The sequence below is a fragment of the Bombina bombina genome, chromosome 9 (assembly GCF_027579735.1).
Source record: "Bombina bombina isolate aBomBom1 chromosome 9, aBomBom1.pri, whole genome shotgun sequence".
NCBI lineage: Eukaryota > Metazoa > Chordata > Amphibia > Anura > Bombinatoridae > Bombina > Bombina bombina.
The window spans coordinates 217,848,623-217,992,801 of NC_069507.1; the positions used below are offsets into that span (position 1 = coordinate 217,848,623).

General features: G+C 37.9%; 1 protein-coding gene across 3 annotated transcripts; it reads right to left on the reverse strand.

Annotated features, from left to right (window-relative positions):
* Positions 1-46,516: 46,516 nt before the first annotated feature.
* On the reverse strand, positions 46,517-115,621 carry HTRA1 (HtrA serine peptidase 1). 3 transcript variants are annotated; one of them, XM_053692620.1, is made up of 10 exons: positions 115,404-115,618; positions 113,338-113,781; positions 98,126-98,225; positions 93,794-93,998; positions 86,915-87,109; positions 62,707-62,739; positions 60,648-60,762; positions 60,393-60,450; positions 56,708-56,803; positions 46,517-46,823 (listed from the first exon to the last, which is right to left on the reverse strand). In XM_053692620.1, the coding sequence occupies exons 2-10, from the start codon at positions 113,753-113,755 to the stop codon at positions 46,655-46,657; spliced, it is 1,389 nt and encodes a 462-aa protein (XP_053548595.1). In that variant the 5' UTR covers positions 113,756-113,781; positions 115,404-115,618; the 3' UTR covers positions 46,517-46,654. The 3 variants fall into 3 exon arrangements, with proteins under 3 accessions (XP_053548595.1, XP_053548596.1, XP_053548597.1); XM_053692621.1 differs by having other exon boundaries at positions 115,328-115,618; XM_053692622.1 differs by lacking the exon at positions 46,517-46,823 and having other exon boundaries at positions 56,704-56,803; positions 115,404-115,621.
* Between the last annotated feature and the right edge of the window lie 28,558 nt (positions 115,622-144,179).

Here is a 144,179-nt window from a genome sequence, read left to right on the forward strand (position 1 = left end):
GGAAGTGAACATAATGTTAGACTTCAGTTGGTGCTACAATTACCCAGAACATTAGATTAGAATTAAACAAAAAATGATATTTAATCACTTAAATGCCCTTTAAGCAAGATTTACAGAGATTCCTGAGCATCGTCGCATACATGAGCACATTCATAGCCATTCTACCAGATACAACAATATACATATCACTTGGGAGAAGAATACAAAATTGTTATTTTTTTATTTAAAACAAAACAATTCTCAGCACTACCAAATTTACAGTATTTTAAAGTATTGCAGGTGCCTCCAAATATGGACAAGGAACATTCCTTCTTCAACATGATGGCATGATTATAGGATTATATGATTACTGGACTTTTACTAATACAGAAATCATGTAACTCAGAGTGGACAAAGTTTGTACTGTGGCTAGTAGCAGCAATATGGTGCCTGCATTTAACAATGCACAAGTGTCTACTTGTGCAACACCGCCCCCTGCTCACACGCAGTCAATTGAGTGTGATCAGGGGCTGTCAATCACACTGGTCACACTAGTCCGGAGGGACTGCAAACCACCAGCTTAGAGACTGCATCAAGGGCACTCCATCTGCAACTTGTTAAATGGAGTCCCTATGAATAAACTTAAATAGAATTGGAATATAGTGGAAGATTTTACTATTAATACTCATGAAAAGGGACATGTGGGGCATGATGTAGAAATTAGTTATTTTGTCATTCATCATAGTAGGGCAGAAAACAGCATCATTTGCTCTTCTTCTGCATTTCTTTATTCATAAATGCCCTTCATGTCTTTTTAAAAACATATGTAGGCATGGAAACCTTTTTTTGCTTATTGAATGAATAGCTCAGATTACATTTTGTAGTGTTTAATCTTCAGTGGTTACCTTTTGTAATCTCTTTACTGCAGCTGGCAAAATGGCACTGGGTAATTTGATAGTATTAATATGCACCACTACGTCTGAGTCAGTCCCATCATCTGTGGTACTCTGAGCAAGTTTCAGATCATGGGGCTGATTATTCAAGGGCTGAATGGCCCCTGGTGCCCCTGTTTCCGCACGAGCCTTCAGGCTAGCCGGAAACAGTAGTTAAGAAGAAGCGGTCTTAACTCATCCACCACCTCTGAGGCTGCGGACAGCAATCAACCTGATCGGATAGGATCAGGTTGATTGACACCCCCTGCTAGTGGCAGTGTTACCCTGTGTTTGACAGGGCATCAGTGCTAAATATCCATTTCTTTAAATAACAGATCATTTATGTTTTTTTTAACTGGAGAAATATGAAACACAAACAAACAAATCAGTACTTAGAAGTAAGATATTTTACAAGCCAAAGTAAACTTAATATGAACATAGAGTGTTCATCACACACACATTTCACAATGGCACTTTTCTGCTTGAATGAAAGTGTAAATTGCAAATGTAATCAAATTATGAAATAGTTCTGTTTGCTGAGAACAAGTTGAAAAAAAAGAAGCTGGGTTTTATGAAATTGATAACTAGTAGCATTCTGTTAGGGTTTAAAAGTGCAATTTTAACTCTCATTTTATATACACATGCAAATGTGTCATTTTTATCTTTGTACCTTTCTTTTAATATGTGGGACATCAATGCTGTGAACTATTTTAGGATGTCAATAAAAGTGTGAACCTTTTGTTTGATGTGAATTTATACATCTGTTAAAAATATAAGATATCTTGTATATACATATGGTAATATTGTAACTGAAACTTTAGTTTTTGTGCAAAGGTACTTTCAGATATTTTCAGATTTGTTGCATTGACCAGCTAATGTTATTTGGTGACACGCATATATAGCACTGTCACAAAGTAACTGAGGTTAGACTTTAATCACTTTGCTAAAATGGAGCCGTTATAGAAAAAAAAAGACTGCTTTTGCAATATTTTTTTATGAGTCCTATTTTAACTATTTGTATAATATCTTTAAATTAATGACTGTGAGAAAAAGTATAGAGGTGACAGAACAGATAAACTATAATATACCTTCCCACATTTAATATAATAAGGAATGGTACGAGGCAGAGATGCCCTCTCTCTCCTTTTTGTGTTAGTTATAGAAAGACTAGCTGTAAGATTAAGTAACAATATTAATATGAAGGAAGAGGATTTAGCAAAGAACAGATAAAGCTTCTGTCAGGCATATAGATAATCTCTGTTCAAGTTGAGACTACTTGCCTGAGAAGAGGTAGCAAAGACAATATCCTGACACATTATTTGGGACTAAAGATGTTACCAAGTCAATATTTGTTAAATGGAGATGAAGCCCACATTTTTTTCTTTAATGATTCAAACAGAGTGTACAATTTTAATTAAGTTCCCGAATCACTTCTGTTTTTCAAATTTGCTTTTTTCTTTTCGTATCCTTTGTTAAAAAAAATTAAAAGTGGTTAGGAAGGCTCTGATTTTAACAATTTTAAACACTACTGTCATTGAGTGCTTCAAAAGCATTGCTCATGTAAACGTTTAGATTAGTGGATCTCAAGGGCAGGGATAGATACAAAGGAAACGAAAAGTCTGTTTGAAGGCTTTAATAAAACAAGAAAAACTGAAACTAAGAATTGGCCAAAGGTCAGGTACTGATCAGTTCAGCAACAAGGACAGGCCTTTTATCGGATACTGTGAGATCAGTCAAGCAACAAGGTATCAAGGGGTAAAGTAAGAGCAGAGTCCAAAGGCAGGCCAAAGTTGGGTATGGGGAGATCAGTCCAACAACAAGGTATAGGAGATTAAGCAGGCTCAGAAAACCCAGCAGGTACAATTGGTAAGGCTGGCACAGGATACCTGCTAGGTGCAGCTGATACAGCAGGATTCAGGTAAGTTGTCACTGGTACAGCATGTAAAGGAGGCTCTGAAGGCACAGGAAACCCAGCGGGTAAAGTTGGTGAAGTTGGTACGGGATACCTTGTTGGTGCAGGTGGTACAGCAGCATTCAGGTAAGTTGCCTCTGGTACAGCAAGTACAGGAGGCTTAGCAGGCACAGGAAACCCAGCGGGTACAGTTTTTGAGGTTGGTACGGGATACCTGGTAGGTGCAGCTGGTACAGCAGGATTCGGGTAAGTTGCTATCAAGAAACAAGGTAGGTACAAGGTTGTTGCAACACAGGATATAGGTAGAGCTGAAAGCAGGTAACAGGTATGAACAAGGTTGTTTGCTCAATGACTCAGTCAAGAATGATGGGCTGTGGATTTATATAGGAACTCCCTCACCTGTGGCTTTTTAGGTGGGAGTTCCTAAAATGAAGCATGGCCCCTTAAATTTACAGCAGCATACAGTGGTGTACAGCTAAGGAAGGCAGTATCCACTGCAGAGGACAGGCTTTGGCATTCCACGTGGGGAATGCTGAAGCAGGAGCTTGACTCTGGAGTGCAGTCAGGTAAGTACCTTACCGCTTGTTACCTGGCTGGGTATTCTCTTCAATAAAAAATTCTATGAGATCAAAGTACATTTTGTAGTGGTAAAGTTCATTGTAAACTGTATTAAAATGTTCTATCTGAATCATAAAATAAACAGATTGAGTTTCATGTCCTTTTAAGGATAAAATTTAGTCAAGTTCAGGCAGAAATCGGCAACACACAGGAAATCACAAGCAAAGCAGCAGGCAGGACAATTGACTAAACACAAATATAGTCAAAGCACAGCCAGTCGCGAAAGAATGATGCCACGTGTGATGAAGAAATATGCAATGTTACCATGGAGAAGAAAACAGCGTAAAAAATCATACATCGCTTAGCAACCTGTCTATGGCATGATATCTTTATATGCAGAAGATTGTGCTGTTTAGCGCTCCCATGTTAACTTCGCTAGATGGAGACTTTTTGAGTTCATTTGGTTGCGCTCATATTGCAAGTTGAAAGTAAAAAGTTTGCAAGCGAGCGTAAATCCAATGTGCAAAAAAACAAACATATTGTGACCGTATTAACTTCTTCTCGCATAGACTTCAACACCTATACTTGCGCGCCAACCCGACCGCGTATATTTATGAGTTCTAAACCCGACATGAAATAATGAATTAATATTTCACATTCCAATGTTCTTCACATAGAAGAATATGTTCTCTGAATTCTTAAATACATATACTGTATGTATATATATATATATATATATATATATATATATATATATGTATACAGGTAGCCCTCAATTTACACAGGGGTTATGTTCCATAAAAGAATGGTTGTAAATAGAAACCATTGTAAATTGTTTACAATATAAGTCAATGGGAAGTGAGGGAGTTAGGTTCCAGGGCCCTCTCAAAATTGACATAAGTAACCTATAATACATTATTTTTAAAGCGTTGAAATGAAGACTATAATTGCTAAACAGCATTATAAACAGTATCAAATAATCACACAAAACAGAATGCATCATCAAACTAAGTTTAATGAACAAAAACAATTTTTACTTTCATTTTTCTGCAAAAAGGTCTCTGCATTGAAACAGTGGCATACACTTTTAGCGAATATCGGGTCTGCAGTTATTCTATGTATTCCATATTAGAAAGAATAAAGTATGAAGCAATGTAAGCACTTCCCTTCAGGTGCTCGCTGCCAGCCCCGGTTCTCCCAAACCGTGTATAAGCAGAAAGTGTTGGAAATGGTGGCGCTGTGTCACCTCCAGGGAACCAAGCTGCCCATGTCCTCTGAGTCAACCTTGTTGCTTTCACCACCAAAATAAAAGAGCTCACAATAGTGTAGCAGATTTCAGACAATGTGGTAGGCGCACAAACTGATTATACTTACAAGATTGCAGTTAAAATAAGCCTTTTATTAAAATCATCACAAAGGTGTCTTCAGGTGCAGCTTCAGGTTTTATTTAAAATACAGCTCAACGCGTTTCGGCTAAAAGAAGCCTTTATCAAGAGCATAAAGTTAAACCAATTTCTGGAACAAATGGTTAATGCATTCCAGTCTGCACTGATTTATAGGCACCCTCACCTCAAGCAGCTGGGATAGAAGAAGAAAGGGAAGTTTCCCTCACGGCTGCTAGATCTTGTTGCTTTGAAAGCTGCTCGATAGGTCTGTTCACAATGATTAATTTCAGCCTGCTTGGCTTGCATATGTTTGCTGCAACACAATCGGACAGCTCCACCTACTTGCTTGCCCTTATTTTAGTCAATGTGCTGCTTCTCAGTGCATTTCAATAGCAGTCACATGACTGAAAATAAAGGGCGTTATTCTGAAACGGTGCAAATTGAACTGGCGCAAAACAAGGGCCACCTGTGTGTGTATATATATATATATTTATATACTGTATATATATATATATAAAGAAAGGTAAAAGGGATTTAGATAAACCCTAGTCCAGCACAACCCATAAAATTACAATTAGAAAAAACAACAGGCAGGTTATCAATGGATAAAAAGCACAACACATAATGTAACATCAGTCAATAATTTAAAAATCCACTAGAATCCCTGTGGAAAATGTTTTATCTATAGAGATCAACCAAAGTTTAATTAACTTTGAACACCCATGCACCAGAGAATTCATAAATATTTTTGGAATTCTCTGATCCCAATACTCATTAATTACCTTTAAATTAGTTGGTATCATATTTCTTCCTATATAAATACATTATTGTCTATGTGAAAATATGTGTTTTACGCATTGTGTTTCGCGATTTAGATTTATGCGGACGGGTTAGCGCACATGAAAACATAGTACTCTTAAGGCACGTTATTGAAATATTACGTATAATTTTTTTTAATTAAACAAACTGTAAAATATTCTAAATAATCCACAGAAAATATCAATATATTTTACAAAACATACATATATATATTCACAGAAATATATATTCACAGAGGCTGGTGCACTCGCACAAACAGGTGTCCAGTTGCCAGGGTGCTGAATGCAGGTAGAGATAAAGGTAATAGAAGACAGCACTCGCTGGGCTTAAGGATAAGCAATAGAAGCTTTTATTTACGTGACGTTTTCGGGGACAGCTCCCCTTCATCAGACCGGTCTGATGAAGGGGAGCTGTCCCCGAAACGTCACCTAAATAAAAGCTTCTATTGCTTATCCTTAAGCCCAGCGAATGCTGTCTTCTATTACATATATATATATATATATATATATATATATATATATATATATATATATATATATATATATATATATATATATATATATATATATATATATATAAAAAGAACACTTTGTAAGTAAGTAGCGCACACATAGACTTTAGCAATATAATTTCAAAAGGTACCTGTATACCACTCACTGTCCGGTAACACGCTGGGGAGCAATTGGCTCAGGGTGTATGGAGATCTGCAGCTGTGGAGACTGAGCCGGTCTGTAGTCAGCGTCTGAGTAAATAGAATATATTCCAATGGATTGTCCCCACTTGTAGCGCAAAAAATCTCTCTCCAAAGAAAAGTAAAACTTCCTTTATTGTAGTAACAAAAGTAAAAACATGACAGCCTACACACGACTGTAATAAAGCACTTAATGTAAAAACACAGTGTCAGTGATCTGAACCACATGCAGACATGTTTCGTGCAGTTGCGCACTTGATCACTGCTTGAAAGCAATCCTGATCACACCTGCTTTATAGCACTTTTCTTAAAGAGACATTTGTAAATGTTAGACACTGTGTGCTTGAACTCTCTCTTTACTGCCTATCCTTTGTTGAAGAACATGTTTCAAAAAGTTATTTAATACATTTGCAGAAATTTTTTTCTCTTCTACATGTATATTAATAATAATATGATGTTAACTTTTATATATTAAGAATTTTTTCTCTTCTACATGTATATTAATAATATGATGTTAACTTTTATACATTAAAAATTACCTTATGTCTTTGCCTCATTTCTCATAAGTATATCTTATACCACTAGATAAAATTGCAGTCTTTCAACTGTAGTACTTTGATGTAATTTATATATGACACTATGTGTCATACAAAAAATGTTAAATTTATTTCTAGAGTAAGGTTTAGAGTTTACAATATATGTAAAAATAATTTATTGTTTAAGACTTATATGATGGCCATATATTATTTCTCCCCTTTTCCTTATCTAAAAGAAAAGCTGTTGTGTATATATTAATTCACAAAAAGATCCAGGTCTCTACGCATATTGAGACCTAATGGATTACATGTTTTTAATGTGAAAATCCAGAAGACTTCACGTTTGTTAAGTTTATCTTCTCTGTCTCCTCCTCGTTTCCATAGAGGAACATGATCTATACCTTGAATTTTTAATAAAGACACATCTGAATTATGTTGACTTTTAAAATGTCTCGACACTGGTGTGTCGGTGTCATCATCCTCTATTGATCTGAGGTGCTGAAGAAACCTATCTTTAATGCTACGCTTGGTTTTACCTACATAGTTAATTTTACAGAGATCACACGTAAGTAAATATACTACATGTGTAGTTGAACAATTTATGTAATACTTAATTTTATAGTCTTGCTGGGTAGCAGATGAAGAAAAAGTATCGCCCTCAATGACATGGTTACAAGTTTTACATATATTTCTCCTGCATCTAAAGAATCCCTTTCTCTCTTTTAGCCAGCATTTATTGTGTTTTATTGGAAGATTAGATGGAGAGAGGTAGTTTGAAAGTGTTTTTCCTCTTTTGGGTATAATATCTACACCCTCTTCCATTATAATTTTTAGTACTGGATCTGAATATAACACAGGTACAGTATCTTTAATGATTTTGCTGATGTTTTTAAAATCAGTACTATAGGTAGTTATAAACCTGGGTTTCTCAGTGTCCCTTTTTTTTGCATCTTTCCTTTTATATTTTAGTAAATCCTCCCTAGTTTTTTGCTGAACACTTTCTTTTGCTTTAATTAAAGTGCCTTCATTATATCCTCTCTGTTTTAGTCTTTCTTCAATAATTTTACACTGTTTATTATAATCTTCCTCATTAGAGCAATTTCTTTTGGCCCTAATGAATTCACCCTTTGGTATTCCTTGTAGCACATGTCTCGGGTGACATGATTTGTATAAAAGTGTAGTATTGCCTGATGTTGGCTTTCTGTAAAGTATAGAGACTATTTTTTCATGTTCTACATCTGCTTTTAATGTAAGATCTAGAAAGTCTATTGACTCCGTACTTTCTTCTCCTGTGAATTTCAACCCACATTTGTTATTATTTAAATAAGCACAGAAATCTTTTACTTGATCTGTGTCTCCTTCAAAAATGAAAAGTAAATCGTCTATATATCTGAAAAAATGTATGATTCTCTCTCTATGGGGATTTCTCTCTCCAAAGACGTGGAACAGCTCCCACCAACCCATAAATAGGTTGGCGTATGATGGGGCAAACTTGGCCCCCATCGCCGTTCCACGCCTTTGGAGAAAGAAATCTGATCCAAACATAAAGAAATTATGCGTTAAAAGATATTCAATTGCATTAAGTATAAACATTTTTGTTGCTGATTCATAGTCAGTACACTGGTTCAAGAAAAATTCTATAGCTGTCATGCCTAAGTTGTGATCTATACAAGTATACAAGGATGATACATCCACTACTAGAAATCTGTAATTTTCTTTCCATTTGATATTCTGTAACTTATTAAGCAATGATGTGCTATCCTGTATGTAACTTAGTAAATCTTTAACAAGTGGTTGTAAGAAAGTGTCCACCAGATCTGAGAACGGCTCATTTAATGAGTTAATACCTGCAATTATAGGTCGTCCTGGTGGACAGACTAAATCTTTATGTAACTTGGGAAAATAATGAAATATTGGAATTACTGAATTAGTTGGAGTTAGGACTTCTTCTAATGTAGGAGTTATGATATTGTTTAGTTTAGCTATCTTAGTGATTTTAATTAGCTCTTTTCTAAACTCTCTCGTGGGATTACCATCTAGTTTGATATACACTTCTTGATCAGACAGTTGCCTTTTGGCTTCTTTAATGTAGTCTACAGTATTTAAAATGACTACATTTCCTCCTTTATCAGAAGGGCGGATCATTATATCTTTATTTTCTTGAAGAGTTAATAAAGCTGCTTTTTCTTTATTTGTTCTCAGATCTGGTGGACACTTTCTTACAACCACTTGTTAAAGATTTACTAAGTTACATACAGGATAGCACATCATTGCTTAATAAGTTACAGAATATCAAATGGAAAGAAAATTACAGATTTCTAGTAGTGGATGTATCATCCTTGTATACTTGTATAGATCACAACTTAGGCATGACAGCTATAGAATTTTTCTTGAACCAGTGTACTGACTATGAATCAGCAACAAAAATGTTTATACTTAATGCAATTGAATATCTTTTAACGCATAATTTCTTTATGTTTGGATCAGATTTCTTTCTCCAAAGGCGTGGAACGGCGATGGGGGCCAAGTTTGCCCCATCATACGCCAACCTATTTATGGGTTGGTGGGAGCTGTTCCACGTCTTTGGAGAGAGAAATCCCCATAGAGAGAGAATCATACATTTTTTCAGATATATAGACGATTTACTTTTCATTTTTGAAGGAGACACAGATCAAGTAAAAGATTTCTGTGCTTATTTAAATAATAACAAATGTGGGTTGAAATTCACAGGAGAAGAAAGTACGGAGTCAATAGACTTTCTAGATCTTACATTAAAAGCAGATGTAGAACATGAAAAAATAGTCTCTATACTTTACAGAAAGCCAACATCAGGCAATACTACACTTTTATACAAATCATGTCACCCGAGACATGTGCTACAAGGAATACCAAAGGGTGAATTCATTAGGGCCAAAAGAAATTGCTCTAATGAGGAAGATTATAATAAACAGTGTAAAATTATTGAAGAAAGACTAAAACAGAGAGGATATAATGAAGGCACTTTAATTAAAGCAAAAGAAAGTGTTCAGCAAAAAACTAGGGAGGATTTACTAAAATATAAAAGGAAAGATGCAAAAAAAAGGGACACTGAGAAACCCAGGTTTATAACTACCTATAGTACTGATTTTAAAAACATCAGCAAAATCATTAAAGATACTGTACCTGTGTTATATTCAGATCCAGTACTAAAAATTATAATGGAAGAGGGTGTAGATATTATACCCAAAAGAGGAAAAACACTTTCAAACTACCTCTCTCCATCTAATCTTCCAATAAAACACAATAAATGCTGGCTAAAAGAGAGAAAGGGATTCTTTAGATGCAGGAGAAATATATGTAAAACTTGTAACCATGTCATTGAGGGCGATACTTTTTCTTCATCTGCTACCCAGCAAGACTATAAAATTAAGTATTACATAAATTGTTCAACTACACATGTAGTATATTTACTTACGTGTGATCTCTGTAAAATTAACTATGTAGGTAAAACCAAGCGTAGCATTAAAGATAGGTTTCTTCAGCACCTCAGATCAATAGAGGATGATGACACCGACACACCAGTGTCGAGACATTTTAAAAGTCAACATAATTCAGATGTGTCTTTATTAAAAATTCAAGGTATAGATCATGTTCCTCTATGGAAACGAGGAGGAGACAGAGAAGATAAACTTAACAAACGTGAAGTCTTCTGGATTTTCACATTAAAAACATGTAATCCATTAGGTCTCAATATGCGTAGAGACCTGGATCTTTTTGTGAATTAATATATACACAACAGCTTTTCTTTTAGATAAGGAAAAGGGGAGAAATAATATATGGCCATCATATAAGTCTTAAACAATAAATTATTTTTACATATATTGTAAACTCTAAACCTTACTCTAGAAATAAATTTAACATTTTTTGTATGACACATAGTGTCATATATAAATTACATCAAAGTACTACAGTTGAAAGACTGCAATTTTATCTAGTGGTATAAGATATACTTATGAGAAATGAGGCAAAGACATAAGGTAATTTTTAATGTATAAAAGTTAACATCATATTATTAATATACATGTAGAAGAGAAAAAATTCTTAATATATAAAAGTTAACATCATATTATTATTAATATACATGTAGAAGAGAAAAAAATTTCTGCAAATGTATTAAATAACTTTTTGAAACATGTTCTTCAACAAAGGATAGGCAGTAAAGAGAGAGTTCAAGCACACAGTGTCTAACATTTACAAATGTCTCTTTAAGAAAAGTGCTATAAAGCAGGTGTGATCAGGATTGCTTTCAAGCAGTGATCAAGTGCGCAACTGCACGAAACATGTCTGCATGTGGTTCAGATCACTGACACTGTGTTTTTACATTAAGTGCTTTATTACAGTCGTGTGTAGGCTGTCATGTTTTTACTTTTGTTACTACAATAAAGGAAGTTTTACTTTTCTTTGGAGAGAGATTTTTTGCGCTACAAGTGGGGACAATCCATTGGAATATATATATATATATATATATATATATATAATTCAAATTCTTGATACTTAATAATACATTCATATGGTTATTTTTCACTTAAATTTAACAGCTAAAAAGACTCAATAAACCCCCCTACTTACTACAAAGCACCGCAGAAAGTGTTTGAATGTAACGTGCTCAATCTATTAATGTTAAAAAGCTAATAATAAGCACTTTTACACTAATATGAATTAGCGAAATAAATAACCTAATAAACACACATGCCCACCATACTGATAAGAATCCTGTTCAAATCCCTTAAAGAGACATACAAGCATATCGCTATGGTTTTGGAGCACAGCAGTTTAATTGGACACATCACCTATTACATCATTAAACACTATTGACCGCTTAATGACCAGTGTACATCATTCACATACCCCCTTAGATGACTCATAAATAGCGCAAGTCTTGCCGATATTGTGATGTGATCACTAAATCATTAAATCTGAATAACAGCCATTTTGTTGTTTGTGTTTAATCATGACCATTTTGTTTATGGATTATGAAATAAAGAGATTAACAATACAGATATCAATATTGTGTTTTTTGGGAGATGAAGCGTCTGGGTTTCATGGCTATTATTTTAGGATTGAATCACTGGAAAAACACACTAACAATAGCAGTCAGAAATTGTTATCTTCTTAAAACAAGCACATTATTGTAAGCTACCCTATAGTTAGCTAGGGTCATTAATGTAAAAACGATATGGTCAAATATATAAGAGTGTGTAATTTTGACATCAGAATGTCCCTTTAAATTTGCCAAATCAAATATACCATTTGTTCAAGATCTTTTTTTTCATTATCTGAGAGGGGTAAATTTATAGCGTCTGAACTTCCTGGCAATGTTTTCTTATTTCTAGAACCAGCAAACTGGATTAGCATATCAAAAAACAATGGAAACAAAACTAACCTAATAAACACACATGCCCACCATACTGATAAGAATCCTGTTCAAATCCCTTAAAGAGACATACAAGCATATCGCTATGGTTTTGGAGCACAGCAGTTTAATTGGACACATCACCTATTACATCATTAAACACTATTGACCGCTTAATGACCAGTGTACATCATTCACATACCCCCTTAGATGACTCATAAATAGCGCAAGTCTTGCCGATATTGTGATGTGATCACTAAATCATTAAATCTGAATAACAGCCATTTTGTTGTTTGTGTTTAATCATGACCATTTTGTTTATGGATTATGAAATAAAGAGATTAACAATACAGATATCAATATTGTGTTTTTTGGGAGATGAAGCGTCTGGGTTTCATGGCTATTATTTTAGGATTGAATCACTGGAAAAACACACTAACAATAGCAGTCAGAAATTGTTATCTTCTTAAAACAAGCACATTATTGTAAGCTACCCTATAGTTAGCTAGGGTCATTAATGTAAAAACGATATGGTCAAATATATAAGAGTGTGTAATTTTGACATCAGAATGTCCCTTTAAATTTGCCAAATCAAATATACCATTTGTTCAAGATCTTTTTTTTCATTATCTGAGAGGGGTAAATTTATAGCGTCTGAACTTCCTGGCAATGTTTTCTTATTTCTAGAACCAGCAAACTGGATTAGCATATCAAAAAACAATGGAAACAAAACATAAACTAGATATACCCGTACATTTTTTTTTACAGAATGTCACTTTGTTAATAGCGTTGGGCTTTCAGAGAATAATACGTTTGTACCTGCTGACGTCAGTAATCCTACAAGGCTTTCAAAGAAAATAAGCACAAGCTTAACAAAAAAAGCTGCAATGGTTCCTTACCCATAGCAACCACATGACTGCACGTATTGTACAAATTCACACATTTTAAGGAGGTATAAGTCAGTCTAATTGTCTAAATAAATTACTTAAAGGCAAAATTACGATTAATCAAAAGATGATTTGAATATAATTAATGAAGACGCCTACCCTGTTAATGGACCTTAAAGGGACATGAAACCCAACAATTTTCTTTTTCTTATTTTTCATGATTCAAATAGAGCATGTGATTATAAACAACTTTCTAATTTACTTCTTTTATCCAATTTGCTCCATTCTCTTGGTATCCTTTTTTGAAGGAGCAGTCATGCATTACTGGGAGATATCTGAAGACATCTGGCGAACCAGTGAAAACAGGCATTTTTGTGCAGCCACCAATCAGCAGCTAGCTCCCAATAATGCATTACCCTACTTATTACAAAGCACCCCAGAGGGTGTTTGAATATAACATGCTCAATCTATTAATGTTAAAAAAAGCTAATAATAATCACTTTTACACTAATATGAATTAGCAAAATAAATAACCAAATAAACACACATGCCCAGGTATTAATATTTTAATGTAAAATAACTATTTATTACTTATCATATGTTTGTTTACTTTACCAGGGAAGGAGGAGGGAACAAATTTTATGTCCACTGTCACTAATAATCGAACATATGATATTAGATTCAAATTGCGTTGTAACTCCAATCATTTCATCTATCTCCTAACCTGTAGGGGTGACAGATTCAATATGTGGGCAAAACGAAACGCCTCCTCAAGGACAGGGCTTTAGAACATGTAAGAGACATAGAAAATCCTGACATATTCACCCCTGTGGCCAAACACTTCAAGTCCATGCATGCAGGTGATGCATCACTATTGTCTATTCAAGCCATTGACCATGTTCCCCAACACAGGAGAGGAGGGGACAGGGAGTATAAACTAAATTACAAGGAGGCACAGTGGATCTTTTATTTAAATACTAGACACCCCCTGGGAATAAATAACGAAAGTGATGTAAATTTATTTATCTAGGTGTTGGATCTAATGTGGTCCACTACATTTAATATCAACCAAATTTCCTAAAGGTTAAAAAGCTTAAAATGTTTGAAAAGTAAACAAACATATTATAAGTGCAATAAATAGTTATTTTACATTCAAATATTAATACCTTTAAATTAAGGCTGTGAACAGAAGTAACCATATAATTATATAGGTTAGTAAAGTTGTGCTCATAAGTTTACATACCCTGGCAGAATTTATGATTTCTTGGCCATTTTTCAGAGAATATGAATGATAACACAAAAACTTTTCTTTCACTCATGGTTACTGTTTGGCTGAAGCCATTTATTATAAATCAACTGTGTTTACTCTTTTTAAATCATATTGACAACAGAAACTACCCAAATGACCCTGATCAAAAGTTTACATACCCTGGATCACATGTGAGGATGATTACCTTTAATAGCCATTCAAACCCCTTTGTGTCAACTTGTGTACATGTTATCAGGCCAAAATCACCAGGGTATGTAAACTTTTGATCAGGGTCAATTGGGTAGTTTCTGTTGTCATTATGATTTAAAAAGAGTAAACACAGTTGATTGATAATAAATGGCTTCAGCCAAACACTAACCATGAGTGAAAGAAAAGTTTTTGTGTTATCATTCATATTCTCTGAACAATGGCCAAGAAATCATAAATTCTGCCAGGGTATGTAAACTTATGAGCACAACTGTATCAGACTATCCTCCAAAGGGGACTGTGTGAGAAATAAATGCTAAGATAGGCAGGAAGGGGTTAACTGATTGTTTTTAATTAACTTGTGTATTTCTCTTTAAATAGAGGTCCCAGTAGTGGCAGTAATCAGCAGTGATCAAGAGTGGTAGACCCAGAGGAAACATGTCTGCATCTGCCGTGCTGGGACCCTGCCGTTTTGAGCTGAGGCTCTTTTGTTTTTAGTGCTGACCCTCCAATAAAGTAATATTTTTTATGCATCTACTTGACCCTGTTTTCCTCTGCATCAGGTGATTCCCAGATGTACTTTGTTAGTTTTCTACAAATAAAGGGGACTTTCAGCTATAAAGTATAAAAAATGTCATGCTGAAAGTTACCTTATTTGCCTGCAGTGTATGCCACGCTGAACGCTATTTGTCAATGAGGTGATGTTAGCAACTGTTAATTGAAGTTTAAATCATTTGACATTGCATTGATATTGCACAGGGGTGTACTCACTTCTGTTGTATACTGTGTCTATCTATCTACATCTAAGTATATATATATATATATATATATATATATATACATATTATCCAAAAACGGAAATGGACTGCACTCTCAAACTGTACTGGGTACTCACCAGTACTCACAACTATCTGCACAGGCAATGAACCCCAGACAAGCCTGGTTTGAAAGCCCATAACACAAAGCACAGGGAGTCTGGCACTATCTTGAAAGCATACAGCAAGATTCTAAGCAACAATGGAAAAGTTAGTTACAGCACCTGGCTAAATGGTTTAAGCCCAAGACCACATTAAGGTCTCTTCCCTCCTGGATCCCTATCTACAGTCACACGATGCAAGCTTTCATTAAAACTGAGATACACACAAGTGTGCACAGTCCTTATGTGATTTCCCTAGACACATACAAAACACAGAAATTGACTACACTCTCAAACTGGACTGGGAACACATCCCTTGACCCTGAGAGTATAATATTTACCAGTGAGAACCACTGCCCAATGGTTGTGTACAGACCTACCCACTTCCCTGGTTACCTGTATAAAGGTAATTCTTAAAGGGACACTGAACCCAATTTTTCTTTCATGATTCAGAAAGAGCATGCAATTTTAAGCAACTTTCTTATTAATTTCTATTTTCTTCATTCTCTTGCTATCTTTATTTGAAAAGCAAGAATGTAAATTTAGAAGCCGGCCCGTTTTTGGTTCACAACCTGGTTTGTCCTTGCTGATTGGACAGCGCCAATAAACAAGTGCTAAACCAAAAATTGTCTGGCTCCTTAGCTTAGATGCCTTCTTTTTCAAATAAAGATAGCAAGAGAATGAAGAAAAATAGAAATAAATAAGAAAGTTGCTTAAAATTGCATGCTCTATCGGAATCATGAAATAAAAATTTTGGATTTAGTGTCCCTTTAAGCATCACTCACTTTTGTAGTTCTGTCAATCCATAATGTGGATAGGACTAGGGTCCCTCTCCGCATAGATTTTTTTACCTCTCCACTGGGCAACCTGAATATTTCTTTTCTTATATGGGTAATTATTACATGATCCTGGGTCACTGAAGAGGAGTGAGATGGTGGATCCTCCATCCAGAGTTTCCTTAAGGAAATCGGCAAACTATGTAATTGGACTGAGAAGTTGTGGAGGCCTCATCTGAGGGATATCTTTGGTACACACTTACCTGTTACTTTAGCCTTGGTGTGAACCTTGCTTGTAGTATTTTAGCTTAGGATTGCCTGTGTAACCCATGAAGACTTTGCGGATCTATTGTAAGTCTATCCAGTTGCCATTGCCTGTTGTTTCACTGATATGGAGTCTGCTATTCCACAAATTGCAGCTGCCCAGGGGACATCTGAGATGGATTTAGGTATGTGGTGCACTGCATATTTTGGTTGGGTTCTGACGTTTATTATACTTTAATGTGTTAATTTACATTTTTTAGCTAAATCAGCCTAAACCAACCTGTTCCCTCTGTGTTAAAGGGAGAATGTAGACATGATTTGTATTTGCATAAATGTGTTTTTTTTTTAGATGATCGATTTATACAGCCCATCTGGGAATGTTTTTGTAACAATGTACAGTTTTGCTTAATTTCAATAACTATGTGCTGATTTTCCGACTCCTAACCAAGCTCCATAGTATCAGATGTATACGTGTGTTTACAGACTACTGCTGGCTCCTGTTTCTTTTATCTGTCTTTTTATAGGCAGGACAGGGTGGAGGGGAGTGTCTGCTCCTGCTTTCTCAGCCCCTTTCACTGGGTGTCCCAGTCTAAACTCATCAATAATGTTAAGGAACACAAACGGAGGAAACAGGTTTGCTAGACTGAAATCCCAAGGAACCACCAGAGCATCTATCAGAGCGGCCTAAGGATCTCTTGACCTTGAACCATACCTTGGAAGCTTGGAGTTCTGCTGAGACGCCATCAGATCCAACTCCAGCACCCCTTATTTAAAGGTTAACCTGGAGAACACCTCCGGATGGAAAGCCCACTCCCCGGGATGAAATGTCTGTCTGCTCAGGAAATCCACTTCCCAGTTGTCCACTCCAGGAATGTGGATGACAGATAGACAACAATTGTGAGCTTCCGCCCACTGAATAATCCGTGCCACCTCCTTCATGGCTAAGGAACTCCAAGTTCCTCCCTGGTGGTTTATGTAAGCCACTGAGGTGATGTTGTCTGACTGAAACCTGATAAACTGGGCTAAGAACAATTGAGGCCAAGCCATCAGAGCATTGTAAATCACTCTCAATTCCAAGATGTTTATGGGGAGAGCAGACTCCTCCCAAGTCCATAGTCCCTGCACCTTTAACGAGTCCCAACTGCTCCCCAGCCTAGCAGGCTGGCATCCGTGGTCACAATCACCCAGAAAGGTCACCGGAAGCATGTGCCCTGAGACAGATGGTCCTGAGAAAGCCACCATAGGAGAGAGTCTCTTGTCGATCTATCCTCTGAGACAGATCCGAATGGTATCCATTCCATTGTTTGAGCATGCATAATTGCAGAGCTCTCAAATGAAATTAAGCAAAGGGAATGATATCCATGGAAGCGACCATCAGACCAATTACCTCAATACATTGAGCCACTGATGGCCGAACAGTAGACTGTAGAGAGAGGCAAGTGGAGAGAATTCTGGATAGGGAATCCATTATGGTCCCTAAGAAAACCACCCTTGTAGCTGGAACAAGGAAACTCTTTTCCAGATTCACTTTCCAACCGTGGGAACGTAGAAAAGACAACAAGATCCCTGTATGAGAGTTTGCTTGTTGAAAAGATGGCGCCTGAACCAATATGTCATCCAGGTAGGGCGCCACTGCAATTCTCTGAGACCTGATCACTGCCAAGAGAGCTCCTAGAACCTTTGAGAAAATTCTGGGAGCTGTGGCAAGGCCAAACGGAAGAGCCACAAACTGAAAGTGTTTGTCTAGAAAGGCAAATCTCAGGAATTTGTGATGATCCTGTGGATGGGAACATGAAGAGGTCTATGGTCATCATGAACTGACCCTCTTGGACCAAAGGAAGAATGGAATGAATGGTTTCCATTTTGAAGGACGGTATCCTGAGAAACTTGTTGAGGCACTTTAGGTCTAAAATGGCTCGAAAAGTTCCCTCTTTTTTGAGCTCCACAAACAGATTTGAATAGAATCATATACCCTGTTCCATTACTGTAACTGGGATAATCACTCCCAGTGAGGAAAGGTCCTGAACGCAGTAAAAGAATACCTCTCTTTTTACCTGGTCTGCAGATAATCTTGAGAGGTGGAATCTGCCCCAGGGAGGGAAAGTTTTGAATTCTATTTTGTAACCTGAGATACTATGTCCAAAGCCCAAGGATCTGGGACATCTCGCCTTCATACTTGACAAAACAGGGAAAGTCTGCCCCCACTTGATCCGATCCCGGACCGGGGGACGACCCTTCATGCTGACTTAGACTCAGCTGAGGGTTTCTTTTATTGCTTCCCCTTATTCCAAGACTGATTGGGCTTCCAAGAAGACTTGGGCTGATCCTGCTTGGAAGAGGGAGAGGAAGACTTTTGACCTTTGAAGTTACGAAAGGAACGAAAATTACTTTGACGTCCTTTGAGTCTGTTCTTCTTGTCTTGCGGTAGAAAAGACCCTTTTCCACCTGTATTATCAGAAATTATTTCTGCCAGACCAGGTCCGAACAAGGTCTTACCCTTGCAAGGAAACCCCAGAAGCTTGATGAGGTAACATCAGCTGACCAAGATTTTAGCCACAATGCCCTGCGGGCTCAGACAGTGAAGTAAGACATCTTGGCTCAAAGTCTAAAAACTTGCATGTTAGCATCAGAAATAAAGAAATGGCTAGTTTGAGAGCCTTAATCCTATCTTGTATCTCCTCCAACGAAGCCTCTACTAAAATTGATTCAGACAAGGCGTCGCACCAATAAAATGCTGCACTTGCTACTGTGGCAATACAAACTGCAGGCTGCCATTGAAGACCTTGATCAACATACATCTTCTTCAAATAAGCTTCCAGCTTTTTGTCCATGGGATCCTTAAAGGAACAGCTATCCTCTATAGGGATCATAGTTCTCTTAACCAGAGTAGAAATAGCCCCTTCTACTTTAGGCACTGTGCGCCAAGAATCTTTAATGGAGTCAGCAACAGTAAACATATTTTTAAATACGGGAGACGGGAAGAAAGGAATCACAGGCTTCTCCCATTCCTGTGAAATAAACTTCCACAGAGGAAGGAACATCATAGTATTTATTAAGTTTAGATAGTAGTAGTAGATGGCGCTGGTCTATTGAGTGATTTTCTCTAGTAAGTGAAGAGAAAAAAGGTTTGATGCATATATTGAAGCCAATTAATATGGGTGCAGTATACTCACTCCATAAGATGAATCTTTACAGCTGAAAGGGAACGTAGCGTCAGATGGCAAGAGTCCACAGGTTCCTGGAGTCAAATACTGAATTTTCAGGTTTATCCAAAAGTGGACTATAAATGAATAGAGACCCAAATGACAAAAGTATCCAGTGTATAATTGAAAAAATGTAGTAACTTACTCCATACTGTCATTTTTCAATTATACACTGGATACTTTTGTCATTTGGGTCTCTATTCATTTATAGTCCACTTTTGGATAAACCTGAAAATTCAGTATTTGACTCCAGGAACCTTTGGACTCTTGCCATCTGACGCTACGTTCCCTTTCAGCTGTAAAGATTCATCTTATGGAGTGAGTATACTGCACCCATATTAATTGGCTTCAATATATGCATCAACCCTTTTTTCTCTTCACTTACTAGAGAAAATCACTCAATAGACCAGCGCCATCTACTACTACTATCTATCTATACACAGTCACAAAGGAGAGACTGCAAGAAGGCTGCCGTCTGACCTTAAGTAGAGTATCAGTTCTTAGTTCATTTGTACAGAATATTGTGTGTCTTTTTCCATCTTGCACCTCTGTATATTGTTTTCCTTTTTGTATTTATTAAGTTTACTAGACTTCTTAGGGTTGAAAACGACAGAAGTATCGGAGTCGTCCAAAGTAGCCAATACCTCCTTTAACAGTACACAAAGATGTTCAAGCTTAAATCTGAAGTTTACTTCTTCAGTATCAGATGAAAGAATAATACTGTCCAAATCTGAGATTCTACCCTCAGAGGCTACTGACGTATCCTCCTCTTCAGACTTATGAGGGAGGGCAACCTGCGTAGCAGTAGGTGGAACAGAAACCTTACTATCTGAATGTCTAATTTTCCTCTTGCGTTTTCCCAACATAGGAAAAGCAGATCATTCTGCAGATACCGCAGAAGATACCCGTGCAGCAAAATCTGCAGGCAAATAAACTCCTTCAGGAGGCTGAGAGGAACTGTATGTGATGCCATAGATGCTTGGGATGTTTGAGTAGAAAGCTATGGCATTGCCTGAACAGCATCATCCTGAGAGACATTGGGCTCATCTGGCAACAATTTATTTTTAAATTGAAGTGTTCTAGCTAAACATACAGCACAGAATTGCATAGGCAAAACATTCTGTGCCTCTAGGCATAACAAGAATTTGTCAAAAGATACAGAGCTTTCCATATCCATAATACTAAATAAAAAAATCCCCATATTGTAGAAATTTTTTAAATACACTGTCACTTTAAGAATTTTTAATACCACAGTCGCCTAATGTTATGCAAAAATTCTTTAAAATAATAAACCAATCAGGCCACCTACACCTCAGACAGGCTGAGGTGCCTTACCTTAACACTTATACACAATTTGGCTGCCAGAAGTCTCTAAAATGATCGTATAGTAGATCGACACTGAAGAGACTGAAATTCAGTGATGCCGTTCTGTGAATATCAGACAGCAGAGAAAAGTCACATGACCGACAAAGTGAGGAAACTACGCAGCAAGTAAAAGGTGCGCATTTCCCTCTGCCTATAACATAAGATGTAAGTAGCTGCAGCTGGTTTCAAACTCAAACAGTCTGTCAGTTAGCCTGTTCTAGCTAAGCAAGCAAAGAAAACTAACTGCCAAATTTTAAGTTTATACATAAATCCCTGTATAAAACATAAGCCACACACACATACTAATAAAGAATTTCAACAAAATTAGCCCAAAGAGGAAAAACGTCCCAATAAAGGGAAGATTAAAGATTAACCCCTAGGGGTTTATTTATCAATGTGCGAGCGGACATGATACGAAGTAGCGTATCATGTCCGCTGCACATCGATGCATGTTGCTGCACATCGATAAATGCAGACAGCATAAGCTGTCGGCATTTATCATTGCACCAGCAGTTATTGTGCAATGCCGCCCCCTGCAGATTCGCAGCCAATCAGCTGCTAGCAGGGGGTGTCAATCAACCCGATCGTATTCGAATACGATCGGGTTGATTTCTGTCCGCCGTCTCAGAGCAGGCAGACAAGTTATGGAGCAGCGGTCTTTAGACCGCTGCTTCATAACTTCTGTTTCCGGCAAGCCTGAAGGCTCCATAAACTTCAAAAAACTCCAGCCACCAGCTTCATTAAAAGACCTTTATTCTTTAATTCTGGGTCCCAATAACACATACAACGTTTCAAGCCTGCACTAGGCTCTTAGTCATGTACATGAAAGAATAAAGGTCTTTTAATGAAGCTGGTGGCTGGAGTTTTTTGAAGTTTATGGATACTGAAGAGACTTGGCAAGTCTGTTGCTCCGTGCCCTACTAAAAGAAGGTACAGGTGTGCTGTTTCCACTACTTGAAGCCTGAAGGCCTGCCAGGAACAAGGGGCCTCAAGCTCCATACGGAGCTTGATAAATATGCCTCCTAGTCTCAACATACATAATGTGCCTGCCCACTGCCAAAGGAAACCCTGTATAAAGGATTTTAAGAATGTCCCCATCTACTGCTTATGACATATTCTTCTGAAGTGCAAGTCTTCAAGACCTAGAAAACAAAACCACTTACCTGCAGTCTAGCTATCCGGCAGGAAGACAACTTACAAGGCGTGAAAAGACACATTTTACTCACAGAGACCTGTAGAAAAAGAAAGAACAGAGTAACACACTCTGGCTTTCTGTACCATGGTCAGCAATGTGTTAGGAAGCAAAGCAAGGACTACCTCACAACTTTCTAACTGCTTAAAAGCCACCACTACTCTTCTAAAGAGATTGATGTGGACTCAGCTAAACCCAAATCCTTGCTTGCAGGGAAAAGTACCCCAAAAAGTAATTCATTTCTTCAGACACCAAACTTCACCTCCTCCATAAGAGGCAAAGAGAATGACTGGGGATTATGGGTAGGGGAGTGACACTTAACAGCTTTGCTGTGGTGCTCTTTGACTCCTCCTGCTGGCCAGGAGTGATATTCCCACTAGTAATTGAATGTGTCCTCAGTCAGTGATCAGAAAACCTCTACTGCCCTGAGCACAATAGACATCACCTACACCCTCAGAGGAGGACACTTGTCCTCTCCTGCTAGCCAGGAAATATTGTGGCTTATAACAGCTGCTGGGGATGGACACCTTTGTGACATCACTCAGTAATAATAAAATGGCATAGCTTTGGCCAGAGAAAATTTCTGTGCTACACCTAGAAGGGATTCTTGTCCTTCTTTTGCATGGTAACGACAGGGAATGGAGTATTCTGAAATAAGACAATAATCAACACCTTGGTGACAATTGTCAGGAGTCATAAAGGACCCAGTAAGATGCCATGCTGTTCATAAAGGAAACTCCTTTTGCTTTGCTGCCACCCAGAAGCAATGCTTAATATTCAGAAAGCCAGTTTGAAACCAAGCTGAGTGAACTGGGAGAAGGTGACATCTGCCATTTGTCGCCAAATGGTCGTTTCTTAGCCACTGTGAACTGTTGTTCCTTTCTTAAAGGGCCCCAGCAGATCTTTCCTAGTGGTTTAGTAGTTAGGATTTTGTGCTTTCACCACCATGGCCTGAGTTTTAACTCCTGTCAGGAAAAAGAGAGTAAAAGAGAATTCCAGATATCTTGGCACAGACAAAGCATACTCACATCAGTGCATTAGGACCATAGGCCTTTTATACCACTGGAATTATTTTCTGTCCACTGCTACAAGGTCTATACCCTTATGAACTAATGCAGGTGAATGAAAGCACAGTGCCTCCTTTTATCAAAATAGGGAAAACACTAATAAGGGACCAGCACCCACAGCTTAGCGTTATCTATATTTTTTTGCATTACCAGGCTATAGAGGAAATGAGATGGGGAAGCAGGTTTAGAAGATTCAAGTTTCCAACGTGAAGATGTTGTTGCCCTATCTGTCGCTATGCATGGACCTCTGTCTACATAAGTCGACAGGTGGACTCTCAGTGTGTGCCAAAAAGATTGTTTGTTTTTTTGTAAGCTAAGCAAAAGTAACAGGGGACCTATCTAGGCTTGTCTCATAAGGGATAGGCTGTACAACAGGCCTATAAGTGCCAGATGTACTGCAGGCCTCTCTGGCAGACCAAAGTTTAATTATTTATTCTTCTACCACTGGACCCTTACATATTGTACACTGCCATTCAATACAGTAGGACAAAAAAAAATAACAAGTGCATAATAAAAAAGACAATACAATAACACTGAATTTCAATTAAACAGTAGATATTTTCTGACAAATGTATATTTCCCCCTATTTGCCAGCACTTTGTATCATGTGACAACCATCTGCTAATTACAGACTTATATACGTATACCCAGTGAACTTGTGCACATGCTCAGTAGGAACTGTTACCTCAGAAAGTGTGCTTAGTGTGCTAATAAAAAGTAGATAATTAATCAGATAATGAAAGTAAATTGGAAATTCTCTTAAAACTGCTGATATATCTGTATCATGAAAGTTCATTTTTTACTTCAGTGTCCCTTTAAAGGGCAGCTTGCCTTTTCTGTCACCTCTCATTATTAATGGAATGCCAGGGAAGACTCTCTGTAATGCAAGTTGGTGAGTATGAGCTTGGTATAAATAAAAAAAAAAAGGTCACTACCATGAACACAACAGTCAGCAGAAGGAAACTTGTCCTCTGCTGTTAGTCAGGGAATGATGTGGCTTATAATAGCTGCTGGGGATGGGGACCTTTTGTGACATCACTCAGTAATGATAAAAAGGTACAGCTGTGGACAGAGGAAACTGCTGTGCTACACCTAGAAGGGAGACTCTTATGCATGGCAATGCCAGGAGATTGGACTTCTTGTCAGCAGACAGTGATCCCCACCTTGGTGACAATTGTCAGGGGTCATAAAGGCCCCAGTTATAGGCTTAGTAAGTTGCTATGCTGCTCAGAGGCCAGTTTGAAACATAAATGAGTAAATGGGAAGATGGTGGCACCTGCCAGTTGCCGCCAAATGGTCAGTTTTTAGCCACTTCAAAACTGTTGTTTCTTTTTCAAAGGGCCCCAGCATATCCTCCCTGGTAGTTTAGTAGTTAGGATTTGGTGCTTTCACTGCCACGGCTTGAGTTTTGACACCTGTCAGGGAGAAGAGAGTAAAAGAGAAATTCAGATATCTTGGTGCAGACAGAGCATACTCATGCCTGTGCATTAATAAAGGGAAGACAGCTTGCCTTTTCTGCCACCACTCATAGTATGACCTTTGTGACAGGACCTCCACTATCTTCTGCTAGTGAGGGAATGATGTGGCTTATAACAACTGCTTGGGATGGGGACCTTTGTGACAGGACCTCCACTATCGTCTGCTAGTCAGGGAATGATGTGGCTTATAACAACTGCTTGGGATGGGGACCTTTGTGACATCACTCAGTGATGATAAAAAAACATAGCTCTGGCCAGAGAAAACTGCTGAGCTACATCTAGAAGGATCACTTCTTATGCATGGCAACATCAAGAGATGGGGCTTTTTGACAGCAAACAGTAATCTGCACCCAGGTGACAATTGTCAGGAGTCATAAAGGCTGCCATGATGTTTGTAAAGGGCACTCCACCCAGCAGCAGTACTTTATATTTACAAATCTAATTTGAAACAGAGCTGAGTGAATGGGAAAATGGTGACATCTGCCATTTGCTGCCAAGTGGTCAGTTTTTAACCACTGTGAATTGTTGCTCCTTTGTCAAAGGGCTCCAGCTTATCCTCCCTGGGGGTTAGGATTTGGTGCTTTCACTGCCATGGCCTGGGTTTTACATATGTCAGGGAGAAGGAAGTAAAAGAGACAACCCTAGTGTTAGGCCAAATAGGCAACTGGCCTCACTCATCATGATGGGACCTCATTGAGGGGCATAGAAATAAGCATGCTTTGTTTGTTTTCTTTTTCTACCCCTGGGATATTAGTTTTTGGTAGTGTAGTGGCTCTACCCATCAATTATCTTCTAGCACAGCTGAATATTCTAACCCTCAAAGCCGCTTACACAACTGCAAGTTCTCTGGCTGTCAAGTGCAGACTCTTCCTTGCTTTTATCTTTGCTTTTAGCGCTGCCTCATATTTTAAAACAAGTGCAGACTCTTCCCCTCCCTCCACCTTCTGCCTATCCCTGTACGGTGCTGTCAGCTTCAGCATACCCAAGAAGCAGATGGGCAACAATAAACATGGGAAAGGGGGGCTACATTATAAGCAGCTTAACCCCTGCAACCAGAGGGGATAAGATAAGCTGCTATTAACATCTCTTATATTCTCTCTCTCCTCTGTCTCTTCTCTCACATCTCTCCTCTGATTCTCTTATTTCTTTACTTTTTACTCTCTTACTCCTCTCCTTTCTTTCTGTCTTCTCTACTTCATCTATTGCACCCTCCTGTGTCCATCTTATCTCTCTCACTCTTCTATTTTCTTTCTTCTCTCCTTCCTTTATTCGCTCCCTCCTTTGTCCCTCTCCCTCTTATCTCTCTCCCTAACTACACTTTCTTCCCTGTCCTTTCTCTTACTACTTCACCTCTCTTCGCTTTCTTCTCTTTTCAATCTCTCTCCCCTCCTCTTGATTCAATTTCCCTCTCACCTTCCCCCCACTCTCCCTCTTCTCTCCTCCTCCTTTCTCTTCTCTCATCTCTAGCTCAATTTTGAACTGAATTACACAAACTTATATTACCAAATATGCTTGAGAAGCATAAATAAATCATTCAATATGATTATCCTCATTTGTATCCCTATAGTCGCCCAGCAAGCCAACTCATGGATCTTTAATGTTGATTTACTAATTATAGGGATTTTATAGATTGAAGGTTACTATTGAAGCTTCTATTAAGGTATATTCAAATATACATATGTAAAGAAATACATCAAAAGGAAAGAAAATTAAAAGAAAACGATGATCATATCTGGACTTTAAACTAGTGTACTGAAGTATGAATAACATCATTTAAACAAAAATGTTCAACAGAAAAAAATGATCCTTAACAAGTGAAGAACATTTGTGATATCAATACATGTGAGCTCAAGTAGCATATTTCTCATATAAATGTAAAGATGTCTTATATTGTTTTTGCCTCTATAATATGAATGTGGCCATCTAGTGGCCCAAATGATTTTAGCAGCTATAGATACAGATTAAAGATAATTTAAAATTAGTTAAGACAATTAGTAAACAATAATTTATAGGGATAAACACTTTAAAAAGACTAAAGTGGTATTAATTTAACAACTATTGCATAACATTAACAGGGAGTTAATGATTATTAATTAAGATAATTCTGTCTTGGCAGAGATTCCATTTACTGGTGCTTCAGATATAATATGTAAAACTCAGCCTCATTCTATGACCTCGGCCACTGGCCACAAAAAGCCAACCAAGCATTAAGCACTATGTGAAGACAGTTATTAAATCTTAGGGCGCGATCAAATATACGGCGCAGGTTTCGGTGCAAGCGTGGAAACCTGCTTCACCCCTAAAATTTCACCTCGCACATCGGTGTATTACATATAGGGTGCCGGCATTTCCTAAGTGGCGTAAGTCGGATAAACTAGCGATGTCCAGAAATAAGCGTAAATACAAATTTCTGGAGTCGCCAGTGACTTACGGCACTTTAGAAACTGCCGGCGCCTAAGAAAACTAAAGAAAATGTTAAATCTCCCGTAACAGTCTAACACGCCTCCCAAAAATAAGCCCGACACGTATACCCCTATATCCGTAATCCCCCCTCTCACTACTACTAATACATGTATTAACCTCTAGACCGACAACCCCCCACAACGCAAATATGCCTATTTCAACTATTAACCCCTATATCCGCCATCAAACCCACACCGCAAGTAATAACTAAATTATTAAGCCCTAAACCGCCATAGCCCACAACGCCATTAACCTATTCTAGTATTAACCCCTAAACTGCCATAGCCCACAACGCAATAAACCTATTCTAGTATTAACCCCTAAACCGCTATAGCCCACATAGCCTATTAAATGTATTAACCCCTATCCTGCCCCCCCTACACCGCTGCCACTATAATAAAGTTCTTAACCCCTAAACCTAAGTCTAACCCTAACCCTAACACCCCCATAACTTCAATATTATTTAAATAAATCTAAATACATTTACTATTATTAACTCAATTATTCCTATTTAAAAATAAATACCTATAAAATAAACCCTAAGATAGCTACAATATAATTAATAATTACATTGTAGCTATTTTAGGATTTATTTTTATTTTACAGGCAACTTTGTATTTATTTTAACTAGGTACAATAGTTATTAAATAGTTATTAACTATTTAATAGCTACCTAGTTAAAATAAATACAAAAGTACCTGTAAAATAAAACCTAACCTAAGTTACAATTACACCTAACACTACACTATCATTAAATAAATTAAATTAATTATCTACAATTAACTAAAATTAAATACGATTAAATAAAATAAACTAAAGTACAAAAAAACCCACTAAATTACAGAAAATAAAAAAGAATTACAAGAAGTTTAAACTAATTACACCTAATCTAAGCCCCCTAATAAATAAAAAAGCCCCCCAAAATAATAAAATTCCCTATCCTATACTAAATTACAAATAGCCCTTAAAAGGGCTTTTTGCGGGGCATTGCCCCAAAGTAATCAGCTCTTTTACCTGTAAAAAAAAGAAATACAACCCCCCCAAACATTACAACCAACCACCCCACACACCCAACCCTACTCTAAAACCCACCCAATCCCCCCCTTAAAAAAAACTAACACTAACCCCTTGAAGATCACCCTACCTTGAGCCGTCTTCACCCAGCCGGCCGAAGTCCTCCAAGAAGCCGGGCACAAGTGGTCCTCCATATGGCAGAAGTCTTCATCCGATCGGGGCAGAAGAGGTCCTCCATCTGGCAGAAGTCTTCATCCAAGCGGCATCTTCTATCTTCTTCCATCCGATGAGGAGCGGCTCCATCTTGAAGACATCCGACGCGGAGCATCCTCTTCTTCCGACGGCCGACGACTGAATGAAGGTTCCTTTAAGTGACATCATCCAAGATGGCATCCCTTGAATTCCGATTGGCTGATAGAATCCTATCAGCCAATCGGAATAAAGGTAGGAAAAATCCTATTGGCTGATGCAATCAGCCAATCGGATTTAAGTTCAATCCGATTGGCTGATCCAATCAGCCAATAGGATTGAACTTGCATTCTATTGGCTGATCCAATCAGCCAATAGAATGCGAGCTCAATTCTATTGACTGATTGGATCAGCTAATCGGATTGAACTTAAATCCGATTGGCTGATTGCATCAGATTTTTCCTACCTTAATTCCGATTGGCTGATAGGATTCTATCAGCCAATTGGAATTCAAGGGACACCATCTTGGATGATGTCATTTAAAGGACCAGTCATTCAGTTGTCGGCCGTCGGATGAAGAGGATGCTCCGCGTCGGATGTCTTGAAGATGGACCCGCTCTGCTCCGGAAGGATGAAGATAGAAGATGCCGCATGGATGAAGCCTTCTGCCGGTCTGGATGTCCTCTTCTGGCCGGATAGGATGAAGACTTCGGACCCGCAGGAGGATCACTTGTGCACGGCTGGGTGAAGACGGCTCAAGGTAGGGTAATCTTCAAGGGGGTAGTGTTAGGTTTTTTTTAAGGGGGGATTGGGTGAGTTTTAGAGTAGGGTTGGGTGTGTGGGTGGTGGGTTTTAATGTTGGGGAGGGTATTGTATTTTTTATACAGGTGAAAGAGCTGATTACTTTGGGGCAAAAGGCCCTTTTAAGGGTTATTTGTAATTTAGTATAGGGTAGGGAATTTTATTATTTTGGGGGGCTTTTTAATTTTATTAGGGGGATTAGATTAGGTGTAATTAGTTTAAAATTCTTGTAATTCTTTTTTTTCTGTAATTTAGTGGGGGGGGGTTTCGTAAATTAGTTTATTTAATTTAATTGTAATTAGTTGTAGGTAGTTTATGTAATTAGTTTAATTTTAGTGTAGTGTTAGGTGTAATTGTAACTTTAGGATTTATTTTGCAGGTACTTTTGTACTTATTTCAGCTAGGTAGTTATTAAATAGTTAATAACTATTTAATAACTATTGTACCTAGTTAAAATAAATACAAAGTTGCCTGTAAAATAAATATAAATCCTAAGATAGCTACAATGTAACTATTAGTTATATTGTAGCTAGCTTAGGGTTTATTTTATCGGTAAGTATTTAGTTTTAAATAGGATTAATTTATTTAATTATGTTAAATTTATTTCATTTAATTTAAATTATATTTAAGTTAGGGGGGTTAGACTTAGGGTTAGACTTAGGTTTAGGGGTTAATAAATTTAATATAGTAGCGGCGACGTTGGGGTCGGCAGATTAGGGGTTAATAAATGTAGGTAGGTGTCGGCGATGTTAGGGAAGACAGATTAGGGGTTAATAAAATTTAAATTTGTTTGCGAGGCGGGAGTGCGGCGGTTTAGGGGTTAATACATTTATTAAAGTGGCGGAAATGTCCGGTCGGCAGATTAGGGGTTAAAAAAAATATTATAGTGTTTGCGATGTGGGGGGCCTCGGTTTAGAGGTTAATAGGTAGTTTATGGGTGTTAGTGTACTTTTTAGCACTTTAGTTAAGAGCTTTATGTTCCAGCGTTAGCCCATAAAACTCTTAACTACTGACTTTTAAATGCGGTAGGAGTCTTGGAGGTAGAGGGTGTACCGCTCACTTTTTCCAAGACTTGTAATACTGGCGTTAGGCAAATCCCATTAAAAAGATAGGATACGCAATTGACGTAAAGGGATTTGCGGGTATGGTAAAATCGCGGAAAAAAAAGTGAGCGGTACACCTGTACCTGCCTGACTCGTAATACCAGCGGGCGTTAAAAAGCAGCGTTAGGACCCCTTAACACTGCTTTTTAAGGCTAACGCCAAACTCGTAATCTAGCCGTTAGTTTGCAAAATAGGTGATAGATTATATAAAGATGCTAGAGAAAGAGGATTCATATATGTCACATTGTTAGGCAATAATAGGTATCAATACTTTGGCCCTTGAGCCTTAATCGTACTTAAGTCCTGTTTAATACCAGACACTAAACAACTCCATTTTACCTCAGTTACATGCCTTTCTAAACGCTATAGATAACTACTCTCTGTGGTTTATTGTTATTATTATTGTTTTTAATATTGTTGTGTGATTTAGAAATGTTAAATTTACTGATCAGATCCAATACATAAAGGAAAAGGGTTTTCATGTGCATTGTTTTATACGTGAGTAATAGAAAGCAATGTAACACCTATAATCATAGGTGTCATCATGGACTTGAATAAGAGATGTGCAAGGAATGTAAAGACTAGACATGTGGGATTCGTTTCGGATCGATTCGGAAATTCGGCCAAATTCGTAAAATTCGGGATTCGGATCGATTAGGATTTCCGAATTAAAATAGTGCAGAATTTACCGAATAAATCCGAATTAGTTCGGATTTATTCGGATTTATTCGGTAGATTCGGATGGCCATCGATTACACTAGTATTGTACAGTATATTAGGTTATATCACTCTGCTATGGGTTACACCTAATATACAGTACATAATACTGGTCTAATGCACAGCACATCCCACCGAATTCCGAATTTCCGAACCAAACCGAATCGAACCGAATCGAGCCAAACTTATTCGAATTCGATTGAAACTGAAACGAATCCGAACCGAATTGATTCAAATTTTTCCGAATTCGAAACGCTCCGAACCGAAATTCAAAAAAATCGGAATCGATCCGAACCGAACCAAATTTTTTCGCCATGCACATATCTAGTAAGGACTTTATGCATACATTTGGTTTCTGATCATTGTACATTTGGAAAATGCAAATAAAGAAATAATAAAGAAAGAAAAAAACTAATGAAACTATACTTTACAAGTATTTAAAAGGCAAAATCTTAATAATGTTAGTAGCTTGTACCCCAGATGTTCTACTCAAGCCACAAGGTAGGGAACCGGTATACACTAAAACTGAAGCTGTGTGTTTAGAGGCAACTGGGGTTTGAGCATTTCTGGAGCCCTGGGTTACTGCTTCTTCGTGCATTATTACTTACTTATAACATATTAGAGGGTTTTCTTTTTTAGCTTTTATGCATTTAATTCCTTTCTCCTCTGCTGTAATATTTTTACTGGCTCAGGTATAGTGGACAAATGGAAATTTCCAAGTGTCCTATTACCCAGAATAACCTGCTACTGTGGAAACACTGTTAGCTGAGATTTCATGTAAACAAAAAGGCCTCTAATTTCTTTAGATGTACAGATACGCTATACAGACATTTATTTTTGTATAAAACACCTAATGTGGTTCTGGTATATTGAACACATTAAAATATTAACAAAACCATTTAAGGGATAGAGCATACAATTTTAAACAACTTTCCAATATAGTTGTATTATCTAATTTGCTTTGTTTTGCTTGGTATCCTTTGTTGAAAAGAATACCTTACCTATGTAGGCTCAGGAGTCGGGAGCTAGCTGCTGATTGGTGGCTGCACATATATGCCTCTTGTCATTGGTTTACCAATGCATTCAGCTAGTTTCCAGTATTGCATTGATGCTTCCTCAACAAAGAATACCAAGACAATGAATCACAATTGATAATGGGCCAGATTACAAGTGGAGTGCTAATTAACGCTTTAACATGTTTTCATCTACTTAACTGCAAAGGGCTCCAATATATATAGATTTAAATAATGACACAGCTTATGAGGCCTATTTAAGAAATGTCTGTCGGACCTGATCCGACAGTGCGGATCAGGTACGACAGATATTGCTGAATGCGGAAAGCAATACGCTCTCCATATTCAGCATTGCACCAGCAGCAGGGGGGTGTCAATCAACTTGATTGTACTCGATCGGGTTGAATTCCGGCGATTCCTGTCCGCCTCATCAGAGCAGGCGGAAAGAATTATGGAGCAGCGGTCTTTAGACCGCTGCTGCATAACTGGTGTTTCTGGCGAGCCTGCAGGCTCGCCAGAAACACGGGCCTTCAAGCTCCGTACGGAGTTTGATAGATAGGCCCCTTTGTCTTTAACATTTTATTAGCATTATCCAACATTTCGGCCCTCACTTAGGCCTTTGTCAAGGTCACATAACAACAAACAATACAGACTTATATACCTATGTACTCACTAACCACTCCCACTTCCCCCACTTCTACGCCATCTTGTGGAGAAAAGAACATACTGCAGGCTTTGCATCTTGTATTTCTAATTTTCATCATTCCTGGCTTTAAAAAACAGAACAATATGGGGTTATAATCACTCATTTTGCCCTCCCTGTGTTTTCAAGAAGCATGATAGGGTGAACAGTGTCAAGCTCATGGGGCCTATCTATCAAGCTTCGAATGGAGCTTGATGCCCCGTGTTTAACAGCAGTTATGAAGCAGCGGTCACAAAGACTGATGCTCCATAACCTGTCCGCCTGCTCAGAGCAGGCGGACAGACATCGCCAGAAATCAACCCGATTAAGTACGATCGGGTTTATTGACACCCTACTGCTGGCGACTGATTGGCCGCGAGTCTGCAGGGGGTGGCGTATTGCTCGCCGTATTGAGCGAGGTCTGGCGGACCTGATCCGCACTGTCGGATCAGGTCCACCAGACTTTGATAAATTGGGGACCATGTATCCATTTGGCCTCCTTCTGTAATAACATTTTCTTTCTATCCCCTCCCCTTTTTAAGGGTGGTATCTGATCTATAGGACAGCATCTCAGACTTGAGACTGAGTGGCCCTTTTCTAGGAAGTGTTTCGCTACAGGCTGATCTGTTTTCCTTTTTTCAATGACTAGCCTTATGCTTGATCTATGTGAGGCCATTCTTTATTTTAGCATAGTTTCCATCTTGCCAATATACATATCCCCACACTGGCATTTGATCATGTAAACCATGAATTTAGACTCACAATTTCACTAGGAATTTTATTTTATACTTCTTGCCTGCATGGCTGTGTGAAAATTTGTCCCAAAAAAAAAAAATTATGTTATCACATGTCACACAGCCATGGTACATAGGTATATAAGTCTGTATTGTTTGTTGTTATGTGACCTTGGCAAAGGCCTAAGTGAGGGCCAAAACGTTGGATAATGCTAATAATGGCTGTTTCCTATTGATGACAGAACATTTTTGAGTAAAGCGTCCTTTTAAAAAAAAAAACTTCTTTTTTTTTGCACTCAATAGCAATGAAATGAGGGATAAAACAATGCATATATTGTAATAGATTTATACTTAAAGGGACAATCTAGTCCAAATTAAAATTCCATGATTCAGATAGGGCATGCAATTTTAAACACTTTTCCAATTGCCTTTTATCATTAAATTTGCTTTGTTCCCTTGGTGGTATTTTTGGAAAGCTAAACCTAGGTAGGTTCAAACTGATTTCTAAACCATTGCAAACTGCCTGTTAGCTCAGAGCATTTTGAAAGTTTTTTCACAGTTAGACAGTACTAGTTCATGTGTGTCATATAGATAACATTGTGCTCACTCCAGTGGAGTTATTTAAGAGTCTGCACTGCTTGGCTAAACTACATGTCTGTCAAAAGCACTGAGATAAGGGGGCAGTCTGCAGAGACTTCTATACAAGGTAATCACAGAGGTAAAACATATATTAATATAACCATGTTTGTTATGCAAAACTGAGGAATGGGGTAATAAAGGGATTATCTATCTTTTTAAACAATAAAAAAATCTGGTGTAGAATGTCCCTTTAATACAATGTATACTGTGATATTATGTGATATGTTCAAAATAGATCAGCACCATCCATATTCATGTGGAATCTTTATGCACAGCCATTCCTCATGATTAGCCCTTCCTCATGATTAGCCCTTCCTCATGATTAACCCTTCCTCATGCTTAGCCCTAATTAATGATTAGCCCTTCCTCATGCTTAGCCCTTCCTCATGATTAGCCCTTCCTCATACTTAGCCCTAATTAATGATTAGCCCTTCCTCATGCTTAGCCCTTCCTCATGGTTAGCCCTAACTCATGCTTAGCCCTAATTAATGATTAGCCCTTCCTCATACTTAGCCCTAACTCATGCTTAGCCCTAATTAATGATTTGCCCTTCCTCATGCTTAGCCCTAACTCATGCTTAGCCCTTCCTCATGCTTAGCCCTTCCTCATGATTAGCCCTTCCCTCATGCTTAGCCCTAACTCATGATTAGCCCTTCCTCATGCTTAGCCCTTCCTCATCTTAGCCCTTCCTCATGCTTAGCCCTAATTAAAGTTTTGCCCTTCCTCATGATTAGCCCTTCCTCATGCTTAGCCCTTCCTCATGATTAGTCCTTCCTCATGCTTAGCCCTAATTAATGATTAACCCTTCCTCATGCTTAGGCCCTTCCTCATGCTTAGCCCTAACTTATGCTTAGCCCTTCCTCATGCTTAGCCCTAACTCATGCTTAGCCCTCCCTCATGCTTAGCCCCTTCCTCATGCTTAGCCCTAACTCATGCTTAGCCCTACCTCATGCTTAACCCTTCCTCATGCTTAGCCCTTCCTTATGCTTAGCCCTAACTCATGCTGTAGCCCTACCTCATGCTTAGCCCTTCCTCATGCTTAGCCCTTCCTCATGCTTAGTCCGTAACTCATGCTTAACCCTAACTCATGCTTAGCCCTAACTCATGATTAGCCCTAACTTATGCTTAGCCCTGACTCATGCTTAGCCCTTCCTCATGCTCAGCCCTTCCTCATGCTTAGCCCTAACTCATGCTTAGCCCTTCCTCATGCTTAGCCCTTCCTCATGCTTAGCCCTAACTCATGCTTAGCCCTAATTAATGATTAGCCCTAACTCATGCTTAGCCCTTCCTCATGCTTAGCCCTTCCTCATGATTAGCCCTAACTCATGCTTAGCCCTTCCTCATGCTTAGCCCGTCCTCATGCTTAGTCCTAACTCATGATTTAGCCCTAACTCATGCTTAGCCCTTCCTCATGCTTAGCCCTAACTCATGCTTAGCCCTTTCCTCATGCTTATCCCTTTCCTCATGCTTAGCCCTAACTCATGCTTAGCCCTAACTCATGCTTAGCCCTAACTCATGCTTAGCCCTTCCTCATGCTTAGCCCTAACTCATGCTTAGCCCTTCCTCATGCTAAGCCCTTCCTCATGCTTAGCCCTTTCCTCATGCTTAGCCCTAACTCATGCTTAGCCCTAACTCATGCTTAGCCCTTCCTCATGCTAAGCCCTAACTCATGCTTAGCCCTTCCTCATGCTTAGCCCTAACTCATGCTTAGCCCTAACTCATGCTAAGCCCTTCCTCATGCTAGCCCTAACTCATGCTTAGCCCTAACTCATGCTTAGCCCTTCCTCATGATTAGCCCCCTCCTCATGCTTAGCCCTAACTCATGCTTAGCCCTTCCTCATGCTTAGCCCTAACTAATGCTTAGCCCTTCCTCATGCTAAGCCCTTCCTCATGCTTAGCCCTTCCTCATACTTATCCCTGAGTCATGCTTAGCCCTTCCTCATGCTTAGCCCTTCCTCATGCTTAGCCCTAACCTCATGCTTAGCCCTTCCTCATGATTAGCCCTAACTCATGATTAGCCCTAACTCATGCCTTAGCCCTAACTCATGCTTAGCCCTTCCTCATTGCTTAACCCTAACTCATGCTTAGCCCTAACTCATGATTAGCCCTAACTCATGCTTAGCCCTAAACACATGCTTAGCCCTTCCTCATGATTAGCCCTTCCTCATGCTTAGCCCTAACTCATGCTTAGTCCTTCCTCATGCTTAGCCCTTCCTCATGCTTAGCCTTTCCTCATGCTTAGCCCTTCCTCATGCTTCACCCTTCCTCATGCTTAGCCCTTCCTCATGCTTAGCCCTAACTCATGCTTAGCCCTAACACATGCTTAGCCCTTCCTCATGCTTAGCCCTAACTCATGCTTAGCCCTAACTCATGCTTAGCCCTTCCTCATGCTTATCCCTTCCTCATGCTTAGCCCTAACTCATGCTTAGCCCTTCCACATGCTTAGCCCTAACTTATGCTTAGCCTAACTCATGCTTAGCCCTTCCTCATGCCTTAGCCCTTCCTCATGCTTAGCCCTAACTCATGCTTAGCCCTTCCTCATGCTAAGCCCTTACTCATGCTTAGCCCTTCCTCATGCTTAGCCCTAACTCATGCTTAGCCCTTCCTCATGCTTAGCCCTTCCTCATGCTTAGCCCTAACTCATGATTAGCCCTAACTCATGCTTAGCCTAATTAATGATTAGTACTTCCTCATGCTTAGCCCTTCCTCATGCTTAGCCCTAACTCATGCTTAGCCCTAACTCATGATTAGCCCTAACTCATGCTTAGCCAAACTCATGATTAGCCTTAACTCATGCTTAGTCCTAACTCATGCTTTGCCTAACTCATGATTAGCCCTAACTCATGCTTAGCCCTAACTCATGCTTAGCCCTTCCTCATGATTAGCCCTAACACATGCTTAGCCCTAATTAATGCTTAGCCCTAACTCATGCTTAGCCCTTCCTCATGCTTAGCCCTAACTCATGCTTAGCCCTAACTCATGCTTAGCCCTAACTCATGCTTAGCCCTAACTCATGCTTAGCCCTAACTCATGATTAGCCCTAACTCATGATTAGCCCTAACTCATGATTAGCCTTTACTCATGCTTAGCTTAAACTCATGCTTAGCCCTAACTCATGATTAGCCCTAACTCATGATTAGCCCTAACTCATGCTTAGCTCTTCCTCATGCTTAGCCCTTCCTCATGCTTAGCCCTTCCTCATTATTAGCCCTAACTCATGCTTAGCCCTAACTCATGATTAGGCCCTAACTCATGCTTAGCCCTAACACATGCTTAGCCCTAATTAATGATTAGCCCTAACTCATGCTTAGCCCTAATTAATGCTTAGCCCTTACGCATGCTTAGCCCTTCCTCATGCTGTAGCCCTAATTAATGCTTAGCCCTAACTCATGCTTAGCCCTAACTCATGATTAGCCCTAAATAATGCTTAGACCTAACTCATGCTTAGCCCTAATTAATGCTTAGCCCTAACTCATGCTTAGCCCAAACACATGCTTAGCCCTAATTAATGATTAGCCCTAACTCATGCTTGCCCTAACTCATGATTAGCCCTAAATCATGCTTAGCCCTAACTCATGATTAGCCCTAACTCATGCTTAGCCCTAACACATGCTTAGCCCTAATTAATGATTAGCCCTAACTCATGCTTAGCCCTAACTCATGCTTAGCCCTAATTAATGCTTAGCCCTAACTCATGCTTAGCCCTTCCTCATGCTTAGCCCTAATTAATGCTTAGCCCTAACTCATGCTTAGCCCTTCCTCATGATTAGCCCTAACTCATGATTAGCCCTAACTCATGCCTTAGCCCTAACTCATGCTTAGCCCCTTCCTCATGCTTAACCCTAACTCATGCTTAGCCCTAACTCATGATTAGCCCTAACTCATGCTTAGCCCTAAACACATGCTTAGCCATTCCTCATGATTAGCCCTTCCTCATGCTTAGCCCTAACTCATGCTTAGCCCTAACTCATGCTTAGCCCTTCCTCATGCTTAGCCCTTCCTCATGCTTAGCCCTACCTCATGCTTAGCCCTTCCTCATGCTTAGCCCTTCCTCATGCTTAGCCCTAACTCATGCTTAGCCCTTCCTCATGCTTAGCCCTAACTCATGCTTAGCCCTAACTCATGCTTAGCCCTTCCTCATGCTTAGCCCTAACTCATGCTTAGCCCTAACTCATGCTTAGCCCTTCCTCATGCTAAGCCGTTCCTCATGCTTAGCTCTTCCTCATGCTTAGCCCTAACTCATGCTTAGCCCTTCCTCATGCTTAGCCCTTCCTCATGCTTAGCCCTAACTCATGATTAGCCCTAACTCATGCTTAGCCCTAACTCATGCTTAGCCCTAATAAATGATTAGTACTTCCTCATGCTTAGCCCTTCCTCATGCTTAGCCCTAACTCATGCTTAGCCCTAACTCATGCTTAGCCCTAACTCATGATTAGCCTTAACTCATGCTTAGCCCTAACTCATGATTAGCCCTAACTCATGCTTAGCCCAAACTCATGATTAGCCTTAACTCATGCTTAGTCCTAACTCATGCTTAGCCTAACTCATGATTAGCCCTAACTCATGCTTAGCCCTAACTCATGCTTAGCCCTTCCTCATGATTAGCCCTAACACATGCTTAGCCCTAATTAATGCTTAGCCCTAACTCATGCTTAGCCCTTCCTCATGCTTAGCCCTAACTCATGCTTAGCCCTAACTCATGATTAGCCCTAACTCATGATTAGCCCTAACTCATGCTTAGCCCTAACTCATGATTAGCCCTAACTCATGATTAGCCCTAACTCATGATTAACCTTAACTCATGCTTAGCCCTAACTCATGCTTAGCTTAAACTCATGCTTAGCCCTAACTCATGATTAGCCCTAACTCATGCTTAGCTCTTCCTCATGCTTAGCCCTTCCTCATTATTAGCCCTAACTCATGCTTAGCCCTAACTCATGATTAGCCCTAACTCATGCTTAGCCCTAACACATGCTTAGCCCTAATTAATGATTAGCCCTAACTCATGCTTAGCCCTAATTAATGCTTAGCCCTTACTCATGCTTAGCCCTTCCTCATGCTTAGCCCTAATTAATGCTTAGCCCTAACTCATGCTTAGCCCTAACTCATGCTTAGCCCTAATTAATGCTTAGCCCTAACTCATGCTTAGCCCTAACACATGCTTAGCCCTAATTAATGATTAGCCCTAACTCATGCTTAGCCCTAACTCATGATTAGCCCTAAATCATGCTTAGCCCTAACTCATGATTAGCCCTAACTCATGATTAGCCCTAACACATGCTTAGCCCTAATTAATGATTAGCCCTAACTCATGCTTAGCCCTAACTCATGCTTAGCCCTAACTCATGCTTAGCCCTTCCTCATGCTTAGCCCTAATTAATGCTTAGCCCTAACTCATGCTTAGCCCTAACTCATGCTTAGCCCTAATTAATGCTTAGACCTAACTCATGCTTAGCCCTAATTAATGCTTAGCCCTAACTCATGCTTAGCCCTAACACATGCTTAGCCCTAACTAATGATTAGCCCTAACTCATGATTAGCCCTAAATCATGCTTAGCCCTAACTCATGATTAGCCCTAACTCATGCTTAGCCCTAACACATGCTTAGCCCTAATTAATGATTAGCCCTAACTCATGCTTAGCCCTAACTCATGCTTAGCCCTAATTAATGCTTAGCCCTAACTCATGCTTAGCCCTTCCTCATGCTTAGCCCTAATTAATGCTTAGCCCTAACTCATGCTTAGCCCTAATTAATGCTTAGACCTAACTCATGCTTAGCCCTAATTAATGCTTAGCCCTAACTCATGCTTAGCCCTAACACATGCTTAGCCCTAATTAATGATTAGCCCTAACTCATGCTTAGCCCTAATTAATGCTTAGCCCTAACTCATGCTTAGCCCTTCCTCATGCTTAGCCCTAATTAATGCTTAGACCTAACTCATGCTTAGCCCTAATTAATGCTTAGCCCTAACTCATGCTTAGCCCTAATTAATGCTTAGCCCTAACTCATGCTTAGCCCTAATTAATGCTTAGCCCTAACTCATGCTTAGCCCTAATTAATGCTTAGACCTAGCTCATGCTTAGCCCTAATTTATGCTTAGACCTAACTCTTGCTTTGCATGAGAAAGGGCTGTGTCCTGAAAACTTGTGTTTTTTTACTCTCTGTGAATAAAGGAAGATTCCAAAAAAAATGGAACTTTTTGCTGTTTATTGTAGTGATTTGTGCAGTAATCAGAGAAGCTTGCACATCCTTAGGAGAGATTTTGAGTGCTGTATTTGTATGTTTGTGCATCGTTTGTGATATGCAAATGAATGCATTCATGGTTCTATATATAATGGAGATCCAGACATTAGCTAGTAATAAATATATATATATAAGACATTTGCATTCACATTCTTTGTTAGGATCCGAATGCTGAAATATGCGTAATACGGCTCTTTTCGGAGCCAGATTGATTCTTGTGCAAAGATCACTACGTTAAGTTCTGGATCTGAATGTACATGTCTACTCTAGACCACTGGTCTTCAAACCTGTACTCAGGCCTCTCCAACAGGCCAGATTTTCAGTATTACCTTGGGTGAGAACAGGTAAAATAACCATGGTTACTAATCAGCTAATTATTTTACCTGTGCTCTAGTTTAGATATCCTCATAATGTGACCTGTTAGGGAGTTCTGAGGACAGGTTTGAAAACCAGTGGTGTAGAACATACAATTTTCAACAACTTTACACCTATTATCAAATTTCCATCATTCTGTTAGCATCCTTTGTTGGAAGAGCAACAATGCACTATTGGGGCCTAGCTGAACATATCTGGTGACATAAATGTGCAGTCACCAATCAGCAGCTAGCTCCCAGTAGTATATTACTGCTCCTGAGCCTACTCAAGTATGCTTTTCAACAAATTATACCAAGAAAATGAAACAAATGATGTAACAGAAGTACATTGGACAGTTGTTTATAATTGCATGCTCTATCTACATCATTTTGACTTTATTGTTCCTTTAATCAGATACCAATTATTTTTTTATTGTCTTTTAAAGTTGAAATGACTGCTCTAAACATCTAAATATACTTAAAGGAACAGTCAACACTGTAGATTTGCATAATCAACAAATGCATGATAAGCAGACAATGGAATAGCACTTAGTCTGAACTTCAAATGAGTAGTAGATTTTTGTTAAATAAATTGCAAAGTTATGTCTATGTCCACTCCCCCTGTATCATGTGACAGCCATCAGCCAATCACAAATGCATATGCTGTGAATTCTTGCACATGCTCAGTAGGAGTTGATGACTCAAAAAGTGTAAATATAAAAAGACTGTGCACATTTTGTTAATGGAGGTAAATTGGAAAGTTGTTTAAAATGGCATGCTCTATCTGAATGATGAAGTTTAATTTTGACTTGAGTGTCCCTTTAAAGGGTCAATAAACACTTTGAGATTGTAAAATCAAACGTTTAATTATGTGTAGTAAAAAAATAATGATGCAACATACTTTCACTATTTATTTTGTCCTCTTTACCTGTAGTATGTCCTGAACATTTTGGGCTTTATAATTATGAGAATTGGAAGTGCAGACTCCAGATTTCACAACATTAATAACTTTTTATTCCACAGTCATTGTTTGTTTACAGTAATTTCTGGTTGTCCCTAACTGGCCTTAGCAGAGGAAATAAGATAAGGCAAACCTAGGCTACAACATGGACTAAAATTCTGTTTCAATATTTAAAAAAAACTAATATATATTTTAAAAAGAATTCAGCTTATTCTTCTCGGGTTCATATTTGCAATTATTTAATGTTTCTTGTTGTTTTAAAAAAAAAGGGGATCTGTTTAAAAAAAGAAAAATATATAACAGTTCATCTATGAAAGCATTCATGGGCATGATACACAGGCTGATTCCCAAAACTTTTGGCCATGGAACTAGGAAATTGGGGGCAAGTCTTCATGGTTAAAGCCCAGATTCTGGCTGATTTTGGACAACATGGAGCATTGTGTTGGTCATATAGACATTGTTGGGATGCTATGGGGCAGGGTTAGCACATTCTGTAGATGAGTCTTTCATATGAAAATGAAAGAAACAAAGGCAGGTATAGCAACCAATAATTATTTCAGATTATTTGCTTAAATCTCTCTGATGTTACAGAGTATCCAAAAACCACAGGTAAAACCTCTCCTTATAAGAGATGACTACCATTTTCGTGTTCCAGACCTAACCAGTCAAGCTTCTCATAGCATTTACTTCTTCTTAGTTGAATGTCTACCTTCATGAAGAGTAATCTAAATGTATTTTCACTATATTGTTATAAACACAAGTGTAACACATGAACATAGATTTTGACAGTGATAAAAACTAGAAATCCCATTGAATATGTTTTTATTTCCTTGTGAAGTGTAAACTTAGGATAGGATTATGCAGCATTTCCCAGGTGTGCTTGAGTTCCCTTGCTGTATTTGTCTGTTGAAAGTTTACTCCATGAAATAACCACTCTTTCTGTACTGTAGTGAACTGCATTTGCAAATTATTCCTGAACCTACTAGCCTACAGCTTGAAACTAGGGACCTTTGTTCTGGTGTTCTTTTTCAAAAAATGCTTCCATACTCACCTTTATTAAAGGGATACTAAACCCAATTTTTTTATTTCATGATTCAGATAGAGCATGAGATTTTAGGCAACTTTCTAATTTACTCCTATTACCAATTTTTCTTTGTTTTCTTTGAAAAAACAGTACTGTAAGCTTTAGAGCCAGCCTATTTTTTGTTCAGTACCTGGGTAGCACTTGCTGATTTGTGGCTAAATGTAGTAAACCAATTAGCAAGCACTATCCAGGTGCTGATCTAAAAATGGGCCGGCTCCTAACCATTCATTACTGCTTTTTCAAATCAAGATAACATGAGAACAAAGAAAAATTGATAATAGGAGTAAATTAGAAAGTTGCTTAAAATTGCATGCTCTATATGAATAATGAAAGAAAAAAAATTGGGGTTAGTATCCCTTTAAATCCCCTAATATATTTGAAGGTTAGAATTATCACATCATGTATGTTTCCTTGTAAGTATTATTTTGTAGATCTTGTACTAGCTTAGTAGCCCTTGTTTAAACAGTTTACATCCTTATTGTGATACGGTCTCCAGAACTGGACAATATATGCAAGATGAGGCCTAACAGGTGATCTATAAAACAACGCAGGAACATTGTTTTTACTGCTCATATTACCTCTTCCTATTTCCATTACTTCTTGTTCTATTGTTGTCTACCAGACTTACAAATGTATGAAGTAATCAGTTCTGTGTCCCCCTCCTCTTTAACAAGTCTAACCTCTTACTAGAAAAGGATGAAAAGAGTTCATAAACATTAGGCAAACGTAATTCTATCTGTGTCAGTTTTTACACCCCTTTTTTAATTAACTTTTAGGGGGGGAATTCCACTTCTAGTCCTTTCTTTAATCTTGTCAAAGACAGGCAGCCCTAAATTGCACAAGGCAAAAAAAGGCTTTTTTTATCAATCTAAACCAGGGCAGCCTGATCTTTATGACCTTGCACATCCAGTCACTCTAGTATTTTGTTTAGTAGTAGATTGCACCCCCTAAATCCTCCCTATAGCTTCCATACTCTCCCATAATCACAGTGACCAGGCTGTGTGCTTGGAGTCCTTTAGTTACTGCAGAGATAGTTCTTGGTACATCTCTCAATGAACTATTGGAAACTGTCTTATACACGTTTGTTGTAAAAATGTAGGCTGCAATCCATTACTGGTGGGTGTCACTCTGCTTCCTTCTTTTTGAGAATTGGACTATACTAGCTGTTGGGTGTTATAATATCATTTTTTAGCTGTCTCATCTCTAAAAACAGCCCATCATCTCACCTCTTGATCTGTGAACTTTCCAGTAATGACATATGATAAAGTTCTATATCTTTAATACAGATCTGGTTGATGTACTCCACAAGCATGCGCACAGTTTGTTCAGTTGTAGTATTGACTGTTTATTACTAATTGCCAGGATAGGCAGAATACACAGGTACTCCCCTGAGCCTATATTGTAGTATATTTTGTTGGACCATGTGATCATAACCACCATTAGCAGGCCCTACACTTGTTTGGCATCACACTTTTATTGGGAAAACATTTGTTGCGTCTTAGCCAATATCACGGGATGAGAGTCACGGGATGAGAGTCACACAACGCCATTACCTGCTTACACTTGCCCACTTGGTGATATAGAAAGATGGAAATGCTTAGAGCATTCTCTATTTGCTAAGAGAAAAGACGTCAACTGGACCAATCACATACCTTCTGACCAAAATGTATTGCAAGGAAATTGAAGTTGATTTTTTCTTCCCAAACAGACAGTGAGTGGGAAATGGCTTGTTACAACTCTTATGCCCAAGGCCAACTACCTATTTCTCCTCTGAAGAAGCAAACAGTCAGATGCTTCCTCTCCGCAGCCACCAAGCAGGGTCAGATAAGGTCTCATGGAAGATAGGTCAATATTACAATCTCCACAAATTAATGCTTTATAACCTTACATTTGCCAATAATCTGAAACAGTATGCTAAAAACTACAGACAAAGTCCATGTTTAGCAAAGACATTTTATCAAATGTATATATATTTTCATTTTAGCATTAATTGTACAGCATTTATGTCTCCCTTTACCATGACAGAAACTATTTTTTATGTAAACATATCTGCTGGGCCTCTATCAGTCCCCAGAATACAAGGCCAGCCTTTTATCAGTAACATTTTTATATTATCAGTAGATGCTATCAAGAAAAACACAAGTCTGGCCAATTTCCCATGAGAAAGCATAGTTGACACATTATATGTACTGGAATGTGTCTTGAGTGTTGCCAGTAAGACTCTTGATTTGTATATGATCTATGTTGCATGTATTTGATACATGAAAAGTGATAATGCTAAGTAATTATAGCATTGGTATGTAACTTAGGGTGAACATACTTCTTCTAAATATAGAGAGTTTTAAAAAAAAGATTCTGCAATAAAGTTCCAAATTTGTTCCAAATTTAGTCAATGAGAAGCTCAAGTTAAATAATTTGTTTCTGACTGTTTTAATTCTGGCAAATGGGTAAAAAACATAGTTAAAATCCTGCACCAGGCATGCTCCCGTGCCACACTGGTCACAGCCAGGGATTGGCAGATACATTTGTACCCTGCTCCTGATTGGTTTATAAATTGTGTCCTTATCATGAGCAGCAATGTATCCCACTTGGGAATGTAACTTTAACTATGTATTTTTTACCAACTTTGCAAGAATCAAATACACAGAAACTAAGGTGTTTAAAAATAAAGTGCTCTAATCAATTAGAACATTATCTTTTGAGACTACAAAGTCCCTTTAAAGTATGGTCACCCTTAAAATTGTAGCACTTTTTGAGAAGAGGATTTTTGCCTTCTACATAAAATTTCATATATATTTCTCCTGAATTTTCAGCTTGCATTCAAAAGCATAACAATAAACAGAAATTGTAGACATATTAATAACACCTAAAGCGTGGAACCATTTACAGTCACTTTTACTCTTAATTGAATCTATCAGGCAACTCACTTGTCAGCAGGTTACCAATGTGTTACTTTATCTATTAACTCCTTGGCAATTTAGGAGTTAAAGGGACATAAAACCCCTTTTTTTTCATGCTTCAGACAGAGCATACATTTGTAAACAACTTTCCAATTGACTTCCATTATCAATTGTGCTTCATTATCTTGGTATCCTTTATTAAAGGATCAGCAATGCATTACTGGGAGCTAGCAGAACACATCAGTAAGCCAATGCAAGAGGCTGATATATGCAGCCACCAATCAGCAGCTAGCTCCCAGTACCTGAGCCTACCTAGGTATGCTTCTCAACAAAGGATACCAAGAAAACATAAAATAAGTCAATTGGAAAGTTGTTTAAAATTGTATGCTCTGTCTGAATCATGGAAGAAAAATGTGGGGTTTCATGTCCCTTTAAGATACCATGCCCTCAAAATAGTAAAAAAAATATTAAGTATAGCGTTAAAGAAATAGTCAAAATAAAACTTTCATGATTCGGATAGAACATTCAATTTTAAGCAACTTTCTAATTTACTCCTATTATCAATTTTTCTTCGTTCTCTTGCTATCTTTATTTGAAAAAGCAGGAATGTAAGCATAGGAGCCAGCCCATTTTTGGTTCAGCACCTGGGTAGCACTTTCTGATTAGTGTCTAAATGTAGCCACCAATCAGCAAGCGCTACCCAGGTGCTGAACCAAAAATGGATCGGATTCTAAGCTTACATTCAAATAAAGATACCAATAGAAAAAAGACAAATTGCTAATAGGAGTAAATTAGAAATTTGCTTAAAATAGCTGCTCTATCTGAATCATGAAAGTTTAATTTTGACTATTTCTTTAACTTTCAGGAGCAAAAAGCAAAATGTCATCATTCAGTTTTTATACACTGCAGAAATGTTTGGAAGACGCATGAAACCAGCTCATATCTCCCATTAAAGGTCTATTTCTTTGGGTGTCACTGTGACAGGAATGTCCTCATTGCCGCGTCGTATCAAGAGCCGTAAAGTGCCCTCTTGTTTAACGGCATCGCTGATGTCGTTGCTAGAAGTTACGGTTTTCCCACCAACACTGATTATTATATCATTTTCCTTCAGTCCAGCCCTGCAGTACATATCAGAAAACAATGTTAGATAGCAGATAATTAGGAGAGTTTTACACCATGATATTAAAGGACCATTAAATATAGTACAATCACATAATTCATACATAATGACATAGCACTTACTCTGAATTTTAAATGAGAAGTAGATTTTTTTATGAAAAATTTTAAAATTGACCTCAATTTGCCAGCCCCATGTATCATGTGACAGCCATCAGCCAATCAATGTGAACTTTTGCATATGCTCAGTACAATTTGATAATGAAAGTAAATTGGAAAGTCTCTTAAAACTCCATGCTCTGTCGGTATTATTAAAGTTTCATTCTGACTTTAGAGTCCCTTTCAAGGGACATGAAAAATGGTTCTTTGTTTAAAAAAAAATGTTACAACAAAGTAAACATAAAAATAAACAGATTGTGTTAAAAAAGCAAACAACTTACTTGTTTTCTTGCAAAAAGTACACTTAGAAATTCTCAGTGTAGCCACTGCCTGTAGCTAAATAAGCAAGCAGACATTACAGAACTTCATAAGTCATAAGTGCAGAAGTCCTCTACTGAGCATGGGCAATAAACTGACTGCAGCTAAAACAGATGCCTCCTAGCAACTCTTCAAAGGAAAAACTATTTCTGTAGCTTCCTGAAAAAAGCCCCAGCCCTCTTGTGGGGTTGCATCAGGAAATAATGAACGCTGCTCAAATGAACTTAAAAAAGATAAATAAATAAAAGCTAAATGATGAATAATACATATTGCAATGATTTCTATTAATTATAACCCACTGCTTAGTGTTTTTTATTGCAACAATGAATCTGACTATTTATATCCCTTTAAGGACTAGTCATCTGAATACATTTTACATTTTTAGAGAATATCTACTCCCTCTAAACTTAATTTACCAAACAACAAAACATAGCTATGATCTAAGACAAAGGCTTGAATTTATCTTAAAGGGACATTAAGGTAACTTTTTGATACATGCCCATATAATGTGTCTCAACACTTGTTTGTGGCGTGTGCGCATTACATTTCTATATGTAACATAATAAAATACATACAAACCACTCCTTAAATGGACATGAAACCCAAAAAATGTCTTTCATGATTCAGATAGAGAATACAATTTCAAACAACTTTCTACTTTACGTCTATTATCTAATCTGTTTCTTTCTCTTTTAATCATTTGTTGAAGGAGCAACAATGCACTAATGGTTTCTAACTGAACACATGGGTGAGCCAATAGATATGCATGCACCAATCAACAGCTAGAACCTATGTTATCTGCTGCTCCTGAGCTTGCCTAGATAAACCTTTCAGCAAAGGATAACAAGAGAAGGAAGCAAATTAAATAATAGAAGTAAATTGGAAAGTTGTTTAAAATTGTATTCTCTATCTGAATCACGAAAGAAAATGTTTGGGTTTCATGTCCCTTTAAATCTGTTCATGTAAATTATGTTTCAAATTGTTACAAAATCTACAATCATAATTACATTAAAAATATTAGAAGAAGAATCCCACTTCTGGATCTAATCTAACATTTATTTATTTTGCCTAGGGACCACCAAGAAGTCAGTTCCTCCCATATACTGTATATGTCCTTTTCTACTCTCATTCATTATCCTCCCTCTAACCACAAATGAGCTATTTATATTATTTACCACCCCTCCCTCACAAGCAGTTCTGTATCTGCACATAGGGGCTAATTTATGAAAGTGCGAGCGGACATGCTACGATGTAGCACATCATGTCCGCCGCACATTGATAAATGCCGTTGCACAAGCAGTTCTTGTGAACTGCTTGTGCAATGCCGCCTCCTGCACATTCACGGCCAATCGGCCGCTAGCAGGGGGTGTCAATCAGTCTGATCATAAAGGATCAGGCGGATTGTTGTCCGCAGCCTCAGAGCAGGCGGACAAGTTATGGAGCAGCGGTCTTAAGCATCAAGCTCCATTCAGGTCTTGATAATTCGGCCCCTTAGTCTACAGCTTAAAAACTCAGATTTAAATCCTCACAAAAACAATTAAAGGGACATTTAAAGGGAAAGAAGTCAAAATTAAACTTTCATGATCTAGAGAGAACATGTCATTTATAACAACTTTCCACTACTTCTATTGTCAAATGTTCCTTGTTCTTTTGATATCCTTTGCTGAAGAGTAAAGCTAGGTAATCTAATAGGCCTTTAGGAGTATGCACATGCCTTTAGCAGTCTATGGCAGCAGTGTTTGTATCTATGTATAACATTGCTATAAACAATGTAGAAAACACTTATGGCAGATGGCTAGAGACACGTGCATGCTCCTGAGCTCACCTAGACTTACTCTGTAGCAAAGGATACCAAGAGAAATAAGTAAAACTAATCATAAAAGTAAATAAGCAGATTGTTTAAAAATGCCATGCTCTATTTAAACCATTGAAGTTTAATCTTGACTTTACTGTCCCTTTAATTTGACAGAGTAAACATTGAGTAAAGCAAATTATTAATTTTATTCTTTTTTCTAATAATCACAGAATATTGTGCTTTTTCCTTTTGTGTAGAGAGGTCTGACACAAAAACATTCATTTGTACCTGGCTTCAAACTGGTCAGAGCAAATAGATCAGGAAAACATATTCAAGACACCTTTCAAAGGGTATACCCCTGGACTGGTCTGAAATAAGCAAACCCTGCTAATTTTACTAACAACAATCAATTTGAAATGTTTATATAATGTGTATGCAGGTATCTTCCTATGTGTTTATAAATACTGTGTATGCAGGTATCTTCCTATGTGTTTATAAATACTGTGTATGCAGGTATCTTCCTATGTGTTTATAAATACTGTGGTATGCAGGTATCTTCCTATGTGTTTATATAATGTGGTATGCAGGTATCTTCCTATGTGTTTATATAATGTGTATGCAGGTATCTTCCTATGTGTTTATATAATGTGTATGCAGGTATCTTCCTATGTGTTTATATAATGTGTATGCAGGTATCTTCCTATGTGTTTATATAATGTGTATGCAGGTATCTTCCTATGTGTTTATATAATGTGTATGCAGGTATCTTCGTATGTGTTTATATAATGTGTATGCAGGTATCTTCCTATGTGTTTTATATAATGTGTATGCAGGTATCTTCCTATGTGTTTATATAATGTGTATGCAAGTATCTTCCTATGTGTTTATGTAATGTGTATGCAGGTATCTTCCTATGTGTTTATATAATGTGTATGCAAGTATCTTCCTATGTGTTTATATAATGTGTATGCAGGTATCTTCCTATGTGTTTATATAATGTGTATGCAGGTATCTTCCTATGTGTTTATATAATGTGTATGCAGGTATCTTCCTATGTGTTTATATAATGTGTATGCAAGTATCTTCCTATGTGTTTATGTAATATGTATGCAGGTATCTTCCTATGTGTTTATATAATGTGTATGCAAGTATCTTCCTATGTGTTTATGTAATGTGTATGCAGGTATCTTCCTATGTGTTTATTATAATGTGTATGCAGGTATCTTCCTATGTGTTTATAAATACTGTGTATGCAGGTATCTTCCTATGTGTTTATATAATGTGTATGCAGGTATCTTCCTATGTGTTTATATAATGTGTATGCAGGTATCTTCCTATGTGTTTATATAATGTGTATGCAGGTATCTTCCTATGTGTTTATATAATGTGTATGCAAGTATCTTCCTATGTGTTTATATAATGTGTATGCAGGTATCTTCCTATGTGTTTATATAATGTGTATGCAGGTATCTTCCTATGTGTTATATAATGTGTATGCAGGTATCTTCCTATGTGTTTATATAATGTGTATGCAGGTATCTTCCTATGTGTTTATATAATGTGTATGCAGGTATCTTCCTATGTGTATATATAATGTGTATGCAGGTATCTTCCTATGTGTTTATATAATGTGTATGCAGGTATCTTCCTATGTGTTTATATAATGTGTATGCAGGTATCTTCCTATGTGTTTATATAATGTGTATGCAGGTATCTTCCTATGTGTTTATGTAATGTGTATGCAGGTATCTTCCTATGTGTTTATATAATGTGTATGCAGGTATCTTCCTATGTGTTTATATAATGTGTATGCAGGTATCTTCCTATGTGTTTATATAATGTGTATGCAAGTATCTTCCTATGTGTTTATATAATGTGTATGCAGGTATCTTCCTATGTGTTTATATAATGTGTATGCAGGTATCTTCCTATGTGTTTATATAATGTGTTTGCAGGTATTTTCCTATGTGTTTATATAATGTGTATGCAGGTATCTTCCTATGTGTTTATATAATGTGTATGCAGGTATCTTCCTATGTGTTTATATAATGTGTATGCAGGTATCTTCCTATGTGTTTATATAATGTGTATGCAGGTATCTTCCTATGTGTTTATATAATATGTATGCAGGTATCTTCCTATGTGTTTATATAATGTGTATGCAAGTATCTTCCTATGTGTTTATATAATGTGTATGCAGGTATCTTCCTATGTGTTTATATAATGTGTATGCAGGTATCTTCCTATGTGTTTATATAATGTGTATGCAGGTATCTTCCTATGTGTTTATAAATACTGTGTATGCAGGTATCTTCCTATGTGTTTATATAATGTGTATGCAGGTATCTTCCTATGTGTTTATATAATGTGTATGCAGGTATCTTCCTATGTGTTTATATAATGTGTATGCAGGTATCTTCCTATGTGTTTATATAATGTGTATGCAAGTATCTTCCTATGTGTTTATATAATGTGTATGCAGGTATTTTCCTATGTGTTTATATAATGTGTATGCAGGTATCTTCCTATGTGTTTATATAATGTGTATGCAGGTATCTTCCTATGTGTTTATATAATGTGTATGCAGGTATCTTCCTATGTGTTTATATAATGTGTATGCAGGTATCTTCCTATGTGTTTATATAATGTGTATGCAGGTATCTTCCTATGTGTTTATATAATGTGTATGAAGGTATCTTCCTATGTGTTTATATAATGTGTATGCAGGTATCTTCCTATGTGTTTATATAATGTGTATGCAAGTATCTTCCTATGTGTTTATGTAATGTGTATGCAGGTATCTTCCTATGTGTTTATATAATGTGTATGCAGGTATCTTCCTATGTGTTTATATAATGTGTATGCAGGTATCTTCCTATGTGTTTATATAATGTGTATGCAAGTATCTTCCTATGTGTTTATATAATGTGTATGCAGGTATTTTCCTATGTGTTTATATAATGTGTATGCAGGTATCTTCCTATGTGTTTATATAATGTGTATGCAGGTATCTTCCTATGTGTTTATATAATGTGTATGCAGGTATCTTCCTATGTGTTTATATAATGTGTATGCAGGTATCTTCCTATGTGTTTATATAATGTGTATGCAGGTATCTTCCTATGTGTTTATATAATGTGTATGCAGGTATCTTCCTATGTGTTTATATAATGTGTATGCAGGTATCTTCCTATGTGTTTATATAATGTGTATGCAAGTATCTTCCTATGTGTTTATGTAATGTGTATGCAGGTATCTTCCTATGTGTTTATATAATGTGTATGCAGGTATCTTCCTATGTGTTTATATATGTGTATGCAGGTATCTTCCTATGTGTTTATATAATGTGTATGCAGGTATCTTCCTATGTGTTTATATAATGTGTATGCAGGTATCTTCCTATGTGTTTATATAATGTGTATGCAGGTATCTTCCTATGTGTTTATATAATGTGTTTGCAGGTATTTTCCTATGTGTTTATATAATGTGTATGCAGGTATCTTCCTATGTGTTTATATAATGTGTATGCAGGTATCTTCCTATGTGTTTATATAATGTGTATGCAGGTATCTTCCTATGTGTTTATATAATGTGTATGCAGGTATCTTCCTATGTGTTTATATAATATGTATGCAGGTATCTTCCTATGTGTTTATATAATGTGTATGCAAGTATCTTCCTATGTGTTTATATAATGTGTATGCAGGTATCTTCCTATGTGTTTATATAATGTGTATGCAGGTATCTTCCTATGTGTTTATATAATGTGTATGCAGGTATCTTCCTATGTGTTTATAAATACTGTGTATGCAGGTATCTTCCTATGTGTTTATATAATGTGTATGCAGGTATCTTCCTATGTGTTTATATAATGTGTATGCAGGTATCTTCCTATGTGTTTATATAATGTGTATGCAGGTATCTTCCTATGTGTTTATATAATGTGTATGCAAGTATCTTCCTATGTGTTTATATAATGTGTATGCAGGTATTTTCCTATGTGTTTATATAATGTGTATGCAGGTATCTTCCTATGTGTTTATATAATGTGTATGCAGGTATCTTCCTATGTGTTTATATAATGTGTATGCAGGTATCTTCCTATGTGTTTATATAATGTGTATGCAGGTATCTTCCTATGTGTTTATATAATGTGTATGCAGGTATCTTCCTATGTGTTTATATAATGTGTATGAAGGTATCTTCCTATGTGTTTATATAATGTGTATGCAGGTATCTTCCTATGTGTTTATATAATGTGTATGCAAGTATCTTCCTATGTGTTTATGTAATGTGTATGCAGGTATCTTCCTATGTGTTTATATAATGTGTATGCAGGTATCTTCCTATGTGTTTATATAATGTGTATGCAGGTATCTTCCTATGTGTTTATATAATGTGTATGCAAGTATCTTCCTATGTGTTTATATAATGTGTATGCAGGTATCTTCCTATGTGTTTATATAATGTGTATGCAGGTATCTTCCTATGTGTTTATATAATGTGTTTGCAGGTATTTTCCTATGTGTTTATATAATGTGTATGCAGGTATCTTCCTATGTGTTTATATAATGTGTATGCAGGTATCTTCCTATGTGTTTATATAATGTGTATGCAGGTATCTTCCTATGTGTTTATATAATGTGTATGCAGGTATCTTCCTATGTGTTTATATAATATGTATGCAGGTATCTTCCTATGTGTTTATATAATGTGTATGCAAGTATCTTCCTATGTGTTTATATAATGTGTATGCAGGTATCTTCCTATGTGTTTATATAATGTGTATGCAGGTATCTTCCTATGTGTTTATATAATGTGTATGCAAGTATCTTCCTATGTGTTTATATAATGTGTATGCAGGTATCTTCCTATGTGTTTATATAATGTGTATGCAGGTATCTTCCTATGTGTTTATATAATGTGTATGCAGGTATCTTCCTATGTCTTTATATAATGTGTATGCAGGTATCTTCCTATGTGTTTATGTAATGTGTATGCAGGTATCTTCCTATGTGTTTATATAATGTGTATGCAGGTATCTTCCTATGTGTTTATATAATGTGTATGCAGGTATCTTCCTATGTGTTTATATAATGTGTATGCAGGTATCTTCCTATGTGTTTATATAATGTGTATGCAGGTATCTTCCTATGTGTTTATATAATGTGCATGCAGGTATCTTCCTATGTGTTTATATAATGTGTATGCAGGTATTTTCCTATGTGTTTATATAATGTGTATGCAGGTATCTTCCTATGTGTTTATATAATGTGTATGCAGGTATCTTCCTATGTGTTTATATAATGTGTATGCAGGTATCTTCCTATGTGTTTATATAATGTGTATGCAGGTATCTTCCTATGTGTTTATATAATGTGTATGCTGCAGGTATCTTCCTATGTGTTTATAAATACTGTGTATGCAGGTATCTTCCTATGTGTTTATATAATGTGTATGCAGGTATCTTCCTATGTGTTTATATAATGTGTATGCAGGTATCTTCCTATGTGTTTATATAATGTGTATGCAGGTATCTTCCTATGTGTTTATATAATGTGTATGCAGGTATCTTCCTATGTGTTTATATAATGTGTATGCAGGTATCTTCCTATGTGTTTATATAATGTGTATGCAGGTATCTTCCTATGTGTTTATATAATGTGCATGCAGGTATCTTCCTATGTGTTTATATAATGTGTATGCAGGTATTTTCCTATGTGTTTATATAATGTGTATGCAGGTATCTTCCTATGTGTTTATATAATGTGTATGCAGGTATCTTCCTATGTGTTTATATAATGTGTATGCAGGTATCTTCCTATGTGTTTATATAATGTGTATGCAGGTATCTTCCTATGTGTTTATATAATGTGTATGCTGCAGGTATCTTCCTATGTGTTTATAAATACTGTGTATGCAGGTATCTTCCTATGTGTTTATATAATGTGTATGCAGGTATCTTCCTATGTGTTTATATAATGTGTATGCAGGTATCTTCCTATGTGTTTATATAATGTGTATGCAGGTATCTTCCTATGTGTTTATATAATGTGTATGCAGGTATCTTCCTATGTGTTTATATAATGTGTATGCAGGTATCTTCCTATGTGTTTATATAATGTGTATGCAGGTATTTTCCTATGTGTTTATATAATGTGTATGCTGCAGGTATCTTCCTATGTCTTTATATAATGTGTATGCAGGTATCTTCCTATGTGTTTATGTAATGTGTATGCAGGTATCTTCCTATGTGTTTATATAATGTGTATGCAGGTATCTTCCTATGTGTTTATATAATGTGTATGCAGGTATCTTCCTATGTGTTTATATAATGTGTATGCAGGTATCTTCCTATGTGTTTATATAATGTGTATGCAGGTATCTTCCTATGTGTTTATATAATGTGTATGCAGGTATCTTCCTATGTGTTTATATAATGTGTATGCAGGTATCTTCCTATGTGTTTATATAATGTGTATGCAAGTATCTTCCTATGTGTTTATGTAATGTGTATGCAGGTATCTTCCTATGTGTTTATATAATGTGTATGCAGGTATCTTCCTATGTCTTTATATAATGTGTATGCAGGTATCTTCCTATGTGTTTATATAATGTGTATGCAGGTATCTTCCTATGTGTTTATATAATGTGTATGCTGCAGGTATCTTCCTATGTGTTTATATAATGTGTATGCAGGTATCTTCCTATGTGTTTATATAATGTGTATGCAGGTATCTTCCTATGTGTTTATATAATGTGTATGCTGCAGGTATCTTCCTATGTGTTTATATAATGTGTATGCAGGTATCTTCCTATGTGTTTATATAATGTGTATGCAGGTATCTTCCTATGTGTTTATGTAATGTGTATGCAGGTATCTTCCTATGTCTTTATGTAATGTGTATGCAGGTATCTTCCTATGTGTTTATATAATGTGTATGCAGGTATCTTCCTATGTGTTTATATAATGTGTATGCAGGTATCTTCCTATGTGTTTATATAATGTGTATGCAGGTATCTTCCTATGTGTTTATATAATGTGTATGCAGGTATCTTCCTATGTGTTTATATAATGTGTATGCAGGTATCGTCCTATGTGTTTATATAATGTGTATGCAGGTATCTTCCTATGTGTTTATATAATGTGTATGCAGGTATCTTCCTATGTGTTTATATAATGTGTATGCAGGTATCTTCCTATGTGTTTATATAATGTGTATGCAGGTATCTTCCAATGTGTTTATATAATGTGTATGCTGCAGGTATCTTCCTATGTGTTTATATAATGTGTATGCAGGTATCTTCCTATGTGTTTATATAATGTGTATGTTGCAGGTATCTTCCTATGTGTTTATATAATGTGTATGCAGGTATCTTCCTATGTGTTTATATAATGTGTATGCTGCAGGTATCTTCCTATGTGTTTATATAATGTGTATGCAGGTATCTTCCTATGTGTTTATATAATGTGTATGCAGGTATCTTCCTATGTGTTTATGTAATGCAGGGATCTTCCTATGTGTTTATATAATGTGTATGCAGGTATCTTCCTATGTGTTTATAAATACTGTGCATAAATATAAAAATGACTTTAAACCCAGTGGTGCTTACTCTTCTGCTGGGGTGTCAGGAAGCACTTCCACAATATAAGCTCCTGATGCCACGTCTGGGAAATCTTTCTGCTGCTTCCTGAGTTCTTCCACTTTACTGCAAAAAAATCAAACAACAAAGAAACCTGAATAGGCACCGGCTATTAACTTACAGAAAGGTGGAAAAACTTGTGTTTTATTTCCATACCTAGATAATAAATTATAAACATTAATGGCCTTTGACATAAAGTTATAAGTACACAGTAATAATTTATTAGTAAAATCTGTATCCTGTCACATTATAAAAAAAATGGTTTGCTTAAGCACGCAGTCTAACGGAAAAAAAATTCCTAGGAAAAACCGCCAGCCTATAATCACGTAACAGGATAATAAAATTCACAAACAGAAACACATTGTGAGTCTGAACTCTGAATGTAATAGGAGCTTAGACACATTTCAACCAGTAGAATATTAAAGGGACAGTGAAGTAAAACATTAACTTAATTAATTGTATAGAGCAGTGTTTTTCAACCAGTGTGCCGTGGCACACTAGTGTGCCGTGAGAGATCCTCAGGTGTGCCACGGCAGACTGACAACAGTGTGACATATTTTTAAATTTTGCTTGTTTTTTACTCCCAGTGCAGGGGTAGTTTGTAGGAGGCATGGCATAACAGCACAATACATACAGTATGTGTGTGTTTGTGTGTATGTATATATATATGCTGTATTAGGCTACAATGTGTGATTTTTTTTAAATTTTGAGATGGTGGTGTGCCACAGGATTTTTTAATGTAAAAAAGTGTGCCACGGCAAAAAAAAGGTTAAAAATCACTGGTATAGAGCATGACCTTTTAAACAACTTCCCAATTTACTTATGTTATCAATGTTGCTTAGTTCTTTTGCTATCCTTTGTTAAAGAGTAATTCTAGGTGAGCTCAGAAGCTTGCATGTGTGTCTTTAGACAACAGGCAGCAGCGTTTGCAACAATGTTTATTGCAATCGTTTACATTATTGCAAACACTTCTGCTATGGAATGCTAAAGGCATGGGTCCTATCGGCCTACCTAAGTTTACTCTTCAACAAAGGACACAAGCAGAAAAAAGCAAATATGATAACAGAAATAAATTGGAAAGGTGTTAAATTTGCATGCTCTATCTGAATCATAAATATTTTAGATTTACTGTCCCTTTAAGGTGTGAACATTCTGTCTGAAGCAGTGATAGGATAACATTGTCAGGGCCTAATACTCCTGCAAATCATTTGTTAGAATTATTAATCAGTTGTCAGTGCTCCATAGAACAACAAGTGTTCCTGCCATATGAGCGCAATCAGTAGTAAGTTAACCTTTATACAAAGTCAGCTACAGGTAGAGCGGTTCTCACACAATATAAAGGAGAACGGGTGAGAGAGAAAGGGAAGAGTTATCAGATCTATAATCAGTGTGAAATGTGAATTAAAATGAATCAATCAAAAAAATGGGAAAATATTTGAGCAACGAGTAAGGATAGTAAATGTTAACAAGAGGTCATAGCTATGATCACCGCTCAGTGCCAAAACGCGTAACTGTCTGTTACCTGCTGCTATGTTTTAATGGAGAAACTTCTTTTTGTATTGGGCACTAGCTCAATGTATTAATACTGAAAATGTATGTGAAGTTTTACTAACATTTCACTCAATTGTTTCAAACAAGAGGTCATGGCACATAGTTCAGCCAAAATAACTGCACATGTATGAACCGAGGTGGCAGCTATTAAAGGTAGAACACTTTTACTGTTGGTGGAATTAAACATTAAATCATATGATCAGTGTTTAGCTTTATGCTTTAGTAGATGTGCGTAAAACTAATGTTTGTAATTAAAGTTCATGTGGCTGGAAAAGTCTGACATGCCAGGGAACTGTTTGTTAGATTTACTAAACAGATTGAGAACTACAGAATGTGGGTTTTCTTGTTAGAATATAATGCAAGAATTAATCTCCTCCTGAACAGATTAAAGGGACATAAAACGCCAATTCTTTCCTTCATGATTCAGATAGAGCATACAATGTTAAACAACTCTTCAATTTACTCCTGTTATCACATTTGTTTCATTCTCTTGGTATCCTTTGTAAAAGGAACAGCAGTGCAGTACTGGGAGCTAGCTAAACACATCTGGTGAACCAATATCAAGGGGTATTTATGTGTAGCCACCAATCAGTAGCTAGTTCTCAGTAATGTATTGCTGCTTCTGAACCTGCCTAGGTATGCTTTTTAACAAAGGACACCAAGAGAATTATGCAAATTAGATAATATAAGTTAGTTGGAAAGTTGTTTAGAATAATATGTTCTGTCTGAATAATGAAATAAATACAGTGTATTTGGGGGTCTCATTCCCTTTTATGGTTCTACTCATGAGATTCCTCTCTTTATAGGACTAGTAGATAGATAAATCGTACATATAACATGTCAAGGTCTTTCCTCTCTGGAACTTTTGCTTTACTAGGTCTGCATTGATTATTCCCCTGGCAGCTATATGCTGTGTATTTATGTTATATATTAAGTTTTATTGTGAACCCATTTAGCATTCTGCATATTTCTGGCTACCCTGTGACAGCTCTCTCATGAACAGTACTGTGTACTAAATATAATAGTGTGCGTTTCCCTACTTTATTTTTAATTTTGGACCTCAAAAGAATGTGTCTGATTTGACTGTAATAGAATTTTTTTTCTATCTAGATAATTAATATTTAAACAAAATACACAGTATTTTTTTTTATTTAAAAAGGGCCATAAAAATGTACTTTGCGTTATATTTCAAGTGCATTATGTTTTTGCAATATACATTTTCATTCTATGAAAGTTGAGTGTCTTATATCCCGGAGTATAGTAAATGCTGAAAATTACATTAACTACATAAAAATACATAAATTAAGGACTTTATTTAAAATAAAGGGTGCACAAGATGTAAGAATGCTTTGTTTGTTCAACTAACAAGGGTTATAGTGATGTTCGTTACTCAGCAGTTGGTGGGGCATAATAGAAACACGATCACATGATATATTACGCTTACTCACATGTGCTAAATTCCTACAAGCCAGATAGATATACAAGCAGACCCAACTGTCCCTATTTGAGAGGGACAGTCCTGTTCTGTTGCTCTGAGACAGCCTTAAGTCCCTATTTGCAGAATTTCCCTTAGCAACACCCATGGGTCACCCCAACACACCCACAAATTGCTCAGACACACCCACCAACCACCCAGACACACACACAACCCCCCTACTAACCAACACTGATCCCACACCTCCCAACACGGTTCCACCCACAAAATAGTGACGGCCCATTTCAATCTCCGGAGTCCTTGATCCTGGCTGCACGTTGGGAGGTATATACAAGTCCTCTTTAAATGACACTAAAATGATATCTGTACTTTTGCCAAGAGGGTCAGACTGGGAATAAAAAGAAGTCCTGGAAAAGCAGCCCTATATTCGAGTTTATAGATTGCTGTAACATTCATTTTATGTACCACCGTCAGCAACCTATACACACATGAAAACTGCAGGTGATATATTAATCCCATGTTCCCATGACTCAGTCTATTCCTGGCAAAACCGCAATGCTGCTCAGTTGGTCTTAGCGGCTGCAGCCCCCCAGGAATTGTCCTGTCCGGCCCTGCTTGCCAGAACAAATTAACCTTAGTCTCATTGAAGTAATATAGAATGTCTCTTACCTTTGGTTCAATGTCATCATCCTTATTCCCAAATATCTCTTTTTCCTAATGCTTTGACCTATAAAATAGAGGGGTTGTTATGAAAGATAAGAATGGTAAGGGAACTACAGACATATTTATGCACTGTCCAGAACAAACCAATGGGACTCAAGGATCTAATAAGAATTATACATTGTAATAACCACATAACTGATAGAACATTTATTTCTACTATAGTGTACAAGAAAGTATGAATAATGCAGCTTAAATTGTAACCTGTAGATTGCCTGTCATGTGACTCTGCCAGGAACTTGCGGATTTTATCAGATGGAATAGCGAAAGATATCCCAGCCGTAACCTTTAGCGTATTTATGCCAATCACTTCACCATCCTGCAAGTGAAAGAAACAACTTGAAATTAATTACAGTTATCTATGTGGTTATTGTATGTATACAGCATGGATATTTGAAGGGGGAGGCAAGAATGGGTAAATCCCTCTCCCTAGAATTATTCTCCTTATATCCCAAAGTAAACACTCATTTGATATATTTTACTTACCCCCGCCCACACACACTGGGAAAAATATGTGCAGACACCCATGTTTTAAAGGGACAGTCTACTCCAGAATTTTAGCTGTTTAACAAGATAGATAATCCATTTATTACTAATAACTAGTATTTATATCAAAACACTTTTTCAGTGCTCACTCTCGGAATTAACCAAATCGGCAACTGAATAGTAATAGTTGTTATTATTACCCAATTGAATAGTACTCATTTTATCAACCTCGGAAGGAAACATGGTTATATTAATATTCTTTATACCTCTGTGATTACCTTGTCAGGATTTTAACCTGTGACCTTGGATCTTTTAAACAGGCTTTTTTTGTAGTCAGGGCATTTACTAACTGAGCTACCCATTTCCAAATTTTGTATAACCAACATGGTTATATTAATATACTTTATACCTCTGTGATTACCTTGTATCTAAGCCTCTGCAGACTGCCCTCTTATCTCAGTTCGTTTGACAGATTTGCATTTTAGCCAATCAGTGCTGACTCGTAAATAACTCCACGGGAGTGAGCACAATGTTATCTATGTGGCACATATGGACTAGTGCTGTCTAGCTGTGAAAAACTGTCAAAATGCACTGAGATAAGAGGTTGCCTTCAAAGGCTTAGAAATTAGTTTATGAGCCTACCTAGGTTTAGCTTTGAACAAATCATACCAAGAGAACAAAGCAAATTTGAAATAAAAGTAAATTGGAAAGTTGTTTAAAATTGCATGCCCTATCTGAATCATGAAAGTTTAATTTTGACTAGACTGTCCCTTTAAATATGTATATATTTTTAATTTTTTAAGGGGCACTACTGTCTGTGTTGTTCAATGCTTCATATTTGCACATTTTCATATTATAAATTGCTCATTCCTCAGAGCTAAATTACATGAAAAGGGGGAAAACAAATAATATAACTATATTACAAGGTTGTTTCAGTATGTATAACTAAACAGTTTATATTAAAATATCAAGGTGCTTCCTGTCACTTTGACTCCTTACCATAAGTGAATGAGGTAGGCTCTGAAGTGGACTTGGGCCCTGCATGTATAACACTGTTATCAAACTTTTGCAAACACTGCTTCCATTTAGTGCTTAAGTTATGTGCACGCTCCTGAGCCTACCTCAGTATGCTATCATGGAAATAACTTAAGTTTCAACAAATGATGCCAAGCAAAAGAGTATGGAATTAGAAGTAAAGTGGATTGTTGCCTTTTGTTGTTTTGTAAATGATATGCTCTATCTCAACCATGAAAGTTTAATTTTAACTTCCACATACTTTTAAAGGGCCACTAAAGTTAAAATTAAAATTTCATGATTCAGATAGAGCATGTAATTTAAAAAAAACTTTCCAATATACTTCCATTATCAAAACGTGCACATTCTTTTTTATATGAACATTTTCTGAGGCTCCAGTTCCTACTGAGCATGTGCAAAAATACATATATGCATTTTGTGATTTGCTAATGGCTGTCACATGATACGGGGGGGAGGGAAAATGTTATTAACTTTAAAATGTGCCAGAAAATATTCTACTGCTCATTTCAAATTCAAAGTAAGTTCAACTGCATTGTCTTTTTATTGTGTATTTATCCGTTATTCAATTCTACTGGTTTTAGCGGGCCCTTTAAATCTACACTAACACAGTTTTCTGGTATTTCTGCCAGTGTTGCATATTTATGTGATGACATCATCACAGCACAAAACTGTTCAGCCCAAATCAGTCAACAGTGTATCACAATGCACAGATATCAGAGGGCGGGGAGGGGGTATCACTTACCAGATTCACCAGGGGTCCTCCGGAGTTCCCATACTGCAAGACAAATAAAAACTGAGTTACCCAGCCCACAAATGTACAGTAATACTCACATCATGTATTATCTTGCTCTGAGACAGCCAGAATAAATTCTTTTTAAGGTTATGGACGCAATATGATATATGTAGCCTGTTCCTCTGTATATTTAGCTCTTGAATCATTCATCATGATTTGTATTACTTGGCTTTATACCATTTTCTATGTTTGAGTTTTGTTTATTTTATTATTAGTTTCCCCTCTCTGACTATTCTAAGACTCCTGCAAGCAAATTTGAGCCTTTTAAAAGAAGAGTGATATGTGTATTAGTAATAGATTATTAAAGTACTAGTATAGACTGCTAGTAAAGCCTAGTCTGGAGCGCACACTATGATTCTGGGGACTGCATTGAAGGGACATGAAACCCCAGATTTGTCTTTCATGTTTCAGATATAGCATCTCATTTTAACCAACTTTTCAATTTACTTTTAGTATCTAATTTGTTTTGTCCTCTTGGTATCCTAGGTAAGCTCAGGAGCAGCACTGCTAGGAGCTACCTTCTGATTGGTAGCTGCACATATATCCTCTTGTCATTGTTTCACCCAATGTGTTCAACTAGCTCCCAGTAGTGTAATGCTGCTTCTTCAACAAAGAATATCAAAAGACTGAAGCAAAGTTGTTTAAAATTGTATGTTCTAATTGAAACATGAAAGAAAAATTTGGGTTTCATATCCCTTTAAAAAAAAGCAGCCTTAAAGGACAGTCAACACCAAAAATGTTATTCCCCAGTTTTGCACAACCAACATTGTTACATAATATACTTTATAACCTCTAAATCTCTGCCTGTTTCTAAGCCACTACAGACAGCCTCTTATCACATGCTTTTTTTAATTGCTTTTCACAACAGGAGACTGCTAGTTCATGTGAGCCAGATAGATAACATTGTGCTCACGTCCAGTGGGTTGTGGATGACACTGCACTAATTGGCTAAAATGCAAGTCAATAGATAATAAATAGTCACAGTCATGTGATCAGGGGGCTGTCAGAAGATGCTTAGATGCAAGGTAATCACAGAGGTAAAAGTGTATTAATATAACAGTGTTGGTTTTGCAAAGCTGGGGAATGGGTAATAAAGGGATTATCTATCTTTTTTAACAATAAAACATTTGGAGTTGACTGTCCCTTTAAGAACATAAAATTGTTATTGCATAATTGTTATCATCATTTAAAGGGCCACAAACCCCAGATATTTCTTTCATGATTCAGATAGATCAAACAATTTTTAAAATGTTTCCAATTTTCTTCTATTATCAAATTTACTTTGTTCTCACATAATTCTTTTTTGAAGTATATAGGTAGCGTTCACTTGTCTATAAAACAATATGGCAGAAGTTTTGCAAGTAATTTTCAAAGAACAAGAGAGCACCAACGCCGTTAAGTAAAACAAAATTCTTTATTTCAAAAGGTTAAAAAATGTTACAGGACAGCAGTACCCTGTAATTAGTTAGATCAAGTGTAGAAAAATTGGCTTACGCGTTTCAGCATATAGCCGTAGTCATAGCCTGTCATTTTGTAATACACTTCGGTTTAAAAAGTACTGCCTAAAATATTATTGGTTATCCAAACTCCACCTCTAACTAATTAGCCAATGCCAGGTTGGGATTTTGTTGTTAGTGTTCAGCACAGTCATTGATTGCGAAAACATATGTACATAATAAACCCTATTAACAGGGCATATGTGCTGACAAATAACAAAACAAAACTCAATGTGAAAGATACATTGTGGATATAAGTGAATGATGTATTCTAAATAAACTGTGTGTCCTATTACCCTCCGTTAAGCTATGTTGCTATTATAGTGGGTAAGTTAGTATTACTCTCTTGTAACATATTCCCTAGTTACTCTCAATCCTTGTTGGAGTATAGCAACCATTATATATAGTAGTTGGTTGCTTGATACAATATACAAAATACTCGGTTAGTAAGGATAGGTACAATGTAACATAGTTAACTATTAGATTTCTTTGTTTTAATATTTGTGGGAAATTGTTGTAAGAAAGATATAGAATGGATAGGATGTTATAATTCTCAAAAAATGTCTGAGTATGATGGGAAAGGGGTGATTCTATGTTATCACTGTTTTGACTAGAGAGAAATTATTATATGAATATAAATAACAAGGACCTCAAAGGAATGGAATACTGTCTTTTTTCTTGTTCAGACTATAAAAATAATTGACACAGTTACCAAATTTATTCCCAGTAATTTATCAAGTCGTATTTGGAGTTCAGACCCTCTGGATATCGTGTTCTGAGTCTGAACATCCAAAATGCTTCTCTTTTAGCCAACAATTTCTCAATATTACCTCCTCTTTTGGGAAGTTTTACTTTTTCTATCGCACACCATCGCAAGGTGTGTATAGATCCCTTGTGTCTGTTTTTAAAGTGACATACCAATGGAGTGCTAGACTTTCCTCTTGTGATGGTTGATAGATGTTCCCTTATTCGGGATTTTATGTCTCTAGAGGTGAGACCTATATATTGCATTCCACATTCTATGCAATATAGTAGATATACAACCTCTGTAGACATACAGTTCATACATGACTTTATCTTAAAAGTTTCTCCTGTCACATTGGAGGAGAAAGTTTTTGTTCTAGTCAAATGTTCACATGGTTTACATTTATTATGCCCACAGGGGTACATACCATTATTGGTTAACCATGAAGAAGATCTGGCAGTCTCAGTTTTTAGCATTGTTGGGGACAGCAGTGATCCCAATGTTGGACATTTTTTGGAGCTGCATCTAATACCTGTTTTGACAACTTCCACCAGTTTTTCATCAGCTTCCAAAATATGAAAGTGTTTCTTAATTATATTTACAATCTCAGGATATTGATTGCTATAATTGGTGGTAAAGTTGACCCCCTTAAACATTTCTTTGCCTGTGCCTTTTTCAGTTAGTAGGGATGACCTATTTATTTTTGTCTACTTCTTTTCTCGCTTTCCTGATTACCATATTGGAATACCCCCTCTCTTTGAGTCTGTTTTCCAAAGCAATTGCTTCCTGTGAGAAATCACTTTCAAGAGTACAATTTCTCTTCAGGCGAATGAATTCACCTTTAGCTACCGCATGAGCTGTATGCTTCGGGTGACAACTCTTACCATGAAGCAATGAGTTGCCTGTTATTGCTTTTCTATAGATCTTAGTAACAACCTGTTTGTCATGAATGCCTTTAAGAGTCACATCTAGATAGTTAATTTCATCAAGACCAGTTTCAAAGTGAATTTTAAACCTATTTGATTCTCATTCAGTCTATTGACAAATTTTACCCACATCCCCTGCCTCCCCTTTCCATATAAAGAGGAGGTCATCAATGTATCTTACATACAAGAGGATGTCTTTTTTGTATTCATTTCCATCTCCAAAGATGTGGAACTGCTCCCACCAACCTAAAAATAGGTTGGCATATGAGGGGGCAAATTTTGCCCCCCATAGCAGTTCCACATCTTTGGAGATAGAAAATATCCTGGAATTGAAAAAAGTTATGGGAAAGTAAAAACCGTGTAACTCTGATGATATATTTCTGAAAATCCAATGAGAATTCTGTGTAGTATTTCAAGAAAAATTCTATTGCTCTTATACCATCGTCATGGGGTATCGAGGAGTATAACGCCACTGCATCCACAGTGACCCAACAATAGTTCTTACTCCATTTTGTGTTTTTCATTATATTCAATACAGATTTGGTATCCCTGATGTAAGAGGGTAGAGTCTTTACTAGTGGATTTAAGATAGAATCTAGCCACTTTGAGAGATTTTCAAAGATTGACCCAATTCCACTTACTATTGGGCGTCCCTGGACGTTGTCCAAAGATTTGTGCACCTTTGGAAGGTGGTGGAACTGGGGTATTTTAGGATGTTCTACATACAGACATAATGCTGTCTCATTATCAATACACCCCAGCTCTACACCATCGTCCAATAGGTGACCAAGTTCCTCTGCAAATTGTTTAGTGGGATCCTTTCGTAGAACAGAATAATTGGCCCTGTTGTTCAATTGTCTCATTGCCTCATCTATATACATAGATTTATCCATTACCACTACTGTGCCGCCCTTATCTGCATTTTTGATGATTATATTATCATCTTGTTGCAGTGTCTTTATAGCCATTCTCTCTTTAAGAGAGATATTGTGTTTGGGTGCACTGTTATTGGTTTTCAAATTAATGAGATCTCTCTCTATTCTTGAATGAAAGGTTTCAATTATGTTATTAGTTTTGCAAGAACTGAGAACAAGATGGCAGCAGCGTTTTCACAATGTATAACATTGTTAAAAGTGTTCTTGCAAAACTGCTGCCATATGGTGATTCAGACACGTGCACTTTCCTAAGCCTACCTGCTTGCTTTTCAACAATGGATACCAAAAGAAGAAAATGTGATAATAGAAGTCAATAAGAAAGCTTTTTTCTTTGATAGTTTTTAATTTTATGCTTTATTTGAATCATGAAATTTAAAAAATGTGCGTTTCATGTCCCTTTAAGTACTAAATTGCACATGTTTTAAACACATTAAACTATCCCTTTATATTGAGTTGCAAAACTGTTATTGACTTTTTTTTTTAAAACTTACTATGGGTTAAATTCATAGTCAAATGAGTACTCTTGGTAATACAGCTGGTGAGCAAACGAAAAGCAAGCATACCATCTGGATCAGAATGAGGGTTTCCAAGACTGCAATGTTAACTTGGGGCCCATTTAAGAAAATGAGTGAGGAACCGGTCCTCACGCATTTCGGTCTTGCAAAGCAGTACCCCATTATTTAACATTGTGCAAGCAATTGCTTCTGTAGCCCCGCCCCTGCTCTCAAACAACCAATTTCATGAGAGCAGGGCTTGTCCGCTATTCCAGGCAAAGCAGTTCTGGCTCCTGGATCATTGTTAGGAAGCAGGGGTCTTAAGACAAACAATCTGTGTGGAGACACAAGCAACAGAGGGCGCCCCCTAGTGTAACACGGTGCTGTACTAAACAGATGCATAGAGGAGAATCACTGTTTCTCAATTGTGTCAGCACCAATGTGCTGAGTAACACAGACTGGGATCTCTCAGTTACCCAGCTCACTGCTCCAACGGTTATGTGGTCAGGCAGACTCACTCCGCTCAATGAGACTCGTGCTTGTAGTATAAAAATGATGATTTGTTAAACACAATACTTAAAAATAGGGGGATAGAAACACTTGCTACGCGTTTCTCAGCTTTAACTTGCTGTTTCCTCAGGCATATGTCTCTTACTAACAAGCGCAGTCTATTTATGCATACTGACTGCCTATCTGGATGTAGCCTCTTACCTCGTGTTAACCTCATGTGTTAACCTGATAGATAACACATGAGGTAAGGTACACTTGTGTATATTTAAACCCCCTACACACACACATATATATATATGTGTGTGTGTGTGTGTGTATATATATATATATCTCTATACCATTGACATTTATTGTGTTAGCACATTTTGCTTTCTACAATTGGTAGCTCATTATAGGCGCCCCCTAGGGACCTTAGCTATGTATTGGCACAGGTTGTTTAGTCTTAAGACAAGACTGCAGCTCAAGTGCTCCCAAATGTTATATGCAGCTTAATAAATGGTGCCCTATGTGTTTAACCATTCTAAAAGAGATTAATACAAAATAGAACCTTTTATTTTATACCAGTGTCCCTTTAAATAAAGGGATTCTCAATAGACTTAATTGCAACTAAATTACTTTAATTCCTTTTTATCATTTTATACAAACAAACAAGCAGAATATATGATTGCTGGTTTGTTTACTATTCTGTACAATATTACAAACTTCCAGTAGATGGCGATACTGCATTACTGCCTGAAATCTGAGCAGCCTCAAAGAATTAATGAAGTGGAAAATCCTTATTGACACTGTTCTATCCAGCACTGAAGTAGCTACTTTTACTCAAGCGCCGCCATACAAACAGTTCTGCATTCCTGTCTGCTATATGAACAAATGTACAATAATATTTTCAACATTCTACCAGGATTGACATCTACATAAAGAGGGCATTTTATTAAAGGGACATGCCACCAAAAATGTTTCTTTCATGATTCGGATAGAGAACACAATTTTAAACAACATTCCAATTCACTTCTGTTATCTAATTTGCTTATTTTATTTAGGTATCCTTCAGTGAAAAAATAGCAATGCACATGGGCGAGCCAATCATACTAGACATCTATGTGCAGCCACCAATCAGAAGCGACTGAGGCTATTTAGATATCCTTTTCAACAATGGATATCAAGAGAATGAAGATGTTACAGAAGCATTAGTTATTCTGTTGTGAAGAGCTTATTTCCCAGCAGCAATGCCTGAACCAGCAAGCCAGCGCCTAAGAAGGGCTCCAAGAAAACTGTAACAAGTTTCATTTCATAAAGAGTTAACTCTTTTTTTTTTTGCTTTTAGAAACTATTGTCTAATCACCTCTGGAGCCAGACTGCTAATTGATAAGATGAACTTGTAAACTTGTTATCTTAAGTACTGTAATCCTATTGTGGCCTGTCAAAGGACAGTGCTCTCTATCTAAATGTGTGATGGGGGATTTTGTGCTTCCCCCCCTCTCCCCCTGGGAGTGCCCTGTGTGCATGTAACCTTAATAAAAAGCAGGCTGGGCATCCCAGTCCTGAGTTCTTGTTTGACCCTCAATCGCAGCGTTGACTCGTTTTTGTGGGCAGAAGGGTATCCTAGCTGTACTGCAGCTAAGGGAGATTATTCTATATTTGCGAGACTCATATAGAATACTATGGAAAGCAGCTTCTCCCCTCTTTAGCAATAGGGATCCAGGCTACTAAGCGGTCCATCTCTCAGCGAGACTAAGGGTAACCGTAACATTTGGCGGCAGCGGCGGGATTTTCCTGGATTTCCTAGGAGAGGTACAGAACGGATGGAGAGCGCTTACGAAAAATTGAAGCGTACAACCCTAAAGGATTTACTTGAAAGCAGAGGGGGGTACGCCAGCAACCGGCCGAGGAGAGAGCTGATCGCAGAATTGACCGAACTGGATCAGAGCTTCACAATGGCGGAAACACCGACCACGATTAGTGACGAAAAAACCAGGATTGTTCGGGAAAGGCTCTCATTATACGGGCCGAACCCCTCCATGGAATTGGTACAGCAGTTGATGGCGGAGGCGGACGAGGATATACGAGAGACTCGAGCCCACGAACTCAACCTAGCGAACGCACACCGCAATGCTGAAGCCCCGCAGGTAATCATCCCTGTCGAAAATGCTGGGAGGCCCAAGATACCCTATGCGGCATTTCGACCCTTCCTAGAGAGCAAGACAGGGATTGATGAATATTTGGCGGACTTCGAAAGGCAATGTGCCCTGCACCAGATTCCCAACAGAGAGTGGCCCACGATATTGTCTGGGAAACTATCCGGGCGAGCCCTGGAAGCCTTTCGTACTCTGGGTGCTGAGGAAGTGACACAGTATGAGCTAGTTAAGGAGACACTGTTGCGACGGTACGCTGTAACTCCGGACACGTATCGCCGACAGTTTCGGGGCACGGAAAAGAAGCCTAACGATACCCATATGGAATGGGCGCACCGAATGCGGAGAGCGGCAAATCACTGGCTGAGCGGAAGTAAAGCGGTGACTGGGGAGGAAATTTTACAATTGTTTCTCTTAGAACATTTTTATAATGGCATGGAACAGCAAGGGAAGGAATGGCTGCGAGACAGGCGGCCTTCTACCTTAGAAGAAGCAGCCAAATTGGCCGATGAACATTATGACTCCCGTCTTCACGAACCCATGAACTACCGAGCTCCAGCACGGGTCGAACCCAGAGAGGTTTACCGTGCACCCCCTCGTGCTGAATTCCGAGCCCCGGTGCCCACAGGGCCCGTCCGACACTCGGACCACCCAATAACAGCTCTGAGCGTCCCAGACCGACTTGCCACCTATGCAAGCAACCAGGGCATTTCATGGCTAGCTGCCCCCTTAATACGCACCAGACACCCAGGAATTACAATTACCCCTCTGGGTCCTATCGTCCGGCCCGGGCCCTCTGTGTTAACCAAGAGGCCCCTATGGAGGGATATGTGGGGCCGCTTCACGAGGCAGACCCTGTATATGCTGCCTCAGATAACCGCCAGCACCATCGGCAGAGGGTATGGCTTGAGGGGCGATCTACCGAGGGATTGCGAGACACAGGGGCTACTATCACGCTGGTACAGAGTCATTTGGTGCCAGAGCACAAGCGATCCGGACAGACTGTGGCCGTTAGAGTGGCGGGGGGGGGATGTGTACAAAATTCCAACAGCTAAAGTGCATCTTGATTGGGGAGCGGGAAAGGGGGCTGTGAACATGGGCCTAATGGATAATTTACCTGCCGAAGTACTACTGGGCAACGATTTGGGCCCCATGACTTCTGCCTATGCTCCAGTATGCAACAACGAGGCGGACCCAGTGACTACACGGGCCCAAGCCCGGACGGAGCGAGAGCTCTCACCAGTGCGGGAGACACAGGTAAGACCTACCCCGACCTTGCCTGACAGGTTAGGCCCCATACCCTGGGACACCCCAGATGCCTTCGAGGCAGAGTCTAAGACTGACCCGACCTTACAAAAGTACCGGGAACGAGCAGAGACCGGAGGGGGCGGGGCAGATAACGAAACATTCTTATGGGAAAAAGGGAAACTATACCGCTGGACAGAGAAAAGGGGTCAGCGTAGGCGACAGCTGGTAGTGCCCCACAAATACCGTCAAGAAATCCTCAAAATAGGCCACGACATCCCCTTAGCAGGCCACCTAGCCGTTACCCGTACCCTACACCGCATTACTCACACGTTCTTTTGGCCAGGGGTGCACGCTGACGTTAGAACTTACTGTAACACCTGCGATGTGTGTCAACGAGTAGGAAGGCGAGGCGATCACCCTAAAGCCCAGCTAGTAAATATGCCCATTGTAGAGGAACCCTTCAGCCGGGTTGCTATTGACCTAGTGGGACCACTGGCTACCCCTAGTCCCTCCGGTAAGCGATACATTCTTACCGTAGTGGACTACGCTACCAGGTACCCAGAGGCTGTCGCCCTATCCAACATACAAGCGGATACGGTAGCGAATGCACTAGTACAGGTGTTCTCCCGGGTAGGATTTCCAAAAGAAATCCTATCCGACCGAGGCACCCAATTTACGGCTGAATTGACCCAACAACTCTGGCAGGTTTGCAAAATTAAGTCCCTCCTAAGCTCCCCATACCACCCCCAGACGAACGGGCTGTGTGAGAGGTTCAATGGGACCCTCAAGCAAATGCTCAAGACGTTCACTCAGGAATACCGAGACTGGGAACGCTTCCTGCCGCACCTCCTATTTGCTTATCGGGAGGTGCCCCAGGAAACGACAGGGTTCTCTCCCTTCGAGTTGCTCTACGGAAGAAAGGTACGGGGACCCCTAAACCTGATCCGGGAGCACTGGGAGGGAGAGATGGAGGCTGACGGTGTCCCAATTGTGCCATACGTGCTGGAACTCAGGGACCGAATGGAGCAATTAGCCAAATCCGTGCGGGCTAATCTCCAGTTGGCCCAGAGAAGACAGAAAGTATGGTACGATCGGGGGGCCCGAAAGAGAATCTTCACCATAGGACAAAAGGTGTTAGTACTTAAGCCGGTGAAGACAGACAAATTGCAGGCGTCCTGGCAGGGTCCCTACCAGATCGTAGAGAAAAGGGGAGACACCACTTATGTGATAGCTAGCTGCCACGACAACAATCTTAGAAAGACATTCCATGTAAACATGCTCAAGGAATATTTTGAGCGACCAGAGAAAGTGACGGCCGTATGTTGTTCCCCTCAGGAAGACCCCGACAGTTTACCCATTCCAGACCTATTAGAAAAGAGCCTCCCCACAGGTATAGTGGCGCAGGTTCAGATAGGGGACCGACTTAGCCCCACTGAAAGGGAGCAGCTCAACCAACTCCTCCAGTCCAAACACCTCACCTTCTCCCCGAAGCCAGGGTACACTACTTTAACCACCCACCAGGTAGATACTCCGGGACAAGCTCCCTTGCGCCAGGCTCCGTACCGAATCCCCGAAGCAGTTAGGACAGGAATGAAGAAGGAGATCGATGAGATGCTCCAGCTCAGGGTAATTGAGCCCTCCGATAGTCCCTGGGCCTCCCCAGTTGTCTTGGTGCCCAAGAAAGATGGGACCACCCGGTTCTGCGTAGACTATCGGAGGCTCAATGAAAATACCGTGACGGACGCTTACCCTATGCCCAGGGTAGACGAGCTACTCGATCGTATAGCCAGGGGAAATTACCTGACCACTATTGACCTCTGCAAAGGTTACTGGCAGATTCCCCTGGCCCCGGAGGCTATCCCCAAGTCGGCATTCGTCACCCCATTCGGCTTATATCAGTTTAGGGTAATGCCGTTTGGGATGAAGAATGCCCCAGCTACATTCCAGCGCTTGGTGGATAGGCTCCTGGATGGCTTCCAGAGTTTTGCTTGCGCCTACCTGGACGACATAGCGATCCACAGTGAGTCCTGGGAGGACCACTTAGCTCATGTGGGAATGGTTCTGGATCAGATCCGGGCTGCTGGCCTGACTCTGAAGCCAGAAAAATGCCACTTTGGGATGGCCGAGGTACAGTACCTGGGTCACCGGGTGGGGTGTGGAAAGCAGCGACCAGAGCCGGCCAAAATAGAAGCTGTCGCCAATTGGCCCACCCCCATCACTAAGACTCAGGTCCTAGCCTTCCTGGGCACGGCAGGGTACTATAGACGGTTCGTACCAGACTACAGCACACTTGCCAAACCCCTGACTGACTTGACCAAGAAGAACTTACCTCGACAGGTCCTGTGGTCTCCCCACTGTGAAACGGCTTTCCAGGCTCTCAAAAATGCTCTAATTAACGCTCCTGTCTTGGCGGCCCCAGCCCTTAACAAACGTTTTATCGTCCATACAGATGCTTCCATGTTCGGGCTGGGAGCTGTCCTCAGCCAAGTAGGCGAAGATGGAGGGGAGCATCCAGTTGCCTACATCAGCCGGAAGCTCCTGCCCCGCGAAGTCAGCTATGCAGCGGTCGAAAAGGAGTGTTTGGCTTTGGTGTGGGCATTAAAGAAATTGACTCCCTATTTATATGGTCAGGAGTTCACTCTGGTCACCGACCATAACCCGTTGGTGTGGCTGAACCGGGTCTCTGGAGATAACGGCAGGCTATTACGTTGGAGCTTATCGTTGCAAACCTTCAATTTCACCATTACTTACAGACCTGGGAAACAGAATGGCAACGCCGACGGGTTGTCCAGACAAACCGACCTCAGCCCCGCATAACCAGCGGTCTGGACAGCCTTAGTCTGCCCCGAAAAGGGGTCAGACCGTGTCTGCCAGAGTGTTCCACAGAAAGGGAGCAATGTTACAGAAGCATTAGTTATTCTGTTGTGAAGAGCTTATTTCCCAGCAGCAATGCCTGAACCAGCAAGCCAGCGCCTAAGAAGGGCTCCAAGAAAACTGTAACAAGTTTCATTTCATAAAGAGTTAACTCTTTTTTTTTTTTTTTTGCTTTTAGAAACTATTGTCTAATCACCTCTGGAGCCAGACTGCTAATTGATAAGATGAACTTGTAAACTTGTTATCTTAAGTACTGTAATCCTATTGTGGCCTGTCAAAGGACAGTGCTCTCTATCTAAATGTGTGATGGGGGATTTTGTGCTTCCCCCCCTCTCCCCCTGGGAGTGCCCTGTGTGCATGTAACCTTAATAAAAAGCAGGCTGGGCATCCCAGTCCTGAGTTCTTGTTTGACCCTCAATCGCAGCGTTGACTCGTTTTTGTGGGCAGAAGGGTATCCTAGCTGTACTGCAGCTAAGGGAGATTATTCTATATTTGCGAGACTCATATAGAATACTATGGAAAGCAGCTTCTCCCCTCTTTAGCAATAGGGATCCAGGCTACTAAGCGGTCCATCTCTCAGCGAGACTAAGGGTAACCGTAACAGAAGATAATAGAAGTTAATTGGAAAGTTGTTTGAAATTGCATGTTCTTTCTAAATCCTAAAAGAAGAAGTTTGGGTTTCATGTCCCCTTTAAGTACAGTTTTTTACTTTTAACTGATGTTCTTGTACTGAAAAATAAACATTTTTGTTCTTATGTTTGTGGCCCGTGTCATTGTCAACCAATAGAGGCAGGCAGAATCATCTATATCAGCCAATGAGCTTTTATTTCACAGACTAGCTATGTTATAAACTTCCAGATTGTTTTTAAACAAAAATAAGCACCTTTAATGTAACCTTTGTTATGCCAAATAAACTATTTTAACGTTTAAAGGGACATTATACACTAGAATTTTCTTTGCATAAATGTTTTGTAGATGATCCATTTATATAGCCATCTAGTAGTGTTTTTATAAAAATTTATAGTTTTGCTTATTTTTTGATAAGCTGATTTTCAGACTCCTAACCAAGCCCCCACCAGTGTCGGATGTATACGCGCGTTTACAGACTTCTGCAGGCTCCCTGTTTATGTTAGCTATCTTTTCATATGAGGGGGAGTGTCTGCTTTTCCTGCTTTTCTAGCCCCTTTCAGTGGGTGCCCCAGACTAACCTCATCAACAGTGCTAAACTAGGAGATTCTAAGCACATTATTTTTTTTTTTTTGAAAATAATTTTTTTTATTGAAGTTAAAGCATATATCATCACAACAAGGACTCGCCCTAAGGCCAAAGTTACAACAAAGAAAATAATACATTGTATATACAGAGGTATTATTAAGGAAGCAATATGCATATAGATTTCAAATCTGTATATGAAGATAGACAATATCTTAGGCGAGATGAAATAGAACTTCATTTTATATTATCAGCGTATGAGCCCCACATTCTAATAGTATTTTACCTAAGACCAAAATATCAGCCTGTGGAGATTTAACATGAGTATCAGCCACTCTTGGGCCGAGATATATGGGGGGGAGGGGGATATTCAGCGGGTAAGCACTGCTATGCGCATAGGGCGAGGAGGTGGGGGGACGGAGCCATATATAAATGTAAGTAACATAGGGTGCCTGGGAGTGGACTTAGAAGTGCCCGATCGTAGAGATCGTATGTTATTGAAGTTTAAGTATTGTCAATGTACCTTACAATATATATGGAACTAAGTGAGGAAGTTACTAAAGTCTCCTGTAGTTACATATAGGCTAAGGAGTAGATGGATTGCAGAAGGGTTGTTTTAAGTTGCAAAATGTATATGTCTATATGAGATGGAGCAGATGCTTTATTGTCTGGACTAGTAGCTGTTGTCTTGGGTATAAATATCCAGTTATTGGTATATGTCAAGACTTATGTGATGTAGTGTAGCAAACAATCCATCTATCTTAGTACATTTGAGAAATATTTTAAGCATATCTAAGACTTAGAAAACATGAGGAAACCATGACAAAAACAGACAGCATATAACACAAGAATTGTATATCAATTAGCCAACATAAACAGATACCTGTAGGTCTAAGAATAGAATTGAGTCTATATAACACTATACAAAGAATAAGGAGTACTCCTCTTGTGTTGAGACAGTAATTCTATAAGGAAATTGTGCATCCCTCTGCATACCAACTTAGTAAAACCCTATGACTTTAGACATATAGTATATAACCAAGATTTAGATGGACTTAGGAGAAGTAGAAAATAGTTAAACAGTTGTATAATATGACGGCCATAATCTACCGATGTTAGTGTAAAGCGACATGTGGTATGATAGATTGTGCAACAGTAGCATACGTGACCAGTTTCACCGAAAGATAAATAATGCACAAGAAAATGGACAGTGGTGTCCGTTATACATTGAGGTCCAGTGACTACCAAACAAACCATGATTGACCTGCAGCATATAGTATACAAAAAGAGGGAATGAGAAGAGGGATCAGGTCCCATTGCTAATAGGAGGATGTGTGTACCATAAGCTGCACTAAATGCTGCGTGTCTTTCTGAGTTTTAAAAATGTAGAGTAAGCCTATCTAGCTTAGGAGCCCCCGTTTGCAGGTTACTAGCAATAAGGTTATATCCTATATTTAATATTTAGTATCATCTCAGATACACATGAGTTAATGTATAACAACGCAGTGTTAAAGGACCTGACATTAAACTGATGTACAATAGCCAGCCAATACAATATAGCGGAGTTTCTTATCACATATACAGGGAGTGCAGAATTATTAGGCAAATGAGTATTTTGACCACATCATCCTCTTTATGCATGTTGTCTTACTCCAAGCTGTATAGGCTCGAAAGCCTACTACCAATTAAGCATATTAGGTGATGTGCATCTCTGTAATGAGAAGGGGTGTGGTCTAATGACATCAACACCCTATATCAGGTGTGCATAATTATTAGGCAACTTCCTTTCCTTTGGCAAAATGGGTCAAAAGAAGGACTTGACAGGCTCAGAAAAGTCAAAAATAGTGAGATATCTTGCAGAGGGATGCAGCACTCTTAAAATTGCAAAGCTTCTGAAGCGTGATCATCGAACAATCAAGCGTTTCATTCAAAATAGTCAACAGGGTCGCAAGAAGCGTGTGGGAAAAACCAAGGCGCAAAATAACTGCCCATGAACTGAGAAAAGTCAAGCGTGCAGCTGCCAAGATGCCACTTGCCACCAGTTTGGCCATATTTCAGAGCTGCAACATCACTGGATTGCCCAAAAGCACAAGGTGTGCAATACTCAGAGACATGGCCAAGGTAAGAAAGGGCTGAAAGACGACCACCACTGAACAAGACACACAAGCTGAAACGTCAAGACTGGGCCAAGAAATATCTCAAGACTGATTTTTCTAAGGTTTTATGGACTGATGAAATGAGAGTGAGTCTTGATGGGCCAGATGGATGGGCCCGTGGCTGGATTGGTAAAGGGCAGAGAGCTCCAGTCCGACTCAGACGCCAGCAAGGTGGAGGTGGAGTACTGGTTTGGGCTGGTATCATCAAAGATGAGCTTGTGGGGCCTTTTCGGGTTGAGGATAGAGTCAAGCTCAACTCCCAGTCCTACTGCCAGTTTCTGGAAGACACCTTCTTCAAGCAGTGGTACAGGAAGAAGTCTGCATCCTTCAAGAAAAACATGATTTTCATGCAGGACAATGCTCCATCACACGCGTCCAAGTACTCCACAGCGTGGCTGGCAAGAAAGGGTATAAAAGAAGAAAATCTAATGACATGGCCTCCTTGTTCACCTGATCTGAACCCCATTGAGAACCTGTGGTCCATCATCAAATGTGAGATTTACAAGGAGGGAAAACAGTACACCTCTCTGAACAGTGTCTAGGAGGCTGTGGTTGCTGCTGCACGCAATGTTGATGGTGAACAGATCAAAACACTGACAGAATCCATGGATGGCAGGCTTTTGAGTGTCCTTGCAAAGAAAGGTGGCTATATTGGTCACTGATTTGTTTTTGTTTTGTTTTTGAATGTCAGAAATGTATATTTGTGAATGTTGAGATGTTATATTGGTTTCACTGGTAAAAATAAATAATTGAAAATGGGTATATATTTGTTTTTTTGTTAAGTTGCCTAATAATTATGCACAGTAATAGTCACCTGCACACACAGATATCCCCCTAAAATAGCTATAACTAAAAAACAAACTAAAAACTACTTCCAAAACTATTCAGCTTTGATATTAATGAGTTTTTTGGGTTCATTAAGAACATGGTTGTTGTTCAATAATAAAATTAATCCTCAAAAATACAACTTGCCTAATAATTCTGCACTCCCTGTACTAAATGAGGCTGCAGTATATTGGAAGGCACCATTGTCTTGTTTAACTCCTAAACCGTATGTTAGTGATAGAATATCAGTCACATAAAATCAATAGTGCTTAATGTGGCATTCTGCTAAATATATGACCTTTTATGTAGCTAGTTAATATAGCAGTATAACCAATCTAGTGCTAGCACCAATGCTACTGGACATTTAGGGGTAATGGCGCCGTCTTAAACAATGTCATATACGTAGATAATGCATATAGTTGCAGTGCAATATAAAGTTCCACTGTAAGAACATATATTTAAAACTAAGATATAAATGGTATAAATGGTTTCAGCTAGTGCAGAAAAATTAGGTCATAACACAGGAGAATTAAACAAGTTAGTATACTGATAGGGAGTAAAAACTATGATGAACTTTTAAGCTAGAAAGTAAGGTCAGTACAATATGCATATCAAGACAGGGTAGGTGCCATAACAAAGTATATATCAAGATGTAAAGACTCACAGGTGCTTGTGGAACATTTCAAACACCCAAGCCCATATGCTCTTGGGTGTAGTAACTGTATAGGTACTTTTGAGAAAAAAAAACACTGTCCTGAAAACAAATTAAATATAGAATGTATATGGAAGTGTAAAGAACATCAATATCAACATCAAACAAAATATTATGAACTGGCACTATACATCATAGATAAGCATGTAGCCAGTGTCTGTTCCTTTAAATAATTTTAGACCACTTCATAGTGTTCCCAATTAGGGAGAACGTCTCCAGAAGGTTGCCATTAGACCTGTACGTTCTTATCTGTACATCGACACACTGGGGGAGTAGTACTTAGCTACCACTCGATTCCAGCCCTTATGAGATTTAAGCCGATCCTGCACTGTTTCCCTTCCTGCCTCATGTCACCGATTAGGCTACCAAGCAGGTACTTATTAGCCTGGGGAGAGCCAGTGTTAAAGCTGAAATAGCGGGAAATCCCGCTACAATCTGAGGGCACAGAAGAGTTCACGGATCCCCAAATTAGCCCCTCCAGTAGGCAGCCTGTGGTTAGGCCGAAATAGTAAGCAGAAAGTTAACCTCCCGGATCAAAGGTGCTCCTCAGCCATCAAGTGGGGATCATATAAGTCAGCCATCGGGTTCTCTGTCCCAAACTCAGAACGTGCGCTAGTGGACTGAGCGCAGGGAGAAAGCAGTGTAGCCCCAAATTATGCTTAAGCGGCACCAGATGAGTAGATGGCCCGCAATCTCCTTGGCTGGGAGCTATAAAGCAGATGCAGGGGCCAATGGCCTCCGGGCTATCCTCACCTCCATGCCGGGCCGTCACAATCAGTGAGCGAGGGGACTCTTCTAGTTGCCCACGATGCTTCTCTGCGGTGCCTGCAGCCCCTGCTATGCTGGATGTTGGCGTTATTAGCCGACCTAGGTAGGGAGGGTGAAGGAACAGGGAGCGCTGTTGTTCCGCGGCCTGTAAGTGTCCCGCTGACTTAGACACAGCTGCCTTTATTTGGACCAGGTCAGCTAGATATGTTTGTGGCAGACTGATGCCGAGTAGAATTATAGCTGGATGTCGACTGGCGTGCTTGTCTTGCAGTGTCTCAGACGAGTGTAGAGTAGATGACAAGTCAGCCATGTGGGTGTCGTGTCTGAGTAGGTGAGCAGCGCCATCTTGGCTGCGGAGCTCCACAATGCTGGCTCTTAGACTTCCAAAATGATTGTTAGCTTTAACAATCAGTTCCTCCAGGACAGAAATAAGGTGTGCAGAAGGTTCTCCCATCCTAAGAGCTTGATAGATAAAGTGTTAAAGTTCTTAAAATACCATAGATAACGATTTTAATACCCAGATTTCAGGAGCTCAGTAAAAACACGTCTTTCCTCTGTGACAGTTGGCTCCGCCCCCCCCCCCCCCCCCCTAAGCACATTATTAAAAGGTTTTATACTGGATGTTTACATCAGTATCTGTGCATATTCTTCTTTATAGTAGTGTTTATTCCATACTTTTTTTTTAATATGCATGACAGATTTTTGTTAAGTTTAATGTACGTTTTTAATAGGGATAAGTTGCAATAAATCAATGCAGAAATTAAGCAGGCAACGCCAGCAGGATATCTGGTCATGCACAAAGAGGTAACCAAAGCAAATATTTGCACTAATGCAATTAACAATTAATATTCAATTTTCATCCAGATTTGCCCCTTTCTGAGCACTAACACCACAAAGCAAATAATCCACTCCCTTGTTATTTCCCGATTTGACTACTGCAATAACCTACTTACTGGCCTTCCTCTTTCCCACCTCTCCCCTCTTCAATCCATCCTAAATGCCTCTGCTAGGCTAATCCACTACTCCTGACGCTCTTTATCTGCTGCACCTCTCTGCGACTCCCTTCATTGGCTCCCCATTCACAGCAGAATTAAATTTAAAATTCTCACCCTTACATAAAAAGCTCTCCCCAACGCTGCTCCCCACTACCTATCCTCTCTAATAAACAATTATACTCCAGCCCGCCCACTAAGATCCAACAATGACCTGCTCCTTGCATCTTCGACTATCATCTCTTCTCATGCAACTACCCTCTGGAACTCTCTCCCTCGTGCTGTCAGGCTTTGCCCTAATCTTTCTTCCTTTAAATGCTCCCTGAAGACTTTTTTGTTCAGAGAAGCCTACCACCCAACTCAATAATAAATTAATTTCACTTACCTAACATTTCCCTCATCTAACTTTGCCTTAACATCTTTCTCAATCTTGCAGTCCTCACCTCCTGTTTCTCAACCTCCTACCCTTCTAGATTGTAAGTTCCCACAGGAATAGGGCCCTCAATTCCTCCTGTATGTGTTTGTAAATTTTGTCCTGTCTTCTACAAGTTTTATATCATTGTTTTATTTAAATGAACTGTACCTATGGACAGCACTGTGGAATATGTTGGCGCTTCATAAATAAAGTATAATAATAATAACTAGGTGCAGGTCTGAGAATATATCTCAAAAAAGTCATAAATTAAAATAATACAAACGATAAGTATTACCTAAAAATAATAATAATAAGTAATAAGATGGCTATAGAAATTGTATAATAAATCAAACTTTTAATCAAATACTTTTTCACTGTAAGTAATTATTATGGACTTGGGTGAGTATTGAAATCTGCAAATATATCAAGGGATATGCGATTGTACAGTATATACCTGGGCCTCCATTACATATGCAGCGTCGCCCGCAAAATCCTCCACCGCCAGTTTTTACGCGATTTTGGAATTACATATACGGTGTAGCATACAAGTTGCACGCGTATATTTCACCCTTCACTCTCAATTATTACTCCCATAGGCTAACATGGGACCGCGTCGTAAATCAGTATCCAATATCCAGCGCAAGGCCTTAAATGGCAAAAATGGAGAAATCTTACTCCATTTTTACCTCACCATAAAAGGCAGCCGTAGCAGGCCTTGCACTGAGTATGGGAGCACCGTAACTCCCGAAAATGCCTGCAAAAATAAACTAACACCTAACGCATGCGCAATGTCTATCTACCTGTCAACTGCAATCCCCCACCGCAATAACTAATAAAGTCTATTAACCCCTAAACCTCCATAGCCCACACCACAATAAACCTATTCTAGTATTAACCCCTAAACCGCCATAGCCCACACTGCAATAAACCTATTCTAGTATTAACCCCTAAACCGCCATAGACCACATAGCCTATTAAATGTATTAACCCCTAATCTGCCGCCGCCAATGTCACCACCACTATAATAAAGTTATTAACCCCTAAACCTAACTCTAACCCTAACACCCCTCTAACTTAAATATTATTTAAATAAATCTAAATAAATTTACTATTATTAAAGGGACAGTCTAGGCCAAAATAAACTTTCATGATTCAGATAGAGCATGTCATTTTAAACAATTTTCCAATTTACTTTTATCACCAATTTTGCTTTGTTCTCTTGGTATTCTTAGTTGAAAGCTTAACCTAGGAGGTTCATATGCTAATTTCTTAGACCTTGAAGCCCACCTCTTTCAGATTGCATTTTAACAGTTTTTCACCACTAGAGGGTGTTAGTTCACATATTTCATATAGATAACACTGTGCTCGTGCACGTGAAGTAATCTGGGAGCAGGCACTGATTGGCTAGACTGCAAGTCTGTCAAAAGAACTGAAAAAAGGGGCAGTTTGCAGAGGCTTAGATACAAGATAATCACAGAGGTTAAAAGTATATTATTATAACTGTGTTGGTTATGCAAAACTGGGAAATGGGTAATAAAGGGATTATCTATCTTTTAAAACAATAAAAATTCTGGTGTAGACTGTCCCTTTAACTAAATTATTCCTATTTAAAACTAAATACTTACCTATAAAATAAACCCTAAGATAGCTACAATGTAATTATTAATTATATTGTAGCTATTTTAAGATTTATTTTTATTTTACAGGCAACTTTGTATTTATTTTAACTAGGTACAATAGTTATTAAATAGTTATTAACTATTTAATAGCTACCTAGTTAAAATAAATTCAAATTTACCTGTAAAATAAATCCTAACCTAAGTTACAATTACACCTTACACTACACTATCATTAAATCAATTAAATTAATTAACTACAATTACCTAACATTAAATACAATTAAATAAAATAAACTAAAGTACAAAAAACCCCCACTAAATTACAGAAAATAAAAAAAAATTACAAGAAGTTTAAACTAATTGCACCTAATCTAAGCCCCCTAATAAAATAAAAAAGCCCCCCAAAATAATAAAATTTCCTACCCTATACTAAATTAAAAATAGCCCTTAAAAGGGCTTTTTGCGGGGCATTGCCCCAAAGTAATCAGCTCTTTTACCTGCAAAAAAAGAAATACAACCCCCCCCAACATTAAAACCCACCACCCACACACCCAAACTTACTCTAAAACCCACCCAATCCCCCCTTAAAAAAACCTAACACTACTCCCTTGAAGATCATCCTACCTTGAGCCGTCTTCACCCAGCCGGGCAGAAGTCTTCATCTGATCCGGGCAGAAGTCTTCATCGAATCTGGGCAGAAGAGGTCCTCCAGATGGGCAGAAGTCTTCATCCAAGCGGCATCTTCTATCTTCTTCCATCCGTCGAGGAGCGGCTCCATCTTAAAGACATCCGGCACGGAGCATACTCTTCTTACGACGTCCTAACGAAGAATGAAGGTTCCTTTAAATGACATCATCCAAGATGGCGTCCCTTCAATTCCGATTGGCTGATAGAATTCTATCAGCCAATCGGAATTAAGGTAGGAAAAATCCTATTGGCTGATGCAATCAGCCAATAGAATGCAAGCTCAATCCTATTGGCTGATTGGATCAGCCAATAGGATTTTTCCTACCTTAATTCCGATTGGCTGATAGAATTCTATCAGCCAATCGGAATTGAAGGGACACCATCTTGAATGACGTCCTTTAAAGGAACCTTCATTCTTCGTTAAGATATCATAAGAAGAGGATGCTTATTTTATAGGTAAGTATTTAGTTTTAAATAGGATTAATTTAGTTAATAATAGGAAATTTATTTAGATTTATATAAATAATATTTAAGTTAGGGGGGGTGTTAAGGTTAGGGTTAGACTTAGGTTCAGGGGTTAATAAATTTATTATAGTGGCAGCGACGTTGGCGGCGGCAGATTAGGGGTTAATACATTTAATAGGCTATGTGGGCTATGGTGGTTTAGGGGTTAATACTTGAATAGGTTAATTGCGTTGTGGGCTATGGCGGTTTAGGGGTTAATAATTAAGTTATTACTTGTGGTGTGGGTTTGATGGCGGATATAGGGGTTAATAGTTTAAATAGGCATATTGCGTTGTGGGGGGTTGTCGGTCTAGGGGTTAATACATTTATTATTAGTAGTGAGAGTGGGGATTGCGGATATAGGGGTTTTACGTGTCGGGCTTATTTTTAGCAGGCTTGTTAGACTTTTACAGGAGATTTGTTATTTTCTTTACTTCTTTTAGGCGCCGGAAGTTTCTAAAATGTCGTAAGTCACTAGTGACTCCAGAAATTTGTATTTACGCTCATTTCTGGACATCGCTAGTTTATCCGACTTACGGCACTTTATGAACTGCCGGCGGGGTTTATGTAATATCCCGATGTGCGAGGTGAAATTACGGGTGGCGCAGGTTCCCACGCTTGCACCGAAACCTGCGCCGTATATGTGATTGCGCCCCTGCTGTCTGTATGTATTATTTCATGGTCTCAGTTTATGTGATTGTACGGTATATATCTGCTGTCTGTATGTGTGATGGTATGGTATATACTTTCAATCTGTATGTGTGATTACACGGTAAATAACTGGTCTCAGTATATGTGATTATGCGGTATATACCTGCTGCCTGTGTGTGTGATTACATGGTAAATGACTGGTCTCAGTATATATGATTGTACGGTATATACATGCGGCCTGTATGGGGTGTGGTTAGGTGATAAGGTTAGTGTTGATAAGCATTTAGTAGGCTTTAATCACGTAACAACCCCCCATACCTATTAGGGGGGGGGGGGTTAGGTGATTAGGTTAGGGAAGCTTTGGGGGTAATAGTGTATTTTAGGAACAATGTTTAAAATAGTATGGATTCTTGTGTATGATGCATATTATTTTAAGTATTGTATATATATTTATTTATTATTGTAAACATAAATGTATATTTTTAAATTGATATTTATGTTACAAAGGTCATTAGTATTACAATTGTATTATTACATAACAGGCATGCAGTTATGTAATCCTATAATTATAATGCAACTGTCTTTTATAACATAAATTTAGATTTTAAAAATATATTTATATTTAAAATAATAAACACAACATGCAAGAATATCTACATTTTAATTTATATCCAATACTTAAAATAATATGCATTATACATGACCATGCATATTATTTTAAACATTGTATATATAATGTAGTCTTTAAGACACTTTAAGATGTGCCAGACCAGGATTGAAGTGACCCCATTCCTCCCAGAAGGTAGCACTCCCAAACAAGTGGTATCCCCAGGTGCCTCATCAAACTGCAGACAACATACTAAAAGGGTGACTTGATCCCCTGCACCGTTCAATCAGCACCCCTTTTAAGAATTGTTGGACCAAGGCTAAATTCCAATCTGGTGTTCAGTTCCTGGAGTCCAGCTAGGCCGGTGAGGTTTTTCCGCCCTCCGGCGGTCAGCCGCCGGCGTTTAGCACATCTCAGCGACACATTATTTATACATTGTTTATAATTTTATATAATTTTAGCAACATAGCTCCTTTAGTTATAATGGGAGTTTTGCTATTCTTTATAATTTATTGTAATCATGTAGTTTGCAGACAGTATGCAGTATGTGGGAGACAGCTGGTGGGAGACAGCTGGTGGGAGACAGCTGGGGTGTTCCAGGGGAGTGTAGTTTAGACATTATGTAAGTGCAGGTGGCATTAGGGACTTAGCTGGGCATTCCAGGGGTGTGTAGGTTGGGCATGACATAGGTGTAGGCGGTCAGGGGGAGTTAGCTGGGCACAGCATGGGGAGTGTAGCTTAGATGTGAAGTAGATATAGGCAGTTAACAGGAGTTAACAGGGCATGCTAGGGGTAGTAGGCTGCACTTTGATTCGGATAGATCGCCACCAGTGCAATATGTTAAAATCAGCTAAGTGCAGGTTGCGAGGAAGGTAGCGGCTATGTTTGTCTAGCCAGCTATTAGCTAGGAGACTTACAACCCCTGAGGTAGTTAGCCTAGGTGTAGTACAGCTTAGGTCCCGCTGGCAATATTTGGAGTGTACCTATACAGAAACTATTTTTTAGTTTCAGTGAGCGGACTGTTGGCGCCGTGTAGGCCCACTTTAATAGGGCTCACCCAGCAGCAGCAAAATGATGTCACGCTCCCATTGACTTCTATGGGAGAGACATCCCCGCTCACTGGCACTGCTTGGCCACGCCCCTTTTCTTTGAAAGTATCACCAGAGCAATTTGTGGTGAGGCCTGCGAGCCATCTCCACATTGGCCTGGCGATGTTTTAAAAATTGTCGCCAAGCAAAGAGTTAATGTCAGTTCTGGAGTAGTAAAGCACTACTGGTCCTAAGTTGAACATAGCTGTAAATCATGTGTGATGTCCCCTCCCATTGTTCCCCATTCAGTTTCAATGTCCCACTCCAGAGCAAAATCAGAGAATGCTTGAGGTCCACCCATGGCTCGTTCAACTCCACTCAAAGTCACCCAGCTCTTTACAGCCCACAAATCCTGCTCACCTCCAAGTCTAAGAAAATGTAGGGAGGTGTGCTTTACCTATGTGTTTTCCCTTTTGCAGGTTTTAAATATACAGTTCTGTACAAACCACAGAGTAAAACTAAAATTCACTGGCACTTTAGAGAATTGTATAGCTGCTGTTGTGTATCCCTTTAACAGCTTTATGCTAGTTCTATTGCTGGTATAGATATTATTTTACTCACATTGATTATAGCGTCAGTCTGGATATATTCCATGTCAGAATTGCGCAAACCCAGTTCTTTTCCTCCACGCTGTGCTGTGCTCACAATGCCAGTAGTAACGGTGTTTTGTAGGGAGAACGGACTTCCTATGGCCACCACAAACTCTCCTGGACGGAGGTCCTCTGAGCGCCCTAGCTGCAGCACCGGCAACTTTCCCTACAGAGAATGACCAATAGCATTATACACTGGAAACGTGCAAATTCAGTCTACAAGACATCAGAAACATTTAAATGGTACCATGAACACTTATAATACTAATCAAAATATTTATATACAGTCTTCCATTAACATATCGGCAGAGTCTGAACTATATTAGAACAGATTAACACCTTGTGTGCTGCAGTTGTTTTTCAATGGTAAAACTCCACACACCACTTTCCTCTAATGTGTACTTCATCTAGAGAAGACAGGACTTGTAATGTCATTGTATTTAAAAATTAATCTGTTTGGCTTTGCCGTAAATGGTAAGATAAGTGGCAAGGTTAGGCTTATGAAGTCATGTGCTCTTTCAGATTTCAGGTTTGATTTTCAGACTTTTCAGAATTATAGAAAAATTAAAGAATTTCAGAAAAGGGGGCAAATAAATAATGAATGTTGTAAAGTTGTTTTACAATGTATAATTAAAGTGACAGGCTAGTCAAAATTAAACTTTTATAATTCAGATAGGGCATGCAATTTTAAACAACTCCAATTTACTTTTATCATAAAATATGATTTGTTCTTGGTATTCTTTGTTGAAAGCTAAATCTAGGTAGGCTTGTGTGCTAATTTCTAAGCCCTCAAGGCTGCCTCTTATCTCAGTGCATTTTGACAGTTTTCACAGCTAGACAGTGCTAATTCATGTGTGCCATTTGGATAACATTGTGCTCACTCCTGTGAAGTTATTTACGAGTATGCACAGATTGGCTAAAATGCAAGTCTGTCAAGAGAACTGAAATAAGGGGGCAGTCTGCAGAGGCTTAGATACAAGATAATCACAGAGGTAAAAAATATATATTAATAACACCATGTTGTTTATGCAAAACTGGGGGATGGGTAATAAAGGGATTATCTATCTTTTTAAATAATAAAAATTCAAGAGTAGACTGTCCCTTTAAGCATTTTATAATACAATCTCACAGTGTCCCTTTAAGATTTCTTTACCAAAAGTGTGGTTTATTCATGGGACACTATGTCAGTAAAAATACTGTTAGCAAATTTAGTAAGGGAACACAAAAAAGCCTGTGATATGCATAAAAGATTAAATAACTTTTGGTAGATACATTGGTTCACATGTTTGTGCTAATAGAATTGTACTGAAGACCAAATCCCAAATCTCGCTCACTGAAAATCTCCAACAAAAATAATAAGGTGCATATTTTTATTTCTTGTGGAGATAAAGTATTAAATAACCCAACACTTCAGATAGACAAACTATATCGGCCTGTAGGTTCTCATCTACCATCAAATATATATTCCTATGTAATGAAGAGTTAATAAGAACTTTTACATTTTGATAAGAATAAAACTAGGCATTTTTAGTCTGCCTTGTCATGCAAGAAGCTGCTGGAACGTACACATATGTTTTTTATCAAACAGAATATTCACATCACCAAAAACAAAATGATGATGATGATATTCCTTCTGGGTTTGACACAAGCTCTCTGCCTATTCATTAATCAGTAGCTCCTCCCAGCAAAAGATTGACTAATACATGAGTCACCAACCATTCGCTTCTCTGAACAAAGAAACGATTTCATGAAAATCTCATTTAATCTAAAATGTGTGACTGACATCTGGTTTGTACTGAGAAATAATCACTTAGTGCATTAACAAGTTGCAAGCCGTGTAATTCACAAGTGATTCATTGTAGTTCTGCTCTAAATATTAACTCCTTGGATACCAGAACAAGCGAGTTGTAATCCTCTCTGGCATCCCAGGGGTTAATTTTCAAGTGAATCATTTTTTTCATAAACTATCTTTTCTCAGACATTCACTATACAAAGTAGAAATCATTAGATTCATGTTCAGAGCTCATAAAATATCCTTGAGTTTCTTTAAAGGGACAGTAAAAATTAAACTTAAAGTTTTAAACAGAAGCATTTTTGTAATATAATGTATTAGCAAAAATGCTTCTAATAAAACTATAGCTGTTTTAAAAGTGTATTTAAGTATGCACCGTGCACCAGCATTTTTAAACACACCACTAGCTCAGAGAGCCTAATTATGCTTATACCATTTTGAAATTACTCAATTTGTTTATTGCTGACATGATTCAAGCCCCACTGGCCCTCTAAGCAGCTGCAGTATTTAAAATGCTGGTGCACTGACAATATCTAGCTCTGCTTCACATGCACGTGCAGAGAAACATGTTAACGCTTAAACAGTGATAACTTTTATTAGAATATTTTTTTGCGATTAAATGTATATTGCAATTATGTTTCTATTCAAAGATATAATTCATCTATGTGCATTTAAATTTTGACGGGAATGTCCCTTTAAATTGATGGGATAGAGTATGAAATTGTAAATACTTTTCCAATTTACTTAAATTATCAATTTTGCTTAGTTCTCTTGGTATCCTTTTTTAAAGAGTAATCCTAGTTGAGCTCAGGAGCGGGCACGTGTTTTAAGACATCTGGCATCAGTGCTTGAAACATTGTTTATAGCAATGGTATACATAGTTGCAAACACTGCTGCCACGGACTGCTTTAGACAAGTGCACACTACTAAGCTCTACCTAGGTTTAGTCTTCAACAAAGTATACAAGAGAACAAAGCAAATTGGATAATGGAAGTAAATTGGAAACTTGTTTAAAAATGCATGCCCTATCTGAATCATGAAAGTTTAATTTTGACTTTACTGTCCCTTTAATCTCAACCGTAGTTGAGGTTTAGTTTTACATTTTAAGAATGGTCCGTTTTTATGCTGTTGCACAAGTTTGTTATGCTGAGTTGTATTCAGTTCAAGAGGGGACTATTTGACAATATTCCAGATTTCCCTAGAGGTCTGTTTTCTGGATAGTATCCAGGCAATACTCTGCACTATCATTGCTACAGGTGTTTGCTATTGAAGGTGAAGAGCACAGAAAAGAATATTTGTTTCCCAAGCAAATACTGTATTTTTTGGGAGGTAAAATGTAGATACACCCAGTGTTCCACATAAGGCCAGTTTTGTGAGCGGCTCAGCAGTGAAACAGTTAATTAGGGAACCACACCTTGCTATCTTCATCATGTAGCGTTTGTTACTTGCTCTAATTAACTGTTTCACTGCTGGGCCACTTACAAAACTATCTTTAGAGGGAACACTGGACATACCCAAGTTTATGAATCAGAGAGAAACCACTAAGCCAGAGAGATACAGTAAAATAATTGCTAGGAACGTACAATATGACCCAGACTCACATCAAATTTAAAGGTAACATTCTGTTTGATCTTTTATGTAGAAAAGGTAATAAATATATGGAAACTCCTTTCAGAAGCAGCTGTGAAAAAGTCAAGGAAACATATTTATTTGGCTCTCAAGAGAATGAATTGGTCTACACCATTACATTGTATAACACTACCTCTACCTATCATCACAATGAATCGTTTGAAGTATCTGTAAGCTACTGTGGTTGTTAATTAAAATATTAATTGTCTATAAAGAGTTAAAAAGATCATTCTTTTTAAAGGGACATGAAACCAAAACAATTTTGAAAAAGATTCCAATTTACTTCTATTAGCAAATTTGCTTAATACTCATGGTATTCTTTGTTGAAGAGATACCTAGGTGGTAGCTTGCACATGTCACTCTGGAGCACTACATGACAGGAAAAAGTGCTGCCATCTTTGTAAAACATTCTTGCAAAACTGCTGCCATATAGTACAGCAGACACGTGCACACTCCTGAGCTTACCTCTATGCTTTTCAACAAAGGATACCAAGTGATAATAGAAGTAAATTAAAAAGTTCTTTAAAATTGCATGCTTTATTTGAAAGAAAATTGTGGGTTTCATGTCCCTTTAAATGAGCAAAATGCCATATTTAGGAGGAAAAAAAGATCAAGAGTCTGGTAACTGCACGTGATGCTCTACAGAGCTTGTGCGCTTTTTCGCAGTATTTGTTTCCTCCTATTTATTTGTAACAATTTGCTTTGAAAGCAGTTTGGTTTACCAGCATAACAAATTTATAGTCAGCTCTCGTCAGTGTGAAGACGGGAATGACAGGCCTGGGAACTTTCAGAGCTGCACGCTTAACAAGTTCACTTGATACACATCAGAACACTTAGATTTCAAGGCAAAACAAATATGTTTTCCTACACATTCTTTTAAATGTATGGCAGAAACATCTGGAATATGTAATTCGATGGATCTAAATTCCATTCCAGCTTTATAAACACTTTTTTATACATAATTATCCAATGAAATCTAAGGGGATTTTTGTAAATAGTTTTAAAGTCTGAACTGGAATCTCTCTTTTATATATATATATATATATATATATATATATGTGATATTAGATTTCAGCAAGTGAGTTTGAGAGTGATGTCAGACGCCAGCGAGTGTATGGTGTGCTCAGATGGTACAGGCTACTGCGAATAAGCTATCCAAATGAACGGTGAATTGTACCACACCGGAGATAAACCTCTGGGATAAGACAGTTTCATTAGTTATTGCTGTTTTGCATATTGACTGCAGTATTCGAGTGACTGGCAGGAGAATCCGGTGGAAGTAGGGACAGTCTAGGCCAAATACTTATTGTTTATTACTTATTGTTACATACCAGACAAGTATCTTGCAATGGGTTTCACATCGATAATCTTGTAAAAAGTACATGAAACATTTAAATAATCATCATTTGTAAGGGGCCAAAAATTGGCTGCCAAGCTCCACCCACACGTTTTGTTGTGCCCAGTTAGCTGCTTGCTTGTATGACAGTTTAGCAGTGCACATTTAAAGGGACAGTCTACACCAAATTTTTTCTTATTTAAAAAGATAGATCATCCCTCTATTACCCATTCCCCTTTTTTGCATAACCAACACAGTTATATTAATATACTTTTTACTTCTGTGATTACCTTGTATCTAAGCCTTTGCAGACAGCCTCCTTATCTAAGTGCCTTTGACAGACATGCAGTGTAGTCAATCAGTGAAGACTCCTAAATAACTTCACGGGAGTGAGCACAATGTTATCTATATGACACATGTGAACTAGCACAGTCTAACTGTGAAAAACTTTTAAAATGCTCTGAGCTAGGAGGCGGGTTTCAACTGTTTAGAAATCAGTTTGAGCCTAGCTAGGTTTAGCTTTTCAAAAATACCACCAAGGGAACAAAGCAAATTTGATGATAAAAGTAAATTGGAAAGTTGTTTAAAATTGCATGCCCTATCTGAATCATGAAAGTTTAGTTTTGAGTAGACTGTCCCTTTAATATTTTTCAGTTAGCTATTTCAAATTGCACATGCACAAATCATTGTGTGCTTGTTGGAAAACATATTCACAAGTCAATCGTGATTGGAGAAACTTAACATAGCAAAATATACATGCAATAGGTGGGTGGAGCTTGGCAGCCATTTTTGGCTCCTAACAAACGAATATTTAAATGTTTCATGCACTTCTTACAAGCTTATAGATGTGGGACCAGTTACAAGATGCTCCTCTGGTATGTTACATAAGTAATCAAAATTATGTATTGGGTCTAGAGTGTCCCATTAGGTGACATTTTCAAAGAATGATGGTGGCATCCACCTTACACCCTGTCTATCTCCTGCATAAATTTAGAACTTAAACTCCGCTGCAGCCAAAACAACACTGGAATGGATGATTAATAAGAGTGTGAATGGCTTGCGAACATTGACATAACGGCATCTCCGCATACTGCTGTTTCACAAGTTTAATTACTGGCAGCGAATGACCTGTTCCTGTCGAGCACTATTGGGAAGCACAAATATACATTTAACAGACATCGTATCTAGTGTGAATTTACTTTATAACAGTAACAACATTATTCAATGGGATTTTCCTGTCACAGAGTGCCTCAGGGTTTTATTTTGCATCATGCAGAGTGTTATTTGAGATGTGATTTTTTTTTACATTCAGAATCAGAACTTATTTCCTCAGAGACTATAAAATAGCAGCACATATAATAAGACATAATGTACGGCCATTAGAGCATTGTCCTGTCCTAGTTATAGGTGACAGTCTTAGTAAAAGGCGTATTAATATGGATAAGACAGACAGGGTGACTACCACAAAGAGAGTTAATCACTAATGAATATGAATGAAATACTTGCACTTTGCCCTATGGCACAATAGTTGTTTGTATATCCTACATATGATTAAGCGATACACCAGCATGAAACGCGTCAGGGGTTACCTGCCTTGTCCACCTGCATAACAGATGTTTGCTGTTTTAACCATAAAATAAAAGTTATTTTTTACAATTTACTCTTGGAGTGCACAGATCCCTTCTTACATTTCTTGTTTTTTCTTTCCATCCTATAGATTGTTTTCCATGAGAAACTTAAAGAGTGAGCAGCAGAAAAAGAAGGCCAAGCTGGGCATGAACATTATACCTACAAGGACTTCTGGAGACATCTCCGACAAGGAGCAGTACTGATATGTGTGAGACACTGTTGGTATCTGTGAACTCTACTAGCAGTAATTTTGTGTTATTTAGCCTTGCAAGAGACACCCAGGGTCTTTCCATGGTCCAATTCTTAATCATTTTTGGCAACTTTCCAACACAATGTGTAGGTAATCCTCTTAGCAAGCCATAGCAACAATGAGTATAGTTAATATTTTAGTATTGCTGCCATAATAACTGGGAATCAGTGGTACAAGTTGGCATGTGACATAGACAGCAGCTATATATAAGTACCTTTGGCTTGATTTTGATAAGGGCAATATCTGCCTTCTCGTCCACATCAATTATTTTGGCATCATAGGTTGACCCATCACTGCGCTCCACCTTTAAACGATTTTTGTTGGTCACTACATGAGCATTGGTAATTATCAATCCATCCTCTGATACTATGAAACCGGAGCCACTGGCAGCTGGGACCTCTCTTTTGAAGAAAGAAAGTCTATGAAAGAAGAAAATCTATTAAGTCAGGAAAAGGGTATCTCGACTGTTGTAGGGAAAGGGGAATTATGGGTAAGAGAGAAAGCTATTGAGAGAGAAAATAAGAGTATATAAAGGAAAATAGCAGATAGTGACACATCCTTAAAGAAAGTTAACAAAAGTATTAGCCACACAGAAGATTTACACAAACAGATGCACATTACAATTAATATAAATTACAAACTTTGACCAATTCTCAAAATCTGTGGATACATTAAGCTGAATAATATAGAATTATTTGATATTTGACTATTTTCATGGTATAATCCAATTCTAGATGAGCTAAAATTGATAATGGGTGGATTCTAAACAGCTCCTAACTAACAAGTAATATTTCCTGAAATATTATTAACCAACTTTTTCAAAACATTTTTTCCCAGAGAAAATAAGGGGGGTGGGGGGATAACTATTTTTGTTTGCATGTAAAATAGTTGGTTTGTTATTGCTATTATTAAATATGAGAATTTAAAATAATTGATACAATATATTGTTTCTATTTTTTAAATGTGGACTGTATATTGTAGATATAAAACCAGATGAAAGTGTTTCCCTTCATACAACTGGCATTTGATTATCACTGGAAACTAAACTATGTATGACTTGTGTGCCAGCCTCAGATAGGACTACCAACAGACTTCTATAAAATTGATATTTTTAACATTACAGGGAGAGTATAGTTTTTCATGGTAATGAATGTGTGTGCCACTGGAGTGAAATGCAAATGTTGACAATCTGCTGATAGACTTTCATCACAGGCTAGAGATGAGGGAGTGAAAGATATTTTGGACAGTCATTCACTTCGATATCATTTGGCTGTTACTCAGGTGCACACTATAGACCCTGTCCACTAGAGTGGTGCTGAAAATTGACACTTTCCTTTCTATTAAGACTTTTTAAGCCAAGTAAACTGTATCTTATGTAAACTAAGAATTTCCTAAATATAAGGCCCTACACATTCTTACACTATATAAGCTATGAAGTTATTTGTACTTTATAGTGTATCTATGTGTGATATCTAATACACTACTACAGAAAACAAAACTGCCTTGAATATTATTTGAACCTGAAAAATTAAACATAGTACAATGTTCCCTATCTCCTGAGCTACTTGCAGTGTTGATAACTCCTGTAGTGCAGTGCTTTCCAAACTGTGTGTCGTGACACGTTAGTGTGTCGGCAGGAGTGTGTAGGTGTTTCCCTGCCTCAGCACTAATTTATTTTAATTTTAAATTTTTGTAAAAAAACATTTTTGGTTTCCGACTTTCTGCCTGCCTGCTACGCATATCACGTGGTTGACACGTGATTGATACCTAGTGGGTCACAGATCATCTTAACCTATTGGCGCAGCTCAGTGGGAAGTGAAACTATTCCCATTGGTGGCTTTGGCGGCACATTGGCTCCTAACTGCACCTGTAGTCTCTTCAATCGGCTCGTGACTGCACGTGTAGTCAGTGAGTGAGACAGCAGTGTGTTTGCAGCACGAGCAGTAATCAATTGGACTTGCAGAGCTCTGAGGGCGGCAGCTTAAACGCTGAGCTAAAGTCAGAAGTCAAAGTGTTTTGTTTTTTTGCAGCTAGGTCCCAGTAGTGCATTGCTGCTCCTGCTCTGGATATATGGATAGGAAGTGGAAGTTTTAAAATGCTTGATGATGAAATGCAAGTGTCTTTATCTAATATTCCACCAAATATTCAGAAACTGTAATAATCCCATCAACCTAATACATCCCGTTAAAATAAGTAGCTATTGATGTTATTAAACTTTATTTTTAATTCTTGCACATACTTACTGTTACTTGTAAATACATTTTGTTATTATATAATTTATGTTTGTGTCCGTATCTCTTAAAACACGTTAGTTTAACCTCCTGTTTGCCAGTACAACTGAATTACTGTGTCGCAAAATGATGTAGGTCTAAAAAGTGTGTCACCAACATGAAAAGCTCTGCTGTAGTGGCTTTGGACATCATAATTATACCACATACAGAAAAAGACAGTCATGTAAGAAAACAGGTTAAATGTGTTTGCATGCAAGCGCTCTATACAAATTATTTTCAAAACACATTTGATTGTCCTTGCCCAACATGAACTAAAAATCTATTTACAAATTTACAATAACTAATAAAATTAAAAGGGGAAAATATAAACTCCTTTGAATGGGATTTGTATCGTAATTCACTCCAGAAGCAAAGTGCTCTCCTGAACAATCTGAATGCTTGTTAAAGTTTTTGTCGTTTTTTAACTCTCTATGCAAACTATCTTCACAAGAGATTTATTTATTCTAAACCATGCAGATTTTTTTCTTTATTCACCAATTTCGCTCTTCTAATTTCTGAAAAAGAAATGTTCTAGGCTACCTCTTGTGCATATAAATCTACATTTAGATGGCGTGTAAGCAGGACTGAAAATGTTTACTAGCTCCAGGATAGTATGAAAATGCAACAGATAAGAAATTAGGCTTTTTCCTAAATGTAATATTAATAAAAAGAATCGACTAGTAAACTACAGTTATATTTTCCAGATCTGTATATAAGCAAACAAGGTGAAATTATAACCTCTTAATGTCTGTTTGGCTTGGCCAGCTCAGGTCCGTAAAACTATACAAAAATGAAAAACTCCATATTGCATATAGGGACATCTTTTTAGCAATTTAAGTTAAAAACATAACCACCATAATCAATAGGTCCCAACCATCCTAACATTTAAATTCAGTGTAAAAGTGTTACTGAAAATCCTTTGTGTACATGCAAAAATGTAAAGAATTTCGACATTTATTCTACTATACTGAAGCAGTTAAAATTGTAGTTTAACACAAAATTTATTAAAATACTACTTTATGAGATCTATTTTTCCCCAATTTTTACAAAAAAAATAGTATGTTGGTTATGGCTGTAGCATTGTCTAAAAAACTAATGTAACCATATGGAAAACCATTTTTTTTTTCTTTTCATAAAACCAGTTAAAAATGTAAAGCTGTTGACAGATTTAGAAGTTCGGGTGCTAGAACAAATGTTGTTGCTTAGCATCCCTCTGCCCTCTAGAGCTGTTACTAATGATAACTCTGTGTTAGAAAAGAAATAAGAGATCACAAGCAAATGCCTAATTGCAACACCATATAACCGCAGGGGTAGTATTTAGTTCCGTTGATAGTGCTGCTAAATGCCTCTATGGTTTATGCACAAACATTATACAATTTATGGAAGTAAAGTCAAAATAAAAAGCACATGAAAGTAATGTTTTTTTTCATGAGCTGAAGGTTGGGTAATGCTGATTTACAAATCAAATAACATTGCATAAAAGCTACACATTACTCAGTATTTATTTTTATGCATAAAAGAAACCACTATGTCCTTAGGCACAGGTTTATTTGGTAATTTTTCATCCCAGCTGTGCTTGGTAAAGTTACCTCTAACGTGCCCACTTCTGTTAGCCCACAAACATATTTGTTCAAGAACACTCTATGCTAGGAGGGTTGAACCTACAGCACTATGAATCCAAAACAAATTTGATGCCGTTCTACCATCATACTGATTGGTTTACTTGGTCTAAGAAAAATTGCATTCCTTTATTTTCCTTATGGGTCCATGCAATCTGTGAAGAGATAGATAGAAGTAACATGGACAGTTGAAAGATTTTTTTAGACTCCATGGATACCCAGTACAATTTCAGTTGTAGAGGTTGCTAAAAATGTTGAGTGGACCATCTTATAAAATGCTCTTTGAGAGAAGGTCCCCTAGGCAGTTATCTAATAAGAAATCCAGACCCTGGTAGCATAGAAGAGATGTAATGAAGTATAATAAGGCAGAGAACGATATCAATATTCTATCCTAAAAACCAAGCTAATAACTCTTTGTTTCAAGTTATACATATTGTCTGGAGTCCCATGTGTGTTGCATAGAGCTAAAGAACATAAAGAGCAATGAAACCATGTTTTATAATAAAGCCTTATAGTAATTTACATAGCACACATAATTCCCTGGTCCTCGTTGTTAATAACTCCCAGATGTGACCTCTGCTGTACCTAACATGTCTAGTATAGGGTTTAAGTGTCCCCATGTGAACCATGTCTTACACATCCCAGCAGTGTACTTACAAGCGGAACAGCTCGATGTGCACGACAGCTGGCGCAATCTTCTCCACAACATCAGCAATAAAATTGTATTTGTACCGTGGGCTGTCAGGATCCTTCTGACCTACAATCAGAAAGCACAAAGTATAGAGCAATATTGCTGAGAGCTGTACTGCAAGGCACAGGATAGAGTATGAAAAAGAATACAGTACAGCACAGAGCATAATTCACAATGACATAGGGACATTATAGTACCTGTGCTAAGAAGGACAATATATTACGTAGAACACTACAGCACATAGAAAGTGAATTCAGTAAGTTCAGCATAAAACAAAATATTATACAGCAGTACAGTAAACAATGTATTACAAGAAACTACAGCACAGAGATCATTATATAGGGAATCAGCTAGAGTACCCTATAGCACAGAGCACAGTATGCAATATGACACATATAACAACACAGGGATCATTATATAGGGAATCAGCTAGAGTACCCTATAGCACACAGCACAGTATGCAATATGACACATATAACAACACAGATATCATTATACAGGGGATCAGCTAGAGTACCCTATAGCACAGAGCACAGTCTGCAATATCACACATATAACAACACAGAGATCATTATATAGGGGATCAGCTAGAGTACCCTATAGCACAGAGCACAGTATGCAATATCACACATATAACAACACAGAGATCATTATATAGGGGATCAGCTAGAGTACCCTATAGCACAGAGCACAGTATGCAATATGACACATATAACAACACAGAGATCATTATATAGGGGATCAGCTAGAGTACCCTATAGCACAGAGCACAGTATGCAATATCACACATATAACAACACAGAGATCATTATATAGGGGATCAGCTAGAGTGCCGTATAGCACAGAGCACAGTATGCAATATGACACATATAACAACACAGATATCATTATATAGGGAATCAGCTAGAGTACTGTATAGCTACAGAGCACAGTATGCAATATGACACATATAACAACACAGAGATCATTATATAGGGGATCAGCTAGAGTACCGTATAGCACAGAGCACAGTATGCAATATCACACATATAACAACACAGATATCATTATATAGGGGATCAGCTAGAGTACCCTATAGCACAGAGCACAGTATGCAATATGACACATATAACAACACAGAGATAATTTATATTGGTGATCAGCTAGAGTACCGTATAGCACAGAGCACAGTATGCAATATGACACATATAACAACACAGAGATCATTATATAGGGAATCAGCTAGAGTACCCTATAGCACAGAGCACAGTATGCAATATGACACATATAACAACACAGAGATCATTATATAGGGAATCAGCTAGAGTACCGTATAGCACAGAGCACAGTATGCAATATGACACATATAACAACACAGATATCATTATATAGGGGATCAGCTAGAGTACCATATAGCACAGAGCACAGTATGCAATATGACACATATAACAACACAGAGATCATTATATAGGGAATCAGCTAGAGTACCGTATAGCACAGTGCACAGTATGCAATATGACATATATAACAACACCGAGATCATTATATAGGGGATCAGCTAGAGTATCGTATAGCACAGAGCACAGTATGCAATATGACACATATAACAACACAGAGATCATTATATAGGGAATCAGCTAGAGTACCCTATAGCACAGAGCACAGTATGCAATATGACACATATAACAACACAGAGATCATTATATAGGGAATCAGCTAGAGTACCGTATAGCACAGAGCACAGTATGCAATATGACAGATATAACAACACAGAGATCATTATACAGGGAATCAGCTAGAGTACCGTATAGCACAGAGCACAGTATGCAATATCACACATATAACAACACAGAGATCATTATATACTTGATCAGCTAGAGTACCCTATAGCACAGAGCACAGTATGCAATATCACACATATAACAACACAGAGATCATTACATAGGGAATCAGCTAGAGTACCATATAGCACAGAGCACAGTATGCAATATGACACATATAACAACACAGAGATCATTATATAGGGGATCAGCTAGAGTACCCTATAGCACAGAGCACAGTATGCAATATGACACATATAACAACACAGAGATCATTATATAGGGGATCAGCTAGAGTACCGTATAGCACAGAGCACAGTATGCAATATGACACATATAACAACACAGAGATCATTATATAGGGGATCAGCTAGAGTACCCTATAGAACAGAGCACAGTATGCAATATCACACATATAACAACACAGAGATCATTTATATTCGTGATCAGCTAGAGTATTGTATAGCACAGAGCACAGTATGCAATATGACACATATAACAACACAGAGATCATTATATAGGGGATCAGCTAGAGTACCCTATAGCACAGAGCACAGTATGCAATATCACACATATAACAACACAGAGATCATTACATAGGGAATCAGCTAGAGTACCATATAGCACAGAGCACAGTATGCAATATGACACATATAACAACACAGAGATCATTATATAGGGGATCAGCTAGAGTACCCTATAGCACAGAGCACAGTATGCAATATGACACATATAACAACACAGAGATCATTATATAGGGGATCAGCTAGAGTACCGTATAGCACAGAGCACAGTATGCAATATGACACATATAACAACACAGAGATCATTATATAGGGGATCAGCTAGAGTACCGTATAGCACAGAGCACAGTATGCAATATCACACATATAACAACACAGAGATCATTATATAGGGAATCAGCTAGAGTACCATATAGCACAGAGCACAGTATGCAATATGACACATATAACAACACAGAGATCATTATATAGGGGATCAGCTAGAGTACCCTATAGCACAGAACACAGTATGCAATATGACACATATAACAACACAGAGATCATTATATAGGGGATCAGCTAGAGTCCCCTATAGCACAGAGCACAGTATGCAATATCACACATATAACAACACAGAGATCATTATATAGGGGATCAGCTAGAGTACCCTATAGCACAGAGCACAGTATGCAATATGACACATATAACAACACAGAGATCATTATATAGGGGATCAGCTAGAGTACCCTATAGCACAGAGCACAGTATGCAATATGACACATATAACAACACAGATATCATTATATAGGGGATCCGCTAGAGTATCGTATAGCACAGAGCACAGTATGCAATATTACATATATAACAACACAGATATCATTATATAGGGGATCAGCTAGAGTACCCTATAGCACAGAGCACAGTATGCAATATGACACATATAACAACACAGAGATCATTATATAGGGGATCAGCTAGAGTACCCTATAGCACAGAGCACAGTATGCAATATGACAAATATAACAACACAGATATCATTATATAGGGGATCAGCTAGAGTACCCTATAGCACAGAGCACAGTATGCAATATGACACATATAACAACACAGAGATCATTATATAGGGAATCAGCTAGAGTACCGTATAGCACAGAGCACAGTATGCAATATGACAGATATAACAACACAGAGATCATTATACAGGGAATCAGCTAGAGTACCGTATAGCACAGAGCACAGTATGCAATATCACACATATAACAACACAGAGATCATTATATACTTGATCAGCTAGAGTACCCTATAGCACAGAGCACAGTATGCAATATCACACATATAACAACACAGAGATCATTACATAGGGAATCAGCTAGAGTACCATATAGCACAGAGCACAGTATGCAATATGACACATATAACAACACAGAGATCATTATATAGGGGATCAGCTAGAGTACCCTATAGCACAGAGCACAGTATGCAATATGACACATATAACAACACAGAGATCATTATATAGGGGATCAGCTAGAGTACCGTATAGCACAGAGCACAGTATGCAATATGACACATATAACAACACAGAGATCATTATATAGGGGATCAGCTAGAGTACCCTATAGCACAGAGCACAGTATGCAATATCACACATATAACAACACAGAGATCATTTATATTCGTGATCAGCTAGAGTATTGTATAGCACAGAGCACAGTATGCAATATGACACATATAACAACACAGAGATCATTATATAGGGGATCAGCTAGAGTACCCTATAGCACAGAGCACAGTATGCAATATCACACATATAACAACACAGAGATCATTACATAGGGAATCAGCTAGAGTACCATATAGCACAGAGCACAGTATGTAATATGACACATATAACAACACAGAGATCATTATATAGGGGATCAGCTAGAGTACCCTATAGCACAGAGCACAGTATGCAATATGACACATATAACAACACAGAGATCATTATATAGGGGATCAGCTAGAGTACCGTATAGCACAGAGCACAGTATGCAATATGACACATATAACAACACAGAGATCATTATATAGGGGATCAGCTAGAGTACCCTATAGCACAGAGCACAGTATGCAATATCACACATATAACAACACAGAGATCATTATATAGGGAATCAGCTAGAGTACCATATAGCACAGAGCACAGTATGCAATATGACACATATAACAACACAGAGATCATTATATAGGGGATCAGCTAGAGTACCCTATAGCACAGAACACAGTATGCAATATGACACATATAACAACACAGAGATCATTATATAGGGGATCAGCTAGAGTCCCCTATAGCACAGAGCACAGTATGCAATATCACACATATAACAACACAGAGATCATTATATAGGGGATCAGCTAGAGTACCCTATAGCACAGAGCACAGTATGCAATATGACACATATAACAACACAGAGATCATTATATAGGGGATCAGCTAGAGTACCCTATAGCACAGAGCACAGTATGCAATATGACACATATAACAACACAGAGATCATTATATAGGGGATCAGCTAGAGTACCGTATAGCACAGAGCACAGTATGCAATATGACACATATAACAACACAGATATCATTATATAGGGGATCAGCTAGAGTACCCTATAGCACAGAGCACAGTATGCAATATGACACATATAACAACACAGATATCATTATATAGGGGATCCGCTAGAGTATCGTATAGCACAGAGCACAGTATGCAATATTACATATATAACAACACAGATATCATTATATAGGGGATCAGCTAGAGTACCCTATAGCACAGAGCACAGTATGCAATATGACACATATAACAGCACAGAGATCATTATATAGGGGATCCGCTAGAGTATCGTATAGCACAGAGCACAGTATGCAATATCACACATATAACAACACAGAGATCATTATATAGGGGATCAGCTAGAGTACCCTATAGCACAGAGCACAGTATGCAATATCACACATATAACAACACATAGATCATTATATAGGGGATCAGCTAGAGTATCGTATAGCACAGAGCACAGTATACAATATGACACATATAACAACACAGAGATCATTTATATTCGTGATCAGCTAGAGTATCGTATAGCACAGATCACAGTAAGATAGTGCCTAGCTATAACATGTATAATGTGTAAGTTGTACAGCTGTGTTATTCTGTGTAGTTGTGTGACTCAGTGAGATAGTGCCTTGCTATAACATATATAATGTGTAAGTTGTACAGCTGTGTTATTCTGTGTAGTTGTGTGACTCAGTGAGATAGTGCCTAGCTATAACATATATAATGTGTAAGTTGTGCAGCAGTGTAATGCTGTGTAGTTGTGTAACTCAGTGAGATAGTGCCTAGCTATAACATATATAACTGTGTAAGTTGTACAGCTGTGCTATTCTGTGTAGTTGTGTGACTCAGTGAGATAGTGCCTAGCTATAACATATATAATGTGTAAGTTGTGCAGCAGTGTTATGCTGTGTAGTTGTGTAACTCAGTGAGATAGTGCCTAGCTATAACATATATAACTGTGTAAGTTGTACAGCTGTGTTATTCTGTGTAGTTGTGTAACTCAGTGAGATACTGCCTAGCTATAATGTGTAAGTTGTACAGCTGTGTTATTCTGTGTAGTTGTGTAACTCAGTGAGATAGTGCCTAGTTATAGCATATTATATAACTGTATAAGTTGTACAGCTGTGTTATTCTGTGTAGTTGTGTAACTCAGTGAGATAATGCCTGGCTATAACATATTATATCACTGTGTAAGTTGTGCAGATCATGTGTAACTCAGTGAGATAATGCCTGGCTATAACATATTATATCACTGTCTGTGTAAGTTGTGCAGATCATGTGTGACTCAGTGAGATAGTACCTGGCTATAACATATTATATCACTGTGTAAGTTGTGCAGATCATGTGTGTCTCAGTGAGATAATGCCTGGCTATAACATATTATATCACTGTCTGTGTAAGTTGTGCAGATCATGTGTGACTCAGTGACATAGTACCTGGCTATAACATATTATATCACGGTGTAAGTTGTGCAGATCATGTGTGTCTCAGTGAGATAGTACCTGGCTATAACATATTATATAACTGTCTGTGTAAGTTGTGCAGATCATGTGTGTCTCAGTGAGATAGTACCTGGCTATAACATATTATATCACTGTCTGTGTAAGTTGTGCAGATCATGTGTGACTCGGTGAGATAATACCTGGCTATAACATATTATATCACTGTCTGTGTAAGTTGTGCAGATCATGTGTGACTCAGTGAGATAGTACCTGGCTATAACATATTATATAACTGTATAAGTTGTGCAGATCATGTGTGACTCAGTGAGATAGTACCTGGCTATAACATATTATATCACTGTCTGTGTAAGTTGTGCAGATCATGTGTGTCTCAGTGAGATAGTACCTGGCTATAACATATTATATCACTGTCTGTGTAAGTTGTGCAGATCATGTGTGACTCAGTGAGATAGTACCTGGCTATAACATATTATATCACTGTCTGTGTAAGTTGTGCAGATCATGTGTGACTCAGTGAGATAGTACCTGGCTATAACATATTATATAACTGTATAAGTTGTGCAGATCATGTGTGACTCAGTGAGATAGTACCTGGCTATAACATATTATATCACTGTCTGTGTAAGTTGTGCAGATCATGTGTGACTCAGTGAGATAGTACCTGGCTATAACATATTATATCACTGTGTAAGTTGTGCAGATCATGTGTGACTCAGTGAGATAGTACCTGGCTATAACATATTATATCACTGTCTGTGTAAGTTGTGCAGATCATGTGTGACTCAGTGAGATAGTACCTGGCTATAACATATTATATCACTGTGTAAGTTGTGCAGATCATGTGTGACTCAGTGAGATAGTACCTGGCTATAACATATTATATCACTGTCTGTGTAAGTTGTGCAGATCATGTGTGACTCAGTGAGATTGTACCTGGCTATAACATATTATATCACTGTGTAAGTTGTACAGATCATGTGTGTCTCAGTGAGATAGTACCTGGCTATAACATATTGTATAACTGTGTAAGTTGTGCAGATCATGTGTGACTCAGTGAGATAGTACCTGGCTATAACATATTATATCACTGTGTAAGTTGTGCAGATCATGTGTGACTCAGTGAGATAGTACCTGGCTATAACATATTATATCACTGTCTGTAAGTTGTGCAGATCATGTGTGACTCAGTGAGATAGTACCTGGCTATAACATATTATATCACTGTGTACGTTGTGCAGATCATGTGTGACTCAGTGAGATAGTACCTGGCTATAACATATTATATCACTGTCTGTAAGTTGTGCAGATCATGTGTGACTCAGTGATATAGTACCTGGCTATAACATATTATATCACTGTCTGTGTAAGTTGTGCAGATCATGTGTGACTCAGTGAGATAATGCCTGGCTATAACATATTATATCACTGTGTAAGTTTTGCAGATCATATGTGACTCAGTGAGATAGTACCTGGCTATAACATATTATATCACTGTGTAAGTTGTGCAGATCATATGTGACTCAGTGAGATAGTACCTGGCTATAACATATTATATCACTGTCTGTGTAAGTTGTCCAGATCATGTGTGTCTCAGTGAGATAATACCTGGCTATAACATATTATATCACTGTGTAAGTTGTGCAGCTCATGTGTGACTCAGTGAGATAGTACCTGGCTATAACATATTATATCACTGTGTAAGTTGTGCAGATCATGTGTGTCTCAGTGAGATAGTACCTGGCTATAACATATTATATCACTGTGTAAGTTGTGCAGATCATGTGTGTCTCAGTGAGATAGTACCTGGCTATAACATATTATATAACTGTATAAGTTGTGCAGATCATGTGTGTCTCAGTGAGATAGTACCTGGCTATAACATATTATATAATGTGTAAGTTGTACAGCTGTGTTATTCTGTGTAGTTGTGTAACTCAGTGAGATAATGCCTGGCTATAACATATTATATAGCTGTGTAAGTTGTGCAGATCATGTGTGACTCAGTGAGATAGTACCTGGCTATAACATATTATATCACTGTGTAAGTTGTGCAGATCATGTGTGACTCAGTGAGATAGTACCTGGCTATAACATATTATATCACTGTGTAAGTGGTGCAGATCATGTGTGACTCAGTGACATAGTACCTGGCTATAACATATTATATCACTGTGTAAGTTGTGCAGATCATGTGTGACTCAGTGAGATAGTACCTGGCTATAACATATTATATCACTGTCTGTGTAAGTTGTGCAGATCATGTGTGACTCAGTGAGATAGTACCTGGCTATAACATATTATATAACTGTATAAGTTGTGCAGATCATGTGTATCTCAGTGAGATAGTACCTGGCTATAACATATTATATAACTGTCTGTGTAAGTTGTGCAGATCATGTGTGTCTCAGTGAGATAGTACCTGGCTATAACATATTATATAATGTGTAAGTTGTACAGCTGTGTTATTCTGTGTAGTTGTGTAACTCAGTGAGATAATGCCTGGCTATAACATATTATATAACTGTGTAAGTTGTGCAGATCATGTGTGACTCAGTGAGATAGTACCTGGCTATAACATATTATATCACTGTGTAAGTTGTGCAGATCATGTGTGACTCAGTGAGATAGTACCTGGCTATAACATATTATATCACTGTGTAAGTTGTGCAGATCATGTGTGTCTCAGTGAGATAGTGCCTGGCTATAACATATTATATCACTGTGTAAGTTGTGCAGATCATGTGTGACTCAGTGACATAGTACCTGGCTATAACATATTATATCACTGTGTAAGTTGTGCAGATCATGTGTGACTCAGTGAGATAGTACCTGGCTATAACATATTATATCACTGTCTGTGTAAGTTGTGCAGATCATGTGTGACTCAGTGAGATAGTACCTGGCTATAACATATTATATAACTGTGTAAGTTGTGCAGATCATGTGTGACTCAGTGACATAGTACCTGGCTATAACATATTATATCACTGTGTAAGTTGTACAGATCATGTGTGTCTCAGTGAGATAGTACCTGGCTATAACATATTATATCACTGTGTAAGTTGTGCAGATCATGTGTGACTCAGTGAGATAGTACCTGGCTATAACATATTATATAACTGTGTAAGTTGTGCAGATCATGTGTGACTCAGTGACATAGTACCTGGCTATAACATATTATATCACTGTGTAAGTTGTACAGATCATGTGTGTCTCAGTGAGATAGTACCTGGCTATAACATATTATTTCACTGTGTAAGTTGTGCAGATCATGTGTGTCTCAGTGAGATAGTACCTGGCTATAACATATTATATAATGTGTAAGTTGTACAGCTGTGTTATTCTGTGTAGTTGTGTAACTCAGTGAGATAATGCCTGGCTATAACATATTATATCACAGTGTAAGTTGTGCAGATCATGTGTGACTCAGTGAGATAGTACCTGGCTATAACATATTATATCACTGTGTAAGTTGTGCAGATCATGTGTGTCTCAGTGAGATAGTACCTGGCTATAACTTATTATATAACTGTGTAAGTTGTGCAGATCATGTGTGTCTCCGTGAGATAGTACCTGGCTATAACATATTATATCACTGTCTGTAAGTTGTGCAGATCATGTGTGTCTCAGTGAGATAGTACCTGGCTATAACATATTATATCACTGTGTAAGTTGTGCAGATCATGTGTGTCTCAGTGAGATAGTACCTGGCTATAACATATTATATCACTGTGTAAGTTGTACAGATCATGTGTGTCTCAGTGAGATAGTACCTGGCTATAACATATTATATCACTGTGTAAGTTGTGCAGATCATGTGTGTCTCAGTGAGATAGTACCTGGCTATAACATATTATATCACTGTCTGTAAGTTGTGCAGATCATGTGTGACTCAGTGAGATAGTACCTGGCTATAACATATTATATCACTGTCTGTAAGTTGTGCAGATCATGGGTGTCTCAGTGAGATAGTACCTGGCTATAACATATTATATAACTGTGTAAGTTGTGCAGATCATGTGTGACTCAGTGAGATAGTACCTGGCTATAACATATTATTTCACTGTGTAAGTTGTGCAGATCATGTGTGACTCAGTGAGATAGTACCTGGCTATAACATATTATATCACTGTCTGTGTAAGTTGTGCAGATCATGTGTGACTCAGTGAGATAGTACCTGGCTATAACATATTATATAACTGTATAAGTTGTGCAGATCATGTGTATCTCAGTGAGATAGTACCTGGCTATAACATATTATATAACTGTCTGTGTAAGTTGTGCAGGTCATGTGTGTCTCAGTGAGATAGTACCTGGCTATAACATATTATATAATGTGTAAGTTGTACAGCTGTGTTATTCTGTGTAGTTGTGTAACTCAGTGAGATAATGCCTGGCTATAACATATTATATAACTGTGTAAGTTGTGCAGATCATGTGTGACTCAGTGAGATAGTACCTGGCTATAACATATTATATCACTGTGTAAGTTGTGCAGATCATGTGTGACTCAGTGAGATAGTACCTGGCTATAACATATTATATCACTGTGTAAGTTGTGCAGATCATGTGTGTCTCAGTGAGATAGTGCCTGGCTATAACATATTATATCACTGTGTAAGTTGTGCAGATCATGTGTGACTCAGTGACATAGTACCTGGCTATAACATATTATATCACTGTGTAAGTTGTGCAGATCATGTGTGACTCAGTGAGATAGTACCTGGCTATAACATATTATATCACTGTCTGTGTAAGTTGTGCAGATCATGTGTGACTCAGTGAGATAGTACCTGGCTATAACATATTATATAACTGTGTAAGTTGTGCAGATCATGTGTGACTCAGTGACATAGTACCTGGCTATAACATATTATATCACTGTGTAAGTTGTACAGATCATGTGTGTCTCAGTGAGATAGTACCTGGCTATAACATATTATTTCACTGTGTAAGTTGTGCAGATCATGTGTGACTCAGTGAGATAGTACCTGGCTATAACATATTATATAACTGTGTAAGTTGTGCAGATCATGTGTGACTCAGTGACATAGTACCTGGCTATAACATATTATATCACTGTGTAAGTTGTACAGATCATGTGTGTCTCAGTGAGATAGTACCTGGCTATAACATATTATTTCACTGTGTAAGTTGTGCAGATCATGTGTGTCTCAGTGAGATAGTACCTGGCTATAACATATTATATAATGTGTAAGTTGTACAGCTGTGTTATTCTGTGTAGTTGTGTAACTCAGTGAGATAATGCCTGGCTATAACATATTATATCACAGTGTAAGTTGTGCAGATCATGTGTGACTCAGTGAGGTAGTACCTGGCTATAACATATTATATCACTGTGTAAGTTGTGCAGATCATGTGTGTCTCAGTGAGATAGTACCTGGCTATAACTTATTATATAACTGTGTAAGTTGTGCAGATCATGTGTGTCTCAGTGAGATAGTACCTGGCTATAACATATTATATCACTGTCTGTAAGTTGTGCAGATCATGTGTGTCTCAGTGAGATAGTACCTGGCTATAACATATTATATCACTGTGTAAGTTGTGCAGATCATGTGTGTCTCAGTGAGATAGTACCTGGCTATAACATATTATATCACTGTGTAAGTTGTACAGATCATGTGTGTCTCAGTGAGATAGTACCTGGCTATAACATATTATATCACTGTCTGTGTAAGTTGTGCAGATCATGTGTGTCTCAGTGAGATAGTACCTGGCTATAACATATTATATCACTGTCTGTAAGTTGTGCAGATCATGTGTGACTCAGTGAGATAGTACCTGGCTATAACATATTATATCACTGTCTGTAAGTTGTGCAGATCATGGGTGTCTCAGTGAGATAGTACCTGGCTATAACATATTATATAACTGTGTAAGTTGTGCAGATCATGTGTGACTCAGTGAGATAGTACCTGGCTATAACATATTATTTCACTGTGTAAGTTGTGCAGATCATGTGTGACTCAGTGAGATAGTACCTGGCTATAACATATTATATCACTGTCTGTGTAAGTTGTGCAGATCATGTGTGTCTCAGTGAGATAGTACCTCGCTATAACATATTATATCACTGTCTGTGTAAGTTGTGCAGATCATGTGTGTCTCAGTGAGATAGTACCTGGCTATAACATATTATATAACTGTCTGTGTAAGTTGTGCAGATCATGTGTGTCTCAGTGAGATAGTACCTGGCTATAACATATTATATCACTGTGTAAGTTGTGCAGATCATGTGTGTCTCAGTGAGATAGTACCTGGCTATAACATATTATATAACTGTCTGTGTAAGTTGTGCAGATCATGTGTGTCTCAGTGAGATAGTACCTGGCTATAACATATTATATCACTGTGTAAGTTGTGCAGATCATGTGTGTCTCAGTGAGATAGTACCTGGCTATAACATATTATATCACTGTCTGTGTAAGTTGTGCAGATCATGTGTGTCTCAGTGAGATAGTACCTGGCTATAACATATTATATAACTGCCTGTGTAAGTTGTGCAGATCATGTGTGACTCAGTGAGATAGTACCTGGCTATAACATATTATTTCACTGTGTAAGTTGTGCAGATCATGTGTGACTCAGTGAGATAGTACCTGGCTATAACATATTATATAACTGTCTGTGTAAGTTGTGCAGATCATGTGTGTCTCAGTGAGATAGTACCTGGCTATAACATATTATATCACTGTGTAAGTTGTGCAGATCATGTGTGTCTCAGTGAGATAGTACCTGGCTATAACATATTATATAACTGTCTGTGTAAGTTGTGCAGATCATGTGTGACTCAGTGAGATAGTACCTGGCTATAACATATTATATCACTGTGTAAGTTGTGCAGATCATGTGTGACTCAGTGAGATAGTACCTGGCTATAACATATTATTTCACTGTGTAAGTTGTGCAGATCATGTGTGTCTCAGTGAGATAGTACCTGGCTATAACATATTATATCACTGTGTAAGTTGTACAGATCATGTGTGACTCAGTGAGATAGTACCTGGCTATAACATATTATATCACTGTCTGTGTAAGTTGTGCAGATCATGTGTGTCTCAGTGAGATAGTACCTGGCTATAACATATTATATCACTGTCTGTGTAAGTTGTGCAGATCATGTGTGTCTCAGTGAGATAGTACCTTGCTATAACATATTATATCACTATGTAAGTTGTGCAGATCATGTGTGTCTCAGTGAGATAGTACCTGGCTATAACATATTATATAACTGTCTGTGTAAGTTGTGCAGATCATGTGTGTCTCAGTGAGATAGTACCTGGCTATAACATATTATATCACTGTGTAAGTTGTGCAGATCATGTGTGACTCAGTGAGATAGTACCTGGCTATAACATATTATATCACTGTCTGTAAGTTGTGCAGATCATGGGTGTCTCAGTGAGATAATACCTGGCTATAACATATTATATAACTGTGTAAGTTGTGCAGATCATGTGTGACTCAGTGAGATAGTACCTGGCTATAACATATTATTTCACTGTGTAAGTTGTGCAGATCATGTGTGACTCAGTGAGATAGTACCTGGCTATAACATATTATATCACTGTCTGTAAGTTGTGCAGATCATGTGTGACTCAGTGAGATAGTACCTGGCTATAACATATTATATCACTGTCTGTAAGTTGTGCAGATCATGGGTGTCTCAGTGAGATAATACCTGGCTATAACATATTATATAACTGTGTAAGTTGTGCAGATCATGTGTGACTCAGTGAGATAGTACCTGGCTATAACATATTATTTCACTGTGTAAGTTGTGCAGATCATGTGTGACTCAGTGAGATAGTACCTGGCTATAACATATTATATAACTGTCTGTGTAAGTTGTGCAGATCATGTGTGTCTCAGTGAGATAGTACCTGGCTATAACATATTATATCACTGTGTAAGTTGTGTAGATCATGTGTGTCTCAGTGAGATAGTACCTGGCTATAACATATTATATCACTGTGTAAGTTGTGCAGATCATGTGTGTCTCAGTGAGATAGTACCTGGCTATAACATATTATATCACTATGTAAGTTGTGCAGATCATGTGTGTCTCAGTGAGATAGTACCTGGCTATAACATATTATATAACTGTCTGTGTAAGTTGTGCAGATCATGTGTGTCTCAGTGAGATAGTACCTGGCTATAACATATTATATCACTGTCTGTAAGTTGTGCAGATCATGTGTGACTCAGTGAGATAGTACCTGGCTATAACATATTATATAACTGTATAAGTTGTGCAGATCATGTGTGTCTCAGTGAGATAGTACCTGGCTATAACATATTATATAACTGTCTGTGTAAGTTGTGCAGATCATGTGTGTCTCAGTGAGATAGTACCTGGCTATAACATATTATATCACTATGTAAGTTGTGCAGATCATGTGTGTCTCAGTGAGATAGTACCTGGCTATAACATATTATATCACTGTCTGTGTAAGTTGTGCAGATCATGTGTGACTCAGTGAGATAGTACCTGGCTATAACATATTATATAACTGTGTAAGTTGTGCAGATCATGTGTGACTCAGTGAGATAGTACCTGGCTATAACATATTATATCACTGTGTAAGTTGTGCAGATCATGTGTGACTCAGTGAGATAGTACCTGGCTATAACATATTATATCACTGTCTGTGTAAGTTGTGCAGATCATGTGTGACTCAGTGAGATAGTACCTGGCTATAACATATTATATCACTGTGTAAGTTGTGCAGATCATGTGTGACTCAGTGAGATAGTACCTGGCTATAACATATCATATCACTGCCACTCACCTTGCTGACAGTCCCCTCGCTGGATGGGGATAATGGCCGCAGACCCCTTTGCCTGAACCGTCCGACTCTCAGCCTGTAACCGGCACAGGTTCCCATATGTTTTGCCGTCACTGCCGCACACGGGTTGGGTAGAGGAGCACTGACAGATCCGCTGCCCCCCGCTCTTCGCACAGCGTAGCCCAGAGGCACAGAGCGGATCCCCTGCGCCCTCCCCGCAGCGCTCTCCTTCTGCTGCCGCGCACACAGCACAGCAGCCGCAGCGCAGAGCGGTCTCCCCGGATGGGCAGCTGGCGGGGGCAGGAGCACAGGAGGACGGGTCACAACGTGCAGGGCACCGCTGCCCGGGAGAGTTGGCAGATGGGAACAGAGCTGCAGGAACTCCGCAGGAGAACAACACCGCAGCGCGGAACCACAGCATGGCAAAGGATCCCTGGGGGACGACACCTATGGGGAAATATATCTAGATTGGTTACCCATATACAGAAATAATAGTCATTTCCAAGGTGCTCGATACTAGAACCTGCCAGCTCTGGGACAATAACACCACCACCTATGAGGATACTAGTACCCTAAGGATACTCTAAAGAAATACAGTCTGTAATTAATGATGTTACATATGAATACAGTTACCCCAATATTAATTAACCACTAGCAGTATGGAAAAAAATATTATAGCCAGATAGATATTTAATTCTATCCCAACATAACTTCCTCTCTCTTCTCTAATGGAAAATAAACCAGAAGGTAATTAAATAACAAAGAGACACAAACTCAACATCAAGGGAATTAATACTCAGAAGAAATGTATCACCCAAGATATACAAATACCCTAAGGAGAATAATTCCACTAAATCAAAGAAATCTGCCCTGAAGTCAGTGGAATTAATTAGCACTAAGTTACCTTAATTACTTATAGGGTTATAAATCTGTTAACTCATTTGCTGCCAGAGTGAATTAAATGCATAGAGAGTAATACACCGTTAATATGACTCACTAACAAATGGATAAACATTTGGAATAAATATAGTTAACCCATGATATTTGTAGGTGTCCCTGGGGAGATACACATCCTGGGTTAGGGGTGCTGGCGCTATATGAACCCTAAAATAACAAGAAACAATAAACCCTCCAAAAGGACACTGATGGGTAAATACCAGGCTGAGGGGTAAATACCAGGTTGGGGGATTGATACCAGTCTGAAGGGTAAATACTAGGCTGAGGGGTAAATACCAGGTTGAAAGGTAAATACTAGACTGAGGGGTAGCTACCAGGCTGAAGGGTAAATACTAGGCTGAGGGGTAAATACCAGGTTGAAAGGTAAATACTAGACTGAGGGATAACTACCAGGCTGAGGGGTAAATACCAGGTTGAAAGGTAAATACTAGACTGAGGGGTAACTACCAGGCTGAAGGGTAAATACTAGGCTGAGGATTAAATATCAGGCTGAGGGGTAAATACCAGGCTGAGGGGTAACTACCAGGCTGAAGAGTACATACCAGGCTGAGGGCTAAATACCAGGCTGAGGGGTAAATACCAGGCTGAGGGCTAAATACCAGGCTGAAGGGTAAATACTAGGTTGAGGGTTAAATACCAGGTTGAGAGGTAAATACCAGGCTGAGGGGTAACTACCAGGCTGAAGAGTACATACCAGGCTGAGGGCTAAATACCAGGCTGAGGGGTAAATACCAGGCTGAGGGCTAAATACCAGACTGAAGGGTAAATACTAGGTTGAGGGTTAAATACCAGGTTGAGAGGTAAATACTAGTCTGAAGTGTACATACCAGGCTGAGGGCTAAATACCAGGCTGAGGGCTAAATACCAGGCTGAGGGGTAAATACCAGGCTGAGGGCTAAATACCAGGCTGAGGGCTAAATACCAGGCTGAGGGGTAAATACCAGGCTGAGGGCTAAATACCAGGCTGAAGGGTAAATACTAGGTTGAGGGTTAAATACCAGACTGAGGGGTAAATACTAGTCTGAAGTGTACATACCAGGCTGAGGGCTAAATACCAGCTTATGGGGTAAATACCAGGCTGAGGGGTAAATAGCGGTCTGAGGGGTAAATACCAGGATGGGGTATTGCAGTCCGGGCAGTGCCTTGATGTCCTCTCCCTGCTCTGTGCTAGCCTGGTGGGATCAGCTCTGAGACCGGCTTCCTCTGTGCTGGAGCTCTGCACTGAATCAGCTTTTTTATCTGGAAAAGCCCCAAAACCCTGTGTTACCCCACCCCCGCATCCCGTGAGAGGCAGAGAGAGAGGGGCAGGGAGCCAGGGCACAGCGCCGAGTGCACAGTGCTGTACAGCACCGAGAGCTTTGTGTATCACAGGGCAGAGCAGGACAGCACAGGAAACGGTAATATACAGAATACAGTAAAGGGCAGAGCAGTGTATAGCATGGTTACACAATGCACAGCACAGTAACAGGACAGTGTAGTGAAGTATAGATATATAGTACCTAGAATGACAAAGGGCAGTATGTACAGAGGACCATATAGTACCTAGAATGACAAAGGGCAGTATGTACAGAGGACCATATAGTACCTAGAATGACAAAGGGCAGTATGTACAGAGGACCATATAGTACCTAGAATGACAAAGGGCAGTATGTACAGAGGACCATATAGTACCTAGAATGACAAAGGGCAGTATGTACAGAGGACCATATAGTACCTAGAATGACAAAGGGCAGTATGTACAGAGGACCATATAGTACCTAGAATGACAAAGCACAGGGCAGTATGTACAGAGGACCATATAGTACCTAGAATAACAAAGCACAGGGCAGTATGTACAGAGGACCATATAGTACCTAGAATGACAAAGCACAGGGCAATATGTACAGAAAGCCATATAGTACATAGAATTACAAAGCACAGGGCAGTATGTACAGATGACCATATAGTACATAGAATAGCAAAGCACAGGGCAGTATGTACAGAAAGCCATATAGTACATAGAATTACAAAGCACAGGGCAATATGTACAGAGCCAAATAGTACATAGAATTACAAAGAACAGGGCAGTATGTATAGAGCCATATAGTACATAAAATTACAAAGCACAGGTCAGTATGTACAGAACCATATAGTACATAGAATTACAAAGCACAGGGCAGTATGTACAGAACCATATAGTACATGGAATGACAAAGTACAGGGCAGTATATACAGAGACATAGATGGACAAAGCACAGGGCAGTATGTACAGAGACATATAGTACCTAGAATGATAAAGTACAGGGCAGTATGTACATATGCATATAGTACATAGAATAACAAAGCACAGGGCAGTATGTACAGAGAGACATATAGTACCTAGAATGATAAAGTACAGGGCAGTATGTACATATGCATATAGTACAAAGAATGACAAAGCACAGGGCAGTATGTACAGAGACATATAGTACCTAGAATGATAAAGTACAGGGCAGTATGTACAGAGCCATATAATACCTAGAATGACAAGGCACAGGGCAGTATGTACATATGCATATAGTACATAGAATAACAAAGCACAGGGCAGTATGTACAGAGAGATATATAGTACCTATAATGACAAAGCACAGGGCAGTATGTGCAGAGACATATAGTACCTAGAATAACAAAGCACAGGGCAGTATGTGCAGAGACATATAGTACATAGGATAGCGCTGCGGAATCTGTTGGCGCTCTACAAATAACCGATAATAATAAAGCACAGGGAAGTATGTGCAGAGAGACATATAGTACATAGAATGACAAAGCAAAGGGAAGTATGTACATAAAGCATACATAGATAATATAAATCATAGATAATATAAAGCATGCATAAATAATATAAATCATACATAATATAAAGCATACATAGATAATATAAATCATACATAATATAAAGCATACATAAATAATATAAATCACCCAGAGGGCAGTCTATTTAAAAAAAAACTATAACCCCCAGAGCTAAAATTACAAAAAATAAAAAATGAATCATTACAGAAACAAATAAACAAAGCTATCTAAAATAAAAATGTAAACCTAAACTAATACCCCTATACAAAATCCCCCGAAAATAACACCCCTAATCTAATACTAAACTACCAATAGCCCTTAAAAGTTAAACAGCTATTTTACCTAAACAAATTACTAATTACCGATAGTGGAGTACACCTAGCGCCTACTAAATAAGATCTCTGGCTTTGATAATTTGACACCTAGTTGTCAAAATGGAAAGATGAAACTAATAAGGTATACCAAAGCGCCAACTATACGAAGGCTGGGTCTGGACCTAATGCAATATTATCAAACAATTACAATAAACAATTTATTGAGTACACAAATAAGTTAAAAACATGGATCCATGTATAAACAATCAAATTTATACAACAATAATAGCTAAATGAATAGTTAAAACAAATAGTTATGTAACAGATATAGCATTTAAAATTGTGCAAACATTGCTCTTAAAAATATTCCAAAAAAATTCCAAATTTAGTATAAGGCTCACAACAGAAATTCAACTTTGTGTTTACCACATACACATACACAAATTTATACAGCAATAATAGCTAAATGGATAGTTAAAACAAATAGTTAAATAGCATATATGGCATTTAAAATTGTGCAAACATTGCTCTTAAAAAATATTCCTAAAAAATTCCAAATTAAGTATAAGGCTCACAACAAAAATTCAACTTTGTGTTTACCACATACACATAATAGGTGAAATATATTAGTCAGTTATATAATATTATCTAACCAATAATGTTCTCGATTCTATGCAATGCTCCTAAATATTGCCAATAGTGACTAATGTGTAAGGCTCTGAGTAAAATCTTTAACTGTGTGTTTAACACATACGCATTGCCAAGTAAAAAATATTGTGACAGCAATAAGCCAATGTAAAAAGTGTGTATCAAAAAAGTTGTGTGCAAAAATTAGTGTACAAAAATTATTAATGGTCAAAAAATAAATTGATCTTCAAAAAACGTGAATTAAGAACAAAGATTGTGAAAAATGAAAAAACAAAAATTTACAAAAACATTGTGGTGTGTTCAAATCGTAATTTATATAAATGTAAATAATAGTCCAAAAAATAGTCCAACAGTGAAAACTTAATAGAAAAAATAATCCAACAATAAATTATAATAAGTAGTGTGTCTCTTTAAGAAAAAACAATAATCCTTAAAGTGTTGTGAATCCTAACAGCAATAGTTATGGTGATTTTCCAAGTGTTTTATACTGAATAGCAGTGTCAGTACTTGCTAGCCGTTTTCCAACCCAAAATTCTATCTTCTTGGCAAATATTTTGTTATAATCCCTGGATGATCCTTCTGTAAAAGAAAGATATGATGGTGTAGATTGTTTTTAGATCAATAGAAAATGAAATTGTGCTTACCAGTCAACGCGTTTCGGTCACAAAGAGACCTTTATCAAAAAGGTCTCTTTGTGACCGAAACGCGTCGACTGGTAAGGACAATTTCATTTTCTATTGATCTTCTTTTCTATTGATCTTCTTTTTGATAAAGGTCTCTTTGTGACCGAAACGCGTCGACTGGTAAGCACAATTTCATTTTCTATTGATCTAAAAACAATCTACACCATCATATCTTTCTTTTACAGAAGGATCATCCAGGGAATATAACAAAATATTTGCCAAGAAGATATAATTTTGGGTTGGAAAACGGCTAGCAAGTACTGACACTGCTATTCAGTATAAAACACTTGGAAAATCACCATAACTATTGCTGTTAGGATTCACAACACTTTAAGGATTATTGTTTTTTCTTAAAGAGACACACTACTTATTATAATTTATTGTTGGATTATTTTTTCTATTAAGTTTTCACTGTTGGACTATTTTTTGGACTATTATTTACATTTATATAAGTTACTATTTGAACACACCACAATGTTTTTGTAAATTTTTGGTTTTTCATTTTTCACAATCTTTGTTCTTAATTCACGTTTTTTGAAGATCAACCTATTTTTTGACCATTAATAATTTTTGTACACTAATTTGTGCACACAACTTTTTTGATACACACTTTTTACATTGGCTTATTGCTGTTACAATATTTTTTACTTGACAATGCGTATGTGTTAAACACACAGTTAAAGGTCTTACTCAGAGCCTTACACATTAGTCACTATTGGCAATATTTAGGAGCATTGCATAGAATCGAGAACATTATTGGTTAGATAATATTATATAACTGACTAATATATTTCACCTATTATGTGTATGTGGTAAACACAAAGTTGAATTTTTGTTGTGAGCCTTATACTTAATTTGGAATTTTTTAGGAATATTTTTTAAGAGCAATGTTTGCACAATTTTAAATGCCATATCTGCTATTTAACTATTTGTTTTAACTATTCATTTAGCTATTATTGCTGTATAAATTTGTGTATGTGTATGTGGTAAACACAAAGTTGAATTTCTGAGAACAAGAAGGTGCAACAGCACTACACTGGTATGGGGGAGATGCTATTGTGATAGGATTAAATTTCCTTAGCTGGAGTGCTTATGCATGATTAGACTAGAGGACAAATTCAACATAGACGTTCAACAGAAGTATGTATTTGTATAGCACTTCTCTCTCCCTATAAGCAATTATAATTGTACCATCAGAAAGGGAGATATGAATAGGTGATAGAAATTAAAATATAACCTTTATTGGTTTCTTTAAAATTGGAAGACAAACAACAACAACATAAAGTTTAAAAGATCACAAAAAGTTCAAGACCAATGGAGCTTGTATTGACTACCACATAGATATATATAGTATGGGAGTAGTTATCAAATACATTAACCCTTTAAGGACACAGCTTTCAGTTTGCTCAATTGTTTTATGATGGAAAAATTCCGTCATATGTCCTTAAGAGGTTAAGAGGGTTCAATTCAAGTATAAGATATTGATATAGATTCTAAATTGTCAGCTAAATGTTATGAGTCCCCACATAGGAATAAATAAGATCACCCCTGATTATAGAGCCAACATTGTCCAATAGTGTCTCTTGTCAGTGGCTCAATAAAGTAAACAGTGGGTTGGTTGTATATTGGCACTTGTACTGGATCCTTAATATATTAGTTTAATATGAGTACCTAAGCCTTATGTTTTTTATCAATGGTTTTATGCATTGGATCTTTGCATTCACATTAATTCAGTTCTTAGGAGCTTACTTGTACAATGCGTTTTGTTAGGGACTAATATAATTCTAATGTCACGTGTATTAAACCAATTTATGTAAGTTGTTAAACAATTTTAATATGGTAAAAAGTCTCTTGTTATTGGTTTATTACATTGATTGGTCACACACTGGTTTTGAAGGACATAGATGTTAGTTTTCCGTGAATAATGGTAGTGCTTATATATTCACTTGATATACTTTTGTTTTACTGTATTGGTGCTCTAGTTAGCATGTACAGTTCTATAGTTTTCCATAATTGATTCCCCTGGTACTTTTTATCTTGAATATCATATGTTGTACTGTTCTGTTTCTTGTCAGTGGCTCATATTGGCCACTTTTGGATAAGAAATCAGAGGATTTTTTTAAACAACTATGTTTCTTGTTTTCTATTTGTGTTTGGATGATTATTTGTAATAACATTTAATAACATATTAGTACTTGATCGAATGGCCCTCAGATTATCCTTTGCTATACTTGTAGCTTTAAATCTACAGTGATATTGGTGTCAATTTTCTGACATGTAATTGTGTTGATATTTGCTTTTTAACTTCTAGAATCACTCATGATTTTCAAAGTTGGCATACAGCCTGTATCTTAGCCCGTGTATATTGGACAAGGTTATTCACATTGGTTTCCCAATACTGTGCTAATGATTATATTAGAGTATCAAAATGTAATAGATAGGAATATTTATATGCAGTAATAACAGCTCCTATATACTCTGTAAGTTAGCACTGTATCCTTAAAATTATTTTGCAGGTGGTTTTGAGCAGCACAGGGAGCTTCCCTGTTGTTATCGATATGTATTAATATAAATTTGTTTTGAAATTTAATCAAGCTGCTACTAAATAACTACCAGCATCGATAAACTTAGTATCAAATGCTGGTATACTCCCCGAGTTAGTATCAAGCGGCTAGATTTGGAGTTTTGTCGGTAACGACCCGAAAAACTAACGCCGGCTTTTTTCTGGCCGCACCATAAAAATAACTCTGGTATTGAGAGTCCACAGAATGGCTGCGTTAGGCTCCAAAAAAGGAGCGTAGAGCATTTTTAACGCAGCTTCAACTCTCGATACCAGAGTTGCTTACGGACGCGGCCAGCCTCAAAAACGTGCTTGTGCACGATTCCCCCATAGGAAACAATGGAGCTGTTTGAGCTGAAAAAAACCCAAACACCTGCAAAAAAGCCGCGTTCAGCTCCTAACGCAGCCCCATTGTTTGCTATGCGGTAACCCTTCCTACGTCTGCACTTAACACTCTAACATGTACCCCGAGTCTAAACACCCCTAACCTTACACTTATTAACCCCTAATCTGCCGCCCCCGCTATCGCTGACCCCTGCATATTATTATTAACCCCTAATCTGCCGCTCCGTAAACAGCCGCTACTTACATTATCCCTATGTACCTCTAATCTGCTTCCCTAACATCGCCGACCCCTATATTATATTTATTAACCCCTAATCTGCCCCCCACAACGTCGCCTCCACCTGCCTACACTTATTAACCCCTAATCTGCCGAGCGGACCTGAGCGCTACTATAATAAAGTTATTAACCCCTAATCCGCCTCACTAACCCTATAATAAATAGTATTAACCCCTAATCTGCCCTCCCTAACATCGCCGACACCTAACTTCAATTATTAACCCCTAATCTGCCGACCGGAGCTCACCGCAATTCTAATAAATGTATTAACCCCTAAAGCTAAGTCTAACCCTAACACTAACACCCCCCTAAGTTAAATATAATTTTAATCTAACGAAATTAATTAACTCTTATTAAATAAATTATTCCTATTTAAAGCTAAATACTTACCTGTAAAATAAATCCTAATATAGCTACAATATAAATTATAATTATATTATAGCTATTTTAGGATTAATATTTATTTTACAGGTAACTTTGTATTTATTTTAACCAGGTACAATAGCTATTAAATAGTTAAGAACTATTTAATAGCTAAAATAGTTAAAATAATTACAAATTTACCTGTAAAATAAATCCTAACCTAAGTTACAATTAAACCTAACACTATACTATCAATAAATTAATTAAATAAACTACCTACAATTACCTACAATTAACCTAACACTACACTATCAATAAATTAATTAAATACAATTCCTACAAATAAATACAATTAAATAAACTTGCTAAAGTACAAAAAATAAAAAAGAACTAAGTTACAAAAAATAAAAAAATATTTACAAACATAAGAAAAATATTACAATTTTAAACTAATTACACCTACTCTAAGCCCCCTAATAAAATAACAAAGCCCCCCAAAATAAAAAAATGCCCTACCCTATTCTAAATAACTAAAGTTCAAAGCTCTTTTACCTTACCAGCCCTGAACAGGGCCCTTTGCGGGGCATGCCCCAAGAAGTTCAGCTCTTTTGCCTGTAAAAAAAAACATACAATACCCAAGCCCCCCAACATTACAACCCACCACCCACATACCCCTAATCTAACCCAAACCCCCCTTAAATAAACCTAACACTAAGCCCCTGAAGATCTTCCTACCTTGTCTTCACCTCACCGGGTTTCAACGATCTGTCCAGAAGAGCTCCTCCGATGTCCTGATCCAAGCCCAAGCGGGGGGCTGAAGAGGTCCATGATCCGGCTGAAGTCTTCATCCAAGCGGGAGCTGAAGAGGTCCATGATCCGGATGAAGTCTTCTATCAACGGCATCTTCAATCTTCTTTCTTCCGGATCCATCTTGCAGACCTCCGACGCGGAACATCCTGCTGGCCCGACGGACTAACGACGAATGACGGTTCCTTTAAGGGACGTCATCCAAGATGGCTTCCCTCGAATTCCGATTGGCTGATAGGATTCTATCAGCCAATCGGAATTAAGGTAGGAAAATTCTGATTGGCTGATGAAATCAGCCAATCAGATTCAAGTTCAATCCGATTGGCTGATTCAATCAGCCAATCAGATTGAGCTCACAATCTATTGGCTGTTCCGATCAGCCAATAGAATGCGAGCTCAATCTGATTGGCTGATTGGATCAGCCAATCGGATTGAACTTGATTCTGATTGGCTGATTCCATCAGCCAATCAGAATATTCCTACCTTAATTCCGATTGGCTGATAGAATCCTATCAGCCAATCGGAATTCGAGGGACGCCATCTTGGATGACGTCCCTTAAAGGAACCGTCATTCGTCGTTAGTCCGTCGGGCCAGCAGGATGTTCCGCGTCGGAGGTCTGCAAGATGGATCCGGAAGAAAGAAGATTGAAGATGCCGTTGATAGACGAATTCATCCGGATCATGGACCTCTTCAGCTCCCGCTTGGATGAAGACTTCATCCGGATCATGGACCTCTTCAGCTCCCGCTTGGATGAAGACTTCAGCCGGATCATGGACCTCTTCAGCCCCCCGCTTGGGCTTGGATCAGGACATCGGAGGAGCTCTTCTGGACAGATCATTGAACCCGGTGAGGTGAAGACAAGGTAGGAAGATCTTCAGGGGCTTAGTGTTAGGTTTATTTAAGGGGGGTTTGGGTTAGATTAGGGGTATGTGGGTGGTGGGTTGTAATGTTGGGGGGCTTGGGTATTGTATGTTTTTTTTTACAGGCAAAAGAGCTGAACTTCTTGGGGCATGCCCCGCAAAGGGCCCTGTTCAGGGCTGGTAAGGTAAAAGAGCTTTGAACTTTAGTTATTTAGAATAGGGTAGGGCATTTTTTTATTTTGGGGGGCTTTGTTATTTTATTAGGGGGCTTAGAGTAGGTGTAATTAGTTTAAAATTGTAATATTTTTCTTATGTTTGTAAATATTTTTTTATTTTTTGTAACTTAGTTCTTTTTTATTTTTTGTACTTTAGCAAGTTTATTTAATTGTATTTATTTGTAGGAATTGTATTTAATTAATTTATTGATAGTGTAGTGTTAGGTTAATTGTAGGTAATTGTAGGTAGTTTATTTAATTAATTTATTGATAGTATAGTGTTAGGTTTAATTGTAACTTAGGTTAGGATTTCTTTTACAGGTAAATTTGTAATTATTTTAACTATTTTAGCTATTAAATAGTTCTTAACTATTTAATAGCTATTGTACCTGGTTAAAATAAATACAAATTTACCTGTAAAATTAATATTAATCCTAAAATAGCAATAATATAATTATAATTTATATTGTAGCTATATTAGGATTTATTTTACAGGTAAGTATTTAGCTTTAAATAGGAATAATTTATTTAATAAGAGTTAATTTATTTTGTTAGATTTAAATTATATTTAATTTAGGGGGGTGTTAGGGTTAGACTTAGCTTTAGGGGTTAATACATTTATTAAAATAGCGGTGAGCTCCGGTCGGCAGATTAGGGGTTAATAATTGAAGTTAGGTGTCGGCGATGTTAGGGAGGGCAGATTAGGGGTTAATACTATTTATTATAGGGTTAGTGAGGCGGATTAGGGGTTAATAACTTTATTATAGTAGCGCTCAGGTCCGGTCGGCAGATTAGGGGTTAATAAGTGTAGGCAGGTGGAGGCGACGTTGAGGGGGGCAGATTAGGGGTTAATAAATATAATTTAGGGGTCGGCGGTGTTAGGGGCAGCAGATTAGGGGTACATAAGGATAACGTAGGTGGCGGTCGGCAGATTAGGGGTTAAAAAAAATTATTCGAGTGTCGGCGATGTGGGGGGACCTCGGTTTAGGGGTGCATAGGTAGTTTATGGGTGTTAGTGTACTTTAGAGCACAGTAGTTAAGAGCTTTATAAACCGGCGTTAGCCCAGAAAGCTCTTAACTACTGACTTTTTTCCTGCGGCTGGAGTTTTGTCGTTAGATGTCTAACGCTCACTTCAGAAACGACTCTAAATACCGGAGTTAGAAAGATCCCATTGAAAAGATAGGATACGCAATTTACGTAAGGGGATCTGCGGTATGGAAAAGTCGTGGATGAAAAGTGAGCGTTAGACCCTATTTTGAGTGACTCCAAATACCGGCGGAAGCCTAAAACCAGCGTTAGGAGCCTCTAACACTGGTTTTCACGGCTAACGCCAAACTCCAAATCTAGGTCAAGGAATCTTACCACCTTGCTAAGATCTGAGTTACCTTGTTACATTCACTAAATTAAGGTTACCATGACATGTTTGTAACTTATTTTAACAATCAGTATATAAGTCACTATTCAAATTAATATAGACAGCGTATCTGGCTTACTCCAAATTAGATATCTATCGATTCAACAGTACTACCCATTGTTTAATTAAATTCTAAGATAGCCATAACGTTTCCTAAGTATCATTTGTCTAAACCCATATTGGGAAATCAACGGTCTTAAACTTTGTTAAGTTAAAATTACTGGGAGTTGACAAGAGGTCCAACACCCTCCCCTCAGTTGAATTTCTGTTGTGAGCCTTATACTAAATTTGGAATTTTTTAGGAATATTTTTAAGAGCAATGTTTGCACAATTTTAAATGCTATATCTGTTACATAACTATTTGTTTTAACTATTCATTTAGCTATTATTGTTGTATAAATTTGATTGTGTATACATGGATCCAGGTTTTTATCTTATTTGTGTACTCAATAAATTGTTTATTGTAATCGTTTGATAATATTGCATTAGGTCCAGACCCAGCCTTCATATAGTTGGCGCTTTGGTATACCTTATTAGTTAAATTACTAATTACCCCCTAACAGAAAACCCCCCAAAATAAAAAAAACTAATACTAAAAAAAAGTAAACTACCCATTGCCCCTAAAGGGGCATTTGTATGGGCATTGCCTTAAAAGGGCATTCAGCTCTTTTACTGCTGTTAAAAGGACAATCAGCTGTTTTCCAGCCCATTAAATCCCTAATCTTAAAAATAAAAAATAAAATAAAAAAAATCCTAACACTAAGCCCCAAATAGGTACTCCCCATTCCTGAAGTCCGGGGGAGAAGGTATTCTTCCAGTCGGCTCCATCATCTTCTATCTTCATCCGAGTGAAAGCGGCGCGGAGCGGAGGTGCGGAACTGTCTTCCTGATGCCTGGATTCTCAGCGGCGGTGGGGGTTCAGCTGTTAATAGGTTAATTAGGTTTAGTGCGACGTGGGTGGTTAATGGTTAAGGGGTTAATATATTAATTATGTTATTTGTGGATTTGGGGTTAATTACTTTATTATTTTGCGATGTTGGGGTTTGCGGTTTAGGTGTTAGTTAATACTTCGTGTGGGGGGTATAGTTTTTTTTGTTGTTATTTGATTCTTTAACCACCCTGACATATTTAGAATCCACCGGGATGCAGTTTCACTGCATCCAGGTGGATTCTTTTGGCTGCGCGCGCAGCCAACATTCTTTTGAGGATGTGTGCGCAACTGGCAACGGCAACGGACGCGTTGCAAACACGATTATAGTATAGATATATAATATAAAGCATGCATTGATAATATAACACATTCATAATATAAAGCATATAGTGTAATGTACAGTGTAGAACAGAGTACAACACATGACAAAGGACAGTGCAATATTGCTAATGCTGAATAAAATGTAGTGTAGAGTTCCAGTGCAGTTATAACACAAATTGGCGCAAATAAGTGATAAATCTACTCACCAGATGTATGATAAAAAAATGCCTTTATTTATTCACAAGGATAAAACACTTTGTTTCCGTGCACAGCACTCACAGACCACAGGTGACTGGTAACTGGAAGTTTGAAATGGCAAGTGTAGACTTGCGGCAGGGTTTTCCGGACAGCCCGCCCTCAGTGTTACAGTTCTGTTTTTTGGTGCTCCTGACGGATGTGAACCCCAACGCGTTTCCCCCGGTGTTCGCCGGGCTTTATCAAGGGGATATTCTCCAGATAGTTTGATGTCGGGTTGTAGCATACAATGGCTCCTTAAGTACCCGTATGTGGTAAAGACACACGCCCCTAAAGAGGGGCTTGTCTATCAACTGGTTCATGATTGGCTTATGTTAACCAATAGGGATACAATGCATCTGCTAAAAATTCATTCACTCGTAATTCATTCATAAAAACTTTATATAGGACGTTAACACTAGTGAATCTTTCCAATGTTTTGTCAATGGGCTGCTATATGAGGCATGTGCTATTTAACAAAATTCTACACATAGCAATCTATTTTTTCGTAATTTGTAGTTGACTCTGTTACTTTTATAACCCGGCTGACTAATACAGCTATTTGTGTGCGTGCACACTATGTAAACATGTGTATTGATACTTAATAGCGTAGACATAAGGATGTAAGTTTATAATGTTGCAAAATTTTTTGTACATTTTACATTGTATGTATTATGATCTGGAGACCTTTTCGAGGTGATTTGAGGAACATTAGAATTACATTAAAATTACATAATTAGTTAAAATAGTAGTTCATAACAACCAGGTGAGGTTATATTGACACAGGGAAATTAATGCATATTTAGATTTATACAGATAAAATATTTGATAGATAAAATTTGATTTAAAATTTATAGAAGCGAAATAAAGTGACACCTGTGCATAAAAATTCTTAAGGCTTGTTTTGGTTCACATATAGGCAGCTACATCAATGTCTATATTGAGACCTTGAGGATGTAATGTCATTAATTTATATATCCAATAGGTCTCTAGTTTCCTCAGTTCCAGTAATCTATTATGCTTGCTTGGTGGAATCCACCCAATTACCTGGATTTTTAAAGAGGCAGGATCACTATTGTGATATTCAAAAAAATGTTTTGCAACATTATGTTTGATCAACTTTTCCTTTATGTTATAAATATGTTCACAGGCTCTGCGTCTTACTTGACGTTTTGTGCGACCTACATACATTAGGCCACACCCACAATTTAGCAAGTAGACTACGTATGTTGATTCACAATTACTTTTGAAATCAATTTCATAGTGATTAGTTTTACTGGAGTTGCTAAAGAATTTTGATCTCTCTACATGAGGACACATCGTGCATCTAGACTTAGAGCATCGTAGTGTCCCCTTCCAGGTACTCAGCCAAGTTTCTGGTACTTTGTTCTTGTTATCTGTCTTACTACGCATCTTGCTTGGTGCTAAATAGTTTTTAAGACTCATGCCCTTTCCATATGATATGTTGACTTTTTCTTGAAGATGTGGTCCTAAGAGGGGATCTGCTTTTAAGATTGACCAATGTTTATTTATAATGCTTTTAATTGCCCCTGCACCTTCACTGAATGTGGTCGTGAATCTTATGCATTCATTACTATTGATCCTATTTGGTGCATCTTTTTGTTTTAAAGAAATTAGATCTTGTCTATCCTTGGTGCCAGCCTTTTGTCTAGCTAGTTTAATATTATTTGCATTATATCCCTTAGCTAAAAATTTACTCTCTAAAATGTCAGCTTCTTCCTCATAATTTATAGAGTGTGTACAATTCCTTCTTATCCTTAAAAACTGGCTATAAGGTACGTTATTTATCCAGCATTTTTTATGTGCGCTAGTCGCTTCGATATAGCCATTCCTTTCTGTGGGTTTTCTATAGTTCTTAACACAGATACTTTTCTCATTATTAGAATTGTTACTAGTGAAAAGTACTAAATCTAAAAATTCTATCGATGTTTGTGAAGTTTGTTTGGTAAATTTTAAGTTGTATGAATTTGTATTCATATGGGAGACAAAATTGTCTAATTTTGAGATATCACCCTGCCATAGAATGATAATATCATCTATGTACCGGCCATATTTCAAAATATTCTCTGTAAAGGGGTTGTTATTCCATATATACTCGTGTTCATATGCATTAACATACAGATACATATGAACACGAGTATATATGGAATAACAACCCCTTTACAGAGAATATTTTGAAATATGGCCGGTACATAGATGATATTATCATCAGAAAAGTATCTGTGTTAAGAACTATAGAAAACCCACGGAAAGGAATGGCTATATCGAAGCGACTAGCGCACATAAAAAATGCTGGATAAATAACGTACCTTATAGCCAGTTTTTAAGGATAAGAAGGAATTGTACACACTCTATAAATTATGAGGAAGAAGCTGACATTTTAGAGAGTAAATTTTTAGCTAAGGGATATAATGCAAATAATATTAAACTAGCTAGACAAAAGGCTGGCACCAAGGATAGACAAGATCTAATTTCTTTAAAACAAAAAGATGCACCAAATAGGATCAATAGTAATGAATGCATAAGATTCACGACCACATTCAGTGAAGGTGCAGGGGCAATTAAAAGCATTATAAATAAACATTGGTCAATCTTAAAAGCAGATCCCCTCTTAGGACCACATCTTCAAGAAAAAGTCAACATATCATATGGAAAGGGCATGAGTCTTAAAAACTATTTAGCACCAAGCAAGATGCGTAGTAAGACAGATAACAAGAACAAAGTACCAGAAACTTGGCTGAGTACCTGGAAGGGGACACTACGATGCTCTAAGTCTAGATGCACGATGTGTCCTCATGTAGAGAGATCAAAATTCTTTAGCAACTCCAGTAAAACTAATCACTATGAAATTGATTTCAAAAGTAATTGTGAATCAACATACGTAGTCTACTTGCTAAATTGTGGGTGTGGCCTAATGTATGTAGGTCGCACAAAACGTCAAGTAAGACGCAGAGCCTGTGAACATATTTATAACATAAAGGAAAAGTTGATCAAACATAATGTTGCAAAACATTTTTTTGAATATCACAATAGTGATCCTGCCTCTTTAAAAATCCAGGTAATTGGGTGGATTCCACCAAGCAAGCATAATAGATTACTGGAACTGAGGAAACTAGAGACCTATTGGATATATAAATTAATGACATTACATCCTCAAGGTCTCAATATAGACATTGATGTAGCTGCCTATATGTGAACCAAAACAAGCCTTAAGAATTTTTATGCACAGGTGTCACTTTATTTCGCTTCTATAAATTTTAAATCAAATTTTATCTATCAAATATTTTATCTGTATAAATCTAAATATGCATTAATTTCCCTGTGTCAATATAACCTCACCTGGTTGTTATGAACTACTATTTTAACTAATTATGTAATTTTAATGTAATTCTAATGTTCCTCAAATCACCTCGAAAAGGTCTCCAGATCATAATACATACAATGTAAAATGTACAAAAAATTTTGCAACATTATAAACTTACATCCTTATGTCTACGCTATTAAGTATCAATACACATGTTTACATAGTGTGCACGCACACAAATAGCTGTATTAGTCAGCCGGGTTATAAAAGTAACAGAGTCAACTACAAATTACGAAAAAATAGATTGCTATGTGTAGAATTTTGTTAAATAGCACATGCCTCATATAGCAGCCCATTGACAAAACATTGGAAAGATTCACTAGTGTTAACGTCCTATATAAAGTTTTTATGAATGAATTACGAGTGAATGAATTTTTAGCAGATGCATTGTATCCCTATTGGTTAACATAAGCCAATCATGAACCAGTTGATAGACAAGCCCCTCTTTAGGGGCGTGTGTCTTTACCACATACGGGTACTTAAGGAGCCATTGTATGCTACAACCCGACATCAAACTATCTGGAGAATATCCCCTTGATAAAGCCCGGCGAACACCGGGGGAAACGCGTTGGGGTTCACATCCGTCAGGAGCACCAAAAAACAGAACTGTAACACTGAGGGCGGGCTGTCCGGAAAACCCTGCCGCAAGTCTACACTTGCCATTTCAAACTTCCAGTTACCAGTCACCTGTGGTCTGTGAGTGCTGTGCACGGAAACAAAGTGTTTTATCCTTGTGAATAAATAAAGGCATTTTTTTTATCATACATCTGGTGAGTAGATTTATCACTTATTTGCGCCAATTTGTGTTATAACTGCACTTGAATCCTCTCTCTTTTGCGCTTTTGTTTTTCTGTCTATCTACTTTGGATCCTGGATCCCACAATCCCTTGAGAAAGAGGGGATTTAAAGAAGCAGCAGAGAGGGAGCAAAAAGGAAAAAGGATCCGCTTGGACGCTTCCAACAGGATTGAAAACGATTCCATCCATAAAAAGAAGAAAATTATAATCACTCAGTTTTGTGAGACAAAAGGTACTGTCTGGCTATTGGAACTTTTTACAAGGAAAACTAATTTTGCAGAACTTATGAAAGCAAATTTTGCAGAACTTATGGAAGTTGTTTCTCAATAGCCATATGAGACAATCTGATTCAGTATTTCAATACTTAGGTGTATTTTTTATGATCCAGTATTTTAGTACATAGTTGCATTTTAATAATTAATAATTTTCATTCTTTGAGGCTTAATATCTATACCTAGCGCTGAGTAGTGTTCTGGTGTCGTAGTGTAGAGTTCCATATACCAGATCAGAGACTACTGTGTATGACACAGCAGTAAGTACAGTATTGCACAGAGTCCAGCTCAGTACAGCACCAAAGGGAACACACAACAGCAAGGGGCACAATAAATCCTTAGTCAGTCTAGTACATTAGTGAGCTAAGTAAAACACTATGTTATATGCCTAGAACAGAGTAAACTAACACTCCCTTAGTGATCTCGAGATTCTATTTGTCAGCAGAGTTTAGCAGATCATATAGTGCATAATGATATACAATATAACCCAGTTAATGAGTATTGCACATTGGATTATTATATGATACAGTATTGAATAAATATAATATAGTGCATAATAAAGTAAGTACTATATAGTATAAAATATTATAGCACAGAGTACGGTGGGATACAGAGTATTGTATAGTGCAGAGAGTACAGCGCACAGAAAAATATAGCAAAGAGTACTTAAAGGGCCATAATACCCAAATGTTTAAACACTTGAAAGTGATGCAGCATAGCTGTAAAAAGCTGATTAGAAAATATCACCTGAACATCTCTATGTAAAAAAGAAAGATATTTTACCTCAAAAGTTCCTCAGTAGCCACCTCCCATTGTAAAGGATTTCTAAGCAGCATTTTAGTGTGTCTGTCCTGGGACATCTGAAGGGTCTAGCATCGTGCACTCTCATATTATTTCACCAATCAGGTAAAGGAAGCTTACTATGAAATCTCATGAGAGTTAAGTTAAATCTCATGAGATCACAGTAAGAGTTCATGACCTCAGCACTGCTGATGCTGATTGGCTGCTGTTCATTTCTTCATTTTTTTAAATTTGTTTACCTGCAGCTGGGAGCAGCTGAGTATAACTTTTTACACAAAACTTACTCTGCTGAGCTGAGGAAATTGTGAGGTAAAATATCTTCCTTTTTTACATAGAGATGCTCAGGTGATATTTTCCTGTCAGCTTTTTACAGTTATACTGCATCAGTTTCAAGTGATTTAGCATATGAGTATTATGTCCCTTTAAAGGAACATGAAGCCTAATTTTCTTTTATGATTTAGAAAGAGTATCCAACTTTAAACAACTTTCCAATATACTTCTATTATCTAATTAGCTTAATTCTCTTGATATTCTTTGTTGAAAAGCCTATCTAAATAGACTCAGTAGCTGCTGATTGGTGGCTGCACATAGATGACTCGTCTGATTGGCTCACCCATGTGCATTGCTATTTATTCAACAAAGGATATTTAAAGAATGAAGCAAATTAGATAACAGATGTAAATTGGAATGTTGTTTAAAATTGTATTCTTCATCTGAATAATGAAAGAAAAATGTGGGGTTTAATGTCCCTTAAAGTCTGGATATCAAGTGGAGTGATACATTTTTATCGCTCTTAAGCACTAACTGTGCTCAAGGTAAATTTCCCATGTTAGCGCTGGTATTACAAACTGAAAGTAAAAATGTGACACGCAAGCAAAAGATTCAGACGGGCTAACATCTGAAGTTTGGATATCACAACCACGCTAAGCTCCTTTCCCCATAGACCTCTTTAGGGCACGCTAAAAAATGATTTTCTTATTTTCTTATTCATTGTGAGTAGTAAGCACTCTACTCTAATTCTAATCAACAGTTTAATGTCCCTTTAAATTTTAAAATTTTAAAGGTTCATACAATATGGAGCAAACATTTTTTCAGCAGATTTTTATTTCAAAATTTAGATAATGATTAGAACTTGGTCCAACCATTCCGAATTTCGTAGAGGAATAACTATATCAATTAGAGGGACAAATGTGTTGAATGTGCGCTTATCTCTTAGTAATTTTCTTATATGAAGAGGAAGCAGTTCAGGCACAGCTCAGGCTAAGTTTGCACTCAGATTACATTTTTTATGAGTTTTCCATTGGGATAAAAACATCAGAATTTGTTTTGTAGGCCGCTGGGATACAACATTCACATAGAATTAGCTGTTTCAAAGCATCATGTTTGTTGTGGGAAGTCTTGCTTGGCCATCTTCCTACTCTTGTACAAAGGACTGTCAGGTGTAGGGTATTAAACTGACAATATTAGAATAGAAAGAGTATTGGCACTCAGGAGGTCAGACAGTTAAAACTTTATTAAAGAAGGCTTAAAAACATGTCAGTCATGCGTGACATCAAGGACAGCCTTCCCTGACGCTTTTGCGCTGCACTAGCGCTTAGTCATAGGTCTGAACTGACAAGCCTAGTACTTCAACTTGCTGTCCAGTAAAATATAAATACAACTAGACACTTTACTGATCAAGTCTGATCTGAGGACTGCTGTGGACATATGATAGAGAGGGGCAATAGGACAATGGTTTTTATAAGGGCATATATCTGCAGACAGTGTTGTCTAATCTGAGGTTTACTTAAACATATGACTGTCAGGAGTTTTAGATTAGTGGGGGTCTAAACAGAGATTCAATGTAGTTATATGGCTTACATAAGCTGCAGGGCCTTGCAGTCTGTTTTGATGTGTCACGTGAGGATGTAATTGACAGGGGCTACCAGACCATAGGCCTTATTTGGGGTCTGAGTTGGGTATATAACTGAGTGGAGCTGGATGATAATGAGATCTAATGTGACGTCAGATGAGGACATAGAACTGGCAGAGGCATCAGGGCAATGGGGGATTATTTGAGGTCTGATGTGGTTATGTGGCAGACATTGCTGCAGGGTCATTGACCTGAGTTTTCAGAGCATTCAAAACCTAAGGCATCTAGGGAGGGGAATGTCAGGTACTGGATGGTATAAAGGCCTGAAGGATTTAGAGATTGTCAGCTGAGCTGCCTGTGTATCCTTCTTGAGGAGAAAGTTCTTTTATAACCTAGACAAACAAGAATTCATGCAGCCACCTGACAGAAAAGTTGGTGAAAATGTATAGGACTGGTCAAAAGTCCATTGTCACAGATTTATAGATATGTACTGGTAGAAGTGCTCTGAGAGAATTAATTGCCAGGATTTCTCGGAAGTCGTAGACCCTTCACAATTGATTCAGCTGGCATGATTCAATAAGATTTCTTCAGATGGTGTCATGATACTCATGTGGAGTAGTTGATACCTGGATCAGCCAACCAGCAGAGGTGGTATTTTGTTCTCAGGATTGCCAGGTTTAATGTGAACTGCTCTTTCTTTGTGTAAAATCTGTGTTCAGGAATATTGTGATCTAAGACCCCCTCCCCCCCCCCTTTTCTTCTGGTGGATGGTACTTCCTGATACTGTGAGTTAAGACTGGCTATGTATGGTTGGATGATCATTAATTATAACAAGGGCGGGGACCTTGACAAGACAAAGGAAATACTGAGTTAGAATGGACTGTTACCCAAAACTTAGTCAGAACCAGCCTGGGACACAAGCAGCTAACACCCATTTTATTTAAAAGAATTGTAAGTTTGCATATATGTTATTTTGAATGTTTTTATAATTTGGCACTGTGTAACCTATATTGGTATTTTTGTTATTAAAAACCTAGAAAATCTAATTCTGTCTTTGAATTCACACTCTGAAGAGACAAGGTTAAAGGCACGTTAACTAATTGTTAATTTGTGTGAGTTATTTGGGGTTCCAAGATACCCCTTTATTCAGGGTTCTTGGTGGTGGCACTGATTTGTTAAACTGAGATGGTGTGGGCAGGATTTGGGGTTTAATTTGGTTTCCCTTTAAGGTCCTTTGTAGAGTTAAAGGTTAAGGGAACCAGAGGCTTAGTGCTATTAACCTCTTCGTGTCTACACTTTCCCCATTTGTGATGGTTGAATGGAAAAGGCTTAATCGTCACAGATGGGTATCCTGGAACTTGCAGTGATAGGCAGTCAGAATGACATCATATTTAGCTAGTTGAGCAGATTCAACAAAGTTGCTAAGACCTGGTAGGTAACAGAAGCTCTATCCAAGGGTTTCAAATTTAAAAGCTTTTAAATCTAGACATAGCATCTCTTAATCCTTTAACATATTTAGATTGTGGATATATTGTCAAAGGAGCAGAACACTGGATGCTTGCTTAGAAAAGGACAACGAAGCCTGACTAAATGCCTCTGTTTATCCCAAAAGAGAAGACTCCATAGGAAAACTATTTTGATTTATCGATCAGGTGAACGATAGTAGCACATGAACATCTGAGATGGAGTCTGAGGTGAGCATTAACATACTAACACTTTTCCTCATCAGCAATTGTTACATGGCTGATCTGGTGAACATTCTCTAGATAGCCAAGTCTTCTTTACATTGATCAAAATGTCGGAATTTATTTATCAATTTTTACTTAAGGAGTGGGCTTAAGTCTAATCCAATCTACTGGCCTAAGTCTCGCAAAGCAGCAAGAGTCAACTGCATGTATGTGTCATGCTTCTATTTGCCTTGTGTACCACTTGGGGGGTTTCCTAATTCAGTGGATCCTGGTGGACAGGAAAATTCCCATCTTCTAGTATCAAACTAGTGAGAAATTAGAAAGGACAAATACAAATTTAGGATTTTTCCTTTATATTCAACATAGAATGGACCCATAACTTTTTCTCTCTAGATTAACAATTTCTTTTACTATTAAATATTGACATGTTTTCCTCCTCGACTGGTGGCAGTTTGTATCTGTGGTTTCTAGCTTTAGGACAATCGAGAGTTACAACTATGTATATTTGTCACTAGACCCGAACCCCTCTGGAGGACTGTAGTAAATAAACACAACTTGTGAGATCCAGCAGAAGCAGAGATGCTCTAGTGATTATGCTCTTCCAGTCTACAAGATGATGTATGATCACAACCACCAAATGGCATTTCCAAAACAGGTAAGAAATCAGGAATACAATTGAAATTGCACCCTGGAATTCTTGATTTTAGAAAATCCCAGTAAATGTTGATCCATTGTGGAGCAAGTGAACAAGAATAGATGCTAAAGGTATGTCTAGAGCATTTTTTATTGGATGAGGGAGAGGGGCTGGTTTAAGGAAAACTAATAAGGTGGTCCGGGGTATCCACCTATTTTCTCACTGTTTGGCTGAGATTGAGGATTTTAGCAACAATATTCCATTGGTGAGGCATCAACTCACCATTCTAATTGTTAAAGAGACATAGAACGCCAAATTAACCAAGTAAATAGAAAAAAATAATTTATTCACCAAGTATAAAAAAGAAAATTATACAAGGAATTTTTCATGATGCAAAAGTATCAGATGATAATGAACAAACAAATACAATTAGCAGTGTAAAAATCTAAGTATCAAAATATATTCACAAAGAGTGACTAAAATGTAATTTATCACCAAAAGTGAAATAAAAGAAGTTTTCCTGTTTGCTATGTTAATAGCCTGGAGAAATAAACTATTCAGAAAACGATTTGTCCGAGTTTGTAAAACTCTTAAGCTTGGCCTACGATAAGAAGATAGACGATTAAAAAAAACAATGGCCAGAGCGAGAAAAATCAGATTAAACATTTCAGACTCTTGTATTCATCCTTGAAAAATAAATGTCCTTAAGAGAAATACGTTGAAACCTAATGATTTTTTTCACAGATCTCATAATTCAGTGTAGTTTCTGCTTTAATGATATGTAGCAGAGCTATAGCAGGTTACAATAGAGGATAATAAAACTTATTCAGTGATGGCTGAAAAAGTTAACAGTTGTTGAGACAGGCCAAATTTTTCAAGTTGCCTTAAAGGTACATGAAACCCAAAAATACAATTTTAAACAACTTTCTAATTTACTTCTATTATCTAATATGTTTCATTCTCTTGATATAATTTGTTCAAGGAGCAGCAATGCACTACTGGTTTCGAACTGAACACATGGGTGAGTAAATCACAATATGTATATATATGCAACCACCAATTCACAGCTAGAACCTAGGTTCTCTGCTTCTCCTGAGCTTGCCTAGATAAACCTTTCAGCAAATGATAACAAGAGAAGGAAGCAAATTAAATAATAGAAGTTAATTGGAAAGTTGTTTAAAATTGTATGCTCTGTCTGAATCATGAAAGAAAAAATTGGGTTTCATGTCCCTTTAAGAAGTAAAAATATTGCAAAGACTTTTTAATTATAGTAAAAATATTAGCGTCCCATTTAAAATCATGTTGAATTGTTGTGCCAAGGAATGTGTACGATTTAACTCTGTCTACTATGTAATCTTTCATTTTCAGAGAAGAAGGTGATGGAGACTTGTTTTCTAAAATCAGTTACCATCTCTTTGGTTTTATGAACATTTAATTCTAAATTGTTTGTTTCACTTCATGTTACCAGATGTCTGGTGGAGCAACAGCTATCTTTCTTTTTTGTAGTTTTCCTTTTTTTTTCTCTTCTTTTTCTTGTTGTTCTCTCTCTTGTTATAGTAAATTCACATTGTGATCTCCCTATTTCTTACACCTACAAATTATATAGGAAACATATGAAGTTATTATTATTATTGATATATAGATTCTTTATTATCCAAACAGGAACTTTATATTATTTAGTCTTTATTGTACTCAATGTCCTTATATACTGTACATAAGAAATAATCGAGTCTTGCGTTAGCCTTAAAAAGCAGCATTTATCTAAATTTTACACCTGTAAAATAAATCCTATCCTAAATTACAATTACACCTAATACTACACTATCATTAAATGATTTACATAAACTAACTACAATTAACTACAATTAAATTAAATAAACTAAAGTACAAAAAAAAACCCCACTAAATTACAGAAAATAAAAAAATAATTACAATTTTTTTAAGCTAATTACACCTACTCTAATCCCCCTAATAAAATAAAAAAGCCCCCTAAAATAATAAAATTCCCTACCCTATACTAGATTACAAATAGCCCTTAAAAGGGCCTTTTGCGGGGCATTGCCCCAAAGTAATCAGCTCTTTTACCTGTAAAAAAAATACTATACCCCCCAACATTAATATCCACCACCCACACACCCAACCCTACTCTAAAACCCACCCAATCCCCCCTTAAAAAAACCTAACACTACCCCCTTGAAGATCACCCTACCTTGAGACGTCTTTACCCAGCCGGGCACAAGTGGACCTCTAGAGGGGCAGAAGTCTTCATCCGATCCGGCCAGAACAGGTAAATTTGTACTTATTTTAACTAGGTAGTTATTAAATAGTTAATAACTATTTAATAACTATTCTACCTAGTTAAAATAAATACAGTTGCTTGTAAAATAAAAATAAACCCTAAGATGGCTACAATGTAACTATTAGTTATATTGTAGCTATCTTATGGTTTATTTTACAGGTAAGTATTTAGTTTTAAATAGGAATAATTTTGTTAATTATAGTAAATTTATTTAGATTTATTTAAATTATATTTAAGTTAGGGGGGTGTTAGGGTTAGGGTTAGGTTTAGGGGTTAATAAATTTATTATATTGGTGGCGACGCTGGCGGCGGCAGATTAGGGGTTAATAAATTTAATATAGTTGTGGCAACGTTGGGAGGGGGCAGATTAGGGGTTAATAAATCAAATGTAGGGTTCAGCGATGTTGGGGGCATCAGATTAGGGGTTCATAAGTATAATGTAGGTGGCGGCGGTGTCCGGAGCGGCAGATTAGGGGTTAATAATATAATGTAGGTGGCGACGATGTCGGGGGCGGCAGATTAGGGCTTAATAAGTGTAATATTAGGGGTGCTTAGACTCGGGGTTCATGTTAGGGTGTTAGGTGTAGACATAACTTTTATTTCCCCATAGGAAACAATGGGGCTGCGTTAGTTGCTGAACGCTGCTTTTTTGCAGGTTCAGCCCCATTGTTTCCTATGGGGAAATCGTGCACAAGCACGTTCAGCCAACTCACCGCTGACTTAAGCAACGCTGGTATTGAGGTGAGATGTGGAGCTAAATTTTGCTCAATGCTCACTTTTCTGAGGCTAACGCCGGCTTGCAAAAAACTCGTAATACCAGCGTTGTCTTAAGTGAGCGGTGAGAATAAAAGGCTTGTTAGCACCACACACCATTACTGACAAAAACTCGTAATCTAGCCGAATATGTGGTATATATGGAGCAAAGAATAACCATAAGGTTGAGACAAGTATGTATGTTTATTTACATTTTGTATTTTGAAAATTTATAAAACTCTTAATAAAAAAAGATTTTAACATAAAACCCCAAATTAATATTTCATGATTCAGATAGAATATACAAATTTTAAACAACTTTACAATTATATTTTGTTATCAATTTGCTTCATTCTCTTGGTATCCTTTATTGAAGTATCAGCATTGCACTACTGGGAGCTAGGTGAACACATCAGGTGAGACAATAGGCAGCAATCAGCAGTTAGATATCTTCCAGTAGTGCATAACTGCCCCCTGAGCCTACCTAGGTATACTTTTGAACAAAGGATACCAAGGGGGGGGGGGGATTAGATAAAATAAGTAAATTGGAAAGTTGTTTAAAATGAAATGGAATGCTCTATCAGAATCATTAAAGGGACACTGAACCCAAATGTTTTCTTTCGTGATTCAGATAGAGCATACAATTTTAAGCAACTTTGTAATTTACTAATATTATCAAATTTTCTTCAATCTCTTATTATCTTTATTTGAAATGCAAGAATGTAAGTTTAGATGCCGGCCCATTTTTGGTGAACAACCTGGGTTGTTCTTGCTGATTGTGGATAAATTCACCCACCAATAAACAAGTGCTGTCCAGGGTGCTAAACCAAACAAATAGCTTAGATGCCTTTTTTTTTTCAAATAAAGATAACAAGAGAACGAAGAAAAATTGATAACAGGAGTAAATTAGAAAGTTGCTTAAAATTGCTTGCTCTAGCTGAATCACAAACAAAAAAAATTTGGGTTCAGTGTCCCTTTAAAGTTTAATTTGACTTTACTATCACTTTAAAGGGACACTCAAGTCAAAATAAACTTTTATGATTCAGAAAGAGCGTGCCGTTTTTTTAGACATTTTCCAATTTACATCCATTATCAATTGGCACAGTCTTTTTATATTCACACTTTCTGGGGTATACATATACAAGTCTGTGATTGGCTGATATCTCTCACATGATACAGAGGACCAGAAAATTGGAGAAAAAATAAAATCTACTGCTTATTTGACATTCAGAGTAAGTGCCATTGCAGTGTCATTTTATTATGTATGTGCTACTTAAGTAATTCTACTGCATTGAGTGGTCCTTTAAAGGGACATGATACCCAAATGTTGAAGCACTTGAAAGTGATGCAGCATTGCTGTAAATATCTGACTAGAAAATATCAACTAAACATCACTGTGTAAAAAAAGGAAGATATTTTACCTTAAAATGTCCTCAGTAGCCACATCCCATTGCAAAGGGACTTTAAGCGGCAAAAACTGCTCCGGAGCCCTTGAGGGGCAGGTTTGCATATTCGAGCCTGCTTTCCGTAATGTAAGAAGCAGCAGTCATCAGAACGCTGCTGCTTACACCCTACGCCACCTCTGAGGTGGAGAGGGAAAATCACAGAGAGCTTGCTCGCTCTCAGTGATTGACAGCCCTTTCAGTCTCGTGATTGGTCAACAGATCCGCTGCCCGTGTGTAACCAAGGCGGGTGGACAGCTTCGTGAGTTGAGAAGCTGTCCACCCGCCGCTTAGTACATGGAGCCCTAAGCAGCCGATCAGACTTGCAAGGGAGCGTGCATCTGGCATGTGCAGGCACAGTCATGTTATATTCTTCCTCAGTAAAAGGAAGTCTGACATCAGCACTAATTAAGCTGATTGGCTGTTGTGTTTTTTTGTTTTGTTTTTGTTAACATGCAGCTGACAAAAGCTACAGTATATCTGTTCACACAGCACTTACTATTGTGAGCAGAAATAATTTTGAGGTAAAATATCTTCCTTTTTTACCTAGAGATGTTCAGGAGATATTTTCTTATCTTTTTATAGTTACACTGCATCATTTTCAAGTGATTTTGCATATGGGTATTATGTCCCTTCTTTAATCCTTTAACCAATGAGTATTTGCTTGAAGAAAAAAAGCTAAAACAGAATCATACACACACTGGCCTCTAGTTATCAAGCCGTCAACCGCAAATACACTGGAATTCCGCAGCGTATTTGTGGTGAGGCTGATTCGCCGTTGTTATCAAGCCCTACAGCCCAGCAAAAGTAGAATTTAGTGACGTAACATACGATCCGCCGGACTCAGTCCGACACAGATCGATGGTTACATCACTACATATGTTCCGAACGCAAGTTCAGCACAATCTGACTACTTTTGGTAGTTATCAAATACCTACCAGGTACGCTCGCCACTATTCCGGCCCAGCGTACCTGGTTTTCAATCCACCACCCTGGAGGCGGCGAATCCCATAGGAATCAATGGGAGTCTGACAGCAGCAAAAGCTCATGTTCGCTGCTGCCAGATATCCCATTGATTTCTTCATCCAAGCGGCATCTTCTATCTTCAATCATCTGGAGCGGAGTGGAGTCATCTTCCATCCAGCCGATGCAGAGCCATCTTCTTCCAACGATGTCCTAACACCGAATGCCTGGTCCTTTAAATGACATCATCCAAGATGGTGTCCCTCGAATTCCGATTGGCTGATAGGATTCTATCAGCCAATCGGAATCAAGGTAGGAAAAATCTGATTGGCTGATGTAATCAGCCAATCGGATTGAAGTTCAATCCGATCGGCTGATTGGATCAGCCAATAGAATGCAATCCAATCAGCCAATCGTATTGAACTCACATTCTATTGGCTGTTCCGATCAGCCAATAGAATGCGAGTTCAATACGATTGGCTGATTGGATCAGCCAATCGGATTGAACTTCAATCTGATTGGCTGATTACATCAGCCAATCAGATTTTTCCTGCCTTAATTCCGATTGGCTGATAGAATCCTATCAGCCAATCGGAATTCGAGGGACGCCATCTTGGATGACATAATTTAAAGGACCAGGCATTCGGTGTTAGGACGTCGTTGGAAGAAGATGGCTCCGCTCCAGATGATTGAAGATAGAAGACGCCGCTTGGATGAAGACTTCGGCCGGATGGAGGACCTCTTCTGCCCCGCATGGATGAAGAATTCGGCCCGACTGGGTGAACACGGCTCAAGGTAGGGGATCTTCAGGGGGTTAGTGTTAGGTTTTTTTATGGGGGGATTGGGTGGGTTTTAGAGTAGGGGTGTGTGGGTGGTGGGTTGTAATGTTGGGGGGGTTGTATTTTTTTACAGGTAAAAGATCTGATTACTTTGGGGCAATGCCCCGCAAAAAGCCCTAAAAGAGCTAATTACTTTGTAATTTAGTTTAGGGTAGGGAATTTTATTATTTTGGGGTGCTTTTTAATTTTATTAGGGGGCTTAGATTAGGTGTAATTAGTTTAAAGTTCTTGTAATTTTTTTTTATTTTCTGTAATTTAGTGTTTCTTTGTTTTTGTACTATAGTTTAGTTTATTTAATATTATTTCATTTTAGGTAATTGTAGGTAATTTGTTTAATTAATTTAATGATAGTGTCGTGTTAGGTGTATTTGTAACTTAGGTTAGGTTTTATTTTACAGGTAATTTTGTAGTTATTTTAACTAGGTAGCTATTAAATAGTTAATAACTATATAATAGCTATTGTACCTAGTTAAAATAAATACAAAGTTGCCTGTAAAATAAAAATAAATCCTAAAATAGCTACAATGGAATTATTAGTTATATTGTAGCTATTTTAGGGTTTATTTTACAGGTAAGTATTTAGTTTTAAATAGGAATAATTTAGTTAATAATTGTAATATGTATTTAGATTTATTTAAATAATATTTAAGTTAGGGGGGTGTTAGTGTTAGTGTTAGACTTAGGTTTAGGGGTTAATAACTTTAATATAGGTGGCGGTGGGGTCCGGGAATGGCGGTTTAGGGGTTAAACATTTAATTTAGTTACGGCGGGGTCCGGGATCGGCAGGATAGGGGTTAATAACTTTAATATAGGTGGCAGCGGTATAGGGGGTGGCAGATTAGGGGTTCATAGGTATAATGTAGGTGGCGGCGGGGTCCGGGAGCGGCAGTTTAGGGGGTAATAAGTTTATTATAGTTGTGGCGGCCGGCGGGGTCCAGGAGCGGCGGTTTAGGGGGTAATATATTTATTATAGTTGCGGCGGGGTCCAGGAGCGGCGGTTTAGGGGGTAATAACTTTATTTAGGTGCGGGGGGCTCCAGGAGTGGCGGTTTAGGGGGTAAAACAGTATAGTTTAGTGTGGGTGCTTAGTGACAGGCTAGCAAGAAAGCTGCGAAGAAGCCGATGAGCAGCGAGATCAATGACTGTCAGTTAACAACAGTCCGCTGCTCATCGCTCCGTACTTGGTGTGCAGCTTCTTGACAGCTTTCTTGATAACTATGGCGAACGTATTCAGGTCCGAGACGGCGATGTAAGGCGAGCTTAGGCGAGCGTATTGGGCCGGCGAATGCAGGTAAGTAGACAGCTTGATAACTAGAGGCCACTGTCTTCAGACATTTGTGACACTTCTATAGAAAACAACATCCTACTGTTCACACATG

Coding starts and splice junctions, on each gene's coding strand:
- HTRA1 (XM_053692620.1), bottom strand. CDS start 113,755: ATGCTGTGGTTCCGCGCTGCGGTGTTGTTCTCCTGCGGAGTTCCTGCA. Junction 62,740..86,914: donor AGACTGACGCTATAATCAAT/GTGAGTAAAATA, acceptor TTTGTCTTGCAG/TATGGGAACTCCGGAGGACC. Junction 56,804..60,392: donor ATGATGACATTGAACCAAAG/GTAAGAGACATT, acceptor ATTTTTTTGCAG/TAAAGTGGAAGAACTCAGGA.